General features: G+C 38.6%; 1 protein-coding gene across 3 annotated transcripts; it reads left to right on the top strand.

Annotated features, from left to right (window-relative positions):
• The first annotated feature begins 48024 nt into the window (after positions 1 to 48024).
• Positions 48025 to 109268, top strand: pax2a (paired box 2a). Of its 3 annotated transcripts, none has more exons than XM_088351234.1 (11): positions 48025 to 48515; positions 50905 to 51070; positions 52912 to 53109; positions 58640 to 58725; positions 60364 to 60483; positions 63566 to 63610; positions 80333 to 80508; positions 86458 to 86578; positions 99762 to 99863; positions 105366 to 105452; positions 105581 to 109268. In XM_088351234.1, exons 1-11 carry the CDS (start codon positions 48473 to 48475, stop codon positions 105700 to 105702), a joined length of 1266 nt encoding a protein of 421 aa, XP_088207360.1. In that variant the 5' UTR covers positions 48025 to 48472; the 3' UTR covers positions 105703 to 109268. The 3 variants fall into 3 exon arrangements, with proteins under 3 accessions (XP_088207360.1, XP_088207359.1, XP_088207358.1); XM_088351233.1 differs by having other exon boundaries at positions 105562 to 109268; XM_088351232.1 differs by having other exon boundaries at positions 60352 to 60483; positions 105562 to 109268.
• The last annotated feature ends 34911 nt before the right edge of the window (positions 109269 to 144179 follow it).

Genomic DNA, 144179 nt, shown 5'->3' with positions numbered 1-144179 from the left:
ATCGCGCACTGCCCGCACATTCTCAGGGCACAAGAAAATCTATCCAGCGCAATGTTCCCTCTAAGCTGCGTGTGTGCACAATTGCGCAGTACCCAGAGCTTTTCTGGCCAGCTCACAAAAATCAGGGCTAGAAATTGCTAATTAAGAAGCGAATTAAGTCAAAAGTTACAGTGCATGAAGGTAAAAATACACAGGTTCCCCTGACGCTGTGTTCCAAATGTGGTATTTTGAAGTCAAGGTCGAAGTAGAACAAAGTTGAGTAAAGTCAATAGAGTTTTTTGAGAACCGGCTTCTTCGGCTGTGCTCACTTAAAGGAACCGGCTCTTTCGGGTCCCAAACGGCTTTTCAGGTTGTTTTTGCTTCTTTAATCCCTACACGACCAAATATTATGTAAAATTGTGCACAAAATGACTTAAAGGAAGGCGGGAGAATAGAACAAAAAAGAAAAAATACCAAAATGAAAAAGTAGAGAAAAGCTGAGACAAAAAGAAACAAAGGAAAAAAGTAAATAGAGAACAAAAAGTAACAGCTAGGAAAAAATAAACACAATGAGATTTTTTTTAAAGAAATTAAAAAAAAATTGAAAAAAACAGGGAAAAAGAAGAAAAAGTTTGTGTTGCATTCAAATAATTTCCAATTATATCAAATCAATCTTGTTGTCAACATTGTACTTCCACTAAAAAATGTGAATAAATACAGTTGTGTATCGTGCAACCGACTAAATAAGCCCCCCAAAATGTTAGTATTATGCGACAAAAGATACCAGGAAAAGAAAGAAATGCAAATCTTGTGAAAGAATTGCTGTAAAAACAAATGACGTTTGTAGGCCGTACAACCTTTGCAATAATACATTAGTCAATTCATTTAAAAGTGAATTATTATTTTTTTTTGCATTGCCGGTAACTCAGCAAAATGTAACTTGATGTCAAGTTTTGGACATGTTTGATATTGACTTAGTTGCCACACTTGGGATTGCTGTTGCTCACAGTTGTTTCAAGCGTTGCTCACCGACTTTGTGTGAACGCTTAGACCCGTGGAAAATTAGAGGGAACATTGCTGGAATCAACCAAAGCAATCGTGCCAGCAGTAGTTAAACTTAAAGAGAAGAGCTGCACAGGAAAATACAGTATATTTTGCTGTTTTAAGTTGGGATCTAGTGTGCCTCTGTCCACCAGAGGGCGCGTAGTCGGTTTGTTTTGGGCACAGGTGTGTCCAATCACCCCACACCTGTCCCTAATTAGCTTCACCCTTCAAAATGACTTTTTTTTTTAATTAGCCACCTGTTTCTGTTAATACAGTCTTGTTTAACTTAGATTTCAAGACAAAAGACAGGTTTTGCGTTTCGCGTCTCCCGTGGCACAGGGACGTTCACCCAAGTGTAAAATCCACGTCCTGCCACTGGTGACAACGGAAGTGGAGCAAGAATACTCAACAATCACCAGGCACTTTGATTAATGATATGCATTTCTAAAGTGGCGGCATAATTTAGTAACGCGCCAACAAGTAACGATAATCGAGTTAAATAATGTTATTATTAACATGTTACGATACTCTTTATCGAGAAAAGTACCGTATTTTCCGCACTATAAGGCGCACCTAAAAGTCTTATTTTTTTTCAAAAGCTGACCATGCGCCTTATAACACAGTGCGCCTTATATATGGCTCAATATTAAATTCGCAAGGTCTCGCAACTACGAGAAACAGCCGCCGACTCCATTTTTCGCGCTGTGCATACTGGGAAATATTAAACGATTGGTAGTTGCCGGGGCTCGTGTTGTATTTGTTTACTAAGTGGCAAAATGGCTACCCCATTAAACTGCTTAATTCATATTCAACAAATACAGTATTTGTCTGAATCCAGGGTTATGACTGGTGAAGATGTAAAGCACAATTTACCTTAAACAAACGCAGAATTATTCAGAATGTCACGTTTGAGAGAGAGAGAGAGCGAGAGAGAGAGAGAGAGAGAGCGAGATTCTCTTTCATACGTGCATTTGTATAAGAAAATGGCTCCTGTTAAGAGACACGCGTACAACGCCGAGTTTAAACTCAAAGCGATCAGTCACGCAGCACAACACGGCAATAGAGCGGCAGCGAGAGAGTTAAACTTAAATGAATCGATGGTACGGAAGTGGAGAAAGGATGAAGATGAGCTCCGCCAAGTAAGGAAAACTCAACAAAGTTTCCGTGGCAATAAAGCAAGATGGCCAGAGTTAGAGGAGACACTTGAACAGTGGGTTGTTCAACAAAGAGCGGCAAGCAGAAGTGTCAGTACGATAACTATACGTATGAAGGCAACAGCGCTGGCACAAAAACACCGGACGTGTTGGATGGCCCATTCACTGAGATATGGTCAATTCGAACACAGCAGAAGAAGAATTCGAGGGATTCGTCGATGAGGAGCTTATAGAGTGATCTTTGTTTTTCTTTTGTGTGTTTACGTTTTACATTTTACAGTTATTATGTTATTGCTTTATTGTTATCGTTTTGCACTCGTTGTTTTTGCACATTACGAGTGTCACTTTATTGCGATTGCACTAACGTTTCATTTAAAATAACAGTATCAGACGTTTTTTTCTTTGCGTGTTGACTAAATGGACAAAAAATAAAATGTTATGTCGATGTTGTTCAAAGATGTTAAAGATGTGTCACGAAAATGCTTTACCTCAGAGAAAATAATAAAACGGCTGTTTATTTATTTTGGGAGTGAATGGAGTTGTGGAAAGCTTGTTTGTTAATAAAGTTTGACCTTTTTGAATGCTTTGTTGACATTCCCTTGAGCGTGGCAACATCTAGAGGTTGCATAAAGTAACTACATTCTCTACTGTAGTCAAGTCGTCACATTTATTTACCGTAAATAGCCCTTAATCCCAAAAATGTCTCGAAGGACTGCACAGGATTACAATTACAAAATTGCACAATTACCTGATCTTAAACCAGCATGCACTTACAGCGCCTTATAATGGGGTGCGTCTTATGTATGGCATAAGTTTTAAAATATATCATTCATTGAAGGTGCGCCTTATAACATGGTGCGCCATATAGTGCGGAAAATACGGTAATTGTATTTCTTGGTAAGGAGTTAATCTCAACACTTCTTACTACCACCTCTTCCCGCCTATATTTTGTTGTTGTTACTTTGCATAAGCGAGACGACAACAACCGTAGTAAACCGCCGTGATACGAGCCAGTCGCAAATATCATGTGACATTTACAGTGCGCTACGGTGCAGGGGGAGCTGGGACCTTGCCAGCACAGAGCAGTTTTATTCTTAATTTTCTCATTTGCGTTATACGGCACAATGAAACAGAGATCACAGCGTACAAATACCCTACGCCCTTGAAGGCGGTGTCATAAACGGCTCGGGACCGCCGCAGAGGGGAAATTTACGGCTGCCAGTGCCGGCGCCGCAAAGTACTCAGTAAAATTTCATTGTAACTTTCAGGGAAATAAATAAAAGGTGCCCCTTGACCTTGAAAAACTAAACCCCGCCTCCACCTGCCACTCCCACAGCGGAGACATTGCACCGCCTTTGCCTCCATCACTCCTTTTTCCATAAACATAGAGAGGAGGCTAAACATAGGTTTCCCACCTTGACTTGCACTTTGCCTGCCCGATATTAGATTTGCTTTGCTTTCTCTTCGTGTCTGCTAAGACTGCTGACAACACCTTGAGAGAAAAAGGTGGATAAGTGAAAATAAAAAGTGAGAGGGATGGATGTTTGCAAAATTAGACAAAGGGAATCGTTCTTTTTGTGTCTGACTGTTTACAACGCACAGTAATGTACGGTTGGGTTCATGAACGGATGAACCTAATGTACAATAAGGCTGGAATGATCCCAATATCGAAACTATCTATACCACGGGTCGGAATAACGTCCTGCCGGCCAAATGTGACCCCCCAGACGTTTTAATCAACTCTGGAATGAAGAAGTGATAAATAATATCAAAGGATTCCAAAACAAGAATGGAGAAATTGCCGTAAGAAATTTCAAAAATATCTGAGAGTGCGTGTGTGAAGAAGTGCGGAAAGAAACAACAGTAATCAAGAAACATTTGATGGATTTTAAAAACGTATGGAGAAAGCTTTCGGGTTAAATCAAAGAGTTGATAATCGCCAATCTACAGATTATCAAAGAAAACCAACAGCAATGCAAATAAATGGAACAAAATATTCCTAGAACATAAGGTAGATAATTTTGATCAATATGCTCATCTCAATGATTTAAACATTACAGGAGTTAAAAAAAATCTACTGCACACACATACACACAAACACACTCTCTCTCTCTCACACACACACACACACACACACACACACACACACACACACACACACACACACACACACACACACACACACACACACACACACACATACACGCACACACACACACACACAGAGGCATGTGGGCTGCGTTGCGTATAATATGAGCCCTATATTTCTAAACAAGAGCGCCAGGACAACTATACTGTGGAGAATAGTGCCAGATTGAAGCACAGACATGTATTTTTGTGTTGTTGTTTTTGACGCTCGAATGCACAAAATTCGCTTGTTGTCAATCTTTGACGATTGAAGGAACCTCGCATTGTCCTTTTCTGTTGTTCCAAAAAAAAGGCTACATTGTGCTGGGTTTCCCGTTTGCCTTTGTCATCTTTAGTTCATAATAATTGTGTGCATATAAAATTGGCCCCTATCCTCTGCCTGGCACGCATGATGCCGCAGCAGGCCAGACAGAGTGCAAAATATGTGCCTGTCAGTCTCGCAAACATGTATAAACTTAGAGAGTGGGCAAGGGTGCTGGGTGAGACAGGACTGTACTATCAATGTATAGAAGCGACGCTTTGAGAAAATTGGTGGAAGTATTAAGTATCAATCCCAGGATAATACTATTGTTCCAATCCAACTACCAATATTTATCAATATTTGTACAGATCCGTCCATCCCTAACATGAACTAATTCCTCTCGCAAAAAGTTTCCAGACGTCACTATAGTTTTTTTAATTTAGAGCACAAGCAATTTGGAAAAAAAGCAGCTTGCTGAATTCAAAGCAGTTGTGTTAAAAATATAGTGAAAACCTAGTGGGGTGTAGTTTGGAATTTACGGTACCATAACATTTACATTGATGGACAAAATCTAACAATCGCGTTGAATTTGAGCGTCCCGCCCTAGTACATGGCTGCACATTTCTACCCCTGCCATGGACTCTGAAGTCAAATTTACAGCATTCTAAGCCAAGACGCTCTAAAACATTTTAATAACTCTGCCGAGCGATGACTGCAATTAGCTTTTAGTAGTATTTCTTTTGACGAGCACCTTCATTGCCGCAGACGGAATTTAAAAAAAGATCATTTAACATCGTGCCGCCATTATTCCTTCAAATGAGAGCTTGGTTTTACCCGCCTCGATTAGCCATTAGCTCCCTAGGTTGATTTGCACGCTGTTAAATGACCATCTAGGAAAATAGCTGCCGTTTGATCGAGAGTGAAATCAGCGTTTGTCTTCTACATCTGCAATACCGTTCCTTTATCGACTATCCGTGGCTTGATTTTGCGATCGTAAGGCGTCTGTAAGGCAAAAGTGACGTGCGATTTGGCGCTCGAAAAGCGTTTTTGACGCCGCAAAAGCTATTAAACAAGTCATCCCCATTCCACTTTGTGGAGGGTGAGTGTGGGAGTGCAGCAGGGTGTAATGGCTTTAATCTGCCTGTTGTTTGTCTCATGGGCATTAAACACCATCCTGATATGAGTGAGATGACAGTGAACACAGTAGGGGGTCGTCGTAATATTTAATAGGTCATCAAAAGGAATGAGGGTTTTGCTGCTGACATCCGCAGGGAAAGCTAGTAGAAACGGCGGGAGTTGTCACATGAGTCATTAGCGGAACGCCGGAGACGTCGTTCCAAAGAGGTGGGGAAGTCATCATCGGGTAAATACGACAATTGGAAGGAGGCCCATTAGCTGGCGTAAGATTTGATTTGTGTTCCCACCCTGAAAATAGACTTCATAAAAGTCGATTAGCTCAATTGTGAATGGGGCGACGGTCGGATGGATAGAGACCGATCGAATTTGAGCAGTTCACACCGACCAAAGTCAAATTGTAGGAAACAAATATAATTGAGCTGGCACTAGTGAAACTGTGGAATTGGAAAAAAACACCATTTGAAGTGACGTAAATCAATTCATAAATAATATAAAATGTTTCATTGAAACAACCAAAATGTACTTCATAGTATGTATGTACTTGTATATGTTAATTGCAATCCGCTGAAGGCATTCAGTAGTTTATTTTTTGTTTTTCTTAGCTCCTTTCTAATATTAATCAGCCATTATATTTAATTTGAATAGAACTAGCCATCAATCTAACATTATTTTATACTAAAACAATAGTCATTTATCCATCATTTTGATTTTAATTGCACGTCCATCTTGTGAGTGTAAAATACACTGTTTCAGGACTGTCAGTAAATGTGTGTCCAAACCTTTGAAAATCAATGTAAAACACTGGTGAATATTCATTTTTCAAATAAACAAGCATATAAAATTGACATGATTGAAATGTATTGTCTTTTCTATTATTGAAAACACTGTCGTGAAAAATGTTTGCAACAAGATTAGACATAGCTCTCCATGATAAACACGTAATAAAGACCTATAAGAGAAAAATAAGATAAAAGAATGTTGGACTAAATACTAAAAATTAATTACAGGGTAGTGCTTGGAGGGTGTCATTTTGTAATAAGACTGTGACTATTGGAATAATAGAACAATTAAAAATAAGCCATGGTGAATGTAATTCAATATATGTATCGCAATAACATTTAGAAAGTAAAAGTACAAAAAATTGTCGGGAAGATACCTGTTTTTCGCAGTTTTACCTACTTGCTTAGGTAGTAATGGTTAGAAAGTGTCTCTGAGTCTGTTAGTCTTTGTTTTAAGCGCCAAACGTAATGCAACAGGTCAAAGAGGTGGTGGTGAGAATAGTTCTTGAAATTGTTGATGGCTCTGCTGCTGTATCGCAAGCAACAATGTTCTCCAAAATGGGCAGAGAGCAAGGAAGAAAACAAAACAATTCAGAAGAGAATTCAACAGTAAAGTGAGAATTCTCATACTATTTCAGTAACTTGCATGCCCCTCAAACATCAATTCCTCAATCCCCCTTCCAGTCCAATTTCTCATGTTTTAAGACTCCCCCTCTTCACTCCGACCTGCAGAGGCCGTCAAAGACGTTCATCCATCCGCCTCGTGTGACTTTGACGAATTTGGCCACCAAACGATCAATTTGTATCCCTTGCTGCTCTTTCTGTGTCTCCCGTCTCTTTGCTCTCACTTCATTCTCTTGCCTGTTTTCTTGATGCGCGCAATATGATGAAAAAGCGAAAGCGCAGATGCCGTTGACACCCAAACACTGCCAGAGTAACAATCGTATCAGGGTTTGACCTTGGACCGACATCTAATTCTTACAGCCATCTATCATGCCTGGAACTTTCCGCTTATCAAAGGCAGTTTCAGCATCTCATCTACAACTTTCATATTTAGCTTAACTTTGTCCATACTAAAGAAGAGTGCATCAGATGTACAGCAGCACTAAGTCGAGCATAGATATTTTCTCAGAAGGGTTATGCGGATTACTGAAAAAACAGTAATTCAGTTAGCCCTCAGATCACTGACACCAAAAAGTAATGCTTTATTTTAAAAGTAACTAGTTACAAATCATCGTATACACTCACATAAAAGCCAACCCCCTAAAACTGCTTTAAAATACACATAATAAAATAAATAGAAGAAAACGTGTACACCAACCCATGGATGCAGTGAATGGTTCATATTTATTGCTTTTTGCAATCATGAGATCTTGCGAACAACACTTAACCGGCATACTCCATATCCATTTTTTATCTGGGCTGCAAACCACTAGAAGAACTCCTTCACCAATTTGGTTATTTAGAATGTTTTATTTTATTTTTTCCTCAAGCCCATGGTGTGTTGCAAATAAAAAGACCTAAATCCAGCACACATTTACTGTAAATTCTGTGCTGACGATTTCCCTATTGATTTCCCGTTGGTTTGATTTTCCTGTGTAAGTTACGCCCCCCTCTTCCTCATGTGCTGCCTATCATTCGCTAGTAGTGACCAACAACCCAATAGGCACATATAACCTGACCAACCTGAATGATTTCAGTATGTCATTTTAAAGTATTTAATTCGGCTTGGATGTGAGTATATAAGGAAGGGAGAAAATCTCCATGAAGATAAATTCAGCATTCTACTCTGTGCTTGAAACAGCGCCGCCATTACTGTACTTAGTTGTGCTTTGCAGGTATATAGAATTCATTGAATGTTACTGGTGTATTAAGGGTTGTATATGGCAAAGTAAATGATACAGGAGTATTCAACTATTTGCATTTATAAAATAGCGGAACAACGCAGTAACACATCATGTAGTATTGACAGTATATTTACAAAATGTGTTGATAAAGCATTAAAGTACTAGTTACCAAAAAAGGTAATTATTTTGTAAAGAGTTAGTCCCGACAATAGTCCTCAATCAATAGTAGTTCTCAGTCTTTTAATGGAACACTTTTGTTTGGTTAACAATTGACAGGGAGAATAATGAGGGACTGATTTTTGTGTTTAATGGTAAACCCGTATGAAGACTGGAGCATTTTTGCCATAAGGTGTACTGCATAAATAACGCTGTAATAAGGTGTCACAGAAAAATGAAATGTGTTGTTGTGCTTGGAAAATAACGTTGGAGGAATGATAGCCTTGTTAGCAAATTAAAGTTGTTTTTTACTTTCTTAAAGTGATAATATGTGTCATTTAAACACTAGATGTGAAAAGAAACTAAAAAAGGTGCTTAAAAGCACAAGGAAGAATATAAACTACAGATACTCAAAGGGACAACTACTTGAAAATGAAACCGAATTTGGAACTTTTGTACTCACTGATGCCATCTTCTGGCCTGTGTCATCATTGCTACCTCTGTCAAGCTTCTTATATTGCATGTGTAATGTCGTGCATTTCTTGAAATGTTCCCCATCTTTTTGGGAGTTTGTGTTGGTGTTTGGACTGTACTTGAAACAGGCCTTTTCTTACTTTCACAATTGTAATGCTACACTAACAAAAAACGGCAGTGAGAGCATGAAGTGACTCTCCAACATCCCCACCTTTTCTCCTAGCTAATGTGCTCTGCAGCCCAAAGAGCTTCGCTAAAGGTAAGAAAAACAAACTAGATAGGCGCCGTGGACATAAAAAGGGCACTTAAACTCAGTTTGTAATTGTTAACAAATACTTAAGTTAAGAAAATATTCTACTTTCAACCTTTTAAGGGCACCTATAATGACCCTACCTTCAAAGGTACAGTAAATTATTTTCGTTGGTTTATTTTGATCTTTGTTACCTGTATATTAATCTTTATTATCTACACATTTAAATATTTATACTTGTTTAGGAATATGTTTCTTTAATATTTTTTGTTCATATTTTTTTAGTATGTGGCTATTTAAAAGCAGTTTTTTCAGTCAGCTTGAATATGATTTAGGCTTTATATGCGAGTAAAGACGGTATTCAAATTGAAGTAATGAAGGTTGATGACAAGTTTGATTCAATTTGAAAATAATGACTGATTGATATTGAAGGCGAGATGAAGAAAAACAAATCAGGAATGACTAAATGTTTTCAGCTTAATATATTAAGGAATCAACAAACAGAAGTACATGTACATAGTATCGATAGTATCAAACATTTGGATTGTGTTCCCACATTCAAGTGACGGATGACTAAAAATGTCAGCTATGTGCAAGCAGACCCCATTCAGGAGTGTGAGACGCTCATTCATTTATTAAGCCGTAATTGGACGTGATGTTCATCGCTGAATGCGAGGATTCCTTGGAGGTGTTGAGGAGAAATGCCGTTAATCTGTCCTGTAATTGCAGCAAGCAGACGGCAAAGCCTCGTCCACGAAAGACGTTTGTCACCAGACGGTAACAAAAGCCTGAGCATGTTGAAGCTAGCTATGGTTCGTGAAGTAACTAAATACATGTAACGACGTTACAAAATTGGTTCGTTGAATCCCTTAACCACTAGGGTCATAGAGGACCAATTTTATGTGGTTTATCTTGGGCAAGCACACCCTGGTAGCGCCCATCACTCTCCAGGCCAACATATCCCCCCCGGACTCAAACCAGGGACCTTTCGCTTGTCAGGCGAATGTGTGAACCTCTGCTCTACGTAAACATTAGGACACTACTGTAATGTAATTGTATTCCATTACAGTAACAAAAAAAAGCATAATCAAATTACTGGTACATTTAGTTAAGGATTAGGAATAAGGAATAAGGATTGCTTTGAAGGATTACAATTTTAGCTAAAACTAGAGTGACATATACATAATGTGTATCATCATATAATTATAGCATTGGGTTATTACTGTGCTCTTAAAGTGAACTAAAACAAAGCATATATTGTCCGCCATGTTAAAGAGAAAGTTTTACCTTTGCTTAATAAACTCTAAGGGAGACAGGGTACAGTCATAACACATTTTGCTCTCTCCCTACCCATTTTACAATATTTTGTGTCTTGGTTTTATGCATGGTACCTAAATTTGCCGAGAGATACAAAGTATTACAACCTTACACAGTGCCGATACAGTTGCAACACTGATTCATTATTAGAAATAAGGTTCCGAGAGACCAATATTTAAGGAATTCTTCATTTCGTAGAAATATATGACACAAAAACAATGGAATAGAACAAAGTGTGTTTGTGCCACATCTATCCTTTTGTATGGACAGCATTGCTAATCATAGTCTGATAAGGAGTGTTGTTAAACGTATAAGCCAGTGCCTGAGGTGCAGCCTTTGTGGGCAAATTAATAGCAATCAAAACACTGTACCGACTTTTCTTTATTTTCTCTTTCTTTCTTTTCTTTATAATCTGTCCATAAAAACTATACAAAAGTTATCATTTTGGATGTGTTACAACTGTCCCCATATCTAACAGCCATTATTAAGCTAACACTGTCTCCTTGTAGTTTTCAGCTAGCATGAAAAATAAACAACTACCATTTAAGCCAATTAACAAATGTGACATTATTTAGCATATTTAACATGAAACAACAAAGAGTGACAAATAATTTTTTTGAAATCTTATCTACAAATATGTTTTTTGACCATAAAATTGAGACAATGTCACTCAGAGTCTTCAAACCTCTTCAGAAAGGAAAGCAAATCAGTAAAACTCCAAATGGTCCTACTTTACCAGTTACAACGTTCCCCGTGTTACAACTGTACCTGGTCTCACCTACAACATGGTTAAAATGTAAGACTGCAAGCAACTACTGTACCTGACCCTGCTTTCATCCAATTATTTTTCAAGGTTACATAGTGTATTCATCTTGAACAAAGTCTTGTAATTTTATTTACGGTATATTATGTTTGTCTTGTCTTTTTTTGGTATTTGGTATTCAAATAATCAAAAGGTAAACGAAAGTAATCAAGTTACATTACTGCAATAGTAAAGTATTTGGATTATGTTAGTGATTACATTTTTCAAGTAACCTCACCAACCCTGACGCTAGCATACGCCCGACTCGACCTTCCCTTTCAGGCAATTTGTATGGCCTGCTGTTGCTTACGGACCGAAGAGCGACAAACAGCTGGGGGTTTCTCTGTGATTGATAAACTTTGTTTCCCCCCCACGGAAGACAAAAGTGCTGCAGCTCCGCCGGCAGACCTCAGACTTGCCCCTAGTCCTCAGCTGGGGGGGTCAAAATGCAAAAAGAGGTTAGGACCCCCGCTAATTACCATTTATGACAAAACACTTCTTTTGTGGTTGTTGTATAATTGATTTACCTTCACCGGAAGATCATTATGAAGTTTTTCTGGCGGGTTGGGACAGTTGAAGGGAGGGGGTCAAATAAGCACAGACGTCCAGCAGATACTACACACGCCAACGGATAAAGTACCGTGGCTCTTCTACATATGAGCAGTGTTGGGCTCGTTACTGAAAAAACGTAATCAGTTGCAGTTACTAATAACCTTATTTTAAGAGTAATTGTGTAACCCTCAAATTACTGACAACCAAAATAGCGGTTTACTCTAAAAGTAGCTAGTCACAAATTACCTTATATACTCATATTAAAGCTGACCCCTTAAAACTATTTTAAAATTGCCACATAATAATATAAATATAAGAAAAAATGAGCAGCAACCTGTGGAAGCTGTCATCTGTCATGTTTCTTTTCTGGTGGAATCAAATATGTCTTTCTCCTTTTTTTGTACCGTCCAAGACATTTTCTGCTGGCATGGTGTATTGCATAGATAATTGTATAATTAAAATGAACAAAACTCAGCCCAATTCTACCCCAAATTATGTATTGACCTTTGCTTCATGGATTTAATTGTTCCTGTATAAGCCAAGCCCCCTTGTCATGCGTAGCCTAACTTTTACTACTGATGAAAAACAACAAGAACTAAGAGTAGACCCAATCGCGTAACGTTCCTCACAGGTTTATTGAGATAGAGAGAGGAAGGGCAGCGCCCGCGATCTGGTGCTTGCTAGACGCGGGAAGCAAGTCGCTTGCGCAATCGGATCGTTATCAGAATACGAAAGTGGATCTTCCGTAGCGGGAGATGGCGGTGTCAGGGACGGAAAAAACAGGTCGATAGCCGGGACAGGAGAGCAAAAACGTGGTCGGGATCAAAAACGGGTTGTAAGCCGGGACGTGAGAGCAGACCTGGTTGGGATCAAAACAGGTCGTAGCCGGAGACAAACGGGGAGATCAGGAACGGGCGGGTGGAAAAACGGGTGCAAAAACGGGACAGGTGGAAGTCTGCATCAACAGAGGTTCGCAGACCGACTGACAACAGGAGAGTGACAGGACAGGGTTAAAATAGGGACAGGGAACCAATCAGATTGCCCCAAATGAACGAGCACAAAATATGTGCATATAAATAACCCCGTGAGACCAGTATTGTATCTTATAATTGTGAAAAATGGCTTAAACCAGAGTATTCACGGTAGGGAGAATACCAGAATATAGGTCAGGAGAAATTTAGCGTCCTCATACTTTGTGCCTGAGATGACACCACCGTTAATGTATTGAGTTGTACTTTGTAGGTAAACAAATCCACGCCAAACATAGTCAAGCATTGCTGGAAGATGGATGGTATGTTACATTGTGAGTGAAGGAGGAACAGGTAGCAATCAAAGGACGTGTAATTCATAATCTGCCTTTAATAAGAACGAGGTAGCGTACTTTGTCGTGACATCAGTTGAGTTACATAATGTCATTAATAATGCGTTACAGTACTCGTTACTGAAAAAAGTTTGTTCCAGGAATGTCTTAGTCCCAACTCTGCAAAAAAGTACTCCAGCTTTGTGAAATTCAAGATACGAGAAGGAATCTTGCCCACCATACAGGAGAAAATCCAGGTTATCCAAGAATTTCCAGACGCTACCTTTAGAGGGCCGAGCACTGCCAGCACCAGCGGGTCCCAATTAGTATGTGCGTTTTGTTAATATAGTCATAATTATATTAATTTTCCAGCTTTATCTGTTTGAATATTTAAAACATAATACTATTCATTTGGTTATAGTTATTACACTTAATGAATATCTATGTAAAGGGTAAAGAATTTTCTTCTAGTTTTTGTATTTAAGTGAAGCATTTACTTATGATTTGCATCTGGAACCATGCAAGAACATTCAGTAGCAATAGACAAATTCTGACGGCATACTAGTGTGCCCCGGCACACCATTGAAAAACACGGACTCATAGGACATGTTTTTTTCTTTTACTTAAAAACATAGTTTAAAATATAGCATAATAATAAAAATATTTATGATTTACCCTATCGAGCAGGCATTTGTGTGTCCAACACAGACAGGAAAGCCTCATCAAACAAACGTGATTAAATACACATTAAGATATCGTATTGACCCCTTACCGATCAACATCCGTCCTACTGCATGAGCGCCTTCTAACAGACATGTTGGCAAGCCTCATTGCCTCACCCTTGTAAACTTTTGCTTAGTTTGTGACCCATGCAGGAGCAGGTCAAAGAGTCAAATCACCAGCGGCTTTTTTACGGTCGCTGTGGCACGCCGAGGATTATTTTTTTTCTTGCCATTTGTACACCATAGATACTCTGAGTGTTAGTATTGTAGTCGATGAAGATACTTTCGTCAGCCCTATCTACATACTTGAGCTCAAAACAAACTTTTTCACTAATGACACAGGTGCGACAATGTTTTATATTTTGTTTGCACAGCACAGGATTTGGTCACACTCATTTTTGTTTCGGTACAGGAGAGTCAGCAACTTTCAAGTGCAGGGATCTGCGGAGAGGTACGTGTTTGCTGAGGCATAATCATGTTTCCAAATAAAACATTTTATTGTGTTACCTTAACTTATAAATGGAGTCTATGTGCTGCATAGGTAGGTAGGGAGGTACGTAGAAGGTGGGTGTGTAATGTGGGTGGGATGGTAGATAGGTCGGTGGGAAGGTAGGTAGGTGGGTAGTGTAAAAGATGGACGGAGTCCTCTTTAAACCCAACATGAACTTGTTTATTTACAGAACACGATCTAGCGTCTTTGCTAGTTTACAAACATGTCTCCAGATACCACGCGGTCTTCCTGTGTGTACCGTAATAACGCGTCTGCCGCGCAGGCACAATCAATTACCGTACATGACATCTCCCCCCCTTTTTTTTTCCTTTGAAAAAAAACAAATAGCAGCATCTAACAAGGCTGTCTAAAACAATAATCGGTAGATCTGACATTATCTTACCACAGGGGAAATTATTAACAATAAATCAAACAATCAACGGTCAATTGCACATTGCTAAATGAAATTGGCATTCAAGTCACTGTTTTGGATTCAAAGCAGTAATTGCAACTACAATCCAATGTGCAAACAATATGTCATTTCAATCATAACATTTGGTCACAACTCACATTTCAGGGACAATGTTTTCTTTTCTTTTTTTTTTTTTTTTTTCTTTTTTTTTTTTTTTTCACAGCATTATCATCCGAACAAGAACAATTAGTCCACTGTGTGTGTTGTCTCTTCCATTTCTTAACCCCTTTCCCCAAAGGCCATAATGAATTTTAACTCATTCACAGGTGTCTGTTAACAGGTTTACACACCCTTCCAGACCTTGTCACAATCTGTCTTGGTGGAGGTGTGTCGGATGGACATGTAGCCTGGATTGCAGGGACAGTCTCTTCTTGAATGGTAGACTGTAACTGCACTTCATCCCTTTCTGTAGACGATGCTTGAGTGTGGCATATAGCTGACGATGTCAGGAGATGACAACGATTCCGCCGTAGAACAGCACCGTCTTGGGTGGTGATATTGTAGGATCTACTTGTAGCAGCCTCTCCTGAGACCACAGCTGGTCTAGACCATGACTTTTCTTGATCCAGCCTGGTGTAGACCGTTGCTCCTGGTTGTAGAGCAGGTAGGAGTCTGGCTCCGTGACGGCGGTTGAAGTAATGAGCTTGCACTGCTTTCTGCTTGGCGTCGTTCACTTTTACCGTTTCCCTGCTGGGCCATCTGGGCCGGAGATTCTTCTCCAAGGTTGGAACTGTCGTCCTGATCCTCCTTCCCATTTCCAAACACACTTGGCATGACATCACTGTGTCCTTTAACTGCTTGGACAGCCCTGGCCACCACACTGATGTTTTGGCTCTCTCTCTACATTTGACCAGGCCTTGGTGCCCCTGGTGTAGCTTCTCCAGAATTTCGGCTCTCATAGAACGTGGCACGACAATCCTGCACCCTCTTAAGACTAGGCCGCCTTCAACGGAGAGCTCTGACTTCACTTTGGTAAACTCCCTCGCATCCAAAGGGACACTACTTATGTGTTCAGGCCACCCTGACCTGATAAGCTTACTGACAAGCTGTAACTCTGTGTCAGTTGCAGTGACGTTTCTAATGTTTTCAAGTCTCTTTGGTGAAGCTGGTATTCCCCCGACTACTGAGGCTACATAGCAGGCTACATCACTGTGTGTATCCACATCCCCTTCACCACATGTCAGTGGGCTGCGTGACAGTGTGTCTGCTACCACAAGAGTTTTACCTGGTGCATACTCAGCCACCGCACTGAATCTCATGAGCCTCATCAGTAGACGCTGACATCTGAGAGGAACATTTTCCAAGCTCTGATTGTTGATAAGGGGTACCAACGGCTTGTGATCTGTCACTAACCTGAAACGTCAAGGCCATTTAGGTATCTGTCAAACTTTTCACATGCCCACACACCTGCCAGACACTCCTTTTCTATCTGGGCATAACGTGTTTCTGCATCAGATAGTCGTCTGGAGCAGTATGCCACTGGTTTCCACTGTTCTCTATGAAGTTGTAACAGCACACCCCCCAGTCCAAAACTGCTAGCATCTGCTGACACTACCGTGGGTTTGGTGACATCATAGTAGGCCAGCACCGGTGCAGTAGTCAGTAATTCCTTTATGTTTTCGAAGGCTGTCTGTTGAGCATGTCCCCACAACCAGTTATTCTTGTCCTTCAGCAACTCATGGAGCGGCTGCCCCACAGTGGAGAGGTTGGGAATGTACCTGCCAAGGAAAGTCACCATTCCCAGGATTCGCTTTAGCTCAGTGACATTTACTGGAGGTGGCATTTTCCGAATTGCTGCAACCTTCTCAGGATCAGGTCGAATCCCTGACTTGTCGATGAGATGCCCCAGGAACTTTAGTTGGCTTTGCCTGATGGAGCACTTCTCCTTATTCAGTTTAAGTCCAGCTGACTGAATACGATGCATCACTTTGTTGAGACGTCTGTTGTGTTGCTCCATATTGCTCCCGTAGACCAAAATATCGTCCATGAAGACCTCTACACCTTCCAACCCTTGTAGAGTCTCCATCATCTTCCTCTGGAAGATTTCAGGTGCACTAGTAATTCCAAATGGCAAGCGTTTGAAGCTGTACCGACCAAATGGAGTTATAAAGGTTGTGAGCTTGATGCTGTCTGGATGCAGTGGAATTTGCCAAAACCCGCTGGCTGCATCGAGTGATGAAAAAACAGTTGCTCCACTTAGCTTGGCTGTTATCTCATCCACAGTAGGTAGGATGTATCGCTCCCTTTTGACAGATTCATTCAGTCTTTTGAGATCAACACATATGCGAGCTTTGTCTGTGTTCTTCTTTGAGACAGGGACCATAGGTGCACACCACTCAGTAGGTTGTGTCACGGGCTCAATGATGCCATTACTCTCCATTCTCTTTAGCTCTTCTTTTACCTTCTGGAGCATCGGGAGTGGTACCCGGCGTGCAGTATGTACAGCATACGGCTGGGCATTGTCTTTAAGCTGTATTCTCACTGGCTCTGTTTTCAATGTCCCATAGTCTGCGTGTTGCTGAATGTTCAAACTGATTTCGTCTATTCTCCTCACAAGATTCATTTTCACTGACATTGAGCGACTTAAGAGATTATTAGTGATCCCCTCTACTACATAAGCTGTTAGTGGGTATGATTTTCCTTTGTAGGTTACTGTGGCCTGGAACCTCCCTAGACAATTAAGCTCTCCACCTGGGCCGTCCAGTGGAATGTCTGGTGGCTCCAACACACTTTCTGGAGTGTATGTGTCGTACGTCGCCTCGCTGACTACATTCACATCTGCCCCTGTGTCGATTTTGAACATTATTGGCTTTTTATTTAGCCGGAGCTTAACTGACCACTGTTCTTTTACATTTTTCACATGTGATACAGCACCCAGGAAGTATGCTGACTGCTCGGGTTGTCCTGACTGTTCTGCCCGCTCACTAATCTCATTCACTTGCTTTTTATTCCTGCACACTCTAGCCCAGTGCCCGGCTTTGTGACAGATATGGCAGGTAGATTTCTTAGCAGGGCAGTTTTCATCTTTGTTATGCTGTGTTTTTCCACATTGAAGACATTTTCTCACATTTCCCCATTTTCTGTCTTTCTCCCCACCTTGTGGTTTAGACTTTGGGTATCTGTAGCTCTGCCTTGTAACTTCATGCACCGTCCCTACTGCTTTTCCTTGCATGTTGACGTGCGCAGTAATCTCTTCCGTCTGTCGAACTACTTGCACAGTCTGAGTCAATGTCATGCCTTCCATCAACTGAAGCTTACGCGACACTTCCTTGTCCAATATTCCAATAACTATCCGGTCTCGGATGTTTTCCTCACGGCTCGTGCCGAAATCACAATGTTCTGATAGTTCATATAAAGCCCTTATGAAGCTTTCTGCCCTCTCCCCAGGCTTCTGGAAACGCTGATGAAAACACGCGCGTTCGTGGATGATATTCCTCCGCGGAACGAAGTAATCATCAAACTTCTTCAGCACAACGTCATAATTATCCTCTTCACCGTCATTAGCAAAAACAAAAGACTTGAACACATTCTCCGCCTCGCTTCCCATTGCGTATATCAAGCAGCTTACTTGAACTTGTCCATCGTCTTTGTTTAGTTTCGTAGCGATTCTGTAGCGCTCGAAACGCTGCCTCCAGTCCGGCCATTCTGACGGTTTCTCGAAAGCAAAGTTCGATGGAGGATTAAACTTGGCCATTATGACTTGTCTCTTTATCTGGATCCTTTCAGACTTCTGACACCATGTAAAAGATGGACGGAGTCCTCTTTAAACCCAACATGAACTTGTTTATTTACAGAACACGATCTAGCGTCTTTGCTAGTTTACAAACATGTCTCCAGATACCACGCGGTCTTCCTGTGTGTACCGTAATAACGCGTCTGCCGCGCAGGCACAATCAATTACCGTACATGACAGGTAGGAAGGAAGGTAGGAAGGAAGGTAGGTACGTACGTAGGTAGGTAGGTAGGTAGGTAAGTAGGTAGGCAGGTAGGTAGGTAGGTAGGTAAGTGTGTAGATGGGTAGTAGGTAGGTAGGAATGTAGGGAGTTGAGTATGTTATGTTGCTGGGACGGCAGGTATGAGTGTATGTTATGTGGGTGGGAAGATATGTAGGTAGGTATGTAAGTGGGTAGATAGGAAGCAGGTGGGTAGGTAGATGGGGTGGTGGGTCGTTAGTAGGTAGGTAGGTAGGTTGATAATCACTCCTACATGGATCCATTATGAAAGAAAGTCATCTAAAAGAAAACAAAATTCTGGATGGCTTGGCTTGCTCTTAGCTTGCTAATACTATCACTAATTTTCTCGTTTGGGGCTAAAGTGTACACCCAATCAGAATTCTTGGTCTCACTATCGCCTTCTGCCAAGGCAAGAGGAATGCATTCCTCACACTGCATCTGCAGACTCTTTCAGCACGGTAATACGTTGCGGGTCCCCTGTTTGAGAGTGGAAACGTATGTTGGCCTGGAGAGTGACGGGCGAAACCAGGCTGCACTTGCCCAAAACATATCACAAGAAATGGTGTTCCAATAACCCTAGTAGTTAAGGGATCAAATCAACCAACCAACCAACCAACCAAACAATATGTTACATTCTAATTGTATTGATATTATAATCCTAATCCTAAATTTAGCAATGTTGAAAGAGAAAAATCAAAATTGTTAAATGAGAAGAACTTTAACGCTGAATGAACCATTTGATACATTTTCATTTTATATTTCAATAATAAAAGGTGAGGCACAGCTCCCCTGCTTGTTCGTCACTGTTCAAATACAGTGTTTTCAACACTACAGACATCATTTTTCTTTATTTTTTTCTCGAGGTTTTCAGTGTATATGATCCGATGTGAATTTGTGCTCTTCAGTATAAATCGTCAAAAAACTTAAGGCATACCTAAGACCTTTCGACTCCTAGGTGACTCAAGTAGTCAGGAAACCAGCAGAGGTGAATTTTTAGATTTTTTTTTTTTTTAGTATATTTTTTAGTGTTGATGTACTTTCCGTTCCAACAAGTAAAATATGTTTTCTTGTCTTTTACCAAAGAGGTGAAAAAGTGTGCAGGATACAAATTATAATTCCAGACTGAACACCAGACATCCTCCTTCATGTGACAAAGTGGATTAGAGGCTCATCCATCTTATGGTCCACATTTGATCTGCCATTGCAGACGATGAATGAGTGAATGCTGATAACCACAGAAAAAAAAGATACACTCATGCTGTGTGGTTGTGTATGTGGGTATGTGTGTTGTAGAGGTGGAAAAGAAGAGGCCCCTTCTGGTTCCCATGGGAGTCAGGGGCGGCCTTCTCCATATTCAGTCAAGTCCTCAAGGCGATATCAATCTCACTTTGAGACGACGAGACTTCATTTGTTTGTGTGTGTGGCAGACACTCAAGTGATACTGCCTATTCTTTAAATCCTGCTTACACTACAACCAAACAAACACACTGTGACTTAAATATAGTTTAAATTAGATTCTGATTGATTTTGTTTTATGTGTGAAATTTTGCAAGCACAGAAACTGGACTAGGAAAACTTGGTACACTTTAAATAATAAAAAGCATGCATTTACTCAGTGTTTTTCACCCAGTTTGAGAGCTTGTCTCACTTGCCGCAGGGAATTGCCCAATTTTAGCTCGACAAAAAAAGAATACCATTATCCATTTTTTGAGAGGGGCTGTTGGGGGGCGGGGTAAAATCCCTGAATTTTCAATTCACATTATGAGATTTTATACAAGTAGTGTGCTAAGTATTGTGGTGAGGTATTCAGGGGACAGGGGCACCCTGAACTGGGTGCCAGACCTACGACCAAAAATACATCAACTAACATATAAATGTGCATTTTCTAAAATACTACTTGTTCAAGATTTTAGATTTTTTTTACCTTAAATGAGCCTCACCTAAAGCAGTGCTTCTCAATTATTGTATGTCTTAGCCCCCCTTGGAAGAAGAAAACCCCTCGTGATTGGAGTGTCATGTCTTTAAGCGTAATACGTTTGCTTTAATGTTGTCCGCTGCCAACATTTTTATAAAGCAAGTACAAAAAAAGCCCACTGGTATTTCCTTTTCGAACACAGTGGCACATGGAATCTAAGCGCCACATGCACTTCCTTGTCCTAGCTTTCGGGAGATACCCGCTTTCCTCACCTCCAAGCGCACACTCTGCCAGAGAACAAGTTTGTAATGTCAAACGTGCCCTGTGTAAACTCGTGCGGTTTTGTCACTTTCAGTCTCCGTAGTTTGTATTCTCCCTTGTGCGTTTGTAGGGCTAGTTTTTAGTTGCACTACAACATACAGTGACACCTAGTGGTCAACTAATACACAATGCCTCTTAAAGGTATCTGTATTTTTCTCTATGTTGCCGTATTTGCACATGCTTACCCTCAACTGTGTGAGAAGTCTGCAGTCTGGCTTTGGTTTTGGCTTTAGAGAGCCAATGGAGCATGCAGGCCTATTTGTCCACCCCACAGCGGCGCATTTGCCCTTACATGTGTTTAGTTGGGCCTACTTTACCGACACTATTGATTGCAGGTGATGTTCTGTAGTGGGCCCAGCCGACCTTGAGGCGACGTCAAATGCATCATTGTCTGCACAGGGCAACCCACCCGAAACCGGCCAGCCTATTGCAGCTCTGCCAATGCTGACCTGCTTGCTCCATGTTGATGACATTAAATATATTGTTTAAATTGACCAAGAAACGGTTACAATATGACAAGAAATGACAAGAAACAAACAAAATGGTCCCAAAAAATGAACCAATAACAAACAAAATTTGACCGGTAAACAACCAAAATATGACAAGAAACGAGAAAAAGATATACAGAAACTGTCCAAAAAAATAGAAATAAAAAGAGGAAAAAATGAACAAAAATCCCCCCCCAAAAAAATCCAATTACGACAAGAAACGACCATAAAACTACCAAACAAACAACCCCTAAAAAATACAAAAAAATGGCCAAATAACGTGAAAAAAATGGCCAAAATATGACAAGAAACAAGCTAAAACAAAAAATTGTCACGGTCGCCATGACGACCAGTATGCCACGCCCCCGAACTCAAGCTGAAGCAGATCAGCTGATTGCTGTTCTGCAATTTAAGGCTGGATTTTGGGTTTGGCGGGTGCTGGTTCATTACTCATTATTCACAATCCCGGTCCGTTATGCCTTGTCCTGTTTTAGTCTGTTATGCCTTGTCATGTTTTAGTCTGTTATGCCATGTCCTGTTGAGTTCGTGCCGGAGGAACTCTGTATTGTTCTGTTTTGCCCCGGAGTATTGGGCGACTTTTATTTTATTAAATAAAACTTATGGATCGTCAACGCATTTGAGTTCTCCCTTCATGCCTCCTGCCTCCGTTCTGGTCCGGTCACCTTCCACGCCACCACGCCTCGTGACAGAATGAACCAGCCAACAAATAGAACTCAGCGAACGATCCCAGCGCGACTTGGGGAGAGCTGGAGAGCGCAGTTCGGCAGGCGCCTACTGAGTTGGCCTTCCCTGCCCGTTCGAACCACGGCCCCGCCCGTCGTGGCCCTTGCTGTGCCTCGAATGGGGTCCCGGGAAGAATTGACGCCTGCCTGTTCAACTCTCATGCCTGCCTGTCCGACTCCCGTGCCGATTGCCTGCTATTCCGTCTCCCCTGCGTGCCAGCCCGACTCCGACTCCGCTGCCCGTCGGGCCGACTCCGACTCCGCTGCCTGCCAGTCCGACTCCGCTCCTCCTGTTTTGTCTGTTCTGATTTTGACTCTCTCATGTCTTGTCTGTTCTGATTTTGACTCTCTCATGTCTTGTCTGTTTTGATTTTGACCCTCTCATGTCTTGCCTGTTCTGATTCCGCCTGTCCTGTCTGAATCGCCACTTCTGAACCTGAACCCCTGAGCCTGACTCTTCTGAATCTGACCCCCCTGAGTGCGACTCTTCTGAATCTGACCCCCCTGAGTGCGACTCTTCTGAATCTGACCCCCCTGAGTGCGACTCTTCTGAATCTGACCCCCCTGAGTGCGACTCTTCTGAATCTGACCCCCCTGAGTGCGACTCTTCTGAATCTGACCCCCCTGAGTGCGACTCTTCTGAATCTGACCCCCCTGAGTGCGACTCTTCTGAATCTGACCCCCCTGAGTGCGACTCTTCTGAATCTGACCCCCCTGAGTGCGACTCTTCTGAATCTGACCCCCCTGAGTGCGACTCTTCTGCATCTGACCCCCCTGAGTGCGACTCTTCTGCATCTGACCCCCCTGAGTGCGACTCTTCTGCATCTGACCCCCCTGAGTGCGACTCTTCTGCATCGGCCTGACCTGAGTGCGACTCTTCTGCATCGGCCTGACCTGAGTGCGACTCTTCTGCATCGGCCTGTCCTGAGTGCGACTCTTCTGCATCGGCCTGACCTGAGTGCGACTCTTCTGCATCGGCCTGTCCTGAGTGCGACTCTTCTGCATCGGCCTGTCCTGAGTGCGACTCTTCTGCATCGGCCTGACCTGAGTGCGACTCTTCTGCATCGGCCTGACCTGAGTGCGACTCTTCTGCATCGGCCTGACCTGAGTGCGACTCTTCTGCATCGGCCTGACCTGAGTGCGACTCTTCTGCATCGGCCTGACCTGAGTGCGACTCTTCTGCATCGGCCTGACCTGAGTGCGACTCTTCTGCATCGGCCTGACCTGAGTGCGACTCTTCTGCATCGGCCTGTCCTGAGTGCGACTCTTCTGCATCGGCCTGTCCTGAGTGCGACTCTTCTGCATCGGCCTGTCCTGAGTGCGACTCTTCTGCATCGGCCTGTCCTGTTTATCTGTCCTGTTTTTGCCTGTCCTGTTTATCTGTCCTGTTTTTGCCTGTCCTGTTTATCTGTCCTGTTTTTGCCTGTCCTGTTTATCTGTCCTGTTTTTGCCTGTCCTGTTTATCTGTCCTGTTCTCGTCGGTTCTGCCTGTCTGTCATCCCCTGTCCAGTTGGCCACCAGACCCCCCCTGCCGAGCGCCGATTCCGATCCGCCCGACGCAGATGGCGCCTGCCTCTCCCCGTTCCTGCGTGTTCGGAGGAGGGAGCAGGGTTGCCCCAATCGCGATCGTCAACATTCCGGGGCGCGAGGTAGTAATTTTTTCTTTTTTGGGACCTCGGGAGCTGTCCCTTAAGAGGGGGGCTCTGTCACGGTCGCCATGACGACCAGTATGCCACGCCCCCGAACTCAAGCTGAAGCAGATCAGCTGATTGCTGTTCTGCAATTTAAGGCTGGATTTTGGGTTTGGCGGGTGCTGGTTCATTACTCATTATTCACAATCCCGGTCCGTTATGCCTTGTCCTGTTTTAGTCTGTTATGCCTTGTCATGTTTTAGTCTGTTATGCCATGTCCTGTTGAGTTCGTGCCGGAGGAACTCTGTATTGTTCTGTTTTGCCCCGGAGTATTGAGCGACTTTTATTTTATTAAATAAAACTTATGGATCGTCAACGCATTTGAGTTCTCCCTTCATGCCTCCTGCCTCCGTTCTGGTCCGGTCACCTTCCACGCCACCACGCCTCGTGACAAAAATGACCAAAAAGGTTTTAAAAAAGAACAAAAAAGCAATCAAATATTGAACAAACATTGTAAGAGACAAGCAAAATATGATAAAAAAAGAATAACAAAAATGACAATAATGGAAGAAATCGACATGGAAATGACCAGATTATGTCAAGACAAAAATTTGTTTAATGAATAATGTTACATGAGTATTGGTGATATATGGATTCCAGCTTCAATTCTAGCTTTTTTTCCTTTTTCGAATTTATCTTTTTTCCTCTATCTTTTATATTTTTCTTCTTTTGTATCATTTTTTCTAGCTTTTTAAATATTTTGTCTTGCCTTTTTTCTTTTGTTTTCATTCTATTTGGAATCCTTTTCCTAAATTTCCTTCCTTTTTTTTGCTTTTTTTTCTGCCCTTCTTTATTTTTCTTCATTGATTTATTTCAGTCTTTTTTTCTTTATTTTTTATATTTGTGAGGTAAATCTGTGAATAGTGTCACATATTAATTCTTATCCTATGGATCAAAGCAGGAAAAAAACAATTCTGAAGAGCCAATTGGAAGCCGAAAGAGATGGTTCTTGGAAAAAGACCCGAATCCCCGTTTTTAGTCGAAGTATTGCACCTGTTCCTGCAAACCTTTTCTCCCAGCTGGTAATGAAAAATCTTAATATGCAATCATGTTAACATTGATTCTAATTTGCGTGTGTGGCGCATCTTTGTTTGCACGTGCACACATCTTGCAGCAATTGATGGATATCCAATGAGACGGCTCGTGGCTGCCAAAGGGAGTTAGCCGGTGCGGCATTTGACACGTCGTGGAAGCTGGCGGGAAGTAGGCCTTAAATTAATTAACAACGGACCTCTTGTAGCTGCTCACTTCTGTAAACAAACATTTTAATATGCGGTAATTAATTCAATCTGCCAAGCTCCTCTGCCCCCTCCCATAGATCTTCCTTCAATGTTACTTGGCCCATCTTGTTAAAGAGTTTATTGTGTGCAAAATCGGGATGAAGCGATGTCCCTTGGCTCCAAGGAACAGTTGTGCTCAAGCGAACAGAGTGAGATGATTCATTGACATTTATCCAGCAGAAAAAGTGTTTGCTTGGAAATTGAGAATCATTTTCTAAAGAAATGAGTGAGCTTGGAAAAATATTATGATGACAAAGCAAAATGTAGGCGTGAAAATTGCAAACTGTCTCGATCAGTTTTAGAAATAACAGCGTTATTCTTTCAGTAACCGAGTAATCTAAATCATATTTTTTTCTGCCATTACAACGCCGTTACCATTGCTGACGGTCCAAAGCGGTGTGGCGTTCCCTCGCAAACGTGAAGCCATTTTAAGCGGCGCAGTTGTCCGTTTTCCGAGTTGTTTACATCACTTTTTGGATCATGTCCCCGTTCAAAACAGGGACTACCATGTATTTATACAGTGTTTACTAATGTGCCAAAATAAAATGTAAATGAGGGCTGCGTCGTCCACAAATTGAGCCCGATATTTACAACAACAAAGGGGACCAAGCGACCCCGATCCCCACGAATCGACAGCTGGTTCCCTCCAGGACGCCTTGTTTCTCTTACAACTGGTCAATATGAATTTTGGGGAGGATTCTGTGTTGTTGACTTTAAATTTGTTGAGCATAAAAAGGATAAAATGGTTTTATATTTATTCTTTTTTGGGGGGTAGAACTATAAATATTTTTATCGTATTTCCTGTGCTTTTTAGTGTTTGTGTGTTTATATAAAAATGTGTATTTATTTTTTTAGCAAGTTTATACCTCCATATTTTCCCTTTTGTTATTGTATTTTTTTTCTTTGGTTTCATTGTTTTTAGTTTTTTTCAATTTCATTCATTAAACACTCTCTATATTGTCTACTGCGGATTGTTATTTATTATGTTTACTCTTTATCTTTGTTGCACTTCAAGTGTAAGATAGTTTGTTGCTGGCGAGGTGCAATAATTATTACATAATTTGATAACATAACTACCGGTCTGTTCTTTTATATTAAACTGACTCAAATACTGCTCAGAAAACGTCAAATGATATGACATATAACAACCTATTTTAATGTAACGGAAATAGTTTATTGATTTGGTAAGTACCGTTACAATTTCGACTATAAAGCACACCTGTTTATAAGCCACGACCAGTATATTTTCGAAGGAAAATACATTGTGTACATATATAAGCCACACCTGACTACAAGCATGGGATATTTACAAAGAAAGACGGTATGGTACCTTAACCCCTCGAGATTCCGACCGCGCGCTGGTGGGCCGCCTGACTTTTGATACAAAAATGTGTGTCTGTATGTCACCAGTCGCTGAAACATGTCATGTCACATATCATTGAAAAACTTAAATTCTTGGGATTCAAGATATGATGACCAATACAAAATACTCTGATCAAGATACCCGAAAACTATAAAGCCGAGGTAACTCACCAATCTGTCCATCTTCAACTTTTTTGAATGTCCGCAAAATTGGCTTTGTCACTGTACACCAAGGACAATCCATAAAATCCAATCGTATGTAATATTTATTCCGAAACACACTATATTGCCGACAGATAAACAGGAATCTGCCTTAAACACTCCTGCTTTTTGAATGTTGCTTCTTGTAATCCGTTTGTTTCACCACATTATTCCTGTTTACAAATAAACAGAAACGTGAAATTATTACCAACATGGTAGTTAGCGGTCCCCTCTTTATTGACACATTTTCCATGATAAGGGTCTGTTCATGCTCTTTTTATTCATGCACAATGCACAGAGTTACATTAAACTTGTGTCTTCCTCGACACATATATTCTGCGCATCTCACTCTTACCTTTACTGCTTGAACGCCCCTGGCGGCCGTTAGAATGAATGCATAAATTAGCCACATCATTGCACAATCCGCAGGGTTGAAAGCTTGGGAAGATAGTCACGGTTTATAGTCTGAAACTTACCGTAGTTACTTTTACGATAGATTAATTCAGGTACTAACTTGGTTACTTTTTGGAAGAAGTAGTGAAGTAGTGAATTACTGTAACTAAATAACGTGCCCTACACTGGTCCCGATATGGTAAATGCAGAAATGTTAAAGTCAAGGCCCATGTGGCAGCGTGCATAAAGGTTTTTCTATCGACCCTTAACTAGTCTTGATTCACTTTTATATCATATCGCAAGAATTTGTGTGTAATTTTGATAAGTTTAAAGTTTGATAAGCACTCTAAATAAGGAGAGAAGAAATTAATGGATTTTAATTTTGCAGAGGAACATGGGAACTTCAGATGAGAAATTCCGACCTGTTCAAAAAGCTCTTCCATGAGCTCACTTTTTATGTTAAATCTCCAAGGTTACAAAAAGCAGATCCACCCTCAAAGCTGTAAAAATTAAAGAGCAGCAACATGATTGGCGGATTGTGACAATGATAAAAAAAACTGTGCACTATAGTCAAAAGAACCTATAAAAGTGTGAAATAAAAGTAAAAAATACAAACAACGCGGTTATCCTGTGCAATCTCCTTTGCAGTGTGAAATGTTAAAAACAGTCTTGTGATTTATTTTTTTTATGTTTTTACTGTACTTTACTTCTCTAGAAGAATGTAGTTTTGGAGTTAATAGATTTTTACACGTTTTGTAAATTAATCCAATGTTTTTAAAATTGTTTTCAATATTACAATTGAGTGGATAATAAAAAATCATTATTATATGTTTTCTTGTTGAAATAAATTTTGCCCGCCTCTGCAAAAATAGAACCTAAAAGCCAGGGATGGTGCCTGAATCATACTGTCTTATTTCTTTTAATGTTCGTATCATAAGGGTTTTCATACAAAATGCATTTATCTTTTGTGCCTGTTCAAAATTATAAAAAGTCAAATTGTAATTAAAATATGGCGTTATCATCTGATCAAATTAGATGTAAATGCTTTACGGTAGGGTTAATAGAGTTTACTAGGCCATATGCATCATTTTAAAAAATGGCAACATTAAATCAGTTCGGCCCTCGGCTTGTAGCCATTTTTGGCCCTCTGTCTATTCGACTTTGACACCCCTGTTTAGCAGTCAGATGCAGAAACAAAGACTACGGCATTCATTCAGCGACAGCCTTTAAAGGCACTACACAGCACAACTGAAGTGAGTAAAATAATCATGCGCTAGATTAGATTAGTTCATACTTTATTTGAAAAAGCATTAAAATATTTTGAATTGAGAAAAGATATTTATTTTGCTACATGTTTTGATAATGATGTAATTCAGCACAAAATATTACGGTATAAACACACACGCTTAAACAGTATATTATATTAAAGGGACAGTGTGTATCATCTGACCACCTGATGTCGCTGTATTGCGTTATGCGACCAAAAATAAGTGCTAAAAAAGCACAAGGATGAATACAAACGACAAGGCGTCTGTGCAGAGCATCTGCAGGTGCACAGTAAGACACGCAATTCTTTTGCCTCATGAAAGAAGGCGATAGTGAGACCAAGGATTCTTCTTTGCATACCTTAGTCCCAAGCAATAAAATAAAGGACAGTATATGCTAGCCAACAGTAAGTCAGCCATTTGGGTTTTTTCACCATTGCATTTACTTTTTTTTCATAATGGAGAATTATCTAATTATTCATTATGTTATTATTGATTTATTTTCTTAGGAATATGCAAACACACTACTACTAATACAGATGTAAAATTGTATTCATGCTTACGCTTACTTTGCACAATGTTGCCTATTTGCACTACTGCATATTGCACTACTACGATCTCCTGTAAGTAAACACTCAATGTAAATATCTTCTGCTTTTACATGCCCACACTTTCTTGTGTAAATATTTTGTGCTCATATATATCTATTTTTTTTTTCCTTTTTTTCTTTTTTTTCTTTTATCTTCTCACAGTCTATATGTGTGACTGGAGTGTCATGTCCAATTTCGTTGTCACAATATGTTCAATTAATTTTGTGATTATGATAATAAAGGTATATTCTATTCTATTATATTCTATTCTTCTATATTATATTATTAAAAAGAATGGACTTAATGCTTCATTTATAAGGTAAGGTAAGAAAATAGTTTTAAGGGTTTTTTGGGTTGTTTTTTTTTTGCTTTCCTACCAATCAAATGATGAATAAGATGTAGATTAAATTATGTTTAAACCTGACTTTGCCTCACCAGACACGAACCTCAACACACTTCACTGGTACCAAAATAAAGACTACCAACATACTGTTCATGATATTAAATGTATAAAAAGGTATTGCACCCAAGAGTTAAACACAACTTGAATTTTATTTAAACATGGATCACGATTGACAGGAGTAGTAAGTACTTTTTTCTTAAAATGTTCCGACAGATCATCTGAGAAAGGGGATTTTCATAATTTGAGATAAACAATGGTAAAATAAATACTAGAGAACGCATTAGATTTAGTTTACTGTAAGTACAGAATCAGTTCGAGTAGATTAAGGAAAGCGAAGAAATCCCCAAACGCAAATGTTGGAAGAGAGGCGTTATAAAGTCCAATATGCAGACTGGGCCGCCTGAAACACTGGAAAATGGATTAAGATTTATTTGGCACAGATTTCATATTTGAGATAAATAAATCGCGGCACCCTGAATAAATCCCTCAAATTATCCACAGTGGGTAGTTTTGCATTTATCAGCGCAAAGGAAGGGGCGGACGCCAGAAAAAAAAAATGTTGTGTGGGTTTATGGAAATCCGCGTTAGCAAGGGAATAAACGCGGGGACTCAAGGGGCATCGCTGAACAGGTAAGCTGCTTTTGGAAGGGTTCATGTAAATCCTAAAAGTCCAAAAAGTCAATTACTGGGCCATCTCAAGCGTGCGTTACTTGAAAGACTCGGATGTTTTATTGAAGAGAGGCTTTAATTCATCGGCCTTCCCTTTCATACGGCCGGGAGAGGAAGAGAGGGTGGGCGGGCAAGCGGGGCGCCGCTTTCGGGTGCCTAGTATCGGATATAGTGCACACACACACATGCATAGGAAAAAAGAGGGAGAACACACACACTAATGCATAAAAACAACTCTCAGGTGGTCTGTTTCACCCCACTGGTCCCTCCTTGCGCACACTCCTAAATGTGGACCACACAGACAAAACAAGAAATTTGAGGACGGTTCCTTCCTCTATGCCAGTCTTTCTCAACTGGTTTTCAGTGGGTTGTGGGCCTTTGCCTTGGCAACATAATGCTAAGAAAGGAAAACAGCTACAACGGCTGTGCACCAATAGAGCATCACCGGCACCTTGAGGTTTTTACCTCTAGAGTGACTTAGCTGATTGCTTGTGTAAGATTGGTCAAAATTGTTCTGGTCTGGGGGAGTTGAATGTATTTCTGGGAAATCTGCTGAGTCTGCAAAACCAAAAGCACTAAGTATGCCCTTTTGGCACTTGCACGTCTTGGGTAACCTACCTGACTGTAAAAATGGTGTTGATATTCAATATTGTTCTGATCAGGGAGAGTGGAATATATTTTGGGAAAAAAAGCAGAGTCAACAAACCCTAAAGTGCTGAGTTTTTAAAGCATTTTTCACTTCTACTGTGACCTTCCTGACTGCCTGTAAAGGTTGTGATCATATTTAAACTCCACCCCCCTTTTCTTGGGTGGCAAACACAGGATAACAAACAGATAAAAATATATCTATTCATACTTGGATTAGTATTGTTTGCCTATATATATATATATATATATATATATATATATATATATATATATATATATATATATATATATATATATATATATATATATATATATATATATATATATATATATGCATATAAATAAACAAAATGTAAAAATATAAAACATACTCATTTTCCCTACCACCCAGGCAGCACAATGGCGGTGTACAAGAACATCCGAAAGGGAGCAACTAAAATGGATTGGCTTAAATGTCCACAAAGCTGTGTGTGCTGCCTGTAATGGAAGCTAAGCTCTTCCCTGAGCTGCATGTCAGTGCCCCCTCTCAACCCCCTATTTTTGAGTAACCCATTGACAACGGTAAAGGCAAGACGTGATTTTTGCTGGATCCAGGAATGTTTTTGGTGCTTTAGTCCATAAGAGTGCTTAAATGGCATCGAATCTGTTCAAGGCAAAAATCAGTCTATGTGTTTGTGTATGTATTTGACATGACCAGGAGGACAGAATTGTATTAACTAATATCTAAATGATCGCTTCTAGTCTCCTCTTACTTGCATGTATTCTCTCCTACTTCTCTATGGTTTGCCACTTGATTGTGGCTTGAACTTTAAATAAGTCCCCACTACAACCTCCCTACCCCCCTTTACTCAGAGACCATTGTGTGCACCAGCCTGTGCCCATCATCCATCACCATCACGGCAATGTGTTTTCGTCGTAATGTTCCGGGTGAACTTGATTTTCCCTATGGATTTTTAGACAAAGTTTGTTCGGGAGGTTTTCTCATCTTCGTGTTTGCTCTGCATAGGATAGCAGCACCTCTTGCACCTCAAATCGGAATATAGTCTCGATCAGCCAGCAAACGGATGGCCAATCACTGTTTGTACATCTATTTTGACAGAATGAAACATAAACAAATTACACAGCAACAAAGAAAACACATAAATGCACAAAACACTGGCAATTTAATGCTACACATAAAACCAACACTTGCTAAAGACGCTTTTGTTCTCAAATCTTGCTACGTAAAAGAGATGCAATTATTTATTTTAATATTTATTTATTATTATTATTATTATTATTTAATTATTATTATTTAATTATTTTAAATCAATTGTTGGGCAAGACACTGAATCCCTAATGCCCCCAATAAGCAGGTAGGCGCCTTGCATGGCTGACTCCCTATTGGTGTGTGAGTGTGTGTGAATGGGTAAGTGTGAAACACATTGTAAAGCGCTTTGGAGGTCTTGACTTGAAAAGCGCTATATAACTGCAGGCCATTTACCATTTACGATTTAGTAATCGGGTGGTTTTATATTGGAACATCTGTGGTCGCGTGTAAAGGGGCCGAGAGCAATTTTGAATGACTTTGTTTGATCATTTTTGCGTTTTTCAAACATCAGCGGAAAAGTCTATATTTTATCTTAAACAAAAAAAAAACTCGAGACTTTTTGGAAGAATGTTAACAATTAATCAACATCATCTCATCTCGCCAGCTTTCATATTTAAAGCCAGCATTTGTTTAATTAACAAATGATGGCAGTGTCATATGGTATTGCCTAACCCCCTCCTATCCACCACACTTTGACTTTTTTTTGCAGGATACCCTTTTTCCCTGATTGTAACCATCAGCGAGGACAGATCGTGACAAAATGTCGAGACTGCGAGTTGGAGGTGAATGCACAGTAAAACACCTGTAATTTGTAATTCCTACTTCCCCGAGGCTGCTCATGGCTTAAAGATTCACATCAATTGTCTTGATAGATGGGAATGAGAGACTGGGGAGGAAGGAAGGAAGGGGGGCTCGGGGGTTGATTTTTGACGCTCATGCATCTACATCCCATTACCATTTTTGGATAAATTAAAAAAATAATAAGATAAATTAAAAGAAGAAAGATTTTTGGTAAATGCTTTTATTTACCTCAAATTTCAGTTCGGTGGCTTTTGAGTTTTAACGTGAAAGAACAATACATATTTGGAAGAAAGTTTGTGCTCATAATAAAGATAATAAGAGAATTACAGGGGAGGATAATCATTTGATAACACATTTTGATGAGATATATCATAGTTCATTTTTATTTGGCATTCATGGAAAACTTTTTTTATAACTCCATAACCTAAAAAAAATATTTTGTTTAAAACACACCCGAAAAATTATGTTGCTTTCTAAAAATAACCCAAAAACAATCATGAACAAAACAAAATAACTGAAAATGTATTTTAGTGAGAACTAAAAAATGGTATCGCTTTATAAAAATAACACAAAAACAATCATAATCTCAAAACAAAACAATCAAGAAGACATTTTGTTTAAAACAAACTAAATAGAATGAGTGGCTTTATAAGAATACCTAACAATCACAAACTAAACTAAACCAAACTAAATTACTGAAAATATGTATTTTCATTGAAAAAGATATTGCTTAATGCTTTATAAGAATAACATAAACTCGCAAAAAAACTAAACTAAAGTAAACTCAACTAAACTAAACTGAACTGAACTGAACTATTGGAATGTGTACTTTGTTTGGAAAAAAAACAAACTATTGTGTATCTTTATAAGAATAACTTATTCTAACAACCAACCCAGACCAAAACTAAACTAAACTACACAAGAGAAGACAAAAACAAGATAATACGAGACAAGGCTAAACAAAAATACTGCAAGAATTTAACACATACTAGGGTCGTTTTGTTTTGAAGCCCAAAATATTGGATTGTTTAAAGTCTGACAATTGATTTAATAAGATTAAGTCAACCCAAAATCAATTCATTGTGCCTTAACCCAAATTATGTTGTTTCTTTATGACAACCCGTTATACTAATGAGACATATTTGTACAAAATGTTGTTGTGTTGTACAAAACAAGCCTCCTCCATAAAATGGTTTAATTTGGCTTGAAATTCAGCAGTTTTGTGCAAAAAGAGAAATCCCTGAATACTGGATCAAGTATAGTATAGTATAGTATAGTATAGTATAGTATAGTATAGTATAGTATAGTATAGTATAGTATAGTATAGTATAGTATAGTATAGTATAGTATAGTATAGTATAGTATAGTATAGTATAGGATAGGATAGTATATTCACATAAACAAAAAACAACAAAAACAGCAAAACCAAAACAAATTTAGGTAATTATATTCCTTTCAAAAGTACAGAGTATGTTATTTACAGACCCCAAGTGATAAAAAAAAATCATACATAAAAAAAAAAAAAGCAACATTGATCCAAAAAATAGCATAAACATATATAATCTATATAATTGTGCATTTTTGAAATACTTTTAGGTTGTGAAATTTGCATTTATTAGACATAGCATGCGCCTCACCATAATTGTCATACATCTTGCTCTTCTGGCTTTTTTACGAAGATAAGAAAATTATATAGAATTATAAACATTTTCTGTCATCTCTGACTACTATTCTAATTTGGGGGATTCATTTCTATTTTGTTTGAATAAATAAATACAAATATTGGAATTTAAGAGACAAAAATGTTTTTTTAAAATTTTCCCCTTGACAGATATTGTTATTTTTAGTAGTATTCTCCTGGTAAAATAAGATATATATATATATATATATATATATATATATATATATATATATATATATATATATATATATATATATATATATATATATATATATATATATATATACAGTATATATATACTGAGATAAAAGAATGGATGTCACTCCACTTCTTGCGTCTTAACTCTGAGAAGACCAAAATTATAGTTACTAGTCCACCTAAATGCTGTGACTTGTTCTCAAAAAATGCTCTGAACATTGACAAACATAATATCACCCAGACTGACTCAAAATGTAGGTGTCATGTTTGTCCCCAATCTGTTCTTTCAAACACACGTTAAGAATATTACTAGAAGAGCTTTTTTCCATCTTCGCATCGTTGCTATAATTCTCCCTATGCTGTCTCAGTCGGATGCGGAGATTATAATTCAAGCGTTTGTTACCTCCCATCTCGATTGCTGTAATGCACAATCTCCGGTCTCCCGAAGTCCAAAATCAAGAGCCTTCATATATTACAAAATGCTGCAGCGAGGCTTTTTAACTAAGACAAGAAAGTTTGATCACATTACCCCGATTTTAGCTAACCTGCATTGGCTCCCTGTTAGCTTAAGATGTGATTTTAAGGTTCTGTTGGTAGTGTACAAAATCATGCATGGACCTGCTCCCTCATATCTTTCAGATTTAAGTGTCCCCTTATGTTCCAGTCCTTAGCCTTCGCTCTGAAAATGCTGGTCTACTAGTGATCCCAAGATCCAGGAAGAGGGCCGCAGGTTCAAGAGCGTTCTCCATTCGGTCCCCCGTGCTGTGGAATGCTCTTCCCCCTGAGATTCGATCTGCAACCTCAGTGGAACTTTTTAAATCTCGGCTTAAAACACACTGCTATTTTATAGCATATGATTAACCTATATTTTATGTTGACAATAGCTGTGTATTGTTTGTTATTGCAGCATCCATTGCAGCCTAGTCATCCTGGAAGAGGGATTACCTCAAGGTTTCTTCATTTTGCTCATGTTGAGATTTTTTAGTTTTTCCTTGCCCTCATGTAGGTTTTAGATCAGGGGATAGTGTAATAATAGTCTGTGGTTTGCAATAATCTGTGGCCTGTACAGCCCTTTGAGACTCTTTGTGATCAATGGCTATACGAATAAACATGACTTGACTTGATCAGCAAAATATCCGTTCTTTTTTTCAGTAGACAATTTTGTCAACATGTTGGAAAAGTAAAATATGTTTTTTATGGGGTGGTGTATATATATTATTGTATATATATACACACTTACTCATACTTTCACACACACAGTTGGATACTATCGGAGTGGTCTCAACAAGCTTGTGGCTTTCGGTTTTCATGGGAAACAAAAAAAGAGGATACAATGATCCTCATTATTGTACACTTGCGTTTTTACTTCTTTCTGCCAGTTTTTCTGCACTGCAGACTAACATTGCCACCCCCCTTCCGAACCCCCAATCCCCGACCCACCCTGACCCCACAATAAGAAACATTCTCTGCCAAGGATTCACTTGAATTGGCCCAATGAATAATAATGTTCACGTGCCATAAAGATTTGATGTCGAGGAAAAAAAAGACCTAAAAAGTACTGCGCAATCGACTTTTTAAGCACAGTATAAGCAAGTGAGGGAATATTTCAGGTATAAAGTTTGCCAGCGTATCCGTTTGGAGTCCTTGGTCCAGTGGCCATCTTATATTGCCACCGCTGAACTTCAAGCGTTATAAAGAATCTTTTAACACAAAATGTTTGTTAAATAGCCGATAGAGAAGCTATCATCTTTTAATGTTGTATTATACGGCTTCCGCACGCTCCAGTGTTCTTGTGGACATTGTAATATTGCATTTTTACTGGTTACTCATCTGTTAATGTTCCAGTTACTGAGGTTTATCTTCTGCCTTGGAACTATTTGCTGCCCCGACCCAACCCCCTTTCACACTGTTAAACACACATACTTGCGCATAAAGTTTGGCCTCAGCATCTCAGAGGCACCTGACTGAAAAAAAAAACCACCTTTCTACGTTTATAGCTTTAACACACGCATTGTCTAAGAAATAAATGTTTGAGGTAATCTCATAAAGATCAATATTTACCGTGTAATTGTTAGTTTTATATCACACTTGCACACAACACAAAACATTCATATGGTGTTATGTGCTTTGTATTGTCTTGACCAGGGGTCTCCAATGCGGTGCCTGTGGGCACCAGTCTGCCTTCTTAGAGCAGCTGAGGTGCCCATTTTGAAAATAGCTCACCAGTGCCCGGTCATTGTGATTTTCTGGTAAAATGTTTTTTTTTACTGGTTAATTCTGTTTAACCCTACTTTCAATAATTAACCTGGTAATACCATAGTTACAACAATAAAATAACATGACAAGTTGTTATTACATAAATGGATATGAAAATGGGTGCCCTTTGCGTTAATAAGTACAAAAAAGTAGCTCTCAGCTTGAATAAGGTTGGAGATCCCTGGTCAGGACTGTAAGTTGACATACTATTCAAAAACAGTCTTCTGTGAAATATGTGTTCACATACAAGGACTGTAAGGTGCATTAAATTAAAACTGCCGTGATGCTATAGAAAACAACATGAGAATATAATGGAAAACAATTAAGCCTACATCGCATATAAGCGTGCCCTTAAACCTGCTTTAAAATAGCCACATACTAAAATAAATGTGTAACCAATGTACATAAGATTCTGTACCTGACTGCAATAATTACTTCATTGTGTAGATAATAGATATCAATTTACTGGTAAAAAAAAATAATATTGTTATATTGTTATACCATTTGTTTTTCCTTCAAGCGGTGCTTCAATGGCAGACACTCGTACACTATTTTCGTATTTCGCGATAATTTCATTCTTTGACTCAATCGTTATTGTCACTGTTTTAACCCTAACCCTAACCCTAACCCATTATTATGGGCAGAAAAGGGAAATAAAACAAACACAATCACATTAAAATGAGATGTGCTCCTAAATTAGGACTGCAAAATTAACTGAGCAGGATGAAGAGATTGAGAAGGGCATTATCGCTATCTACTGTGTAATTCCCCTAAGTTTTTTATCTCCTTCTCAGCATTATTTTGAAAGGGCAAAGGGCCCAGTGAAAACTTATCCGACTCACTGTTGTGTCCTGACCCACCAGATAAGAAACACTGTTATGAAACTATCATTATGAAATTATAATTGAAATGATTCATTTATAAATAGTTTCTAGATTAAGTAGCATTTTATTCTTTTTATGAATTTCCCATTTTAAAAGGCGCAGCAGATTATTAGGCGCACTTGCAAATTTTTGGCCATTTTTCGATATTTTGGTGCATCTTATAGTGTGAAAAATACGGTATATAAAAAGTATTTAAAGTTGCTGTATGTAATTTGGAACTTTTCTACTAGCTGACGCCATCTTCTACAAAGCCTGTACTATCTATACTAAGCTAGTACTCAGATTGATGCTATTGTCAGTTGGGATCTCTATTATGTTCATTACAACTGTCATCATTAAAATGTCAGCTGGTTACTATATTGCTCCGGTACTTTATAAATGCAGATTATTAATTGTAGTGTCCTCTGATTGTTGAGTTGTCTTGCTTCACTTAGGTTGCACATAAATCCCTCAATCTGGAAGAGTGTTTTTATAACGAGGTATCACATTTGAGACTACCGCCAAATACAAAAATATTAAATCATTTTTTTTTCCTGTGACACAAAAAGTTCACTGCCGCCTGCACTAGAAGCTCAACCTTATAACATTATTTTAAAAACGCAGTACATTTATTATAACTTTCAATTTTGATTCCATTGTGTTTACACTTTATTTGCACTACTGACTTTATTTTCACAATATTGTGCAATGGAGGGCATTATAGTTGCCTTGTCAACATTGTTATGCAGTATTCCAATCTTTGTTACATGCAGTACCTACTTTTTTGGTTTGACTCTTCTGACTTTTCTTCTAAAACAGTTGTTTTTGGTAAAAACTATTTAATTGTCCTACTTTGTCCAACTAGGGTTTTATATGCATTAATATTGTTTACATTATTTTCACATTTACTTGGTTTTCAAAATATTGTGCAATGGAAGGTATTATAATTGTCATGTTGACTTTTTTTTGTTACATTGCTACTTTTTTGGTTGGACTCTCTTGACTTTATTACAGATTTATATTTATTTTGTATACTGTTAAAGTAATTATAATCTCAAGCCAGGAGTGGTTCAATTACTCAAAGACCATGAGGTGTCCCATGAAAATTATTGGATCAGTATCGATTGAATCTACCCTGTATTGACTTCAAACGGATCAATACCAAAAATTCAAGTATCGCCCAAACATACTGTCAAACACCTTTTGTGGCATGTGCAAGTACGTGTTTCTTTTAGACGCACTACAATAAACTTGTTTTTTCATCTTTTTGGGGTACCATGGGCGTAACCAGCCCATTTTTGAGAGTGCTTAAGCACTCTCAAATTCAACCAAACACCCCTCAAAATTATAGCGTTTATCAACCTCTTTATATCTAAATAAAGGACAGAATAGGCCTAAATGTGATTTAAAAAATGCTGGATAAGCAATTTAAAAAGGGGGGAATGAAACAAAAATGTGAACAACGCAGCGTCGAAAATAATCCACTTCCTTGAAATGGTTCAGTCCATTTAAAAAATAAAATAACGAGCCGGAAAGTCTCGGTACCCAGCAACCCCAATGCTCTGAACCTGAAATCGCCGCTGTTCTTGAAACAGGCCTTCTCTTATCTCACCATTTTCATGCCACACTAACAAATGACTGCAGTGCCGAGCACACTGTACTCCAAACTTCATCATTGTCTTTTGCGATTTTTTTTCAACAACTCAAATCAATCGTTGTTGTTGTTGTATACCCTCTGTAGTGATTATTCATGCTTTTCTTTGACGATAACTCATCAAACCATCAAAAAGACGTAATTTTTTTAAAAATACCTCCACATTAACCACTTTTTTTCGTTTATTTTTTATTTTTGCCCAAACTTGAAAAAAAGAACATTTCTAGCCCAGCAGATGTTTTTCTATTTGTTGAGGTTGATCGCCCCCTACCAAAAAAAGGAAATTAATAAAAAAATAAAACGGCTCTGGACAACCGGGAGAAGCAGCTAGAAGACGCATGACGCCCAAGCCGGGGAGGGTTAGCGGGAGCCCGGCCAGACGTAGTGGGCTGGATCGGGGGAGACGCTCCATTAGATAAAGGAGAAGAGCGCCTCGCTGTGCCGCTCAGTCGGGTAGGAAACACCGCCTCGCCTCCTTGAATTGCATGCGTTTCATGGAAAAAAACATATTTATTTATGGCATTTAGCACATTTCTGATGCCTACCTTCTCCCTATAAAAAGCAACATGCACTAAAAATAATGTGTGTACATATGTACAGGGTGTCCCAAAAATCTATTCACAATTTAGCAGTTCATAACTGAAATGTGTATACTTTCTTGATAGATTAAAACGATCGCTGGCCGACAGACTTGATTTTTCAATTCGGTTGCAAAAATAAATACACAATTTGTAATTAATAATGAATAAATGGAAAGTGCAAAAAAAAGTGCAAACATCAATCAATATTCTAACTGACAGCAACCGCTCACGACAAATGAAATTGCGTAGTTGTTTTTGCTTCTTGTCAGAAAAAGCAAAAAGCACCGGCATATTAGATTTGAAAGAAAATCAAAACAAATTGAATTGTTATATTGAACTTTCCAGGCAATAAATTGCTATTCAAAATGCTGAATAATAACATTCAATGTACAATAACAAATGAACAATAAATTCCCCTCGTCATGTTAAAATATTTCAACTCTCACGTAAAAACAAAAAACCTTTACAAATTATTGATGTGTTGAAAAAAAATGGAATTTGTTGCTTTATTCATCCAATTTGGAAATTCAGTTTTGTTTTTGTATTATAAAATTATCCTTCATTGATTTAGTAAAGGTTTGTTTGAAGAAAAGCATAAATTATTTGAATTTGAATTTACATGTTTGGCCTGAGTTATTCTTTTTTGTGACGACTTGAGTGTACTGTCATATATATATATATATATATATATATATATATATATATATACAAAAACAAACACAAATTGAGCATACATTTGCATCCCGGATCACGGCTGTACGTTTTTTTTTCTTTATCCTATGCAAGGATGCAATAGCCTAATATTATACATCACAAACGTTTAATATGTGTAATACGTGTCATCTCTAAGCACGGCTGCTTTTTATCCTAATAGTCTTTTCTCTTTTTTCTCTTTAAAGTTTGTATTCCATGTTTACCCTGGAGAGCCATGTCTAATATCCTTGCATACAATGCTTCACAACGTTGATATCAATGGCAATTAAGCTAATTCAATTCAATCAATATACAAATCGATATGGAAAATATACTGCGTGGAATAGAGGTTGCTTTAAAAAAAAAAGAAAAAAAAAACCTTTCCATCCCTTTGCACATTTGGACCTTTTCAATTAGTTTTACTATAATGACAATAAAGGCCATTCAAACGTTCATTTATCATTAGTTAAAAATTGTATAGAGAACGAATAAAACTTGCTACTGATCGCATATTTATTTTGGGTGTGGTTAGTGGACAAATGGGTGGAGAAGTAGAAAAAGCGTGTGTGCGAATGATTTTGTGCGCGCGCGCACCCGTGAATGTGTACGTGCCCGTGCATGTGTTGTTGGGAAAGGGGGTGTTTGGGGGGGGGGAACAGCTTTAGGGCAAAAGTGCACTGACGTGTGAAATTACAGCCCATGGTGCTACATATTGTACCAGAAGCTCCTAACACCCACCAACACTACACCCCCTAACCCCAAAATAGAAGAAACAAAAAGATCCATTATCATTAGCCATTACTATTATCAATATTGCCTCGCATGTAAATCAAATCAAAGGCTATGAATTAGGAGCAAAATTAGAACAACTTAAAATTAATTATTCACATTAGTAGAAGCTTATTTCGTTTAATAATACCATATACTATTACAGTAATACTGTAAAAGAAAATATCAGTGATATATTGTTTTTATTTTAATCTTGAAGGCAAATAAAACATTACAGACATACTACAACAATGGTACTATAGTAATACTATCAAATAGAAATTCTCCTACAGAAATACTATAAAAACTCTACTATGGAAATACTATAAAAATGTATTTCAAAAATGCTTTAATATTGCTACCATGGTAATACTACAAAACTTGAAATCAGATTAAATGTTAAAAAGAGACCTAATACATTATTTTCTTTTATGCTGAAAAACAAAGACAATACTACAAAAAAACACACACACAAGAATACTACTTTAGTAATACTATAATACAGGAAAAAAAATACGACAGTAGTACATAATGTTTCAAAATCACAACTTCAGGGAAAATACAACAGAAATACAACAAATACCTCCCTATGGAAATACTACATACATCCTATTGGAGAAATACTACAAAAATCCTGCTACAGTAATACATCAAAAATACTAAAAAGATCAATTTTCATTAGCCATTACATCAAAATTTCCGTGCACCTAAATTAAATCAAAGACTAATAATTAAGAGCAAAGATAAACACTCAAAAAAGAATTGTTCACAATAATAAAAGGTTAAGTCATTTAATTATAACAATTACAGAGTAATTTTAGTAATTTAACAATATAAAAACCAACCGGTTTCATTTGAGCGATTGTAACAAAATAATGTGGTTCATTTGATTTGTTTGGTTTGTAATTAACAACAAAGTGTTAACTAAACTATTTTGTTTTGATGTACATATTTCGGCCAATAAAATTAGCAGTGTTAATTTAACACTCTTTAAATAAAACCATTTATTCACTGAGGTATGTTAAAACTATACAGTTAAAGTGTTCATTTAAAACTCTTTATTTTAAGGTACTCAGTAATAGTGTGCGTTTAACACTTAAAGTGTAAACTTTTAACACTACCTCAGTGACCAGGTGGAGTGTTACTTTAACACTGGTTATTCCACTGTGAAGCTTGGAAATATGTTTGCCTATTTATCCTAGAATTCCGTTTATCTCATTTTTCTCTTTGAAGTATTTATCACTTGCTGATCCTGGAGCGCCATGTCTAATCTCATTGTAAACAATGTTCAATAGGTTGTATTACATGTTGTTTGACATCAAAAAGCGTTTGCACATATTTACCCTGAAAACACAATCGTCTCCAGTATGTTACAAAGGCAAAACATGTTTTTGTTTCAACCCGGATCTCCAACCTTATTGTACCAAAATGTGAATCTAATGGAGTAGTCTTGCATAAAAGTAAAGCAGCCATAGACTAAAAACTATTCCCCAGTCGAAACACGTTTCTGTTGTTTAACCCTTAGATGCATGACACTCTTCCATAAAAAGAGGTCGAAAATTAGTGGCGGGAAGAATACTAATGCCATCATTTCATAAATACCTGGAATATGTGAAAATTACTACTTTTTTACTTTAAAAGATTTTAAAGAATAACCACTCCTGGAAATGTTATACGCTTCTTATAAAGGGTTACATTTGAAATTGTGGTAGAATCTTTAAAAAAAAAATCTAAAGGTGTTTTTAAGGGGAGAAAAGTGTCAGTCTAACGCAGAAAGCAGTATTGTTGGTGAGTATGCATTATTATCAATGACAATAAATTTGTTCCTACATCTAATTCTACTTCTAAATAATTTATTGGTAGCTATTTCAAATGTTACATTAGATTAGGCCTTCAATTGGTTGTAAGTCGTTTGGTACCGAGCCACACAGAAAGAAAGAAAAGTTGCCTTATGTTAGGAAAAAAAAGTGACATTGTTTTTTGCTTATACCCTATATCACATGCCTTTTTCTTTTTTTACCCACAATAGAACTCAAAGCTGTTGCGGGCGTTATACAGGAGGTTTAACAGTAGTATAATACTGTATTCGCACAACATTGGCTGCAACAGGAATCAAAGCTGGATCTCAGAGGTAAGAGAGCCACTAAGGATGTAGATGACATAGGAAAAGGCATTCAATTTAACCTCAACATCACACTCTGTACAGTACCACGTTGTTGAATACATTTGGCCATGATTATATTAACTGTATTTATTGAAGATGTAAACTATGAACACAATACCTGAATCCGATGAAAAATCAGACTTTGAAGGACATTGAATAAATACATTATACATTTGATATTGGTAAGAAGTAAATTATTCACATTACTACGAGCTTCGTTCATTTAATACTTACAATTACTACTACAATAATATTATAAAACTTAATATCAAATTAAGTGTTTAAAAAAGGCACCTAATATATTAGTTTTATTTCAATCTGCAAAGCAAAGAAAATATTACAGAAATACTACAACAATGGTGCTATAGTAATACTATTATACAGAAATACTTTTACAGGACGGCACGGCAGCGCAGTGGTTAGCGCATGTGCGGCACAGTTCATGTCTTGGGAACCTCCTGCGTGGGTTCAAATCCAGCTCCAGACTTCCTGTGCGGAGTTTGTATGTTCTCCCCGTGCTTGCGTGGGTTTCCTCCGGGCACTCCGGTTTCCTCCCACATTCCAAAAACATGCATTTCAGGTGAATTGACCGGTCCAAATTGTCCCTAGGTGTGAATGAGCGAGTAAGTTGTCTGTCCCCGTGTGCCCTGCGATTGGCTGGCAACCAGTTCAGGGTGTCCTCTGCCCACTGCCCGATGATTGCTGGGATGGGCTCCAGCACCCCCGCGACCCTACTGAGGATAAGCGGTGTAGAGATGAGATGAGATGAGATGAGACTTTTACAGGAATATTACTACAAACACACTACAAAAATGCAGCTACAGTGGTACTACAGAAATAGTACAAAATAGTAGGACGGAAATATTCTACTTTCAAAATACTACAAAAATGCTACTGTGGTAAAAGTAGAAAACTTAATATCAAATTAAATGTTTAAACACAGAGACCTAATCTATGATTTGTCTTTCATGCTGAAATGCAAAGAAAATACTACAGAAATACAATTAAAATCAACACGCAGTACAATATGATGAATAATGAGTTGAAATTATCACATCAACAAGTGTTGATAGGCTATTTCAATTATTATTGATCATATCTGAAATATTTTCTAATCCAGTATTTAAAAAAAAAAACTTTACGTGTATCTCTTATGAATCAAAAACGCGTAAAATATTACAGAGTATCACGAGCACAATTAGTTGACGCCTTCATTTGTTTAACTCTTTGTTTCCTGGCGGATTGAGTCCTAGCGGAAGAGATTAAGGATAAAGTGGGGAGGGGGCCATGGTGGTCTTGTTATTTTATTCCAGCTGCAGTAGGTTTCCTCGGCGAACTTTGACCCAGCAGACGTGCAAGTGAGTCGCTTGAATGGCTGCGTGCACGCAGCCGGAGCGGAAAACTGCTGTATGAGCGCCATCTACAGGCCAACTCCAGTACAGTTTGCTGCAGGATTGAGGGAACGATGATGAAGATCAGGGGGGGGCAAAGTTTTTGAGTCACGGTCCGCATTGGGTTCAAGAATTTGGCCATGGGGCTGGTCCTGGAGACGTATCACTTTTTTTCTCATTTATGACTAGATAGACACGCAGACATGTTATTTTGTTTTTTTCTCTTTTACTTTTTGGGGGTTTTTTTTTACAATTATGCCGCAAAATGAACAGATCACCTGAAAAGAAAAAGGGAATGGCAGGTCAACATCAAAGGTTTACAGGAGACCCCTCCCGAAAATAACTTTGGACACTTTATCAATCAATTATATAAACGAAGCATCAAACTGTTTTTTAAAATGTCACAATTATAGTAAAAATAATGTAATAGGACCACTTTTTAAGCACTAAATTTCAGATTGAGTTTTGTAGTATTGTTGTATTTGTATTTTTGTAGTATTTACATTGTAAAGTTTTTGTAGAATTACTATTTGTTTTTGTGGTCTTTCTGTTGTAGTATTTTTGTAGAATATTCGTAGTATTTATGTAGTTAATCTGTAATATTTTCGTAGCATTTTTGTTGTATATCAGTAGTATTTTGGAGTATTTCACTAGCATTACTTTTTGTTGAACTTTACTAGTAGTGTTTTTTGTAGTTTTACCATAATTAACTTTTTAGTATTTTTGAATCGTTACTGTAGTAGTATTTTTTAGTATCTCTGTTGTAGTTATTTTACTATGTACGTAATGCTTCTGTTGTAGTAATTTTCTTATGTATGTAGTATTTTTGTAGTATGTATGTCATATTTTTGTAGTATTTCACTCGGAGTATTTTTTCAGTTTTACCATAGTCGTGTATTTTTAGTTTTTCTATAGCATTATTTTTGTCATTTTACCGTAGTATATATAAATATATATATGTATATATATATATATATATATGTATATAAATATATATATATATATATATATATATATATATATATATATATATATATATATATATATATATATATATATATATATATATATATATATATATATATATATATATATATATATATATATAAATTTTATTTTGACCGTTATCCTTTGGTGGACCACATTAATAACCCTGCCAGGCCTTATGTGGCCCGCAGGCTTCAGTTTTCCCACACCTGATGAGGACGCTCATGTCGATGATAATCACAGCCTGACTCACTCACTCCAGCAAGCCAAGATTGGAACCTAGAGGCTTCTATTAAATGAATGTTCAGGATGAGTGTAACTAACATGGTTTAGTGGCTTCTGCATGCTGTCATATTGTTTATCACATACATCAACAAAAATATGAATCATAATAATAACAAAATATAGTAAAAACATTATAATACGACAATGCTGCTTTGAAGTCTCTCTGAGTTGCAAATTTCTCTATTTTTAAAAGAATAAGTTCTATTTTCACATTAATGACATAATTTCCATCAGCAACAAACCACTAAAGTATCTATTTTTATTTTCTATCGGTGACATTTCCTGTTTAAAAAAATCTTAAATTATATATATATACATATATATATATATATATATATATATATATATATATATATATATATATATATATATATATATATATATATATATATATATATATATATATATATATATACACACACATAATTTAGCCTTTTAATGCATGGGTTGTGGGAGAAGACTTTCAATTCACCTTTTTTCTATTAAATATACATTAATAACATCTCAGTTACCAGGTTGAAATTATTTTGTGGCCTGTATTTTCTGGGAGTCATAAACTTGCCACCAAAGTAACGTCATTGTTGAGAGCATGACACCTATCTTTTACTATGTTTAAGCTTTTTTTTGTTTTTGTTTTTTTGTTTTTTCACAACTACAATATCCCAGCTAACAAAGATTAGTATTCAACAAAATGTATGTTTAGGAAAGAATAAATAAATGTTCATGATTTTAATGTTTTTTTTCTCCCCCCATTGTTTATTTGCTGTTAATAGTGTCAATAAAATTGTTCAAACCCAAAAAAAAAACACCTATTTCTAAGTTAAGTCAAGTCAAATTAAATCAAAATATATTTGTACAACACTTTTCAGACACTGAAATGACGCTCACGTTAGATATACTATAAAAAAATCATCACTCCCCACCGAAATGGATTTTGAAGTTTTTGATAGCAGTGGAATGTTTTTATAATCGCTTTTTCCAACTCTTTATAAAGTCATGATTATTTGTATAGCCCTTAAACACAAAACTTCTCAGAGGACTGTGCAGCCCTTGATCTGAAACCTGCATGAGGGCTTACAATAATTTTGCCGGATTTTTTTAAAGAATGTCCAATTTAACACAGAAAAAAAGTGTGTTTGAAAAAATGAATACATTTTAGTGATTTTGACACGTATTTACATGGGTCATTTTTAAAACTGTTAAGAAAGCAGCACTGGAAACAACACAAATATCCTTAAAAATACATAATGAAATTTGTATAGCACTTAATCACAAAAAGTGTCAAAGGGCTGCACAGACCACCATTGCAACATCCCCTGATCTGAAACATATATGTGAGGACCTACAATGATTTGGGCTGATTTTCTAAAGAACATGGAGCATTTACTTTACAGGTGTTTGGGAGGAAACAATATATTTTTATGGTTTTACCACGTTTTGACACTTGAAACAAGACACAAACAGCCTTAAAATACGTAAATAAATGTCTAAAAGTCCAATCCCCATTCCGTCTCCTTCCCCTTCCATACTCGGATGCTATCGTTTGAGTTTCCTTCTTTTTAACCTTATTCTCTTTTTTGCGTGGGCGAAGCACAGAGTGTTGGAATCTATTGCCTTTGTCTGACAAGTCATCCATCTCTATGCGGTGGGGATCTGTGGGATGGAGTGATAGGGGGAAGGAGGAGAAGGAGGGGAAAGACTGGAGGAGGGAAGTGAGGTGGGGTGGAGGCGCGTGGGGGTGCAGTGTTTGTGGGACTTTTTGAAACAGACACACAAGCTTCATGAGGCTTCATTCCAAGCGCAAAGCTCAGGCAGGCAAGGCAAGGTCCATTCCGGAGGAGAGGGGGACCCGTTTCTTGTCATCTCCACCCACCCCCTCAGTCCCTCTAGTCTAAAACACCCTCCCCTTATATTTTTCTTCCTTGGATCCAACCACCGGGGGGAACCCAACATTACAGCTTCCACGCCGGTGTGCAAGGAATTTTTCGGCCGCTTCTTGGAAAATCCATTCTCTCCGATGCTGCAACCGCGCGCCTTGGTCATGCTTTTCACCTGACAGACCCCCTCCTCCCCTTTTCATCTCCCACACGCCCCCTTTTTTCCACGGACGATTTTCTTTCGAAGTTCTCCAAGGCAGCCCACGCGGACTTTACGCCGCACGGACTGTTTTCTCGGCGTATTGTTTTGTTTTTGTAATTTTTCTTCCTTTTGACGCTGCACCATCGAGGCGAGACGGCGACCTCAGTCGATTACCTTTCTTTGCTCTGCTATCCCATGGATATTCACTGCAAAGGAGATCCCTTCTCCGCCATGCACCGTGAGTTTTTTTTAAAGAAATATATTGCCGGGAAAAATGTCGGTAAATCTATGTATGTGTCCGCGGTTGTAACAGTGCAGCAGTGTCAGGAGGAACCGTTAAGAATAGAATGTAATTAATTGTGATTGGAACGAGAGAAATGCACAACAAAATTAAAAAAGTGCCACCCTGACGGCGAAACAACATTTAAAAAAATCCACAATTCAAGATGATTAAATAAGAGTAATGGTTAAAAACAATATAGAATTGAATCATTCCTCTATGATTGCACATTCTCGTCCTAGCGTTTTGCAGCATTGAGGGTGATTATTGCCATAAGGAGTAATGCAGTAATTTGGGACGCTTGTCTGAAAAGTATCACAATTCCTATTGTTAATAATAATACATTATCTGTAGTTCATAGTTTTCATTTTGCTTGTTTGTTTTTTTGTAAAAATGAGTCAAGATTAATATTGTCGTATCTTGATTTAACGAATAATTGACCTGTATTGACATCATACAAGTTTGACAAAGGGCTCCTGCTTTCCGTACAAGTGAAAAAAGGTAAAATCGTTAAAAACAAAATACAAATGATATTTAATAAATAAGTGCATATCCACAGTATCTTATACACCTTGTGAGATATTTTGTGAATTTTAGTGGTTCGTGAATAGGGTTTTGTGCTTTATCAGTTCTAGGAGAGTTTTTTTATGATATTGGATCTGTATAATGCTTATATATCCGGCTTGTCTGTAAATAAAAAGAAAAACTTGACGTTTAAAATTTTGCATGAAATCTATGGAATACGTTCCATATGTAAATGCATCTATCTGAAATCTGATTTGTTTATTACCTTACTTTATCCAGTTTTTCCGAAGAAAAAGATAAATCTTAAGTAAAATTTATTTGTTGGGAAACGTATGTTAAACAGCAATGGGACACAAATGTTTCACATGATTTTTTTTAATAAATAGAATACTGTAATAGTAATAAAAATAAAATAATTCATTATTTTCGTTTTATTTTTCAGAAATGATTGTTTAATTGTTGCTTTTGTATTAGTCCAAATCTTATTTATTCATTTTTGTTTGATTTTAATTCTGAAAAAAATAAAACAACACCATGCAATTTACATTTTTTACCACGGGGAACCAATGTATGAAATCCAATTTGATTTGTTTTTTAACGTTAATCTATGTGTTTATATACACTCGCCAAAATGCTCAATTTGCATACAAAGCTTTTATTACCCATGACAGTACATTATGGGTCACCTTGTGTGTAAATGATGACAAACATTTTCTCATTCCGGTGCAAAATAAAATGAATTAAAACAAATAATACAATGTAATTCCCTAAAAATAGCGGACATCCTGGCCTCTGCGTCAATAATTCATCCACGTTCGTAATATGAGTTATCAAAGGTCATTTTAATTATTTACACTCATCGTGCAGGGAAATTAAACAGGTTGTAACGTAATACACGTGACACGTGATAATATTAGAATGAAAAATACCGTCGGAAGGGACATTCTTTTGAGCTGGCATTTTTAAAAGAATTAATGAATTCATGCACTTTAATGTCATAAGATTTTCGAGAAGGGTTGTTCAAACCTCACATTGTGTTTGCTGTTAAACGTCATATTGAAATATAATATTGTGAATGTGCTTGATTGCTGTTGAGATTGTCAAGATTGTTTTCTGTTATTAGTGTCAATATATTTGTTCAAACCAAAAAATACAAAAGTACAATATTGACGGGCTTTTCCTTTCAGTGCAAACAAATGTAAAAGATTAAACATCTGCAAAATGGATAAAACCGTCCAAAAAACAATATAAGGCGTGTTTCGAAATAATAATATAATTTAAATATTATTATGAATAATATTAATTATATATACATTCTCTTTTACTAAGAAATTTTATATATAAAAAGAAAAAAGAATAATCTGCTGCTATTATATGTTTGAGCGTGTTGGTAAGAGCTGGATTTGCGACTTGACGTATGCCATGTCCCAGACTGCGTATTTTGAACATTTGTGAAATGGATCCACCTGCTTTTTTAATTTCTCATTCATATTTGGAGGAAAAAATCCTAGCATCTTCAACATTAATACATTTTAATTGCATTTACCCCAACTATGTACTTTCTGCGATATTTATGTGTCAAAGGATATCGCAATTCTTGAAACACCTTGTAATAATGAAATATAATAAAAATGTGCATGTTCACAGAGGCAGTTGTGCAGTGCACTGTGCTCATTCACAATGTAGATTGGAGTTTAGTGTAATAATCGCTCTTTTTTGATAATTAAAACATAAAAAGAGGACGCATGCATGCAGTGGACTCATCTCCAGGTATGTAATGTTATGCCCCCCCCCCTCGGTGTTGTTGTTGTATCCCACGCAGGGCACGGCGGTGTGAACCAGCTCGGTGGGGTTTTTGTCAACGGAAGACCCCTTCCTGATGTGGTTCGGCAAAGGATCGTAGAACTGGCTCACCAAGGGGTCCGGCCATGTGATATATCCAGGCAACTACGGGTCAGTCACGGCTGCGTCAGCAAAATCCTCGGCAGGTAAAAAATAAAATAAATAAAAAAAGGGGGGGTCTGCATGCACGACTTGTCCAAACATCAATCTTGTTGCTCCATCCCAACCTCAGCCATTGAGCGCAGTTTTATTATTATTTCTGCTTGCACACTGTTTTTATTTCACGTGCAAAGCTTTTTTTTTTCTTCAAAATGAGAACATGACGACAGAAAGGATTTTTTTACTATTCTGAAGGAGGGGATGTAAATGCCTGCAAATGAGCACGTGAGGTAATATTTTGATTTTTTTCCAAGCTATCAGAAGGCATTTCAGAGGTATTACAATGCACACACACTGAATGTTTGTCAGAAACATTGATTGGTTGATTGACATTTTTATTTTTCTCCACTGTTCATCAAATACAAGGTTAGAAATGAATTCAAAATAAACAACTGAAATGATGATAAACAAACAGACTGAGGGACAGCTTTTCCCCCAGAACTGTCAAGTCCATCATATCTGCATTGCAATAACTTATAGGCTGTTAGCCACAGTACAATACACTTTTCACACTCAGCCAAACCTTGACGTATATATATATATATATATATATATATATATTGTTTATAGTATCATTTTTTAAAATCTATTTAAGAAACATTGTACACCGGCGTCGCAAAGAAAACTATAGTAGCAGTTTACTTTAACGACAATAAAGACAATATTGATGTTTAAAACAATTGAGATAACAAAAGGAAAAAGGGACTGACGGGAAAAAGCCGAAGTTTATTTTGGTCCGATCCCCTTGACAGTCCAAACACTTTCACCTTAATCAAATCATGTAACCATGTTGGCTTGGAGAGGGATGGGCGCCACCAGGCTGTACCTGCCCAAGACAAACCACCGGAAACGGTGGACCTACGACCCTAGTGGTTATGGGAACCAACCAACTAACCAACCAACCAACCAACCAACCAACTAACCAACCAACCAACCAACCAACTAACTAACTAACCAACTAACCAACTAACCAACCAACCAATCAACCAATCAACCAACCAACCAACCAACCAACCAACCATTATATGTAATAGGGATCACGTTTCATCATCACTCAAGAGAAAAAGAAATAATCATGAATGCCTTTCTGTTTGTCTGTTTGATTGTTTGTTTTATTGCAGGCAAAGCACAAAAACAACATCAATCATCAATTAATTAAAGGAAACAATAAACCATTTGCACAGAAAATATGTACTACACAATCAAACAATACATAAACGTGTGCCTAAAGAGAGTAGGCTTTTAAGTGCCTACCCCTATTCCATTTTTTTCCTTGCAGGGAAGACATATTCACAATCAAAAAAGGGAAACATGCAGAACCACAAAGGAATACTGCATTGGAAAACAAAAAAATATTCCATTATAAACTCATCATATCACATCATATCATATCACTAGTGACTGGATATGAAATCAAATAATAAATGTTGAATTTTATTTTTTCATCACGCCATTTGATTTAACATAATTGCATACAAAATGGGATAAAAAAAATTAAATGAATGTATACATGTTTTTCAATTTATTATTATTATCATTATAATAATAATAATAATTATTATTATAATTATTATTATTATTATAATAATAATAATAATAATAATAATAATTATTATTATTATTATTATTATTATTATTCACTCTTTCTCTTACCTTGACTTGCTACTTCATCCTGTCTTGATTTGGTCCCCTATTAATGCGTTTTTTTGTGGAACTGTCATGCGCCATATCTATTTTTTCCACGCATTTGCTGCAAAATAAATTGATACATAAATACTGTACAGCCTATGTGATCTGGTTGACAATATTAAACGCGCATTGTGTGCAGGTATTACGAGACGGGCAGTATCAAGCCGGGCGTGATCGGGGGGTCCAAACCGAAAGTGGCGACCCCAAAAGTGGTGGATAAAATTGCGGAATACAAGCGACAGAACCCGACCATGTTCGCTTGGGAGATCCGGGACCGGTTACTTGCTGAGGGGGTTTGCGACAACGACACTGTGCCCAGCGTTTCCTCTATCAACAGGTAGGAAGGCGACTATAACTTTAAACACATTATATTCAGGAGTTTTTTTACTCACATAATATTCAATAAATGGGAAAAAGTGTATGTGCATTTTCCTTGTATACAAAATGAAGCAGGTGCGATCCTGCACGCCGCTATGCCTGCAGTATGTTGGGCATCGTGCATGCACAGAGTAGAGGGAAAAAGGAAAACAAATTGCATATGTCTCGATTGCAAGAAATCGATAACCTGTAAGCAGTTTTGCAGCGGTGGAAAATGACCCCATTTGGCCCCACCTCACCCACACACAAAAAAAACGCTGGAAAAGGCAGAGCACACCGGGACACGTGACACGTCTGCTTCTATTGGGCTGCAGCCTGTCATTATAAATCGTATGTTTGTTAGGAATACAGTTCGTCGGATAAGTTGTGAAACCAATGGAGTGATTTTTTGTGTGCTGTAAAGTATATTTTATTGTATGAAGTATCCAATGTTTTAGACTGGAGGTGACACACTTATTTTCAAGGAGGACTACATTAACTAGACGGCAGCCCCCAAAAGGGCCTGACGTGAATTATACATATATTGTATGTTATTGAATGGTGTGTAAAAAACAAAAAATAGTATTTTGTGTAGAATACATACCTGTACATTTATGACATATTTAAATCACAAACATTAAGGTTGCATTGAAAAGATAAAGTAAAAAAAAAAACGTTAAAAAAATTGCACATTGAGAAACATAACAAAAAGGTAGAATATAGAACATTTGAGAAATGCAAATTGAATTATTAAATAAATAATAAGGTGATAAACCCTTTTAAAACATATATTTAAAAAAATATATATATACACTGAAAATACAAAAATACTGAAAAAATAAATAAAATAAAATAAAATAAGTCAATAGAAACTACAGAAAATTCTATTGAAAATAAGAAATATTTTACATAAAAAATACCATGATTAATTGATTATTTAAAATGAGCAAATTGGGCTAAAGTACTGTTTTGCAACAAGGCTTCTCTATTATGATGAAAAATGAGACAACTGTTATTAATGAGACATTTCTGTCTTGAAATTTAGATTATTCCCTATATTGCTGCTTAGTAAAACAAATGCAATAGGCTTTATTTTCTGATATTGAGCTTTTGCTTCATTGCATCTTTATTAAAATTTTTTGTTTTCTTTAAAAATTGCTGGCCACTTTCAGTTCCACTAATTTTATGAAAATTATATTTCATAATGTAGAAAATAGTTTTCTAAAACAAACAATAGTATATTGTAACCAAAAGTGTTTTTTTATTCCTATACCATGAGCATGTCCTTATTTAGAATTTTTACCCAGGTTTGAAAGAGTGACATATGCAAAAGTACATCAGGATTTTGCAAAATGTATTCGACCGAGCTTAAAATAGTTTTCCATTCCTACCTTAAATGGGCCAAAGTGTCTTTGGTGTGACGCTGGTGGCTGTGAAAAAAAATGGTGGGGGAGGTGGATTTGCCCTTGGAGGAGTGTTGAACTTTGGTTAGGAGCCACTGTTCCAGAGAGCTGGTCATTGGCATTACATTTTAATGAGCTGAGGAGAGTCTCACAACATAGCCAACTTAAGGTAGAAGAAGCTAGGCATGCAGGCAAAAATTCACACACACACACACACACACACACACACTATATGTATATATATATATATATATACATATATATATATATATATATATATATATATATATATATATATATATATATATATATATATATATATATATATATATATATATATATATATATATATATATATATATATATATATATATATATATATATATATATATATATATATATATATATATATATATATATATATATATATATATATATATATATATATATATATATATATTAATTTTGACTCGAGACTTGTATAATAATATGCGTATGCTTTATCTGGACGAGATACTAAGTATTTGTGCTTGAATAAATTGCTCCAACGAACGCACTAGATTTACGTTTTGGTGAAATATTCCCACTTCCGGTTTGAAACAAGCGCATGTTTTTTTAAATTTTATTTATTCTAATATTCTGGAGACCGATTGTGTTTCGCACGTAAAAATAAAGTGCGCAATAACGTCGTATCGTTTTTATAATGGGTAAAGGTTGGCATGTACTGTATGCTTTGTGTTTTTGCAATTTGCCGCAGTTGCTCATGATAGCGTTTGTTTGTATTAAAATAAACTTTCCAAGCATGCACCTGTGAGATTTTTGATCAGCGAGCATGTTAAAAAGGCAGTAGGGAGTCGGCGGTCTTTGCGGTTGAAGTGGATTGACCTCTGTCAACTTTTAACACATTTTCCCGCAATAAATTATTAAAGATGACAACAGCTTTTTCTGTTCCCCCAGTCCTCAAAAAAAGCCATTTTCAACCCTATCGATTCCTGTTTTAATTTTTCTTGTGGGGATTTTTCCCCCTTTTTTTCTGCACCAGCTCTGACCCCAAAGTCGTTAATTCGGCCTCTCCAAAATTGCTTATTCAATAGCGACAACGTGGATCAGGAAACAAAAGTCCTTGAATTTACGAGTCTCTCCCGAGCCGTGCGGTCGGATAACAGTCGTGTTGCCATGTTAGAAATTCAAATAAAATATTGATGTGTGTTTTCTGGAGGAGGCCTATTGTGCAGGACGGGGGACACATGAGACACATGAAAAGACTGCAATTTGTCCCCCTGAGGACGTGAACTCCTCATTGGTGGAACACACACACAAGGATAGACACACGTACCTCGCCTCATCTTCACCTTGTAATTCTGTTTTGTCACACCTGTCGGGATCCCCAATGCCGACTGTTATTCAATGATCTTGTGCGCGTGTGTCAATCAAAAGATTATGGCGGTCACAGTGCGGTGTAATGCGATCGGAGTTGACAAAAGAGCTTGTGTAAATCCCCCCCGTAAATATGCGTTCGCCCAAAAGAACTACAGCAATCCTTGATTTGAGTTTGTACGGAAAGCCGGGAGGACTATTGGCCTGGACTTGAACATTCAGTAAAAACGAAAAAAAGGAAAAACACTGAGAGAGCTATGATATCCACATACATGTACCGTACTTTCCGCACTATAGGGCGCACCGGGTTATAGGGGGCACCCCCAAAAAATTGTTTTTGGTCCTATATCTTCCATACATAAGGCGCACCGGATTATAAGGCGCTACAATGGGAACCTCGACAAAACAGTCAGATGATTCAGTCAAACTGATTACCCCCTTAACATTCCCAAAGCTTGCAAAGAAGCAAATACGTGTCGTAGACACGTGCAGATGCGGTGTCCGTACGATGTCACTTAAATGCATCAATTCATCATTCGGAAGGTTAAAGTCTTGGGATTCAAGAAATGCCAACCTTTCCTTAGTTTCTATTTTCTTTTTCGCTCGCAACTTTACTGTGCATATGACAATAAACACTTGGAATTGAGTTTAATTTACTCAACTCATCACAGCAACATCAAGATCGTTCTAAAACAAGATACCGGGAAAATATAAAGCCACATAGCTCACCTAAGTTCTCACGTTCAATAATGATACGCAATCATGGTCTTCTTACAACTGTGAGTGAAGTAAATCCAGGAGAGTAAAATGTTTACAAATACAGACTAATGAAACATGTTTCTTGATGGCGTAGTTTTGCAAGCTTGCTATTCAGGGTTTGTTTTGGCCCTCTAGCCTATCCGAGGCTCCGAATAACTTCAGCCAATAGCGATCGATTTAACGGATGATTGACACATCTTTTTCGGCCAATTGCAGGGTTTGTTTTGGCCCTCTAGCCAATCCGAGGCTCCGAATAACTTCAGCCAATAGCGATCGATTTGACTGATGATTGACACATCTTTTTCGGCCAATTGCAGGGTTTGTTTCGGCCCTCTAGCCTATACGAGACTCTGAATAACTTTAGCCAATAGCGATCGATTCAAATGATGATTGACACATTGGTTAGCCAATGAAACGCCGGTATATAAATCCCAGCATACACCGCGGAATACTCCACGTTCGGGGGAAAATCGAGTCAGCGGCTGTTGCGTAAGTTGCGAGACCTTGCGATTTAATATTGAGCCATATATTAGGCGCACTGTATTATAAGGCGCATGGTCAGCTTTTGAAAAAAATTAAGACTTTTAGGTGCGCCTTATAGTGCGGAAAATACGGTAAATCTTTTAACATTAAAGGTGCTGTCCAGATTTTGGAATATGTTCTACTCGCTGATGCCAACTTCTGGTTTAAGTCGTCAATGTAGCCTCTGTCAAGCTACTTTTGTGGCACATGCAAAATCGTGAATTTTTAGACATGCTCAAATATATTATTCTTTTTCATTTTGGGGGGGAATTCAGTTGGCGTTTGCACTGTATTTGAATCAAGTCTTACTTTCTTAGTCACCATTTTCATTATCAAACAATAACACGGTGATTTATGGTAGTCTTATCAATATATTTTGTTAACACTTATGAATAAAAGATAAGATCAGGGATGTCAAACTCTGAGAAGGACTAGATTAGTAAAAGAATGTCAACTCCAAATGTTTAGATTATTCATAGTTATTATGCTTTATCATTTAGCCTACGTTAGTAACCTACTCTACATATTATAATCAGGGATGACGAAGGATCTCTTCTAAACACAACATATTTATTCAAAGACAATGAGGAGAAAAAAAAGTAATTTCATGCTAGGCATTGAATATGTTCACTGTTTTATTATAACAGTTGATTGAATGCACCTTTACACCTAAACCGACTCACCAAGCTATACAAGCTCGCATGTAGAAGCCAGAGAAGGCATTTGGTCTGCACTTGTTTAAACAAATCATAACCTTTGATAGTAATGAACTAGAGACTCTTCTTTTTTTACATACTCAAAAATGTATGGCGGGCCTAATTAAATAATCTATTTGACAAGCCTAGATTAGGGCCTTGTTTCTTTAGATAGCAGTCAGGCGGATGCAGTTATGTCCTCAGCTGCAGGCTGGACACCCGTGGCCTTTCGAGTAGATATGACAAAAAAAGACTTCGGTAGGAGAAAAAAAACAAGCGGCAGAGAGGAGAGATTGTTAGACTTGTCCAGGTAGAGTCAGTCAAGCCGATCATTGAGGTGAATTGATGTGATTTCATGCTTTGTTTGCAAGATCATTTAGACCAAAGTGCAATAAAGACTTTCCCGCTATATCACTTCATACAGGGGGCTACGTGTTTGCATGCAGGGACAAACCCGATTGTATTTTGGCCCGGCCTCTCTGCTAATGTTTTAACTCAATGAGGCCCGTGAGTAGGAAAGTTTGCCCACTCCTGGTCTAGATAGAACGGGGGAAAGCCTCATTTCAGCTTTGAGCACGAGATTGGCCTAAAACTGCCCTCGGACTACCGCACGCTTTCACATGCACGTAGCCAAAGTGGACATGATGAGCTGTGTTTAAAGCGTCCCGGGGTGGCCTGGCCTGCTGTGAAATCTCCATGCTTGAGAGCTGCCATTGATTGATCTTGTGTGTGTGTTTTCTTTTCACTTTCTCAGGATTATCCGCACCAAAGTACAGCAGCAATTCCACCCGTCTCCTGACGGATCTGTCACGCCGCTCTCAACCCCGGGACATACCATAGGTAAGACTTGTTTGGACTTTTTGGGATGATGTTGACACTGTATTGATAATCTTACTCTCGTTCCTGATATGCTCCAAGGCAGGGGTCTCCAACCTTTTTAAGGCTGAGAGTTATGTTTTGTTTCTAACGAGCGCAAATGGATTGATATGCAATTCTAAAATAACAATTGATCATTGTATTACTCTGTATTACTCCCCAACTATCTTATTACCCGGTTAATTATTGCAAGTGGGGTTAAATAGACTCAGTCAACAACTAAAAAAATAGTTTTCCAAGAAAATCAAAATATCCCAAGTTCCAACACTGATCTGCGGTCACAGGGGTCCAAGTTGGAGACCCCTGCTCTGGGGCGTTTTTGTTGTTGTTGTTAAGAAAAATATTGTGGGTTTTTTTTTTGCCAGGGGGAAAACAGAAAAATTACTTTAAAAAAACTCATTATTTTGGTGGTATTATTTAAAAGACATTTTTGATCGATTTAAACAAAAGACACAATTTAGCAAAATGTTGTGGTGTTCTGGGGACTAGAAATAAATACTATAAGTACCTTGGCATTCCATTATATAAAAATCGAGCGTTAATACTGACTTAAAATATATACAGTAGATTGTGATGGAATATAATCAAATTTTGCGTTGTATTATCGTGCCTTATGGCCCAAGCACTGTACTGTGAATTTCTACTAGTTGTAATGCATAGAAAGAAAACCAAGACAAAAAAACGCAATATAAAGTATAATTTAGGACAACTATAATTGCATCTTTTTTTTTTTTCAAATGATAACTTTTATTCAGAATTGACCTTTTTTTTTTACAGTTACAGTATTGCACAATTAGATACTCTATTATACACTGAAACCAAATAACGAACCCTTTTTACAGGTTCAAGCAATCTTTTAAGAAATACAAGTAGTGTGTACGCACATGGTTTCAGTAAATGCTACATTTGTTTACAAATAATTGGCGTATATTTATGTATGTATATATATATATATATATATATATATATATATATATATATATATATATATATATATATATATATATATATATATATACAATGATTTACAATGATCTCTTTTGTCATAGATGACAAAATAGTTTACAAGACCCCGGATAAACACCTAATACAGACTTAAGGGGACAGTGTGTATTGACAGCTGTAACTGTATTATGTAGCGCAAGTGAAAACAATTACTAAAAATCACAAGGAGGAATATAAATTAAAGAAACTCAAAGTGATCAAAACGGACCACATTAGTTTTGTTTTCTGCCCAGCATTTTTGACGTTTTTCGGTACCCATAGCAGCAAGACGACAAACACTTTTGTCACGTAAAATCATTGTGCATTTTCAAACTAAAAGTCTATGTATCTTTGCTTGGTGTCTACATCAGTATTGTTTTTTTTTTTTTTTGATTGACGGTTTTTTTGTAACCATTTGGAGGCGCTAAATAATACACAGCGTCCTTTTAAAAGACGAAAAAGGTAGTTAAGAGAGCAGTTAAATTAATCATTGAAATGAAACACACGAATAAAAAATTATGTCTTTGATTGGAGGATTAAAATAGCATGCAGTCAAGGCATTATCCAGGTAAACATAGATTGAATCCTAAAATCTCCTTATTGAAGTTTTCCCATCAGTACCCAGTACAGCATCTCCACCTGTGACCAGCGCCTCCAATGACCCCGTGGGCTCCTATTCCATCAATGGCATTCTGGGAATTCCCCGTTCCAACGGCGAAAAAAGGAAACGAGACGAAGGTGAGCAAAAGTGGATCCGAGTCCTCCTACAAGTAGAATTGGGGCCAGACTAGTAAATTATTGGCATAAAAAGTCTGCCTTTTTGGTGGCTCACGATTAAGGGATTCAGGGATTTTAGATTGGATTATTAAATGATTATTGTGTGTTTGTTTTTTTTCCTCAATATTTTTTCATTAAGATTGGATTTTTTTGTAGCGTTTATCAACTGGGAATTTTGAAAAAAAGAAAAATCAAGAAACATTTATTTCCACTGCAGTTTATTTATTGCAGACTGAAAAGTGACAACATTAGCATACAAACACAAATATAAACGGCAGATTTAATGATTTGAAGGTCTGTTGCATTGTTTGAGGCGTCCTTAAAAGTTGAAAACATTTCCTAAATTAAGTATCTGTTCGGGAGCCTTTATAACGTTTTCCTTCTGTGCCTATCTGTTTTTATCTTTGCAACCTTTTTTGGGACGTGCAAAACATTTGGAAGCAGGAATGGGGAGATGATGGGAATGACTGCTGAGGAGAGGTTTCATGCTCGTCCCCATTTTATTGTTAGTGTAGCATAAAAATAGTGAAAGTAAGAAAGGCCTTTTTTAAATACAGTCTAAATGTCAAATCTCCAAATTCCAGACCGCACCTTCAATTCATTTATACATTTAGTTATTTTAATATTAATGCAAATTATTAATTAATATTAATAATATATTTACCGGAGTATGGAAACCTTCCTTATACATTCCAAATCTATTATAAACATGAGCAGAACTTTCTTTAAACGTATGCAAAGATGCCAGGTGCTATTTTTTGTGAGTGTGTGTGTTGCCTTAAACAGCAGTTTTATTTGATGTAAAACAACATCAGGATGGGTTTCCACAATGACCTGTGGTAGTCAGCGAATACAGCTACAGTGGGTGCTTTGCAAGTGGCGCCTGGTTTTGGCAGCATCCGGTGCACATATTTAAAACTGCTGGTTATTTTTTGCTCAATTTTCTTTTGTGCTTCTCTTGACAATCTCTCACTGATCACAAACCTGTGGGCCATGAGTTAGACACGTGTCTTTTTTCGTAACTTGCTTTTTATTGCGCTTTTTCCTTTTCGAAACATACAACAAACAAAAGACAACATATGTAAAACAGGCATAGCAGTATTGGGGTATATCTATCTTGAACTAGTCATTTTCAAAGTACAGTATTCCTGTTTTAAAAGTGGTGTCCCTATGGTGCCTCCATTTTCCCATTTGTCCTTGAATTGGGTCTCCTGTATTTGTCTTCTCCATTCCAAATAATTCCTCCACAGTGCACACCAATGCACTGCTCCACGGTGGGGAGCTCTTGTTTATACCATAGTCTTCTTATTGTTTTTTTTTTTTTTTTGACCGGGGATTATTTCTATAGTTCTAGACACATGCGCCTTCCCCAACCGTCCGTCTGTCCATAGTTTTTGTGGAAAACAGAGTTTATGACAGCCGGCGAGGCCGATTTTGTTTCCAAGGGCCGTCTCCAGTGACTTGTTACGCTACATATCAGTCAGGGCCTTGCGATTCAATCAAGCATTTTTTTTAGATGCCCCATGCGTCTCTATTTTAGACCACATTCAGCTGTCAAACATCGGCAATTAATCAAATTGTTTTTAGACTGTGGCACATGCAAATTTTTAGGAAAAGGACTACCGTATTTTCCGCACTACAAGGTGCACCCCCAAAAATAGCCTTGTTGAGATAGTTTTTATATACAAGCCACATGTAATTAAAACTGTAAGAGCTATCGTTGCATAAAAAAAGAATAACTTATTTGAATTCAAATGTATTTATTTTATAGAACATAAATTAACATTAAAACAGTGGCATGCCATGTACTTTACGCCAAGGACTTTAGCACCCTCAGTCTGAATTAGTGATGTGGTGTTAACGAACAAAGCGGCTCTATGAGCCATCTCTGGAAGAGAAATATACCATTTATTTGTGAGGACTCGGGTGTAGGAGAGTTGAGTTGGACAGACCCCGGCCTTTTGGGTGCCAACAACACGAACTAGGCAAAAAGAGGAAGGGGGGGCTCAAAGGGTCCTACGCCTTTTAAAGACTTTCTCTTGTAATCAAATCTAGTAATGCAGTTAAACAAGACTGTATAAACAGAGACAAAGGAGAACAAGAACGGGTGGATAAATTAAAAAAAGTCAGCAAGAGAGAAGCTCGGGGTGACCCAAATGTAATGATTGACATTTTAGGCCTGACCCAGCCCGAAATTGCTATAGAATCGACACAACAATACAGTTCCTTGAGCAGTCCAAATTTCTTTAAGTTTTACATTTGCTGGCGCGATAGCTTTGGTAGATTACACCCCTCAAGCTAATCCTAGTTTGTGAAACTGAGGATGTTACCCAACACCCGCGACCAGGCGTTCAGATACTATCTCAGTATCATATTGGCCAGACCAACAGCTTTCTCAAATACTGTACACGGCCTTCAAGATATTTTGTGAAGGCCTCTGGGGAGATTTCTGACCCTAGGAACAACTAATGGATGAAATGTGATTGGTTGGATGCTTAAATATGCAAGCATAACTCTGGGGGCAGCGCTACCAGAGAGAACAGATGAAAAGAAGCCGACAGTCAAATTTGAATTCATAAATAGGAATTGATAGACAAATTCTAATCAAATTCAGTAATTTTTTTAGGCCCTGACAGCCTACCACTGTCAAATAGCAAGGGGGCACTACTTTACAATAAATATGCAAAAAAAGGCTAACATTTTAATTTTAGTTTTGTTTGAGTTCTTTTAAAAGAACCGAAAGTCCCATGACTAGACTATTTGCTGTTTTGGCCAAGAAATATGAGCTGTTACGATCAAAAATTAAGTGGAAAGAAGCCAGTCCAAGCCAGATTTTACTATTGTGGACACACATTGCCTGAGGGCTAGTAGAGTATTGGACGTGCAAACAATTGCCATTTTAATGCCTGTGAATTAACATGTATAAGTGGAGATCCAAGCAGGTGTTGCAACACAGCGGCATATTTTGCATGTGTCTACATTTTCTGACGAGCGTTTTAACCCCCCAAAAATGTCTAATTTTTTGTTGTTTCTGTCCCCTTAGTTCTCTGGACTGGGAACCACATGGACGGGAGGAAAATAGGACATTGTAAGTTTAATTTACCTTTTTTTGGGGGGCGGGGGATAGGGGTTCAAGTAAATCACCGTTTGTTGTGTTTTCCTTTCAAGGGATAAATCAAGTAAAATGAGTTGACATCCGCCATTTTACAATAGGAAAAAGACCGGCAAAGTTTGTTTACACATGTTGAGCATGGCTAAACGCGGTTAGAGCAGATAATATATAAGATATGGATTTTATTGTATCCAAATATCGAAGACAAAGCTACTGAAATGAAGTGTTCTGGACTTCATCAAACATGCGGATAATTGATTAATATAGGGACAGTGTGTATTGTTTGACCACTAAATATTGCTGTATTGTGTAGTGCAACCGAAAACTAGTGCTGAAAAGCACAGGGAATAATAGAAACTACGGAGACTCAGAGTGACCAAACCGCACCATTTTTCTTCAATTTGTTTGCCAAGCCCTTTGTGACCTTTTTGTGTTTTTTGGGTAACCGTGACAACAAAATGGCCGACTATTATTTTAAGGCTTACATTCTGTCTGATTAATGCAAAAATTGTACGTTTATTTATATTATATGTATTTTTGCTTATTGATTACATCTTTTTTTTTAAATATATAATGAGTTATTTTGTTTTTTTATCACTAGGAATTGCTAAATACATACTGTCCCTTTAAAGGAAATATGATTACTTGTAATAGTTTTGGTTTTGAACGCCATTATGTTTTTTAAGGAGACATTGTGTATTATGTTGATCCCCATCGTGGTCGAATAACGTCATTCATTAAAAAGCAATACTGATTTGTGTACAAAGGAAAACTACATAAACAATCATATAAATGAGCAGTGTTTTGAATACGGGCAGCATGGCGGCGCAGTGGTTAGCGCATGTGCGGCACAGTTCTGAGATCATGAGATCGAACCTCCTGTGTGGAGTTTGCATGTTATCCCCGTGCTTGCATGGGTTTCCTCCGGGCACTCCGGTTTCCTCCCACATTCCAAAATCATGCACATCAGGTTAATTGGCTGGTCCAAATTGTGCCTAGGTGTGAATGAGCGAGCGTAATGTCTGTCCCTCTGTGTCCTGCGACTGGCTGGCAACCAGATCAGGGTCCGCCCTGCCCGCTGCCTAAAGATAGCTGGGATGGGCTCCAGCACCCCTGCGACCCTACTGAGGATAAGCGGTGCAGCTAATGGATGGATGGATGGATGTTTTGAATACTCGTAAGTCATGAAATTTGTATTTACAAAACATGAGGCTCATCTATGATAATTTTGATGCGAAGGGTACGTGCTGTACTTTGTGTTCTTCCTTGTCCTCTCTAGCACTCGTCTTCGGTTGCACTATACAAAACAGCGACATTTAATGGCCAAATATTACACATTGACCCTTTAAATGAGAAAGATAATCACCATGTGCACAAATGATTGACTCTAGTAGCATGTTTTGAGGAAGAAAGGTCTAAGACTGAAGTATTTTGTGGATTTGAGCTAGTTTATATAGGTTTGAAATGGGGGCTCTCATTTTCGCAAGGCCCCTGAATCGCTCTTCACCCACCGAACATGCTGACATTTAAAGGAATTTGCAATTCTGCAAAGGGGAAGCTATTAATTCACAAATTAACACCCGCACCCCACACCCTCATTCCCTCGCTCCACCGTGGATGTGCAAGCTCTCAAAAAGACAAAAGAAATAGCCTTAAGGGGATGAGGTAAAAAAAAATGGAGTCGCAACCCTATCTGCGGAGAGATTGGTTTGCATGTCTGCAAGCAGCGATAGCAATTACGCCGATGTTGGAAGAAGGTGTCCTTTAGCCCTCGCCACCAGCGTCGCTCCACTCCAAATCTATCCAAAGCGAGATTTATTTGTGTATCTCATTACAGGAAATGGAATGTTGCTCCTTGCCAAATGCATTAAAAGCAAAGTAGTGTGCTGGCGTGCGCTCTCAGTCATTCAAACCTGCTTTGGGAGTGGATGCCAAGAGGATTAGGTGACAACTGCTGTGATATTGTCACACGTGTCCTTTAGGGGTGCTCTTCCAGGTGCTAATTTTATGGGATATATACTATATGAGGATTTTTAAATAGCGAGCAATATACAGTAAAATAGAAGCCCCGTGACCCAAGTGAGGATAAGCTTGTCTGATAATGGATGGATGGATAAAATAAAGTAATTCTAAAATTATCTATTGCCAATAGTGGTAGATGGACTTTCTTGGCTGGTTCCTAAAGAATTAGTGCAAACGTAATATTTAATTGGATTCATCATTTGTATTAACATTCTTAAAACCGGGTTACTCTGCAACAATTAAGTGCAATTGCAACTCCACTAGATTAGGGAGCAGCAGCACTCCCATTGGTGGTAAAGCGTCCGCGTTTTGCAGATACATAGCTGAGAGAATGAGTATGAAGTGTAGACATAGAGTGTTGAAAACCCTCCACTGACCCCATAAAAATATTCAACGAGCACAAAAAGGCAAGCGAAAAAATACGGAGATATAGAAGTCTCTCAAAAGCTTATACAAGTAAGTTTAAAGAAACATATCTATCAATCACCTTCACTGCGATCACTGTGTTAGACGAGAACATACCGGTGCTGTGTTTAAAAATGTCGGGAGCAGACAGCATGAAGCCAAATAAATTAAGCTAAGAATTTACAACACAAAACCAAAATCGTGCTGATAAGACTCTTGGATTTTTTGGGGGTGGGCACGAGAGGTTTTCTTGTTCCAAGGAGGGGAGTGACATAAGATGATTAAAAAGCACTGCTTCAAACGGCCAATGTGTATTTTGTAGTGCCTCCCAGTGGTAAAAAGAAAATGTATTCATCAAAAAAAAACAATATTGATTTAAAAAAAAAAAAAGAAATTTTGAATTATGAGACAAACATGCGTGTTTTTTTTTTTCAAAATACTCATAGTTTGAGAAACATCCATTATCTGCACTGCTTATCCACATTAGGGTCACAGGGATGCTGGAGCCCATCCCAGCTGCCTTCGGGCAGTGGGCAGGGGACACCCTGAACTGGTTACCAGCTAGTCGCAGGGTATACAGAGACAGACACTCCGTCATTCACACCTAGGGACAATTTGTACCGGCCAATCAACCTGACATGCACGTTTTTGGAATGCGGGAAGAAACCGGAGTGCCCGGAGGAAACCCACGCAGGCACAGGGAGAACATGTAAACTCCACACAGGAGGTTCGATCTCATGACCTCAGAACTGTGCCGCGCACGCGCTAACCACTGGGTCACCGTGCTGCCCGGAACAATGTGAATGCAAATATGTCCGGTACCGAGGAAACCACCAAAGATGATTTCCACATCTATGTTGCAATCTTGCACTATTCTCCACCATATGGTTGCCCTGGTGCTGCCGTCTAGAAATATAGGGCTCACATTTTACATAACACAGCCCTCAATTGCCTTTTATATTAGCGTGGTAATAAATATGTGTTTGTATAGTGTTTGTAGTTGCTCCAGTAGTCTCCGTCTTGAACGGTCACATGATCTGAAAACATGTGACGTAAACAACTCGCAGGATAGTTGAAAATGGCTTCAGGTGTGCAGAGGCACTGTACCATTGGCATTTGGGTCAAAGCCAAATTCCGGTTATGGTCCAGTGTGCGTTGAGCTTAAGCTTAAAATCTGGGGAATTTTGTCCATAAATTTGAGCATTAATGAGGTGAACTGTTGTTTGGAATCTACAGTAACAAATCCAAACATGCTGAGATTTCAGTTCACCATTGCTTTTGAATTAGGCATATTCAATAGTAACTATTAATTAAAAATACATAATAAATAATAACAACAAATTATTTTGTTTGACAACTGAATACTGCCCCAAAACAACCCCACTTGCTACTTAAACTTCGCAGTTTTACCAATCTATGACCACAGAAAGTGCCAAATATCCTATTGTTATCTCAGACTTCTAACTGCTCACAAAAAGAAAGTTGGGAGCTAATTAAAATGTGAGACAACTCCATGTAGATTTACCTTCTCCTCCGGTACCGGGGCGGGTTGATTTGACCTCGGGTTTGGCTCGGCACATCCCCCGAACAGAGTCCGCTAGGGGAGGACAGCCCAGTCGGGAGCTACGGCCATAAATCACAAACACAACAAAGGTCATAACTTGCCGATCGTAGCACGGGTGCACAGGAAGCTGATGAGAAAATGAAAATACAGCCTGGCGGGGGTTGTTAAGCCCTGACATAAAAGAAGGAGAGCCGGACCGACTGATTACGTCCGTGTTTTGATTTGTTCGCATGCGATATTGGGTTGTGTCTGATGATTGTACAGCGTGTGTAGCTTTTAACACAAGCGACCCTCCAGCCGAGTTTAAATCAGTTAGCGTCTGGCTTTTAACCTGAGCCTCCGCTGGTTGGCTAGCCAAGCCAGTCCGTGACAATGAGTCAATAGCGCAGCGCTTTGGAAAATAAATGCACCCACGGCGAAAGAGAGATAAATAGCATAGCGAGCGTCATGATGGGAGGTCGGGTTGGGGGGAAGGAAGAGAAGAAAAGCGGGCAGGTATGAGAGGGTCCACAGAGCGGAACATGAAGACAAGAAGCAAAAGGACATAAAAGCCCCCTCCAGCTCTTTCTTATCCTCATTTGCAGGTCTTGCCCACGTTGAAAGGACAGTGTGTATTATTTGACCCCAAGATGTTGCTGTTTCGTTTTACCGTAAGAGAGTGCTATGGAACACAAATAAGAATGAAAACTAGGGAGACCAAACAGCAACGTTTATCATGAAACACAATTTTCAAAAGGTTTTTGGTTTTAGGATACCTGTAGAAGCAAGATGTCAGATAACTATGTCAGCTACTATTAGGCAGTGGCGGGTTGAGCATTTTACACCCAGGCATTCAGCTTGTGTCTTAATCAGTGATATAAGCTGGCTCTCGGAAGTGGAAATTCCCATTTTATTTACCAGGACTTGGGTGGAGTAGAGGCAATTTGGGATAACCCCGGACATCGTCACCATAAGCTGTCTACTCGGGGGGCCAGCAACGCAAAGAGCGGGAGAGGGACATGCAAGCCTTCCTGCGTCCACGGACGTGCTACATGTAAAGCCTGTCTTTTGTAGTGAAATCTAAGTTCAAAAAGACTGTAAACAGAGACAAATAACAACGACCACAGGCTCAAGCTTGGCACATAATCTCTGTCAAATGCTTAGGGAATTTGGAGTCTACGTCTTTGGCTACAGACTACCAATAGCGATATGCCCCCAGCACTATGCCCCCAGCACACTTTAAACAGTTTTCAGCTCTATTGCAAGTCGGTAACCTTATGCATTTTCCAACCATGTGACTATTTAAGATGCAAACTACCAGAGCGATTACGAAAACTAGCACATTACTTACTACTGCATTAGAGAAAATGTGAAAGATGTCTTCGTTTTGTAAAACTTGAGCCCTATTTTTCGAGACGACAGCACCAGGGCAAATATTACGTGGTGAATATTGCCAGAATATAACTCGGGCATGTTTTCATTGGTGGTTGCCACAGGGAGGGACTTAATTGCATTCACGTGTCATCGTTCTTTGAAGCTTGACGGAAACTCCAGCGACCTGCAAATTACTCTGATGATAAGGGAAGAGAAGAAAATTGTTTTTTATGGATAAATTCCACTTCTCCTCGATTCACATGAATGAATTGAGGAATTTATTTGTGGGACAAAAAGTTGAAACATCATGAGTCTGTAGTCAGTATTGGATAAATGGTCCTGTTATGTATTATATGAATAATATTTTCAAAACCATCAACTAATTTCACCTCTAGCGGGGCGTCATAAATGTTTTCAAAAGTACCAGTAATGTTTTGTGTTCAATGCGCATGTATCATGGAAAAGGGCAGCTCGTCGTTTTCCACTATGCCCTGTACATTTGAGGAATTTGAGGAACATGTTTGATTCACTGTGCCATTGGTGCTGCCCCATTTTCCCCAAAAAGTGACTGATTTACAATAATAGAAGTTATGATTGATTATAGAATTTAGTTGGACTTCTCTGAGCTACCCATTTATTTTACTTTTTCATTCTATTATTGCTGTGCAAAAAAATTTTCTCGAAACAAAAAATAAATAAATAAACAGCACAGTAGGTAAAGCTGCATTGTTTAAAATGTAGCACAATTGTAGCGGTTTGTAGTCTTGAATTGACAGTAAAAATGTCTCAACTTACGATTATTTAAAAAAAATGCACGCTTTTGTAATAGTGTATGTGTTTTTTTAATGATTTTTTTTTTTTAAGGGGTGCTAAATGATACACACTGTCCATTTAACTGCTTGGATTTGGTGACGCAGGTTGTGACCATAGTTGTAAACAATAGCCACCTTTATGGTGCAAAACATAAATATTTTCATCAGCATATGTGAAGAGGACATTCACCGGATAGAAAAGGATCATGTCAAAGAAATGTCAATTATGGGCAGCGGCGCTGTGGATTAATGAAGCAATGCATTACTCAGCTTCAGGACGGAGAAAAAAGGCGAGGGGATTAATTATATCTCCCAAACACCCCCCGAAAAACTCTAAAATACTAAATGGCAGGTTGGTTTGGGAGAGAGGAGTGAATAGGAAATCGCTTAAAACCATGGGTGGACTATTGAAGTGTTCAACTGGAATATTGCCAGCCTACATACATGGAAATGGAGATTAGAAGTATGTAGCCATAAAATCACAGAATACAAATATATTTTAGGACCTAAAATATATATATATATATATATATATATATATATATATATATATATATATATATATATATATATATATATATATATATATATATATATATATATATATATACATATACTTTTTGTTTGTTTTATTTTTAAAACACTGTTGCAAAGTCTTTAGTACTGGTGATCACTGAGTATCAAGCCTCTGGGATTGATTTTGTATGATAAATTACCGCTAGATGGCGTTGATCAGATCTTTGTCCACACATCGAGGAGCCCCCACTTATTTGTGTTGCTTTGCTTCCTCTATCCAGCAATTAAGAGTGTGTGTGTGGCAGGGGGCCCGTGTGACCAAAATCGTATGAATCATAATGTTACCAGAAACATCCGGTGCTGAAAAAGTCTTGCAAAGTTCATAAATCATTTAGAGTTTCTAATGAAATATAAGGTTTCAAGCTTTGTTTTGATATGTCCTATGCCCGTATAGCTACAGAACTAAATTTTATCTAGGCTTTCAAAAATGAATCAAAACTGCTGCCAGACGCACTAGAGAGAATTGCCTGCCTTTGAGTTTCAAGTTAAAAGAGCAATTTGTGCAAGTGTACAAATGACAGCTGGGCATCGTGTATTGAAAAAATGTGTCTCAAAAATTTCAACTCAACATACAAATCTTCTCTCGCTTCATTCAAACTCGTACTGCTACTTCTGCTGTTTCCGGTGAACAATACGCGTGCGTCCTGGTGATGATGTAGGCTGGAAAGGGGGGTATTAGTGAATGTTTGTAAAATTCAGTTTGTCTTTTTAATCAATTACTCAAGCAAAGTATTTGCAAATTTTTAGTGTGACAAAAATGACAGCCTCGGCCTTTCAGCGGAATTAATAGTAAATCATGCATTCTCAGAATTTCCCATTAGGGGCTGATGTTTGACATACATCAAAGGCGATGGCTGCAATAAATCAGATTCATCCTTTTGACAGTCAGCGTGTCAAGTGGAGTGTGAAGCCCAACCGTCTGCAAATGTGTGTGCATGAGCATGTTTAGTGTGTCTCATTGACTGGTCTGTTTCATTTTCCCCTGTGGTTTTTGCAACCCCTATGAGCGCCTCAGCAGGTAAACCCCCCTCCACCAGCACTCCCACTAGCACCGATTGACCGCGTTGCTCAGTTCTAACACCGGCGTGCCAACAGATAAGCTCAGATCAAAACAAGTCACGTCGATGTCCTTCTTTCATCTCCGCGTTTCTGCGATAAGATAAGGGAGGGTGGATCTTGTTTGAAAGGCAAATGAATCCCGACGCTGTAAAAACAGGGTGGGCAAACTTTTTTAGTCCCTGGCCATGTTGGGTTAAATATTTTTGGCAAGGGGGCCGGTCCTGTAGACATATCCAGTTGTTCTCATTCCTAATATATATACTCTTTTTTTATCTGTTTAAATAAGATTATTTTCATCAAATTGGTTTTGACCGGCTCATAATTAAAGTGTAATAATGTATTAGGTCCCTGTTGAAGGACTTTATTTCATTTCAATTTTGTTGTACTACTGAAGTATCATTTGAGTATTTCTGTAGTAGTATTTTTGTAGTATCGTTTTTTTTATTTATTTTTATATTATTGTAGATGTATTTTTGTAGTATTTATTTAGCAGTATTTTTGCAGTCGTATTTCTTTAGTATTTATTTTTTTCCAGATAAAATCAACATAATTTATTAAGTGCCCGTTTTTATCACTAAATTTTATATTTAGTTTTTTAATATTACTGTAGTTGCATCTTTGTAGTGTTTTTGTAGTATTATTTTTGTAATATTTCTATTATAGTATTTTTGTTGTATTTTAGTTGTAGTAATTGTGTAGTATTTCTGTAGTAACATTTTTGTACTCTTTCTGTTATAGTATTTTTGTAGTTTTTCTGTAGTATCGTCTTTCTATACAAGTATTTTTATTTATTTATTTCTATTTTTTTATCGTCAGAATGAATGCAAAATAATAAATTTGGTCCTTTTTTTAAGCACTGATTTTGATTTTTAATTTTGTGCGATTACTGTAGTTAAAATTTTGTATTATTTTTGGTAGTATTTCTCCAGTAGTATTTTTTTAGTATTTCTGTGTTTTTTTACGTTTCAGATTGAAAGCAAGATAAAATGTTAGGTCCCTGTTTTCAAGCAATACATTTGATATTTAGTTACTTGTTAATTTTATAGTATTTTTGTAGTAATTTTGTAGTAGCATATTAAAGTAAACGCACAAAGAGACAATGGGGACAAAGCTAGAACCCTCTAAAAAAACATTTTTATTGGTGGCACATTTTTCACCATTATATGTATTGTCATGGGCAGCACGGCAGCGCAGTGGATGGCGCGTGTGCGGCACTGTTCTGAGGTCATAAGATCAAACCTTCCTGTGTGGAGTTTCCATGTTCTCCCCGTGCTTGTGTGGGTTTCCTCCGGTCACTCTGGTTCCCTCCCACATTCAAAAAACATGTATGTCAGGTAAATTGGCCGGTCCAAACTGTCCCTAGATGTAAATGAGCGAGTGAGTTGTTTGTCTCTGTGCCCTGCGACTGGCCGGCAACCCACTGCCCAAAGATAGCTGGGATGGGCTTCCGCACCCCAGCGACCCTACTGAGGATAAGCAGTGCAGATAATGGATGGATGGATGTATTGTCATTGCACTTTGCCAATTTGTATCGGCAGGCTGCATTTAAAAGCCAGCAGGAGCGCATGTGGCTAGTAGGCCATAAGTTGCCCAACCCAGCTATGAATGGTTGGCCATCCTGCGCCAATATTTGCACAAATTATGGATCATTAGTTGATTTTTCCTTCTTTTTTTCTTGAATGCATTAGGAGAAGAAATAGAGGGGAGCACAAACAAAGTGGAATACCCATAGGGTGAACACTGCTTCCCTGTAAACTCGCTTATTTATGAAACCTCTGATGCGGAAATGAGAGCAACGTGGGGAGGGTGAGGAGGCACAAGAAGAAAAAGAGAGAAAAAACGAGAGAGAGAGGCAATATTGCCCGAGTGGTTAAGCACCTGTTATGGTACATCATGTTTGAGAGTTTTATTAATTTGATTTAGCACCATCAGCCAGTTTACAGACTGTCAGCGGTGTCAAGATGCTGCTTGATGCTTATACTCACATCCCCGGTTTTACCTCTCCCAACTCGTTTTTAATTTAAATTCAACTGTTGATGCTAACAAAAACAGAAAAAGTCTAAAAAAGTGGTTCTTGGCCGTGGGTCATTTGATACAGGGCCACAATTGACCAAGTGTCATACAGGCCGCTTGTGATTTTTTTGGGGGCTATTTTGGCCAGGAAAGAGTCAAAAATAATGTTATGTGTGATTACTTGGCATGGCACTTTTTCCAGAACAACAGAAACTTTCTGTATCTCGTCATATTTACCATGTACATGTGTTAAGACAATGTAATTTAAGAAAAAAATGAACTTGGATTTTTAAGGATTATAATGAAGTATAGACTCGAACTGAAAATGAACACATTGTTAGACAACATGAACTGGAAATATGAACTGTTATAAATATATGCAAAAACGTTTTGGAGTCCTGCTCTCTCAGTTGTTCATATATTGTCAATGATTTTTCTCCACGAGCAGGCAATGTATGGTCCTGTCTGGTACATGGTGAAGCAATTCCTGGAGAACTACATCATACATGAACCATCAGTACCCCAATTCATAGCCCCTTTGACAATCAAATTTAGTAAAGTAATGCTAATAGGATTCAAAAGTTATTTTTTATTGGTTACAGATAACATTTTTTTTACAAAATGCATGACTTATTATGCCCAATCTGCATCATTTCTTGATTAGTCTTTTATCACGCGTGGATTCCTGTGAGACAATTGTGGGAAGTTGCTGTCACCTTTTGGGAGTTTTTGGAGAACTACACTGATTCATTTTTTTGTATCGATAAATAGCGCTTGTAAAAAAAAAGGGTGCACCGGCGCCCCCATGGTAATAAGTGGATTAAGAAAAAAATGGCTTTAATTTGTGCGAATATTTATTTACTCATATATACACACATTTTCTTTCATGCCAAAAAACAAAGTTTGGTGGCACATTAGACCAAGGTTTTATGGTGGTATATTACTGTGTTTGAACGATGATTGAACAGTCGTCATATGTCACTGACCGCATTTGCTCAGTTTTTGATGCAACGATAATTGAACCTGGATCGCAGCAGTGAGGGCGCCAAATCCTAACCACTATTCCACTAGGATTGTAAATTGTAAGGCCTATCTGCGTCAACCCATTTGATCAACCCAGATCAGCCATTTTTTAGGTCCTCTGCCCACTTGACTTTGTTACCAATGATAGGGTTAGTATTTTGTTACATAGTTAATGTAGAGTTCCACGTCTAATATTGTTGTGAATAATGTACACTACAATGCAATCAATGAAAATAAAATTATGTTCAACACAAATTTACCAAATCAATTTAATTTCGCTTCACAAATATTGACTTTATTCTTTCTTTTTTAATAAAATCACTAGTCCAAAGTTTATATTAAATACTCATATCTATTCTTTTTCATATCAAGAACATGACTAAAACTAAATAAATTCTGTTTTTAAGGGACGGTGTGTATTATTTAGAGCCTCGTTAAAGGAAAACCTTAATTCACAAAAAAATATTGATTTAAATAAAAATAAAAATGCAGGGGGTGAATGAATTGCAATATCTGCTGAATCTGCTGAATTTCACAAACACATCTTGAATATTAAAACAGAGTGGGACAATGATTGATAGTGCGTGGTCAATATTCATAGACAAGATGGGATTTATTGTTGTGACAATGCAGTCTATGACTCAACGCGAGCCGCAAACAACTAGCTATCTCACAAGCTACCAAATGGGCACAAAGTTACTCGATACCTTTCTTGATAGTGAGACGTTCAATACGCTGGACATACAGTGTAATGCATTTGAGCGTTGTCATTGCTATCTAGACTTACTAATGAACCCATTCATAAAAAATTGTGGCGTGGCAGGGCAGAATAAAATTAAATGAATTTAGATGAAAGCGTTAATCAATATCAAAGGGACAGTGTGTATTTTCTAGTGGGGAAACTATGTAATTCATTAGTGAAAAACCTTTATTGATTTGAATAATAACCAAAAATACACAAACTATTGTAAAAACGTGCATTATTTTCAAATACCTCTAGGTTGAGAAATTTGCATTTATTTTAAACAACATGAGCCTCACCTAGCTGGTACCCGAAAACAAAAACAACCTTTTTAGAGGCTGGGCAAAAAATGCAAAGAAAAAGGATGCCGTTTGACTCTACAAACCGGTAGTTTGTATTCTTCCTTCAGCTCTTAGCTTCCGGTTTTCACACCGTACAGCGACATTTTGTGGTCAAATAACACACATCGTCCCTTTAATATAGTCCAACGTAGGTAGTGTAAATATGTCCATTTTTATTTGATATCGGAAAAAGTCATAAAATTCAATTCGAAAGAATTTTGTTATAACATCACAGATAAAGACAACTGTTATGAGTAAAAACTACAGCAAAAGCAGATCTCCCGAGTGTAGCACAAAACAGATCTCAATACAGTGTCTTTTCCCCCCAGAACACAGCCATCACACCCCCAATTCCGTCGACACGTTTGCACCCACCCACACTCAATTTCCATCCTCGATTCCATTCCCACTGTGGATCTATTTCTCGTCGCTAGCCAGGTTCATCCCCTGGCTCCAGCCATTGAAAAAAGGTCAAGCAGCCGAGCAGAATGGCAATAACGCCCCTGAAATGGTACCATCAGTGGAACATGATTGATCAATTGAATTCCATAGCGCAGAAAAATGTGGGATTAAGTAGAGTATTATACGCACAATGAGTTGAGGTGCGGTGTTCATTCCAAGTTCATTCCGCCTCTCCCCCTTGCCGGCAGATCAGGCAATCAATAGTGGACTTGCATATCATATATCACTGCCGGCTCGCCCGGGAGAGAACATAATCTGCTGCAAATTTAGAATGACAGATTTGTACGGGAGCTAAGCCCTCATCCGCTGTTAGCGAAGGGTGGGGGGAGAAAAGGTCCCTGGAATGCCGGCTGGACCTACCTGGCAAACAGTGATGGGAATTCAGGCTCTTTTTAAAAAAATTGGCTCTCTCTCACGATCATTGTTTTCTATATTTTTGTTTTTAATGATATGTTACCAATGATAATGAAACATTCTGCAGCAAATTAATTCATTTTGAATACTGTATGTACTATGCAGCTATATTATAAAAGCCTTGATTGTTTCAACATAAGGTCAACCTTTACCTAATTGAAACTATCAAATTGTTTATATTAAGCAAACAAATGCAGAGATGATGCCACCATTATTGACCAGTCATGAGGGCCTTCAAGAGCAAGCAAGAGAGAGACAGAGAGAGAGAGACACACACACACAGAGAGAGAGAGAGAGAGAGAGAGAGAGAGAGAGAGAGAGAAAGAGAGAAATAGAGAGGGAGAGAGAGAATGGGGGAAGGAGAAAGAAAGAAACAGAGAAAGAGAGCAAAATGAAAGAGAAAAAAGAGGGAAAGAGACAAAGCAAGAGAGAGAGGAAGAGACAGAGAGAGAGAGAGAGAGAGAGACAGAGAGAGACAGAGAGAGAGAGAGAGAGAGGGATGGAGAATGATAAAGACCGAAAACATCAAGCTATATTCTTTTTTTCAGATTCCGTCACGATAAGTATCCAGATGTAGCGTACAGAGCTCACAGATCAAAAAAGAGCGGACTCATGTGTTTATATCGAGTGCAAGCATGTGAAAGAACACATACGCCTGCCCTCGGCACCCTCGGCTGCTTTCGGACCTCGCTCCGTTCTCCTTTCGCAACGACAGGCAATAAGCAATGGCGGCCTCTCGGAAATGAGAAAGGAAGGGAGACGTGTTCAGGAGGAAATGGTTTTGTTAAATAATAGCTCTACATTTCATGCTGCATTCGCCAGGCACATCGCATCCTTCAGGGCTAGCCCTCATACACACCTTGGAGATGTTCTCACACTAGGGGTTAACGATACTGGAATTTCAGTAAAGATCCAAGTAAATACAGGGTAGTATTGATTGATAATGTCGTGGTCATGGATTAAGTGACTCCCTATGCATTAGTCTATAATTGTGACGAAAACATCACAAAGATTTTAGGCATCCAAATATTGCTGCATCGTTTGAGGTCTCCTTAAAAAGTTAAAGTATAATATTGTCTCTATTGTGTACTGTATTTGTTAACAATGCCCAACTGAGTTCAAAGAACATGTACGTATTTTTTTTATCCACTGCTCCTCGCGGGGCGATAGTTATATGCTCGTCATTAAGGTTTTCTGTTAGTGTAGCATTCAAATCGTGAAAATAAGAAAATTCCATAGCCTGTTTCAAGTGTAGTCATACAGCAAAACCAAACCCCCAAAACGTGTCTAAAAAATCCACATACTTGCACGCACCGCAAAAAAAGCTTGACAGGGGCTGCAATGATGACTCAAGCCAGAATATGGCAGCACCTTTAAATAACTAGAAATAAAACTTTAGCAGTACGAAAAAATATATGTAAACATATCTTTTTGCATTAGACGTAATTGCCTGCAATCTTGCTCCCACAGTTACCACCCCAAAACCAAAAACTTTAAAAAAAGGCTGGACCAAAAATTAAAATAAAATGGTGCGGGTTGTTTTAGTGGTTGACTGTGCTTATTTTACCCCTACTTCTAAAAATTCTAATAGCTCCCCTTTAGTATACATTTGCACTGAAGGTAATCCATCAATTAATATTGACCAGCTAATAGTGGCTGCTAAGAGGGTGTGAAATAATGGTTGGCGGATCAATCTAGTATACCTATATTATTACTCTTAAATGTATTACTGGGCGGCAGTAGCTCAGGAGGTAGAGCGATCGTTTTAGGATTAAGGGATCCCAGTTCGAATCCCGGCTTGTCCGTGTTACATGCCGAAGTGTCCTTGGGTAAGACACTGAACCCCCAATACCCCCAATAAGCAGGTTAGCGCCTTACAAGGCTGCACAGATCACGGCCGCTATTGGGAAATGTGAAGCTCAATGTAAAGCGCTTTGGGAAGTCATTGACTTGAAAGCGCTATATAAATGCAGATCATTTCATTTCATTTCATTTCATTTCATTAAACAAGTACTTTGAGGGGATTGATAGTTTTGTCTGGGGATTGATACTTCTCCACAAATGTCCTCAAAGCGCTTGTAGTCAGCGTAGCCCTTTTCTCTCTCTCACCCAGCACCCTCAGCCATTTTTTTTAGTTTATGCCTGAGTCTGATACAGAAAGGCACACATTGAGCACCTTCCCACTTGGCATGCTGCTGCTTTATCCTGCCTGCTAGCAGAAGAGTGGGACAAATCTATCAGACGCTAAAAATGTCAGACGCAAACAACCGCAACGTGGTGTGGACTTTTAATATAAGTACTGGAAATGACCTTGCCTGGTGTAATTTGTGTGGCAACACCACAAATGTACATAAATTCATGGGGGTGGTCTGAGCTCTTCCTACAGAGAGCAACAATCTGCAACCAAAAATTAAAACATGTACCTGTTCCTGAACATAAACCCACCACTGTTAAATAAATGTACCAGGGGTGGGCACTTAAAACTCTTAGCTTCAGCCTACATCCTTTGGGCACATGTTTAGGTATATTATTGTTTTGTTCAGCTGTTTATTTTGGTTTTTTTGGGGACAAAAACTGTGTTGTTCCTTTTTTATTTTGGTGCTCTTCCCAAATAAGCCTCATTCATTTAAATAATGTAATCATTCAAATCTGTGAATCCGCTGGCACTATGGCAGCAGAACCAATTAACGACAATTGACACTTCATTTTTACTACTGACTTTATGTTCATAATAGTGTGCGATTGAAGGTATTTTAGTTCTCTAGATAACATTTCAATACTGCACAGTATTTGTTTATTTTGTTTCATTGCTGCTTTTTTGGTTTGACTCTCTCGGCTTTTCTCCTGAAAGAGTAGACTATTTCAGTGTATTTTCTTGTACTGTTATACTATTTTTTATACTTTTGTAGATGTATTCATGACATTTACAAGCAAAAAGTATCGTATTGGATCGGTATCGATCAATACTACCATGTATTTTTTGGGGATTGGATTGATACCAACATTTCCAGTATTGCCCACCCTGAGCGTGAAAGCTGCCCAAGATTTCTAGGCACAATCAGGCTGGATTAAAAATAAAAAATAAAAAAGTGGGCAGCTTTTTCTTCATTGCTTCTCCACTAGCCATTACTCTCTATCCGGTTTTGCTCAAAAATGTGTTTGGTGGGTCTTATCTCACAAAGCTTCCTGGGACACAGATGGGTGTGAAAAAAACTATCCTCGTGGCTCTAGGGTTCAGTAACTTGTCAGGTGGAGGTGGTCTATAAAGCTCAACTTTTGTACTTTCGCCTCTTGGGAACATTCGATTTAGAGGCAAAAGTATCAGTAAAGCATGTTTTGGGCCGGAGAGTAATGCTCAAGAGTCACTTTTTAAATAGACCGGGAGTCAGCCATAGCAAAATGTCCGTATTTCGCTTTCTACCGTTTATTCTTCAATACAGTGTGTTTTATGGTTTATTGATGGAGCGCAAGGCAGGTAAAACAGATTAAGACTAATGAAAGGCAACAAGGGTGAAAATGATGCACAGAAAAGGGGACATAATGAAAGTGGGATATATATGTATGTGTATATATATATATATATATATATATATATATATATATATATATATATATATATATATATATATATATATATATATATATATATATATATATATATATATATATATATATATATATATATATATATATACGAAGCTGGGCTCAATATAATCATAGATTTACCTTTTCAAAACCAAATTAGCACTGTCTTGCGTTATTCAAAGCTTAATTGTCTTTTACCGCTCAGGTCCATAGCGAAGGGAAGAACTAGAAAGGCGAAATAAACATAAGCTCTGTGTGGCGCAGCACTGTAGTACAGACGGTTACATTGTTCGTATATGAAACTTCATCCTTTGTTTTTTTATTCAGGTGGTTCTGATGGTTCGGGACCTGGCAGCGATTCTCAGGGCAGTGTGGAGAGTTTAAGGAAGCACCTGCGAGCAGACGCATTCACCCAGCAGCAGTTGGAGGCCCTGGATCGCGTGTTCGAACGACCCTCCTACCCGGACGTCTTCCCCACTTCCGAACACATTAAACCTGAGCAGGTGAGCCGCTTTCATATTTTTAGCTTCTGTTAAAGGAATTAAACGGAATTTGGAACTTTTGTACTCGTGGCCTCCACCTCGGGCTTGTGTCATCCTGGCAACATCTGTAAAGCGTGCTAAACTGGACACAATCACCAATGTTACCTTGTCCGGTAATAGCTTGGTGTTGTATTTTTGGTTATTTTCTAGTGCATAGTGTTTCAAAATCTTAGCTTTCAAGCAAATGGAAGACAAATGATGAATCATCTGTTGTACACTAGCAAACAGAAACAAAACATAAAAAAACTACATCTAGGTGACGAGCATGACGTCAGTCTACACCATTCACCTCATTCCTCCTACCTAATGTGTTCCGTCCCAAACTGCTTCGCTAAAAGTAAGATGAAAGGAGATAGGCGCGGTTCGTTCGCAAAATAAAACCAACTCTATAAGCTCTTGGAAGTTAAATTTCTTATTTTACCACTTGTATGTAGAGGTGTAGAGGTGATAAGGGCCACCACCAAACGCACTCTGCATAGCTGGCTCCCTGAGAACAGCGGGGGATGCAAACGGCCCAACATATTTTGTAATGAAAACTCTATAAGCATAAACAAAAAGGAACGATTACAGATGGATAATTTTTACAAAAGGCAGCGGAAGAGAAGCTCGACCAAACTAAAACATAATGATTGACATTTTAGCTTGAAACTCGAAATTCGGATAGGGTTGTGTTAGGCTTTGGCTCGGACTATGATCTAACATCAGGCTGAAAGTGGCAGGACAAAACCTTTTCCCTCTAGCAAAAGGCTTGCTTGCTTGTCCCATCTTTCCCTATTAAATTAACACAACAATATGATTTAATTGTGTAGCCTGGTCTCTTCAAGTTTTACGGATGTTTACGCATGTGTTTTGGTGAATTACCGCATCCTGACCAATCATAGTTTGTGAAACCTGTGACGATTCCTAAATGCCCTCCGGCAGACGTTCAGAGGCCAATGTCTTACTGGCCCCCACTCCTTAATAGAGAACATTTTTAAATGTCAACTGTTTTAAGGACATCTCAAACGGTGCACCTCACTTTAAGCTGCGCCGAAAACCTACAGCATGTTATAGTGGCTAACCTTTATTTACATGAAACCCAGAGTTAAACAACAAGAGACTATTAATTTTGCAGCGCCAACTCTACATGGGTGCCCAGGCAGGCTGAGCGCTGTCCTAATTGAGTTCATTTTCATCTCTGCGCGATCGCTGGGAATTACAGCGGCTATAAATCAGGGGGACAGCACCGCGGTCCGCTATACAGTCCCTAATGCAGCTAATTACCAAAGTGATTTCTACGGCAAGATCAATACCAAAACGAATTGGAAATGACTTGCAATCACAAAGAGGACAGGAGAAGGTATTAAAAAGGCAGGCGGGAGGGAAAGGGTGGGCTAAAAATTGCATCAGAAATGGGTCTAGAAAAATCAGTTTTAATTTAAAGCAATATTAATCAGCTTGCTTTGCACTCTTTATGTGTGCCTCATCTGTTCGAGACACCCTGTTCTTTTTTCAAACTGCTGAAAAGGTGGGCTACACTTGCCATTAAAGGGGCTTGTCTGCTGTCTGCCTCAGAGCATTAAAAAGCCATTTTCTAGAGGCCAGGCTCAATAGGCCTCATCCCTCCCACACTTCTGGCAGCCATGTGGCCGGTTCATTCGGGCCCTGCTGCGCTTGTCCCTTGCATCCACCACCAATCGGACCAGGCTCCGGGCCACGCCCCGCCGCTCATCTGCATGACAAAATAGCCCTTGTGCCGTCGGGCCCGGCAGAACAGAGAGGAACATCCAGCCTAGTGCCAGGGAACAGTTGTAGGCAGACAATTAGAGTTTATCTGGGATAGAGGCGGACAAGGCCCGGGGTCAGCGGCTCGGCCCTGTGGGACCCCGGCCCATTGAGACAAACAGATGCCCTCTGATATGAATGCCGTGCACACACACTTATCCCCTTAAAGAAGAGGAAGTGTCATCGCAACAACTCAAAGGAGATCAATGCAATTCTTTTTGAGGCGAGGAGCACGCAACAGCTTCTATAACGTGAAGATTTAAACTGATTTTCAATCAACTTGAAAGTTAACGTCTTCTTTGAATTATAGCAAATACACACTCCAGTTTAAAAGTTTAAGGGTGCACAGAAATGTCCTTAACATTGAAGAATACGCACAATGAAAAAACATAAAAGTTATCAAAAATACACCCCATACATCGCAATGTCTGATTTTTAATGCAATATCTACATAGTTGTATAGAGGCCCATACACAGAAACCAGAAGTTCAGTGTACTAAAAGTGGTGGGCCGTACATTTTACATCTAGGCCTTCAGTAGAGTCCAAATCAATTCATCCCTCAATACCTATGGCTATAAAACATTTACTGCAGCTGCATCAGCCACACATATAAAAATGCATCAATCTAAAGCTATCCTCATAAAATTACATTATTATTTATGGAAGTAGCCACATTTTATTCACCAAAGTTCATTTATATTTGTGCACAAAATCCATCCTTCTTTCTTTCCTCAAGAAGGATTATTCTGTCAAACAAATTTTATCCATGCATTTAAGTTCCATCAAAAACTTATTTTCTATCGTCATTTAAGCCAATGCTGAAATTCGAGCCTGTCCTATCATGTTTTTGGCATACAAAACTTCTGTTACCGCCCCCTAGCAAATCATAGTTTCAATCAAACCAGTTTCCCGAGGTCTGCTAACAAGCGCTCAAACGACAACTCAGAATCTTTTCGGCTAAACAAACTGCTTAATCGAACGATAATGTTATGTCGTCTCGGAGCTTTCATACGTTTTTTTTAAGAAGATTACTCATCCTGGCAATAAGTAATGGCTGAAATGCGATCGGTTAAATGCTTTAATCTGAAGGCAATACAACCAGAGGGACAGTAGTGAAAGGAAGCTGACAGACAATTTGGAAGTACAAAATATAATAACATCACGTGATTCAGATATTCTTTAGGCCAGAAGTGAAGGCCTTGCTGGCACTCGACCTGCGCTCCTGTGTTCTGATAATACATTGTCTTAGCTAATAGTGTTAGAAGGCTGATGGATGATTGAAAAACCCTTGTGCAATTATGCTAGCTCAGTTTAGCTGGCTAGAAAAAAATTAATGAAACTGAACTTCTTTTAAACTAGTCGAGTATTCTACAATTCACATTTGTGGTTGTGATTCAACTTTCAGAATGGCCATAAAAAAATAATTTTCAGATGAAACTCAACAGTCTTGTGTTTTCTAAGACATGAAGGCTATTCCATGTGAGAAATGGCTAAGACACTGAAGATCTCCTACAAAGGTTCTCACTTCTCCCTTCAGAGAACAGCAAAAAAAGTAGAGCAGACACAGAAGTGGCAAGATGACAAAAATATTAAGAGTCTCTGGTTTGAGAAATAGACACCTTTACGGGTCCTCAACCAGCTGCTTTGTTAAATAGTACCCGCAAAACACCGGTCTCATCATTTCCAGTGAAGAGGCAACTCTGAGGTTATGGCCTTCAAGGAAAAATGGCAAAGAAAAAGTCATAACTGAGACTGGCCAATAAAAGGACAATATCAATATAGGCAAACAAGACATTAAATAAGACATTAGACAACTCATTTGATAAATAAAAGTGTGACTTTTTCTTGGAAATCACAAAGTTGGGTATGTTTACGTATTATTTGTTCTACTCTCTTTCAAAAACCACAACCACATGTGTCTCCTGTAACAAAGGCCTGAATGTCTCCTCCCTTGACTGGTCACAGGGATGACTGCAGTGGAGCACAAAGGACCAGCTGACACCCCGTCCTTACCCTCTCCCAATCCTTCTCTTATCCCATACCGTCCTTCCCCTTTAGAGAAGGCCTAGTGCATGCATACATCATAGTCTCAATACAAAACACGGCCGGCGCAGGCAGGAGTGTTTTCACAGGAAGCATCCGGAAGGAATCCCAATGAGACATCCGAAGATGCAGCGTTCCATAAGGGCTCTATGAAATAAGCTTTGTATCTTTGTATGATCAATCTCTTCCTGTTGCAAATTACAAGCTCAACCAATCCATGTTTCTAAATAACTGGTTCTCTTGCCATAGTGACATTGAATTAACATTTTTCGTTGCAGCGTTATGCTCTTTGCAGGAGGAGCATTTGTTTTAATGTGTTCATGTAAATTTGTGGTGTTGCCACAGTAGCAGACCACTTTACCACACAAATGCGCTATCTATGCAGAGAAGCAGCCGTTGAGAAAAATTGATGAGAGAGCGATACCAGGAAATCAATATTGAACAAGTCTAAATACTATCAATATTTGGATCGATCCGCCCACTTTACAATAATCTGAATTTGATTTTATTCGAAATACGTTTTGGAGAAAGCATACAATTATTTTAATTTAGGTAGTCCTTTGGCCTGGTATGTGTTAAAATGTAACAACTGGAAACCAAATTAAAGGAAATTCCTGGTGCCGACCCAAAACCTTGTAAATAATTTGGAAGAAAAAAAAACACACATACACGAGCTGCTCCTTCAGAAAATAAAAAACGTTCTTCTTAGTTGTGAATTTTAGGTTTAATACCAAGAACAGCAACATGTTTAATTTTCAAACCTGTGATAATTGCTCTCTTATGTATAGGCCAACAAAATCAGCAAATAATCACTGATAAAAAAAAAAGATAGGGGGAGACATAAGGACCATTTCAAATCAAGTTTTTTTTAATGATAAAATTAGTAAACCGTTTTAAATCGTGTTCATTTTTTATTATTTAGCGCCTCCAGATTGGTCAGACAGCTGCAGAGCCCACCTAGGACTCTGTCCCTAACCACCATCAACACAAAGAGCATTAACATTAGCATGCTCTTTAGCTTACGCTTCCTCAATAACAGACCCAACTCTACTCAGCCCACCTAGTTCAAATGAAAGCGATGTCAGATTTGCCTAAGCAAAAAGGACAGAAAGACTAACATATTGTGCTTCAGCTGCAAGACATATCTCAGGAAAGAACACACTCAAGTGTCAATATTGGTCGACATGCATCCAAACATATTTGAATTCACTTGCACGGATACTTTTAGTCTGATTTGGTTTTAATATATTTTAGAACAAGTAGATGAGCTTTATTCTTTTTGGTTGTTGTTTGTTTGGCTTTGCAAATGTATATTTTGTGTTTTGACTTGATCGTCGTAGCCTTGTTTAAAGTAAATATGTATCGGTGGACCCCAACACCATTGAAGTTGTTGTTGTTGTTGTCATTTATTCTGAGTATTTATCTGCTGCAAGGCTTCCTGATTATTGTCAAGGCTTCCTGATTATTGTCAAAAAAATTCTCAAAACAAAAACGTAAAATAGAAGAAACAAACGAGAAAGCTACATAAACAGGAAAATAATTGAAGAGAAAACAAGTCATGTTTTTGGATCCCTTAACCACTAGGGTAGTAGAGGCACCATTTTCTGTGGTGTGTCTTGGGCAAGTACATCCTGGTGGTACCCAACCCTCTCAAGCCAACATAGGTTTCCACCGGGTTTCGAATGGAAACACATTGATGTCAATACAATTATTTGCTGTTATTTATAGAAAAAAAAAAAAATCTGATTTTGATTGTCTTCCTAATATGTTTTGTAGAAACATACAATCATCCTAGTTTAGGTATTCATTTTGGCCTGGTATGTGTTAAAATGTCAAAACACTATTTTCATGTATCTTATTTGCTCAAGGTTCTTTTTACTATTCGAAAAAAAAATGAAATCGAAGGGTATAACTGTGGAAAAAGGGCACGGAGACCCACACCAAAAAAAGAAAAACCTAAGATTTTCTTCGCTATGGAAGCCTAACATGTGAACAAATATATGAGAAAAAAAGGATGGATGATGTACTATTGTTTTAGAGTATTTTACAACTGATTTAAGAAACATGAAATGATCCATATTGTTGTTTGGGCGTCCCCACAGGCGAACGAGTACTCCCTCCCGTCCCTGAATCCCGGCCTAGAGGACGTAAAACCGAGTCTATCAAGCAGCGGCAGCTCCGACTTGGCCTCCAGTGTCTCCCAGAGCTACTCGGTTGTGACAGGTACAGTCCAACCGCCTGCACAGTAAACCAACAACATTAAGCTGATCCATCCGTTTATAGCACCCACACCCGCCCTTCTTCAATCCCGCTTTGATCGTCAAGCCATACAATTTTCCGAAACCGCTTTTTGTTGTTTTCCCGCCGACGTTCCAACTCATTCCATTTTCCATTAAAGGGGCCTTTAGTGCGCACCATCAAGGTAGTAACAACTGATGACTAAAAATAGTGTTTATGGCTTCCAATAACACAGCATGATAACAGCGATAATTAGCCATATTCTTGCACGTTAGAGATTAAAGTTTAAAGCTTAGGAGATAAATTCAACTCTTCCCACAATTGACGATTCCCAACCCTTCACTCCTACGTGCACTTACCTCCCTACTGAATACCTCTTGCTTATGCCATAAACAGTTTCCGGGGACACAACATTTTTACAACCTGATGTGAGTTTTTTAATCTATTTTTTCCTGAATCAACATCCGTACATTCTGAATTGTTAATCGTCTATGTCCATGGAAAGGACTATCTTTGAGGGGCCAATACTTTTGCAAGGCACTGTATTTTCAGTCCTTTAACATACTGCCAGTGTTGGAACTGGATCGGTCGGCCAACAGAATGAAGGAGTGTACTTCACATGAGAGACAGCTGCTGTTCTCACTGTGACACCTTCTTGTCATCAAAGGCTATGATGGCCTGCTGATTGACAGCGGCTGCACTATAACACAGGCTGACTGCCTGCTCTCATTGTCAGGAGAAGAGAGGAAAACCCTAATAAAGATTAAGCGTGAGGAAAGAAAGGCAAAGAAAGATGAATTGCTTTTCTGCAGCAGGGTGCTTAACTTAAGAGTGAAAATGAGTTTTAAAGCGCTGATTCAAAGTTAAGGCTTTAAAACGATGTAGTAGTGATGTTATATATGTAGGAGTAGTATTTATAATTTATTTATATACCTTCATATTCATTCTAATATAGTACTGGAAGCAGTTCCGAGTAAATGACAGTAAATTGAATTGGATTGTATTTCTTTTCATTGATAACAGCGTAGTGAACATTGTTTTCAACAAGATAAGACACGGCACTCCAGGATAAACACATAACTGAGACTAAAAGAGAAAAATAAAAAACCGCAATGTCAGTATATTCGAAAATATTTACAAGCTAGTGCTTGGAAACTGCCTTATCTTGTAATAGTTGTGCAAAAAAACCATAATGCATTGAGACAATAGTGCAATGAAAAGCAGTGCAAAAAACATTTAGCAGCAAAAAACAAATAAAATCAAATAATTTGCAAGATATATATTTTTCACAGTCTTGTGCACTTGCTTTGGGTAGTGATGGCCCTAAGAATTAAACTCTTTGCACCTATCAATAGCCAAAAGTCCGCATTAAGCTATCAAACACAGAGGCAAATCGTAAATAATTGAGGGCAGCATTTAGTACGACTGCATATGTCACATATTGATCAAAAAGGTTTTGGGACATTTTTGCCTTTATATTGGTCTTTTGACTATCTTCTTGGGAGATGTACTTCGGCAGTGTCCTTTTTCCTTATATAATCTAATAAACAAACCATTTTAATATGCATACATCTGTGACATCAGGGCTGTGCATCACCTGTCAACATGGAAATCTTGCTTTTGACAATGACAGTAACTACTCTGAATCTGAATTAAAAATGTATGAAATGTTTGCATTTATGTAGTGTTAGTTCTTTCTTATTTAACTCAATTTCTGGATTTTCTTTTTCGAAAGTAGCGTAATTTCTACATTGTATGACTAATAGGATTGTTACAAAAATTACGTAACATATTAATATGCTGAGCGTCTGCAGATGCTGAGTGATGCACACAATTCTCTTGCCTCATGACAAAGGGCATGAGACCAAGGATTCTGATTTGGTTCATATCGTAGTAACTAGCTAACAGCAAGTCAAGCCATCTAGTATTTTTATTCTCATTGCATGGACTTTTTTTTTCTTATTGGAGGATTGTCTTATGAATGATGCTTTTGTTCAAAAGAAGCAGCACATAGACTTAATTTAAAAGTTAAGGTAAGACGATAAAATGTTTTTCTATGCTACAGTTTATATATTGTTTTCTTACTCTGCCAATTGAATAATGAATGAGATGTAGGTTCATTGACAGTAATTGTGGTGATGCGCAGCGGTGATCAGAGAGCGCTCTCAGTGGCCTGCCAGTTTTAAATTCTGACTGTGCCTCTCCAAACAAAAACCTCACTGCAGTTTGAATGACATTTGATTTTTTTTTCTAAGATTGCATGAAACAATGTTCCTACTTTTTACACACCAAGTTTACAGAATTATAAATTTCACTGGGAGTCTATGATCCAGATATGTTAGATTTGGATATGTTGGATCAGTAACAAACTCACATTTTCCCCAGATATCCTGTAAAGGGTTAATAAAATAACATTTGTAAATTACTCTTTTTTGCCTGACTGACGCATGGATTCCCCATGTGTTAGCATGAAGTTAGCAAACTTAAAGGCAAAGTTGGTTGACTATTTTAAATGCTATTGTTTTCAATACAATCCTATTTTTTCTCCTGTCAACTTTAATTATGGGTTTCATTAAAGGCTGCTTTAAAAAGGCAATATACGTTGATTTTTTTTGGACAAATGTAGGTAGCAGCAATTCAGCAGGTAATAGTAGCACAATAAATAGGTTCTTGTCGCCATATCACATCACCGCCGTCTAGATTGCTTTGTGGCTTCTTGGAGGTTTTAATGGCCCCTGGTTGATTGAGATATTGTTCCTTCGTAGCAGTTGAGACTTCTTCCCACGAGAGCTTCTGCTTTCTAGGAATAATATGCTTGCCCTCTTTCTTATTAAAAGTCTCATAATTGTGTGTCTGACCTGTGTGCATGTGAGAGAAGTTAAGACGTGGACGGCGTGATTGAAAACTGCTTTGGCCCTTCTCAAATGATCCCGTCAGAGCCTACTCCAGGAAAGAAAGGCCTCCTTTTTCCTCCTGAGTATGTGGGAGGTGGATTTACGGAAAAAAGTTGGGCCCCAGGAGAAGAAAGGTGTGCCCCCCACCCCCAAAAAAATACCCACTTCTTTTTCTTCCGGACCTTTCCTATGAAAGCGGTCTCGCTCTGGGGAGCACAGGCATAGCAGGTGGCCTCAGAGACACCTGGGGGGCCCAGGGGCCACCGATTGTAAAAGCTTGATGACAAAATTCCGTTTTCAAGTTCTCAAATCAACAAACATTGATGCAGTCTTTTTAAACAATAGACAACAGATATTCCTTCCAATAGGTTCTATGAACGCATTTGAAATTCAGAGATTGATTGGTTGTGCATAGTTAACGCATGATATCAACAAATAAGAATATAAGCCAGCCGAAGCTGGAGGGGACAAAAAAATGCTAAATTACTTTGCTCACTTAGGCTGCCATCCAATTATCAATAAATTATTCTCCCGTGGTGGAGCAGCAGCGATGATATTATATTCATTCTTGAAATGTTTTCTGCTCCTAATTAAAATCTGCACTGTTATTGATCTTGTCTATCTTTATGTCCTGGAATTTGCATAATCTATTAAAGACGAATGATTTATGAACGGCTCAGATTTGTCTTTCAAGGTTGCATTAGCAATAGTGTCCTCAACCTACCTGTATACCCGAAGTCGCTCTGGGATTAGACATATTTTCTTGCATATATTTACAGCTATTCTGAATGATTTGCATTGCATTCATTTGGCGGTATAGATTATATATGGAGGCAGTTTAAGCCTGTGGCGTCAAAACAAAGTCCTAGGGGGCATTTGTAGCTTTTTGTGGTATGTATGAAGGGTGCAGAAACAGATAATTTTCACTTCAAAAAATTAATAGTAATAATCATTACCCCATTTGCGGAATCTTATAACATAATAAAAAGTATATTTAAAATAATGTCGGTCTTACTTTTTGGGAGTCACATAATATATTATTTTCCACACACTATGACTGCTAGCAATCAGCCAACTCCTGTTTAAAAGGTTAACCTTGGAAATGAAGTTTTTAGTTATGCACTATAACTATGAATATGTCCACTAATGAGAAAGTGCTTTGTTCTGTAAAGTTCCTTTGAGTGTTTGAGTAGACGACAGCATCGTTGTGTGTGAGCATGTCAATCAAATGGTTTGCTGCAGTTTCTTAACAGTCCATTTCTATGGTTGATAAGGTCCGCGGATGCAGCTTGGGCTGCGTAGTCCAGACAGATGTGAGAAAACTCTATAGTATCCCTGATCTCTCAGCGATTCGTTTCTTGGATAGCACGGTCCCAAAGGATCCCTGAGTTTATCCTCCGTCTCCATCATCAGGGCGCGTGATTTGACAGGTTCCCTATACTCTGGGTTCAACCTCGTCTACAGGACAATAAGCAACGGCGTGTCTTATTAGTTTCAGAGTTCACTGATCTCGAACGAAGCAACGGTATGGGTAAGTTTTTGACAACACTTGCCTGGGTGTTGAGAAAACTAAAACCTTGTGATTGAGCATTTGGATGTATGATAGAAGATAACCCAAGACTAGCAATGTTTGTCAAAGTTTGAATTCAGATAGATGTCATCTGTGTAATAAACCAGAACTTGACATTTTCAGTGATGCTGTGATGGTGATGATGAAGATCAAGGTGAATGTTGGGGCAGCATTTATTTATTTCTATTTTTCTGCAATAGTATTGTACAGCAATCTCTCGTTTTTCATGGAGGTTGCGTTGCGAAAAGGTCCCGTGATATTCAAAGCAAGTGAAAAAACCCTTGCATTTATTTATTACATTCTCTTTTATACATAGTAACCAAAAAATAACCCAACATTTTGTGAAACAAATAAAAGTACTGTAATTGAAAAAGTATTTATATTAAAAATAATTTTGTCAACTGTTAATCTGTCAAATTACAAATGTAAACCTAATCTTGCTACATGCATTGCACTAGGGGGCGGATATGATTCCAGGAAACTGTTTTTACTAGAGATGATATTTTATCACCATTATGTTATGATAAACTGCTTTTACCTTGCAGCATGTGTCTCAAGAGCAAGTTTAGCGGGTAAATGAGTCCAAATTTGTTGGCAATAGAAAACAATTTTTCCCTGTCTTTTGAACCCGGTTGACGGTGTTTTTCTTATTCCCTGGCGGTTTTTTAACGTGATGGATTTTAGAGAAACTTGAATTTGAAAGACATTTATGCGTGCATAATCTAGGTTGGTCAAGCTGTTTTACATATGTGTACTACGCAGACCACAACATCATTGATGCACATGCAAAAACAGTAAGAAAAGGGGTGGTGCAACTGTTAGGCCAATCAGAATACAGAGCACTATGGACATGAAAATCCGCAAACCTCGATAAGTAAACCGCAATACAACAAGGGATTACTGTACACTAAAGTAGTTGTTAGTTGCTATGAGTGAAACTATTTTGGTAAATTTTGAAAAATTATTATAAGTGACTTTGTTTCCTTTGGTTCAAAAAGTAGCACACATAAATGAATGTATATGTCTCTGTTCCATTAAAAATAACCTGTGTATGATCCACAACCCACGGACAACTAATTATTCACGGTTTTTTTCTTCCTTTTTCTGTATTGAGAGAGGAACACACAACCTATGACGACGTCTCATTCAACAGAACCGAGGCTAATGTTGTTATTCTTAATCATGACATTATTGATTACCAATTCCATTTTGGACTACACAGTGCCTTGAATTCTGCAGATGCTCCCTTTTTACCTGAACAAAGGAAACTGGTAAACAAAAGAGATTGAGCAAATTCCAATGTGGGCTTCTATGGGAAAGCAGTCGTTTACTTGGCCCAATTCGCTGGCATCAGCTTGATAGTGCTGACCAAGTGGGATCCGCCTCCACAGAGCAGCCCTTATCTTAATGAGGAATTGCTACACACAGTCTTGTTGTAAAACAACAATGATGCGGGGAAGCAGCTAATGAGCCTATCATGGTGTCGGGAAAGAGCTGTCCCTCTCTGCAGGCCCCAGCCAACAGTGGAATCTCTGCAGCAGACGCGGCAAGAGTCGACACAGAGCGTACATTGATTGCATAGGTCGCAGAGGCAAAGTCGGTGCAAATGAAAGACGCAGAGGCTCATCAGCCAAACCAGATCAAAGCCAAAGCGCTGTGTTCCGAGTTGCCTGCGAGCCAATGCCTGCATTGCTTGTTGGGATAAAGCGGCCGCGTGATGATCATGTTTGCACCCCATGCCCCCATTTCGAAATACTTTGTAAAAAGCTTTATGTCATATAGTTTTTGATACGTTTATTTTTTAGTAGACACTCAAAATGAAAACGGGAAAACAATGCAAGAAGAGCAAGCCCAAAAAGGCAATAAGAAATTCCAACCTGTTCTAAAGGCCCTTTCCTGAGTCATTTATTTCTATTAAATCTCCTAGGTTACAAAAGCAGATTCACTCGAAAAGGTGTGGTTATCAAAAAACAGCAACATTATTGGCCAATAGTGACAATGGTGTAAAAGCCTCACAATAGTCAAAATGCATAACAGTATGCAATAATAGTCAAAATAACAAACAGCTTTTCTATGCAATCTCATTTGCAGGTGTCCAATATACATATATACAATCAGTTTGAAACATCAGACATATTTTTTTATGGCAACATTTATGTTTAAGCCAGTGATATACAGTGTGTTTCATGTCTGGTGAGGTACAGTGAGATTAACAAATAAAATTGTATCATATTCATCTTTCAATTGGCAGATTAAAAAGGCATTATTTAAACTGTAGTTTGGAAAAAACATGTTTTATTGTCCTAATTTAACTTATAAACAAAGTCTATGTGTTGCTTCTTTTGAATAATAGCACCAAAAAGTCCATGCAACAAGAAAAGCATTACAGGATGGCTTGACTTGCTTTTAGCTTGCTTATACTATCACTAGTTGCATTGTTTGGGGCTGACTTGTCCCCGAATCAGAACCCTTGGTGTCACTACTGCGCTCTTCCATGAGGCAAGAGAATTGCGTGCCTCATTCTGCATCGGCTATGTGAGAGAAGTTAAGACGTGGACGGCGTGATTGAATACTGAATATTTCATTTGGCTAGTAATTGTATTCTGATTTTGGTGTTAGTGTAACTTTTTCATGAAGCACGGCGGCACATTGGTTAGCGCATGAGCGGCAGAGTTCTGAGGTTATCAGATCAAACCTTCCTGTGTGGAGTTTGCATGTTCTCTCTTTGCCTGGATGGGTTTCCTCTGGGCACTCCGGTTTCCTCCCGCATGTCAGGTTATTTGGCCGGTCCAAATTGTCCCTAGGTGTGAATGAGCGAGTGAGTTGTCTGTCTCTGTGTGCCCTGCAACTGGCTGGCAACCAGTTCAGGGTGTCCCCTGCCCACTGCCCGAGGATAGCTGGGACGGGCTCCAGCACCCCCGTGACCCTACTGAGGATAAGCGGTGCAGATAATGAATGGATGGATGTACCTTTTTCAACCTGTTTTTCAAGTTATATTCTGTTTTTTAAAATGAGCAACAATATCCTTTGAGTAAAACATAATCGTTTTGTACTGCATTGTTATTTTGTTTATTTTTAATGGAATAATAATACAAATTAGAAGTTTGTGCAAGAGGTTTTAATATAGGTTATTATTTTTGCAGTGCAGTCTTAAAAGGCTTTATGAAAGAAAATTATGTATCATATTTCCCTGTTTTTCCTCATAGGCAGATAGTGTATTATAAAAGAGACAACAAAATAATGCTGCCTACTCATATGGATAAATGTTAAAATTACTCAGCTCATCACTGATAGAAAGTAAACGTAGAGAACAATGCAATGCTTTTCTTGAAAAAAAAAGGGACAATTTAGTGCGGCAATTGAAACAAAGTATCATGGCAAAACACTGCTTTAAAGCACCTTTGGGTAAAGTGAAAGATAGAAAGGAATCAGGATGCTAAGTATAGGCATGATTAACATCATCCACACTAGTAATTATCAATTTGTGGTGGTTGTTGGATTAAGCCTCTCAAATATTAGACTCAAGCTGTTCCAGTGGGTGTCTGTGACTTTCCTTACTTGGTGTATTCCTATCTGTCCACGGCCATACCAACCTGGGAAAGCCCAATCTCAAAAAGATAGGCAGGGTCAGGCTTGGTGAGACAGCTGCTGTAAATGGTCTGCTGCGACAGCACTGACTGTAACCTCACATGTTATTGCTACTCTTAGTTGTATATTTTTGTTGAATGCACCTGTCCCTAAGTAACTGTCCCGCTTGTTTACAGGTCCCACAGCGCCTCCAACTTGCAGTCATTCCCTCTGGATAAGTGTCATCCCTAACTGACATTTTGTTCAGCCCAGGGGTGGCAAACTCAAATTCACAGTGGGCCAAATTAAGCCGAGAAGTAAAGTCACAGGCCAAAGTCCCTATTTATTGAAAAATTGACTGCAACTGATATGTAACGTTTAAACTTTTCATATGGAAACAAAGTTTAGTTTTTCTTAAACACAGAATTGAAACAACCAAAGCTTGATATGACAAAAACATTCTAAATTACATTGGAAATAAAATACACAATGGTATTTATTTCTTATTAAAATAGATGAAGTAGTATGTCTCTCCCCTTCTCCTTTCAAGTTCCTTTTTCATGTAAATCTTTTTCAAAGCCAACAACAACAGAACCAGAAATAATAATGCAATTCGATAAAAATCCAACATTTCAACTATTGACAGACCATGCCTTTCAGGAAAAAAAGTGCATAAATATATTCAAGCTCAGTTTGCTATGCTCTGATTTACCCTGCACAGTAGTCTAAGCCAGATATCAGGCATCCTTTCTTAAATGCAAGTTCGTCAAAGTCTGATTTTGCGATCTCTGCTGCTTTTCATCTCTTCCACCTTTTGCAGCTTCTTGCTTTAGGTCCAGGTCCTTGTACTTTTCTTAATATTTTGTTTTATAGTGTCTTCTTATGTTATACTCTATGATTACAGCCATGCCAGCCTCGCACACAAGACAAACAGTTTTGTCCTTTATTGTCCGGAACAAATAATTTGCCTCCCACCTGTCTTGGAGGGTCCTGTTGTCTATCTTTCGTTTGGCCATTTTTGTGGTGGGGGAAGTTATTAATTTTTCTATGTGACCGGGGCATGGATGAATGACTGTGAACGGAAATAAGGGGTGCTTTCCAGGTTTTACTGCACGGCAAAATATTAGCAAAGCATGGTGAGATTTGTAGTATTAGCTGCACAGTATATACCGCTCTAATGCACATTTGATATGATCTCGCAGGCCAATTATAATCACACTGCGGGCCAAATTTGGACCGCGGGCCTGAGTCTGATACATATGATCCAGCCAGTCGAGCCTCCGCTTAATTTCCTCTAGCTTCACGTTTGCCCTTGCTGAATCCACTCTGCCGGCCTGCAATTTATTGCAGGTGCAGCTTTAAGACCCCATATAACCCAATCCAATTTGCATTCAATTATAATAACAAACCCATTTATTGGGATTTATCTGTATCTGCAAAGGAGGAGCATGCAAAATAAATAAACAAATGCATACATACACATATAAATAAACAAATAATGTCCCTCCTCTTTCATTTATGTTTATGCTGCAGCAATAGTGCTTCCTGCTCATTAACACTAACTACTGTCTCTCCCTGTTTCACCCAGCTTTTCTCCTTTTATGACCTCTTGCTTGTCTCTGGGCTCAACAATGGGCCTCTCGAACCTTCTTGCCTCGTGACAGGCCCAATGTCTGAGAGGGTGACAGGAGGCCAAATTGGGGAGAACTATAGCAGGGGGACAGGGGGCCCACTCAGATGCATAGGGCCTATGCTAGGCCCTGTTTTGGACCTGTGGCTCCGTGTCCTGTGTGCCCCCTTCATCGAGCCAGACCCAATGCTGTCACATTTAATTAGTGGGTTGAATGCAGAGGGGAGATCAGAGAGCGCTCTCAGTGGCCTGCTGTCAGTTTTAAAGCCGCTTACAACGTTGGCTTATTAACGTCCTTGATGAGAAAACGTCATCATTTTACACACTTGCTCACTGAAGTCATGTGCCCGATTGCCCTGGGGTACACCGTGTGGATCTTGTCCAATGCGTGGTCTCAGTATACGATGAGTCACGGAGCAACGGGTTCAAACCAAACTAACACAACCGCGATACGTGTAGATCTGAGTTGTCATAAAGTTTTACAAAATAACATTTTATTCTTTAGATTTGAATTGTTGTAAAAAATGTGTTAAATACCCCTTTATAATTATAACAGCACACTTAAACAGAAAATTGGGTAAATCAGTTTTATTCTTTCTAATGAGACATTTTAGGACTTATTTTGAAGCAAATAACCCATTTTTTGCAGTTGTTAATGCAAAGAGCTCTTACTAGGCAATTACTTAGTTTTACAAAATACCATTTTATTTTTTATATTCTAATTGTTGTAAAAATGTGTTAATTACCCCTTTATAATTATAACAGCACACTTAAACAGAAAATTTGGTAAATCCGTTTTAATGAGACATTTTAGGACTTATTTTGAAGCAAATAACCAATTTTTTGCAGTTGTTAATGCAAAGTGTTCTTACTAGGTAATTACTTATTTATTTGTGGCTTTTTATTTAGTTACATCACAAAAAAACAACAACATCGACCTTTAAGTAACTAAAGAAACCAAGAAAATATTTGCACAAAAAACAGCTGTACAATACATCGATATAATACATAAACTTGTGCCCAAAGGCTGAAGTAGGTCCTGTTTGACTGCCTAACCCTATACAGTTTTTTTTTCTTTCAGGAAAAACATTTAAAATCAAAACAAAAAAAACAGAACAATGTTACCCAAAATTTGAAAAAAAAAAATTACATTTCAGACATGCAATCATTCACATGCTCACAACTCATACAACATAAAATGCCCAAAGTAACTTTTGATATATTAATTCTCTTTAGTATAATTTTCTAAAGTACGTATGGTATAGGGCAGCACGGCGGCGCAGTGGTTAGCGCGTGTGCGGCACAGTTCTAAGGTCTTGGGAACCTCCTGTGTGGGTTCAAATCCAGCTACCGGACTTGCTGTTCGGAGTTTGTATGTTCTCCCCGTGCTTGCGTGGGTTTCCTCCAGGAGGTCCAGTTTCCTCCCACATTCCAAAGATATGTATTCCAGGTGGATTGGCCGGTCCAAATTGTCCCTAGGTGTGAATGAGTGAGCGAGTGGTCTGTCCCTGTGTTCCCTGTGATTGGCTGGCAACCAGTTCAGGGTGTTCCCTGCCCACTGCCCGATGATTGCTGGGATGGGCTCCAGCACCCCCGTGACCCTACTGAGGATAAGCGGTACAGCTAATGAGATGAGATGAGACGTATGGTGTACATATTTTTTCTGATTGATTGACTGTTGAATATATGTTTCCAGTTGACGATTACTTGCTTATTATACTAATAACAGAGATTTAAGTTCAACCATATCTTCATGTTTTATATTAAAAACAATTTTCTTTGCATGTTCCTTATACCAAGCATCAATGCCCAATCCTAAAAGGTTTTTTCTGTAGTGGAATAAGCATGTCTACATTGCTCTTATATGTAATTTCCTTAATCTCTATACAATAACTTAAATCAGGCAAAATTTAATGAGGTGTACATTGTTTGAAGCGCTTTTATATGCCTGTATTTACTTATCATTGCAAGGTTTTTTGCTCATTTGGACACTAGATTAAGAGGAAGCTCAAGCCCCTCTTTTTAATATGGCTTTCAATTGATCCTATTGATCTTTTTATTCAGTTTTGATCTGTTTCACGTTTAATGATTTAATTTAACACATTCCTTTTTACTGTACGTTTTTATGTTTTGTACAGCAGTTGTTTTATTCATATTTTTATATTTTAACATTTTAGTGCTTTTATACAAGTATTATCATCCACCAACAAGAGCCTGAGCCTGTACCCATATTTAAAAATCTAAGAGTGGTAGTATCAGAAGAGGTGTCAGCAACAGAAATCCTTATGATGATAGCTCAAGCCACAGCCATACTTGCCAAATGTATACCAATCTAGAGATACCATAACATAACATTAAGGTCTGGTTACGTCCATCTTCCTCTACGCTTGCGAGACATGTATAAAGCAAAGCTGGAAAAGAAAATCCTGGCCATAAGACGTGATGCTAGAGGAAACTTCTAGGCATCTGCTACATAGCCCATGTGACAAACCAAACGGTACGGTCAGAGGGCACACTGGACCCTATGAAGAACTGTTGTCAAGTGTAAAGACTAAAACTGCAGTAGTAGTGTCACATCACCACATCATCAGGACTGGCCAAGATCATTTTCCTGGGCACAGTCCAAGGGGGCAGAGGGGGAGATAGACAGAACAAGAAACTGGGCCAAGAACATTAAGGAATAGACTGTTGTCAACTTTATCACGACCAAAACACAGGCCAGGACCGTCAGCAGTGGAGAAACCTGTCCATGGTTGAGATCACAGTGGAGCCAAGACAACCCAGGCAGCCGAGGGATCCGCGAACTGATTCACCTAATATCATGGCTAAGAATCTCTTCGAGAAACGTATAAAGAACACCATTTTTCCCGTTTTGCAAATGTACCCTTGATTTGACGTGAGTCCCTTCCAGTCTTGTACAAAATTTGCGGTGTACAATTGACCTCGGCCTGAACTCCTGTGTCAGTTTAGCCAGATGCAGAAACAAAAGCCAATCACATCTTTAAACTCACTCAAAACTTTCCTTTTTTTTAGGTTCTCATATGAGTGTTTTTTTACTTTTCGCGCTCCTATTTTCAATGCTCTCCTAAAACGCATCCAAACAACTGGGCGTATTGATAATTGGTTACTTAAACAAGAGTTAAGCACCTGATTTAATTATTTATTTATTCTGGGAGGGTATTCATAAAACTTCGTCAAAATAGAATTACACTGTACTGAATGTCAACCAGTTCAGGGTGTCCCCTGCCCACTGCCCAAAGATAGCTGGGATAGGCTCCAGCACCCCCGCGACCCTACTGAGGACAAGCGGTGCAGATAAGGGATGTACTGTATGTTTCCAGAGTGATTTTCATACTCATCTGTAAAAGCCATGTGCAATCTTACAGATATCTCCAAAAGATGAACTACATTATGACCAAACACCAACCAAAATTGCACCATAACCCTCACCAAATCAGCATAGGTGATGAAATGTTAAGTTTTTCTTGTCTTTGCATGTTCTTACAGGTCGGGAGATGGCAAGCACCACATTACCAGGCTACCCGCCCCATGTGCCCCCGACGGGACAAGGCAGCTACCCCACTTCCACGCTCACGGGAATGGTTCCAGGTAAGCGACACATTCAAACTTGAGCTGTATATTTTGTGATTTATTTTTTAAGCCATTTAGGACATAAGTACATTTGCACCGTGGTGCTTTTCCACCATTAAGGACGATAACAATTTTCCAAATTCCAATATTTTTCCTCGTAGGTTGCAACTCAAATTCTTCATAATAAACACATGAGGGGTGTCATAATCCTCCTGTAATTTCTTTTCATTTTATTTATTTTTATTTTTGTCCAAATTTTTGAGACAACAAAAACATTGACAAGTTTCAAACAGCCCTCAGGACAGATAGTTACCATTCAGTTGTTTGTGGCACAACCAACCGCTCCACAAAGCTGAAGCTAAATACACCTCCGAGTAGTATTCAGTCATTTTTTTGCTAAATAACTCTTAGTTTTAAACTATTATTTACTATTGACACTCTATTGTCAGAATTTAACCACCAAGATCTTAACCTGCTCAAGGGAAGCAAACTCTATCTGGGCATTATTTTCGTATTTATTCTATATATTCTGTTCAACCAGGGATGTCAAACTCAATTGCACAAGGGGCCAAAATTCAAAACACACTTAAGGTCGTGGGCCAACCAGGATAAACATGTATTGAACACACTTAAACTGAATGTTTTTGAAACATAAATATGAATAAAAACAGACAATAATATTAAATTTAAACCTTAAATTACTTATACAGTATTTATTATTTTGCTGTAAATAAAAATATCTTGTTAAATTATACAACTTAGAACTTAACTTAAACAACTTAACATTAAAATAACATTCAAATTCCTTTGCTCCTATGTCAATGTATATATTAAAAAAACTTAAATATCCCAAAAGATTTTACTCTCCTTAATATATCTCCTGTCAAAAGTAGAAATATGAAAATTCTACACAAATTATTTTGTAAAAACGTCACAACATTCTGAGAACAGGGAGCCTGATGTGCTTACCTTTGGCGCAGACGGAGAAGGGCGAGAGATGGGAGGGAGTGCTTGCACTTTTTGCATAGCTCCACCCATCCCTCCGACTCACCCAATCAAATAACTTTAAGTTCTCTTCCGGTGTTTTGGCGTATTTACAATTTGTTCTGTGGATTCATCAAAAAGTATCTGAACACTGAACACAGATTATAAAGTGAGCTTTTATTTAAATGATTCTTTAGCGTTGTACAGCCAAAGCAAGTTGTTTTTGTTTGACACCTTGACTGTAAATTGTAGTGAAAATGTGCCCTATATATTCTGAAAAGTATTGCATTCTAGTTTAGTTTGGCTTTACGTGTATCTGAGCAGGATCAATGGCTCAAGTTTTGAACGAGATGGAGAAAATTTGCACGCAATTAAATCTGTCTCTGAGTCATAGGTACACATAGTAAGAGCCATATCTGACCCCTGGTATATAGTATGCGCCCCGGCCGAGTCATTCCTAAGACTTAAAAAGTGGTCGGCGGCGCCCTCTGTTGGCTGCGGCTGCATCGGCTCGCTACAACGGGTCAGGTGCAATCGACATTTCGTTCTGTGTACATTGTTACACAGAATGACAATACAAGGAAATTATTATTATTATTATTATTATTATTATTAGTATACGTCATATATGAAGGAATAGTTACAGTGACTAAAACGTCAGAATCTATGTCCAGGAATGGACGATGTTGTTTCATATTGACGGGCCATTAATAACAATAATGTAAAATGGTCTTGCGGCCCGGATATGATTACACGGTGGGCCAGACGTAGCCCGCGGGCCGGGAGTTTGACACGTGTGTGTTAAACCATTAAATGTTACGCAAGGAAACATGCTAAACTATAAACCACACATGTCAAAGTAATGGTCTGCAGACAACATTTGGCCCCAGAGAAGGTTTTCTTTGGCCCCTGAGATAATCTTGATTTATTATTGTATCATACACGAGGAATCTTTGTTTATTTTTTAAGTGTACATTACTTTTCTGAACTTTATTTTATTGAAGTTTTGTGAATAATATAAGCATGCCTTTTTTATTGGGAGTTATTTTAGCCCACTATTACTTAAATACATACAAAAAAAATAGGTTATGATATTGCCTGTCCAAAATTAAAGATTAGTGGTGGCACGACGGCTGAGTGGTTAGCGCGTCTGCGGCACAGTTCTAAGGTCATGGGATCAAATCCAGCTACCAGCCTTCCTGTGCGGAGTTTGCATGTTCTCCCCGTGCTTGTGTGTGTTTCCTTTCGGGCACTCTTGTTTCCTCCCACATTCTGAAAACATGCATCTCAGGTTGATTGGCCACTGAAAATCTTCGCTCATTCCCTGTGTGTGAATGAGCGAGTGCGTTGTCTGTCTTTGTGTGCCCTGCAACTGACTGGCAACCAGTTCATCGTGTCCCCTGCCCACTGCCTGTCGACGGCTGGTATGGACTCCAGGTCATATGTTTCATTAGCAATGGATCTGGCATTGGCGACTAGCCACGTTCGGCAGTGGTGGCTTAAGAGTTGTTAGCGTAACTGTCAGCTTTCCCTTCCGACGCCACATCAGTTGATTCTGGACGTGATAAAAATCTAAGAAGCACCTGCTGGTGATCATTAATTCTTTGCACTCTTCTGACTTTTCCTCAGTATTCAAATTTAAAGAAGATTTACTTTTCAATGTAACGAAGCGCTTAAGCTCCGAGCTGTCGCGCTTGTTTTGGTCTTGATTATGGCAGTGTGACTGACTGACAGCTTACACCAGCCTATACAGTCACGCACACGTCTTGCAAATTTTGCCTCACCTTTATTGGCCAGTGCCATAAAACCTGCTTCTGATTGGCGGGTGCTGTTAAAACCTGAAATGTGACAATTATTGTTGGCCAAACACTCAATCACTCAATTAACATACTGGAACACTCGGATCCTTTGAAAAAAACGCAGTGTTTTGCGATTACACTATCGCACTACGTCACATGGCGGTATTGATTAGATTTCAGTTAACTGTGCAGCCCTAGCCTGAGTCCTTTTATTTCTATCAAAGTCCTAGATTACAAAAAGCAGATCCGCCCTAGAGGGTGTGGAATCAAAGAGCAGCAACAAGATCGGCTGATTGTGACAATAAAGTAAACAATGCGTAATGGTCAACAGAATAAATAACAGTGAGGTATAACAGTAAAGATAACGAACTGGCATCCTAAGCCACCCTCTTTGAAGGTGTCTGATATTAAAAACAGACTAAACATACTAGTTACTTAAAGAAGAACATCCCAAATAATATAAAACCAGAGCCAGGATAAAGGCACGCTTGTTATAGCCGTGTTAGATTGCGGTTTGCGTTTGCGGACTAGGACATTAGATGAACTCAATAGGCGATCACCACAATCAGTGGCCATGAGATAGGACAGTTCCTCTCAGTTACACTCCAGCTCCCAGCGCTCATTATCCTCGCCGTGTCCACACAGCGCACTCTCACCAGCCCTGTCGATAAACAGCGCGTTTCGTTCCTCTTTTAGCCTCCCCGGACACCAGAGGCTGCCGAGCGTATCTCTTTCCCCTCTACTTAACCTGCAGTTCAGGTTCACAGCAAACAGTTAAGGGTCAAAACACAGAAGCGTGGAGGGCCTGTAAATATTTAAATCACTATCTCTCTCAGGGATGAGCTCTGGTTACACGACAAAGAGAAGCAGATGTGCAGAGTGACGTAGCAAGTAGATGCCACCTTCCAACGAGCTGGAATGTGGCTACCTTGATTGGTTATGAGCCTTTCACTTCATCAAACTGAGTATGTTTCCAATCAGCAATACAGTTCAATTTTTGTAAAAATTCAACTGGAAAAGATAATAAAGCCATTGCGGACATTGACACTGAGGTTTTTCCTAGCCCTCATGCAGGTTTCAGATCAGGGGATGTTGTAATGGTGGTCTGTGCAGGCCTTTGAGACTTTTTCTGATTAAGGCCTATGCAAATAAACATGACTTGACTTGAAATATCGGATACACTTGCCAATTATATTAGCAGATTGTCATTGAAATCTTCGACACATATTCATTTATTGTCATAAGCTAAAGAGTTTTATGAATTATATAGAGGTGCAGAACATGTTTTAACCCTCAACATGATTGGTTACTTTATGAAGGACGTTTACCTTTATTTTCATTTCTTTTACACCTGTAGACATCTGCATGTTTATTTGTCGGTGCTATTCTGAAAAGACGTATCTTCATTTATTGCCATTTTTCATTATTTTTCATTAATTGAATTTTTACCAAAAAAGCCATAAATAGCAGCCACCATGAGAGAAGAATTGGAAAAGTCTGAATTACCTTATTTTCATGTTTCGCAGAGGTATCGTATCGCAGACCGGATTTGTAGAGACAAAAAATAAATCAAATAATTTCTTTTAATTTCCCCCCTGAGCCTTCTGCCATTTTTTACCCCAATCCAGCTTGCAAATATAAAGATTGTACACCTGATTTAAAAGAATGTTGTCAAATCTCAGATGTGGTCTATACTTTAACACATGACATTGACCTAGGTGAAGATTTGGACTTTCTAATCTGATAAACACAACAGAAATAAGCCAGAAAGGCTTTTAAGATGAGTTCCTGAGTGCTGATCTATAAAAATGTAGAATTTTACCCCACCAATTGGAAAAATCGATTCTTACCTGAGACTATATTTCTATTTTCACCTTCATTTGCCAAGGCCAAGTGCAAAAAATACAAAATGAACACACATTTAAGCCCACTTTTCTACCGGCGCCAACTTCGTTGGATATTTTGTGGTCCTGCCCTTGGCTACAGAAAGCTAACAGCACTGTGTCCCTACATACCTGAAGCCATTTTTAGCTGTGCATTTTACTTCAAAATATTTACGTCACATTTTAAAATCACGTTACCATTCAAAACACTGACTACCACTGAGTCAAATGGCGTTTATGAGGACGACCACATATTTACTACTGCGCCAAAAGAAAGCGCAAATTTGTGTTGTAAAATATGAGCCCTATATATCTAGACGACAGTGGACTGTGGAAGATAGTGAAAAGTTGTCTTTTTGTGTTGTCATTGGTGGTTGCCATTTGTTTGTCATTGTTCTTTGAGGATTAAAGGAAACTCAAATAATGTCTCAGATGTTACTCGAATAATGTCTCGGATGATACAAGAAGAGAACTGTAGCATTTTTAAAAGAATACTTCTACTTGTGTTCCATTCTAAATGGAGGGCATGATTTAAGGGTGAAAAGTGGAAATATTGTGAGTATGTGGTAGATATTGACTAGAGTATTCTTAAACCTATTTTACTTCTGTTATGTATTTCATGAATAATGTTGGTGAAAACATTGACATTTTTTCTTCTTTGAGAAGGGTATCTTAAATATATTCATAGGTGATATTTATTTATGGTACCCCACCAACTAGAGATATTCGGCGACAGAGAGCCAAAATTATCAAACATGTTTGATACTCAACGCCATCAGAGAGGATAATGAAGTAAATGCTTGTAATCTAGTTATGGTCAAATTTTTTCACTCTGCTACCGTGTTGTTTCACAGGAGGCGACTTCTCCGGCAATCCTTATTCTCATCCCCAGTACACCTCTTATAACGAAGCGTGGAGGTTCAGCAATCCGGGGTTACTAAGTAAGTGAATCTAGCAATTGTTGGATGTGCAGCACCCACCCTGCGCACAGATATAGTCTGGATACAATCATGTTTTTTTCCAACGGCTCGTTCTTCTGTTAACTTTCAGGTTCCCCTTATTATTATAGTGCCGCATCCCGTGGCTCCGCACCTCCCACTGCTGCCGCTGCCTACGACCGCCACTAGTTATCACGGAGAGCAACTCAAACTGCAGGCCTACAGCTCAGGCCTCCATATTGTCCCCGTCTGAGAAAAAACTAAGAACGAAGGGAATTGCAAGAAGGGGATCCCAAGGAAAAGACCGAGGGTCATGCAGACTAGAAGAAGGATCGGTGAAAGCGATCCCGAAGTCGGCGTTCTGAGCTCCGGGCCATAAGAGTCTACGCAACCGTCCCGCCCTGTATTTTTTTCTTTTAAATATTATGTTTTGTTGTTTTTTTGGCTTGTTGCTGTTGTTCATATTCTCATTCTTCCTCATCATCCTTTTACAATCCAAACTGCAGTTCTTGTCTGCTCTTAAAGACCATGCAAAGTGAATCCGAGGTAAGATCGGGCCTAAAAAAAAAAAGCTTGACTGAACCAAGGTATTAAAGCCTGACCCAGCCTGAGCCCAACCAATTTACTTGACTTGCAGAGCCATACCCGAAATCAATATTTGCGTTTGTGAGGTCTCAAGAGGAGGAGGTATGGATTATGATAACTAAATAATACCTATCTAACCAAATTTAAGTTAAAAAAAGACTGTAAAAACATTTACATATATTATATATCTGTGTCTGCAAAGGTAACATGAACTGACAATTTTCCATCGTTGACAAATTTATTTGAGTTGACAGGAAAATGTTTTGGCCATTCGTCATTTCGAGGGGTTGGAAATTGGGCCATAAACCACAGCAGTAACATGTCTTTAAGAGTCTAGCGTTGCTAGATTAGGAGAGTGAGAGAGGCAGAAAGGAGAACTATGATAATATGGATAACGTGGATAATAAAACCCGACGTGGCCCAAAATTCTGGTCGTGCTCAGGCTTGAGTTTAAGATTATAATTCTGAAGTTAATTCCAACAATTTTCTCTTGTGATGTTTGAATATAAAAACTAAAATAGTACAAATACTGAGAAATGCATTCATTTTCTTTTTATTCAAGATTTTCTTTACCCAGGATACTCTTGGCACGAGTCCACACCTTTCAGTTCCGTGCATGCCATTTACTTACCATCCATCAATTATCTGCACCGCTTATCTTCAGTAGGGTCATGGGGGTGCTGGAGCTCATCCCAGCTATCATTGGGCAGTGGGCAGGGGGCACCCTGAACTGGTTGCCAGCCATTGGCAGGGCACCATTGACTTAAATTATTCATTATTACAAATTAGCTCGATCGCTATTAAATCCTAAACCACAATGTATCAGCTGTCCAAATGTCACAATGCACCAAAAGGCTCATTAGCATTATTTATATTTCCAAATGAAAAAGTTTTACAATGTTGAGCTCACAGTCTTAAACTCAATTTAGGATGTGAGCAAGCTAGTTAATAATAAATTAATGGTGAGAAATATTTGATTAAGCCTGTTTTTTGTCTTATTGATTGCCATTGATCGCTAAAGATGTCAGATAGCTTTTTTGGTATTGATGGTGAACGATGTCAGGTATCCTACACTAAATAATTTAATAGTTTTGTAGACATTAAAAAAGACAACAATGGATTATCACATGCAAAGAGATCAGAGGAGGACAGTACAAAAATCCCAGAATAAAAACATTTTAGGCTGTCCTCCCCGAGCATTTCATTTTATTAAATCTACTGGGTTACAAAAAGCAGATGAGTGTGGCTATAAAAAGAACAGCAACGTTGTCGGCCAAAAAACGACAATGATGTAAACAGTGCATAACAGTTAAAACAACAAGAGGAATGATAGTCAAAAATAACGAACAACTCTGGCATCCTATTAATATCATTGCAGGTGTCCAATAATAAGACATAAAGAAGCTGAAAAGATTCTAATTATCAATTTCTAAGTTTTGATTTTACTTCAGCCAATATTAAAATAGTGTCTCTTAAACGTACAGCAACGTTCTTTCACTTGTGAAGTTTGGCAGGTTGACATTTCTTTGCAGTGTGGCTATGTTGAAGACAGGTGTTTTCACTTTGCAAGGACTTTAACGGAAAATAAACAAGAACAAATGTTTCATAGCTTGTTGGTAAAAATAATTCCAAAACTATCCTAAGTGCGGGAGAATTACCCCACCTCAGTTTTGTAAAAATTCTGTGACTTGGGTGCTTCTCCTTTCAGACATTAAAACCATTTCAGATTTCCTGGCCTCACAATGAAATGGAAACTCCATCCGCAGATGTGGCAAATAATCGAATGTATGTCATTTTCAAAGTAAACATGTGAATGTTAACTTATTTTTTTGTCACAAATTGTATTGTATAAAAAGAAGCAAACAATTTTGAGTGTAGTCGTCACACTTTGCTAATATTCCTTTTATGTCCATGGACATTTTTGGCTCCTTTTTTGCACTATTACCAGATTGGCTTACTTTCCAAATTATCTGACTTTCATTTTTAAGATGACCTGATTTGTGTAGATATCAGAATATGTGAGTGAACTGTGTCAGATCCGTTGCTACACTACATGCTAATACCACAAAAAATGTATTCAGCTACTTTGTCATAGTACTAAATGCCTACAGTTGTGAATAGCAACTGTAAATTTATTTCAATGTATGCCTTATGAATTGATCTGTTCAACGCAATGCCCCCTCCATAATGTCCTTAACAGTCCTTTGCCTCATGTTTAACTCTTGCTGTGGACCTTTTTTAGCCTATTTTGTGAATGTACACCTACATTTGCCAAAGACTTGGTTTGATATTTAATATTTTATTTACAGTGTGCATATGCATAAATAAAGCAGTATTATTTCTGAATACGTAACGTTGCTAACAACGTGGCGCGTGCGACGGGGCGTGGCGAAACCCTGCGACTCTTGCGTCCCGCTGCTTCGTAGAATGATTTGTAAATATTGTGAAGACAATTCCTTTTTGTAAATACTGTCACGCGTCACAAGATTGCGCAAGACGCAAACCGGCTCCCTTTGTAGATAAACAAAATGATGCATTTACATGTGTGTCCTAATTGTCACGTTGTGCTGTAGTGGAAGGCGCAACCGATGTGTAAAACCCCAGGCTAAATGCCATTCGTAGCGAGCTCACATCGTACTTTCCCATTTCCAATTCCATTATAATGCCATGACGATGTTTTATGTCACTATGCAACAAGTTAAATGGCTTTCTATATCACCTTTTGTTGTTGGGCCTCGGACTTCACATGTCCTAGTGGGGAATTGTGAGGGTGTTCCTTCTAGCAAGGGTTAGTCCACGGTGAAAGGGAAAAAAAATGACACATCCGGTGTCCTGTCGGCCATTTATAGATGTTGTGATCATTGGTTTCATCCAATTTATGGTCAGCTCTCAATGTATAGATGCGTTCATCTCATATCAACCTCCTAGTTAAACCCATCTACTGTACATCCTCTGGTATCAGGAAGATGTCAGACAAATGTACTGCTTTTTTTCAGTCTACATGCAGTTGGACATGTCTGAAAGAAGTGAGGGAAGAGTATATGCCACCATCTTCTGTGCTCAGCGGAAAACCGCTCTGTTGTAAGATGATACAGGACATTGAAAAAAATAGAATTAAAAAACAGATTTCTGAGGAGAAAATCTATACGGAAAGCCCTGTGGCCTCAATCATGGCTCTGTTTCACTTCTGTTCCAATTCCTTTTGTGCACATAAGAAATAAATTCTTTTATATGTCACTGACTCTGTCGTCTCCTTGCGGTTAATTTAGGAAGACCCGAGATTCAGATTTTAAGGATGCTGTAGTCGCTACTGCTGTAGGCCTACTCAGTTTATCTACCAGAAGCAGTTTTCAAGTAGAGAACATTGACTTCAATTGAACTGTCATTTTTGTCAACGTTGTTAAACACTGTATGCAACAACAAAGATTGGGCTCGGCACTCCAGGATAAACATAGATGAGCAAACATAAAAATGATCAGGATAATAGTCAGAAAAAATATATTTGTCACGCAGTGCTTAGGAACTGGCCTAAGTTATAATCGTAGTGCAATATTCCTAAATGAAAAAGAATAGTGCATTGTATCAATATTGCAATGAAAGAAGTGCAAAACATTAACAAAATCCCCGGAACGTGTCACAAGGTATATCTTTTCACAGTTTTGTGCAATGATATTAAAGAGAACAACAAAGAACAAAAAAAGAAAATCACAAAACAAGTTGCAAGATGTGATTTAACAATTTTGTGCACTTCTTTATGGTTGTGATGGCCCTGAAAAAGAAGCTGTCTCTAAGCCTGTTTTTCCTTGTTTTGTGAGAACTGTTGCATCTATCAGAGGGCAATAGGCCAAAGAGGTGGTGGCCGGGGTGGGAAGTGTCTTTTTTAATGTTGATAGCTCTGCAGCCACTGTTAAAATGTTTTGACTTATTTTGCAATTAATTATTTTCTTTTGACCAGTTGATAATCCATAAAATGTTACCATAAACTAGTGTTATCAGCAAAGGGAGAAAAAATGGATATCTTTTTGAAAAATAAAAATGATTTAGTTTAATATGTATGTATATATCTTTTATTATTATATTTTTTTATGTATATCAATTGGCCTTATCCTTAAGATGTACAAATGAAAGTGGAATAAAAACCAATGAAAATCAATTGGAGAATTATACAATTAATTTTGATATCAATTGATCAGACGATATATCTAGCTTGAATTTGAATTTGCTCTTTCGAGTTTCTTTACAGCACATGTTCTCCGAATTCTTGACAAATTTACACATTTTCACGACTTAATATAAAATATACTTTAGCCTTTAGAATACAATTATTGAAAGAATTGTTTAATTTCCCATTTCTAATGAGCAACAGGATTATAAATTATTTGTGAATTTTGCTATCTAAATTTGAAGACGGATCCCTTGTTAAATCCACCCAAATTTGAAATAATACACAGAATAAAAATCTTTATCAATATCGCTATTTTATTTAAACATTATTTGATGAAGGCAAAGATAGGAAACTTAATTCATGATGTGAAAGTTATCCAAAAATCATAAACAAGCACTGAAGCGCGTTGATGTGTGCCAGGTTTGGGAAGCTTTAAGTCCGTCCCAGAATTGTTATATTAATAGTGAAATTGTAACAACTTTTCCTTGCTCCTTGCAATACTTTTAAATACGTTTATTTATATATTGTTGTTTCGGATAAGTAGGAATCACTGATGTGCGGTGGGGAATGTGTTTGGTAAGCCAGGCAATGTCCGCTTTACAAATAAATGAACCTATGTCTTATTCTTTATTTGATTGGCAGAGCAATGAAATAATGTATAAATTGTAGCATTGTAGCATTGTTCGATTGTCTTGACTTGTATGTTAAGTCTAGTCTCTGATCCTTTTAAATAAAAGTCCCAATTGATAGTATGTCCTCCTTTATGAAAAAAAGTTCATGCAATGAGAAAAAAAATATTTGCTGTTAGCCTGCTAACACTATCACGATTTCTATTGTTTCGGCTGAGGTGTCCAGCAAATCAGAATCCTTGGCCTCAAAATCGCCCTCTGTCATGAAGCAAGAAAATTGCATGCCTCACTCTGCATCTGCAGAATCTCAGCACAATAATATGTTGCATACTGATTGGAGTAATCGTATTTGCAGTATAATGTAAAAATTTCAAGATTGTAAAAAAAAAAAAACCCAAAGTCAAACGATAAACTTTACACTAATTAAATAAAACCATCAGTGCTGTGTCGTCAAAGTGACTCATTTACCTTAATCTTATAATTCCATGATGACAGGTGAGGCACAGCATCATCCGTCTCCCCTGACTGCATATCACTGCTTAAGAGAAAATGCTCATATTTACCCTTTTTAAATGGTTCTAAAAACAAATAACTCAAAAAGTCACATCTTGAGTACACTGCAAAAATAAGTTCTTAAAAAACAGACAGAAAACCTTTTTAATTATAATCATTCTTAGTTTGAGATATTTAGTCAAAGTCCTCTTTGAATTAAGCAAACATTTATCAGATGGTAGAAAATGTTGCTCATTTTTAAAAGTGTTTCCTTTCAAATATGTCTCATCTCATTAGCTGCATCGCTTATCCTCAGTAGGGTCGCAGGGGTGCTGGAGCCCATCCCAGCAATCATCGGGCAGCTGGCAGGGGACTCCCTGAACTGGTTGCCAGCCAATCGCAGGGCACACGGAGTCAGACAACTCACACCTAGGGACAATTTGGACCGGCCAATTCACCTGAAATGCATGTCTGTGGAATGTGGGAGGAAACCGGGGTGCCCGGAGTAAACCCACGCAAGCACGGGGAGAACATACAAACTCCGCACAGTAAGGCCGGAGCTGGATTTGAACCCACGCAGGAGGTTCCCACGACCTCAGAACTGTGCCGCACACACGCTAACCACTGCGCCGCCGTGCTGCCCTCTTTCAAATATGTTTAATGGAGAAAGCGATCTACTATCTGCTCGATAAGTCACTTTCATATTATGCGCGGAAATACTCTTATCTAGGAGATGGTAGTAGACAGTTCTCATTTTAAGAAATATGTATTTCAAAGGCACAGTGTGTAAAATTTAGCCTTTCCAAGTGGTAAATGCGCGCCAAATCCGAACCCTTGTTCTAAGTATCGTCCTCTTCCGTGAGGCAAGAGAATTGCTTGCCTCACTGCATCTGTAGATGCAAACATTTAGCCATTTTGAAAAAGAATATCCCAAAATTGTAAAGATAAATGAGGTGCAACGTTAAAACTGAACAAATATGACCTTTTAAAATATGTTTAATTGTATGCTTCCATGCAGCTTCAGTAGCCTAACTGAGTGCACGTCACTGGTAAAAATCTATCCAAAAGTAAACTCCATTTTAAGTTTTTGTGCATCAAAGTCCAGCTAAAAGTCATTGCAAAGAACAGATACAATTCACATCTATGCATCAGCTCCATTGTGTTGAACACCACACACCCAATCCATTTTTATTCCACTTTGCTCTGCCTATTGTTTATTTCATGGATCCCCGTGAAGCATCAAAAGCCGGCATTTCCGTCAGCCCCGAACCGTCAGACGTGTTTGTCATTCAGGCCTTGTTAAAAGAAAAGCTACAGGGAAACGCACACCAACACTCCCCTCTACTCCCAGCTGAGAATTCCCAGTGGTAGAATTATGCCATTTAGACGGGAACTTTTTGTCACTAGCCTGTCTAAATTGGCATATCTGACTCACTGGTAGGAAGCAATAAACTGTGAACCCCGAATGCATCTGTCAGTCAAGCTCATCTTTACTTTGGCGGGCCAGATGACAACAGCAGCACAGCCGGCAGAATCGAGGCGAGTTGATTGGCTCTCATCAGTTAGGCATTACGAAAAGCACCTGTCATCCTTGGGGCTTCTCAAAACCCAAGCGCGGGGGAGTGGGCTTGCACAAGATTTATGGAGACGCTTTTCTCCTCCTTGCTCCCTTGTTCACCGGGACCCTGATGTGAGACCTCTTGTGATGTCTATATATATATATATATATACATATATATATATATATATATATATATATATATATATATATATATATATATATATATATATATATATATATATATTTTATTTTTATTTTTTTAAATAATGTATTGTTTTATTATTTTATTATTCGGGGTAATGCAGTCCAACAAGTCATAATGATTTAAAAAAAACAGTTCACTAATCTTAGTTTTTTTTGACTGTTCGATTGTTGTATGTTGTTTTGACTATTATATTACACTGTTATTTGGGATTTTGACTATTATGAGCTGTTTACATCATAGTTATTTGTCAATCATGTTGCTGTTCTTTGAATTCAATAACCCTTTAGAGCTGATCCGTTCTTTCAAATTTATGAATTAATAATAATGCCAGAGCCACATATATAGCACTTTAATTTTCGTCTCCCTCCCGCAGCTTGTTTAGGCTCATTTTGATTGTCATTTTCACTGACATAATAGTTTCAAAACAGGGCTTAGTTATTTTGTAAACATTTTACTAAATACTGTAAACAATAAGTATACAAATGCATATACCTTCAGCGAAAAGGACTCCGAGCAAGAGAGAGAAGGGGGTGTGCTAGAGTGCACAGATCCGCCCACCCTTAACGCTCACCCATTTATTTTGCTCCGGATGCTTGTCTGGCTCTTTTGTGTGTTTACATTTTGTTTTTTAGGTTTTCATTTTGTTCTGTGGGTTTTAATCCTAAAGTATCCCAACAGTGAAAAAAAACTATTTTCCGAACACAGTGTGGTGTCGTGTAATACACTCCCCTTCCTGCGGTGTCGCTGTATACTAATGTGCAGCCTTGTACTTGTGCTTGAGAACTACCGAGGAAGAAGTTAAGTAAACACTCTATGAATGTACCGTCCGTGCCTGTCTTGAATCTACTAGAACCCTTCTACAATCCTACTACATACACAACATATTGGCGACGAGGATGACTTGTATCGGAATCTCACAACCCCCTGCTTTGCTTGAAACCCCGGGTGAGCCTACGATGTTGTACACCACGTGGATTCAGATGTTAGCATTGACTGCAAACGACATGCCGGACAAACGAAAACGCGCACTACTGCTGCACTGTTTAGGCACAGAAGGGCAGAGAATTTTTCTTTCCCTTCCCGACACTGGCACTACTTACAAATCCGCCTGTGATGCGCTAAAAACTTTCTTTGTACCGAAGATGAATGTCGTGGCTGAGCGTAGCAAGTTCCGTCAGCGTGCTCAGAGACCGGGCGAGACCACTGCTCAGTTCATTGCCGCATTGAGGGAATTAATTACTAACTGTGACTTTGGCACGTTTGCTGATCATATGATTAGGGATCAATTCATTGAGAAGATGTCCTCTTCGAGGATCAGAGAATGCTTGCTGTTGGAAACGGACTTAAAACTTGACAAAGCGATCGCTATTGCTACACAAATCGAATCCGCTATGACAGAAGCTAAGGCTATTGCTCCTGTGCACGTGCCCGAAGCTCCTGTGAAGTTCGTGCAACAAAGAGATAAAAGGAATCGGAGCAGCACACATACACAGCGCTCTTCTCAACACAAAACCTGCTACCGTTGTAGCTCCAACTCTCATCTAGCAAATGACCCCAAATGCCCTGCTAAAAATGCAAAAGGCAACCAATGTGAAAAAAGTGGACATTTTGGTAAAGTGTGCCGCAGCGCAATTCCTACTCGATCAGTGAGAGAAGTTACTGTCCCAGACCTTACTGTGTGTCATGTAGCCCCTACAGCTGCAGTCCCAAAGCGCCTTACGTGTACAGTTGCTCTCCATGCGAATGATGAACAGTCAATTACTACTGACCTGCTTGTGGACACGGGTACAGCAGTCTCAATTCTGCCAGAGAGAATTTACAGACATTCATTCATGCACGTGCCTCTCTCGAAGCCTACTGTACGTCTGGTGACCTACATGAAGAAGCCAATTCCAGTGTTGGGCTGTCTTCAACTTACTGCTACATACTGCAACCAGAGTGCACATACTGATTTCTACATAGTTCCTGACGGTACTCCACTACTGGGAATGGACCTGTTCACTGCACTTCGCCTTCACATACAAGATGGGCAGATTGCAACACCTGCCGCATCGGATATGAGTCACACTGTCAACACTACAAATGCTTTAGGCGTTGCTACAGGTTTTATACACAAAGTTAAAGTGCGTGCTGACATGCCTCCAGTCCAGCAAAGGATACACAGACTCCCATATGCCGTGCGTGACAAGGTGTCTGAGGAGCTGACGAAACTGGAAACGAATACAAAAGCAGATTGCTTGTCACGTTTGCCTCTCCCCATCACAGACGACCACGAGGAGATGGAGTTGGAGATGGTGGCTGCTGTGTCTCCTGATTTTGCTGCAGTCACTGCTGATGAGCTCTCCAGTGCGTGTGAGGAATGTCTGGTGCTACAGAAGGTGCGACACTACATGCAGAAGGGATGGCCTCGTACTGCAAAAGGCCTTGACCCCCTCATCGTGCAATACTTCCGTGTGCAAAATGAGCTTGCCGTGCAGAACAGTGTCATTGTGCGTGGCACTCATCGTGTTGTGATACCACAACGGCTACAGGAAAAAATGATCCTACTTGCTCATGCTACACACCAAGGGATCGTCCGCACAAAACAAAGACTGAGAGACTTGTACTGGTGGCCTGGAATGGATTCTCACGTTGAGCTCGCCATCAAATCATGCACCACCTGCTTGCAGCATGACAAAACCGCAACCACACCTACTGCCCCATTACAGCCTGTGCCTACCCCAACTGCTGCCTGGGAAAAGGTTGCTGTAGACATTGTTGGTCCTATTCACTCTGCGCCTGCTGATTGCCGCTTCGCCATCACCCTCATTGACTATTACAGCTGATGGCCTGAGATTGCCTTCTGCTCAAATGTTACTTCTGCCTCTGTTATGACTTTTCTTTCCATTGTGTTTAGCAGAGAAGGTAATCCACAGGAAATTGTTACTGACAATGCCCCTCAGTTCGTGTCGACCGAGTTTGAAGCATTCCTTAGTGACAGGAACATAACACACCGTCGCAGCTCTGTGTACGACCCACAGGCCAACGGTGAAATTGAGCGTTTCAACAGAGTCTTCAAAGACTGTCTACAAACAGCCAACATCGAAGGTAAACCACTGAAAGCCTTCTTCACTGAGTTTTTACACACTTACAGAGCCACACCACATGCCGTGACTTCAGTGTCCCCCGCTGAACTGTTGCATGGTAGACCACTGAATACAAAGCTTCACATCACAGGTCTTCACTCCATGCACCCCACTGCTGACAAAGGCAACATGCTACAAAACATACAAAACAAACAACGGAAGTCAAAACAATACACCGACAAACGTCGCGGTGCAAAATCACCCAGCTTCCAGATTGGCTCTGCGGTTCGCATCCGCAAACCTGGAATCATTCACCAAGCCACTGACAGTGGTAGCCCAAAAGGGTCCAGCCACTTATCTGCTGTTTGATGGAAAGGTGTGGAATGCTTTCCACCTTGCCCATTCTTCCACCTGTGCTGCTGCTTCAGCGCCACAGCCTGCTGATGCTGATGCTTGTCTCCTGTCAAGCAACCAAGGTGCTGAGCCACCTGAACCTGAACCTGAAACTGTGCCCTCACCACATCCCTATCCGAGTGCACCGAGAATACGACATGCTCCTGCATGGCTTCAAGATTACGTGACTTAAAAAAAAAAAGATACAGAAAAGATGTGGTGATGTTCAAAAAAAAAAAAGACACGATGAATGTTCATTGTTTAAAAATTGTCATGTTTGTTTATGATATGATCCTCATACAGTCTGCTTACGTTTACAAGGTTTACACACTTTTGCTTACCGATATTGACAGTATAGTTCCTTACAATATTGCTTACCTTTGATAAATATTTACCTCTAATCTGATAATGAATATTGAAATGTATGTTTTCTATAAGCTCATACTTACCGAAGAGTTATTGCGTATTTCAGATTAATGCTACTGTTTGTGTCCTATTCTAACAAAAAGGGAATATGTGGTGTCGTGTAATACACTCCCCTTCCTGCGGTGTCGCTGTATACTAATGTGCAGCCTTGTACTTGTGCTTGAGAACCACCGAGGAAGAAGTTAAGTAAACACTCTATGAATGTACCGTCCGTGCCTGTCTTAAATCTACTACAACCCTTCTACAATTCTACTGCATACACAACACACAGGATTACAAAAAGACATACAGCCAAAGCGGGGTCTGTTCGTTTGACACTGTGACTGTAAACGAAAGGACTCTATATTCACTGGACCGAACCAAGGATTTTGTGATATTTCAACTCAGTGTATATTCCAATCGGAACATGATAGAATATATGAGCTTGGCCTTTTTTAAATCCCAGAGCCAGATATACTCATAAAAAGAGCCATATCTAATTTGTAAGCCATGCGTTCCGGACCCCAGCTGTATTGTAATAGAAATACAAGTTGAAAGTATATAATAACAACACCTAAAGTAAGAAAAGCTTTTTAATGCATGGGACTCCTTTTTTTACTTTGCTAATTAGAAGTGAAATTCCTCATAGTCTTCCATATATGTTTGTATTAAACTGCTTACGGCACTAGTGTTAGTTTTCGGGCATTGTATTTGAATTATTGACAATTTTATTGAGTTTTTAGTGTTTTTCAAGTCAAGGCAATGCTGCAATTTTGCTTCCTATTTCTTACCAGTAACCAAGTCTAAAACCCAAGACTGCCATAGGGAATATAGTGTAAGAATGGAGTGCAAGCAGCAAGCAGTACATTGCACGTAAACGTCTATAGAAAGGATAGGAGGTGCGTTGCGTTTGGGGACTAATGTTGGCGGAGGCGTAGTGACGTCCTGTCATCTTTCTGCATGGGGGCCCGTCGTGGGCCCCAACATGTGGCTGTCATAGTTGACACCGGCGAGGGGAGAGGCTAACTCTACTGTGTCAATCAATGAGCCCTCATTAGAAGCGCCTTTAATTAGTGAAGGCGCTATTGTTGCAAAAGATGCCTTCGTTAGTTCCATTATTCCCCTAACAGATTGGTCAGGGTAGAGGCAACAGAGGAGTTCAACAATGTTACTCTGTGTGAGTTGCAGCTAATATTGAAAATGTTTTTAGATTTTTTTTAACAGTGAAAAACGGTGGTTGCCAAAACAGATCTAAATATTGGTCTCTATGTTGGAAAAATGTAGCAAAGTAACCAAATCTTCTTTCAAGGTAAAATGAAAAAAAAAGGATTTATATTTTAGCCCTTGTGTTTTTTTGTTTGTTTTATTTTTTGATTAATCCAAACATCTTAAATATTGTAATAAAAATCTATCAAAATATAACTTAAATAATTTTCTACAATAGACTTCAGGAAAAAAATTTGTTTAATCCTAAACAATCAAAATGACACTTAAAATAAGCAGAATATACGTGGGGAATATATTGAATGCATGTTTCAAGAGTTATATTTATTATTTAATTTAAATATTTTTAAATACATTTTGAAATAAGAAAAAAATAAGCTACATTTGACTGCAACAGATTTTATGTATTATTCTTGTTATTTTACTGTTGATACTTTTATTCTGTTTTTGATATTGGACACAAGCAAATGAGATTGCATAATTGCCAGTTCTTTTTTTTTACAGTTATCACTAATTGTTGTTTGTTATTTTGACTATTGTACACTTAATATTGTCACCGTCGGCCAACAATTATGCTTTTCTTTGATCCCACACCCTTTCGGGCAGAGCTGCTTTTTATCTGCTTTTTGTATATGTTTTAGAACAAGTTGGAATTTCTTATCGGATGTTTGGGTCGTCTCATATTCTCCTCGCAGGTTCAAAATGTATTTCTGTCTTCTTTCCTTAATTGAGTGTTTCCAAAATTGTAAGATTATAAACTGGAAAAGAAAGTTGAGAAATACCAAAATAGGAAAAAAGAAATCTACAAAAAAATCTAGAGAACCTTATTTTACATTTCACAATATCTTAAGTTTTCCAACAAGATGAAAGTAATAATGATTAAAATATGTACAATTATTTGTACCAGTGTAGTATTGTTCCCTTAAAACAAGGACGATGGGACAGTATCTTTATCATTTCTTGAATTTTTGCTCCTAAATATTACCGTACAACTTTTAATTGCACTATTGTTCAGATGCATTTGCAACTTAGGCCACTTTTCAAGAACTACCTTGGAAATAGTTGTTTGCCTATTCATCCTAACATTCGTTTGTATCTTATACGTGTCTTTTAAAGGGACAGTGTTTATTATTAGGTGGCTCTTAGTGTTTTAAAAAAATGTCATTCATAAAAAAACAATATTGATATAAATCATAAGCACAAATAGATCATATAAACGTGCATTTTTAGGTCAAAAAGGTTGCATTTATTTTACAGTAAAATGAGCTCCACCTAAATGGGGCTGAAATGATTGTCTACCATGTTGCCGTACGGCTAGCCAAAAACCTCAAAATGGTTAGGCAAAAAAAAGATAAGTAAAATGGTGCATTTTGATCACTTTAAGTCTCTGTAATTTGTATTATTTCTGGTCCTATTTAGAACTTCACACAATACATCTCTGGTCAAATAATTCACACTTTTACTTCAAGTCTTTATTGCATGTTTGTCTTTGAGTGTTAAGCCCAATCACATTGTAAACGACATTCATAATCTTTTTTTCCAGTGTTCCATCTTTGCAAAGATACAAATTGGATACGTTTTTTGAAGAAGATATGTGAACAATGTGTTGAGCTGGTCTTCATTCACTGATTGTAAAGTAGTCTTGAGATGTTTAAAAATTCCATTGCTTGTATTGAAGTCCCAACCACAGATTTGAGCTGACATATAGATAAATCCACAGCGCAAAACATTACCATTTCCACGTGGTAGAGCTACGAAGCCCTAGTCCATGCTGATGATCCTGATCCTGACAGGATGATGATTATAGGGTTATTTTCACTGTCGGCGCGCAAGACTATCCAGGCGACAAGTACATGACTTTGTGATGTTTGTAATGAGTGAGCATTGATTGATTCAACACAGCCTGAAGATATTTTTTTTCTGCCATGTCCAAGCTCTGACGTTAGTTGCGCTGTGTGCATTCCCCCCTTCTCTGTACTGCAGTACCGATCGCAATTAGAATAATGAGCAGTCGGAGGGGCCGCACAGTGCAGGCATGCAGTTGTTTCCCGAGTACCCCCTCGTCAGCCAACGTGCTATTATAACAACTCCCCTCCTTTTTCGATCAGTCAGCGGCCTGCCGCACTCTCCTTTTAGAAGCTGAATTATCTTTTTGAATGGCCTTTGTGCAACACACTCTGTAATTAATTCCTAAACAATGCTACCTGATTATAGCAGAATACAAAACGGCTGACGAGCCGGAATAGGTTTTGATGTATAATGAACTACAATGAGGGATTTGAATTTATCGTTTGTTTGTTTTGTTTTACAAATACAATATAATACCAAAATTACAGGTGCACTGCTCAATTGGACTTTAGCAGCGAGCGTGATAAGGCACGGTAGTACGTTTTCAGTGCAAGGGTGGGCATCTAATTATCTCATCAAACTAATTCTGCTCGGTGCTTGAATGGAGTAGACAGGAAGTCCTCCTGGAAGATATGAATAAACAGAAAGTCAGATTCAATGAGAATCCCTCATTGTGCTTTTCTCAATTTAGGTCTATCTTTTAGGACAATTTTCTGTTTTCTCAATTCTCTGACATGTGTTCCTGGCACTGTCAATAAAGCGTGATAATGAGATGAAATCAAATCGTTTCATATGTTACCTGTACCATTGGTGGCCTAGTGTTTAGGTTTTAGCGCTGTCCCTGCTGTAACTTGTTGCATAGAATGTTTTGCGATTTAGGTCAGCATCATTTTTTTACCGATCAATCGCTGCAGCAAATCCCGTAAGTTTAAAAAAAGTTGCAACGCAGTTATTCTCAAATGCGTTAGCCCTTCCTCTAGGTTTTATTCAGTGTGCCATATAGTTTAATGTACCGTATGTATAAATGGTCTACAACCTTTTCTGTACCACAGACCAGGCGACCAATAAAGTTAGTTAGAATAACAATGGTAACAATAATCATAATAATCCAACAAGATAATTAGAGATCTATTTGACATCAAATTGTATCGCCTCATCACATTATTTCTACCCAACATACTACATTGCCTTGATGTTTTTATCTCGAAGGTGCCTGTGATTTGGAATCAAGCCGGGATTGCGGCAACAAGAGCAACAACATTCATGACATAGGAAAAGGCATTATATTTTATCTCATCATCATACTTTTTACTCAATGTACCACATTGTATCGCCTTTTTTTTTCATCTTGAAGACATTCTTTTGCCTGAACTCAGTCCCGTAATGCTCTATTCAGGTGCCATTCGTCTATGTATTGTAAATTCTGGTCTAGCCACAGTAGAAAACCACATTCTCCTTTTCTGTAGTTGCTGCTATTCCTGTTTTCCTCTTTCATCTTTTGCTTCTGGTAGGGTTGAGCAAAAAGATTTGACCCACTCTTCTGCCTGGCAGGCAGGATGAAGCAGCAGGCCAGGTAGGGAAGGGTGCCAAAAGTGTGCCTGTTACTCAGACATAAACTGAGAGTGGTCTGGGACGCTGAGTGAGAGAGAGAAGGGTCCAATATCTACACAGAGAAGCGATGGTTTGATAAAATTGGTGGAGGAACGAAATATCAATCCCAGGACATTAGTATTGATCCAATCCAAGTACTTGCTTCATATCGATAATGTATATATTTGGATTGATCTGTCCACCCCAATGTAGGCAACAGTCTTATCGTTGCCCCGTAACGGGTTTGATTCCTGTCGCATCCAATGTCGAGCAAATTTGATTGGCGTATGTGCAGACTGACTCACCGTTTCCCAAATACTGTAATCCACCCTAATGAAAACCCTCAAATGTTGAGGTTATTATCGGTGAAATAGCAATTTCATATATACACAAATAGAATAACTTTTGTATCTTTATCTGCGGCCAGGTACCAAACAACCTACGGGTCGGACTGATCTTTCGTTGCAATAATACATATGGTGAATGTATAAAAAGAGCACTGCGGTTATTCTTCAATTTGGTTGCTCAAACTCTCTCTTGATTCAATGCGCCTTGTACTCCTGTGCGCCTTGTATATGAAGAAAATATGACAAAAGGTTACTTTTTGGGGGTGCGCCTTTTATTTTGGTGTGCCTTATAGAACAGAAAATAAGGTAATTAAAAAATCCGGGGGTGTGGTGTCAGAGGGAGAAAGAGTGTGTGGTCTGTTATGTTTTGGGTAAAACTGCAACAAGAGCATCCAGGCTTGCAGCAGTCTGAAGAAACAGGGAGTCAAAAGAGACCAGTACCAGAAACCCCCACCACCTCTGACTATCTCCCTAAAAGCCCCCTTTTCCACACAACACACCCACAATCTCTTGCACTTTTCCCAAACCTTCGAAATACCCCCGCCCCCCAGCCACCCCCCCACCCCCCCCGCCAATCCCTACCCAACACCCAGTCACTGTCAGGCCAAACACATGATGAATTGCCCTGTCAACAGAATTCATTCAGGGACCAATTAATTCAGCAGAAATGAACTAGAGCCATCAGTCGCCGAAAAACTCGGTGCAAAGAGAGCAAAGTAGCCCTACTTCACAAAACGAGGGAGCAAGGGAAAAAGGAGGCGGAGGAAAAGAAAAAAAATCATGGGGTGAGAGGCTGGAGAACGAGAGGGCAGAGTAGAGAGAGAAAGCAAGAGAGGGAGACGGCGATCAAGAGCGTGCTGGAAGTTAGTCTGACAGAAATTGGTCATTTAATGCTTTAGCGCACTGGAGACAGCCCCTGTCATAGACGAAAGCATGGCAGGGCCTCCCCTGGTATTTTATTTATTAATTATCTTATGCAGCGAGGGGCTTTAACTGTCTCGGTCCGGCGCTGTCAGCCCAACTCGCTTTCATTTTCTCTCCGCAAACAGATCCTTTAACACCATGCTCTAGGTTAATGGAGACAAAAGCTCTATCCAACCGAGCCTTCCTCGCGATGCAAATATGGCGTTTATGCGCGCCTCATCCAGGTAATTATTTCCTGAATATGTCATTGGGATGCTAATAAAGCGCTATAGACGAGGCGGGCACAACACGTCTGACTTCTTCAAATCTCCACTTGACGGAAAGTGAACTATTCTGTGTGGGGTGGCAATATTTACTCCATACCGGAAATCAGGCAGTAGGGTGAATATACAGTCACAAACCAGTCGGACAGACGTTCTCCGGAGCTGGATAGTCACCGGAGCGGAATGATACCCATCGTACTAATTTTAATATGCTTCTTTTAACAAGCCATGCAGCTTCTATAGCTGTAGCAAGCAATTGAAATACTGTTTTTAATGGAACATTGTGTATTATGTGTCAAACTCACGGCCCACGAGCCAAGTCATTTTATGGGAGCACCTACAGCTTAAAATGTCTGAGTATCTGAAAATAAACCAAAAACTTTCCCCAATGCCTGTCAACTACAATGTCTGCAAAGGGAGGCCTCTGCGATTCGATCTGCAACCTCAGTGGAACTGTTTGAATCTAGGCTTAAAACACACTTCTATTCTATAGCTTATGAATGACCTATATTTCACGTTGACAATATCTGTGTATCATTTGTTATTGCAACATTCGTCGCAACCTGGTCTTCCAGGAAGGGGGACTACCTCAAGTGCGGCCTCTTCTCAAGGTTTCTTCATTTAGTTTTTCCTTGCCCTCATGTAGGTTTTAGATCAGGGGATGATGTAATAATAGTCTGTAGTTTGCAATAACCTGTGGTCTGTGCAGCTCTTTGAGACACCTTGTGATAAAGAGCTATACATAAAACATGACTTGACCTGACTTGCGCCACTCATTATGCTGCACATGAGTGGAATTAAGAAATAAATAATCCAAAACATATCCAAGAAGATTTTGGTGTTTTGTTAGACAGTGATTCCTCTACATGCGAGATACATTGGTTCCCGGACCCTGCTTGTATATCTTAATTGCTTGTATCTGGTGCAAATGTTCCTGACAAGATGTCTGAAAACCAATTAATTTGTTCTTGGGCTCCCAAAATGATTCAAGTTAACCATAAATAAATACAAAACAAAACTTCCTGATAATTAAAAAAAAAACATTCCAATAGGAATTGAACATAAAAATACAGTAATAAGAGAAACATGAAGACAACAAAATGACTTTAAAGCCCTGATCTCTTGTGGTAATGTCTGGAAAGTCTCGTAACTTGGATTGTCTCAAGTATTTCGGGTCTCATCTATGCCCGAAGAACATTGCATCTCCAATTTTTTTGTAGCTCGAGTAGCTCGTATGTAAAGGTATCATTGTATTTAATTTTTAATATACTGTGACCCCTCGCTACTTCGTGCTTCGGTTATCGCTGGCTGAATGCTTTGCAGATTCTGAATTGAATTGTCTTTATTGTCATTTATATCAACGTATTGTGCACTGTGTCTGGGCCACAGCAAATGCTATCATGGGGGAAGGTTAGGGAGGGCTTTGTGTTTTGGGTGAGTGTGACTGTCTATGTACGCAACTGTGACAGGCTAGTGTATGCTGTCAGTCAAACAGCTGGTTTCACAAGTCAATGTGTTCGTCCAAAACAAACTGGGCATGTCAACCGCTAGGAGCTTAAGCAGCTCTATACATTGAGAAGCATGTCATCAATTAAATCGGACTCTGAGGAAAGTTAGAGGGACGCAAAGAAAAGGTGATCACTTGCGAGTGCTCCATGGATTGCTATCACATCCGGGAAGCTACTGAGGCTGCATCGAGAAGGGGCTGCAGGTCTGGGCCATCTACTATCCCTAGGCTAACAACTCTCTTAAGCCACCCCTGCCAAATGCATTACCCATGAATCGGATAACTTGGAGCAACAACTCGTTAGAAACTGCGGGTCAGTTGTACTTTAATCATCACGGAGACCTGGCTCATTTCTAATATACCCGACGTTAGCATGCAGCTAGCCAGCTGCATTCTACATTGCTTTTTTACTCTGAAAGGAGAAGCTTTCCAATTATGTTGCACTATTGTCAGGGTTGGGTAGGGTTACTTTAACTGGATTACTTACAATTACTTTTGGATTACTCCAATACCAAATATGCTAATAAAAGACAAAGGAAACTAAATATGAATAAAATTACAAAATATTGTGCAGCCTTGGGGAGTAACGGAATACATGGAACGGCAAAAATGATGTTGGCAAGAGGTTTAGATTTATTTTCATTTTGTTTCTGTCACTTTTTTTTTTATGTTGCTGGAGATCACAGAGATCAAAGCCAGGAGAGAAAGCTTACTACGTGTTGGGAGTCATAATTTTATTCATATTTAGTTTCTTTTGTCTTTTATTAGCATATTTGGTATTGGAGTAATTCAAAAGTAATTGAAAGTAATCCAGTTAAAGTAACCCTACCCAACCCTGTGTATAATGATAATAAAGAACATTCATTCAACTGCAAATTTGTGTTCTGTTTTTAGCTGTTGATCTATACTTGTTATTTTGTTACAATCGTATACTTTCAGTAGGTAATGACGTCTTCGCGAGGTAAGTTTGACCTATGGGGGCCTTTATAAAGGAGCAACACTACTTCGCAAATCTTCACTTTTCATGGGGGTTTTGGTCCCCATAAACCGCGATAACCATGGGATTACTGTATATGTAAAGTGTAACTATAATTTTTGTGAGTTGAATAATTAAGGAATTCAGAGTTACTTTATATGAAGGAAGAGTGAAATTTATTTTGCATTCCAATTATATTTAGTCGCATTCCTAAGTTACATCCAGCCCTTTGAGGACAGCCATTAAGCTGAAGAGGCCCTCGGTAAAAATGAGTTTGACAACCCTGCCCTAAAACATTACTTTGGTTTGGTTGATTTATTTTATGAAAACAAACTACCTGAAGATCCACACTTCAAACTGTCTAGGGTGGATGTAAAACTATGACTGTGGTTGCAGGAATTGCACAAATAGCCACAAGATAATTATACTCTTTCCTCAGGATCTCAAGTGAAATTGTTTCATAAAGCCGGGACCAAATTCAACAGTTAAACTGCTGACCCCGGGCTGTTGTCCTGATGGCAACAAATTGGCGGCGTGAAGGACGATATCAAGAGCGGCTAATTAAGGTGTCGTGTGATGTTGGGCTCCGGATCAAGAATCTGCTAGATCATCCCGCGGGTGATTATCAAGTCCATATGGTCAACGTAGAGAGCGCTACACAGGGGAAACACTATCATCTCTCTGCGTCGCTGCCTTTGCCAAAAGTTCCGAGCTCGTCTTTTGTCCCGCCTTCGGGCGCTGTTCATCAAGGCGTGTGAATTATTTACTCCATCTTTTCTTTTCCGGTGGAAAACACAGGATGGCAAGCAGCTGCGTGGTTGCCCTCGCCTCTGACATCAGGAAGTGAAATTCAAAGCTCTTTCCACTGACCTTCATTAATAGGCTTTTGTACCTCAGATGCACCTTTCTTAATGTCACCTGCACTCATACCACGTAAGACAAACTGGGTATTAGGGTATGCTTATGTTCCAGTGGCTTAACCCATAGGTTAACAAACCCTAGTGGTGTGTAAAATGAGCATAAATTGTGGTATGTAAACATATGAATTTATATGGTGAGTAATAGTCAGTGGAAAAATACGGCAGAAATTCAATTTTTTGTTTTTTTTCTTAGCAATTCTTGTGTCATTAGCATACATGCCATTCTTTTTACATTAAGGAGCTGTAAATATTATCGCACACAACGTTTTTATGCCTGAAACACACTGCATCTCCACACATGTTTTGCAATACATTTCATTGATATGTTGGGTATGTAATTATTTCAGTGTGTGGCTATTTTAAAGCAGTTTAAGTGGGTCAGCTTATATGCGATGTAGGCTTATATGCAATTAAATATGTTAACTTAAATGTGCCTTTCCCCTTAGGATCCTGTATATTCAATAAAAGAATTTAATTCATATCTCAACGTACCTCAAAGTGTCAAGACTAGTTCATTCTGAAAAAATATTATTTTTACCACTCCAATTAAACGTTCAATACTACTATTAACATCTTTGTAATGGTGTTCTTGTGTCAAAACTGTAGTGTACTTAAATTCAAGGTAATCCTGCTGTTTATATTTTATACTTAAAATTTGGCAAGGAGAAATTGCCTGTAATTTCATTTCGGCAATAAAGCCAATTATTTTCCCCTCATTTCTCTCCATTTACCGGAGGGATAAGCTCGGGCACAATGGAAGCAAATAGACAACAGCGGCAGAGCGGCCAAGTGAACTTGACAATTGGAATACAAAAGCTAACAGAGAAGAAAGAGGTGCTTAGGTTGGCTGTCACAGGTAAACTGCTCCCCTGATTTCTGTTTACTCACCACGCTGCAACCTCCACTTGTCTTTCCTGCAGCCACTGAAGTGAGGCTGTCTACAAATCACCCAGTCACCCTTTAGCAACACGCCATTGTTACCTCAGAGATTCACCTACTTAAAGCTTGTGTAATGCAAAAGTTGCAGGTAAAATATGCATCAACTCATTAATATTCCAAGATGCCTGATAATAAAACTGGAAAACAGATTTTTTTTGTATGTCCCAATTTGTTTTCGGCATCTTACGTTTTCTGAAATGTATTTAAAAATAGGCTGTCTTAAACCCAAGTGTTGGCTTTGTTATTCTGGTAAATTCTGTGTCACTTTAGTTTTTAAAGAGAAAGTATGTGTGTTGTTTAGGGTCTCCTAGTGGTAAAAAAATGTATTCTTGGAAAAAAACATTATTGATTTTAAAAATAGGCTAAAGTGAATTAACTTTATCATCATTGGGTGTTGACGTTTTTTTGAAATACTTGTATTTCAAGATATTTGCATTCATTTAACATAACATCACTATCACCCAAAAGGAGCTGACATACTTGTCCGCAGTCTTACTAATATGGGTACCCCAAAAAACTGGTGAAAGGCATGACAAAAAATTATCCCCAAAAAAATGTTTGGTCACTTTGAGTCTAGGCAGTTTGCATTCTTCTTTGTGCTTTTTAACACTCATTTTCGGTTGCACTGCACAATACAATAATATAATAATATACTTGGTACCTAAAAACCATACAGAGAGTCATCAATACAACCCAGAAAATTATTGGCTGTTCCATGCCCAGTCTGGAGGACATTGGCGGCGTGTGATACCGCAGCAGAGCCAAGAACATTGTAAAAGACTCTTTACCCCTAGGCCCCCACAGACAGATATAAAAGGCTCATAGACAGTTACTTCCCGTGGGCCATCACCACCCTAAACAAGCGTGCAAGGCTGTGAAAAATGTATATCTTTCCTGTGTATAGAAAAATGGGTGTTCGTGTACTGTATCTTATTATCTATTATTATTTTTGTTGCACTCTTGTTACGATGCACTATTTTTCATTGCACTATTATTGAAATGCACTTACAACTTGTAAATATGCTTGCCTATTTATCCTGAAATAATTTTAATCTTATTTTCTCTTTTAAGTCTTTACTACGTGTTTATTCTAGAGTGCCATGTCTACTGTCGTCAAAAGCATTATTGACTATGTTGTTATCAATATCAATAAAGACACTTATAGTTTTAGTTGTTATACATATATATATATATATATATATATATATATATATATATATATATAGCAGACCAGACTTAAAAGATGTGGATTCAACGTACAGAAACACGGTTGGTGATGTCAACAGTTCATAATACTCAGAACAATGAACACCAGTGCACAATAATGGTCAAAATAACAAATTGACACCATATACAATCTCCTTTGCAGGAGTCCAAAATTAAAAACAGACTATTAAGTATGTACAATCAGACACAACCGTACACAGTCTAAACAAAACCGAATTAAAGCTTGTGGAAAACTTTGATGTAAAACGTATGGAATTCTAAAAATTGGTAAGAACCATGACGAATCCTGCTGAGGAAGCGAGTTGCAAGGAGATGCACTGTAGAATATATTTAATTAAATGAGGCTAATTAGAAACATGAGAGCAGGTGCCATGCTACGAGCTGACAGAGACGACAGCAAGACAACATGGCGCAGCAAAAACACACACCAAAACGCGCACAAATGCACACGTGCGTGAGTACAAATACACAGCTGCAGTTATGAGGGTGTATCGTGACAGGCACAGGGACTAAAGAACTTTCTGTGTTTTGTCATATGAAAGCCCACAGGAATACTCGTGACAGGAAGCAGAGACCCAGGCACCGCGGGGGTCTCTTTCCTTTGTCTTGCACATTCCCTTTATTATTTTTTTCTGAGCTGTGGTGTAAGGAAGTTCAAATATATATTTTTTTCACTCTCCCCTAATTATTTCAGCACTTGCTTGAGACTGCGGGCGGTGGATATTCACAAAAACTCTTTACCGACTGGAGAGTTAAAAGTGCGCCGTGTATAGAGTTGTTAGGCGGGGGGTATTTCAAGTACAACATTCTTAATTTGACCGCATAGATTGGCTTGCGCGTGTTACAATTATAAAGAAAATCAACAATTATTAATTAGTACGAGAAATGTTTGACATGTTTTATTGCTGCATTATGTACTGGGTAATTTAAAAACAACACTACTGTATTTTCCAGACCATAAGGCCGCCTAAAAACCCCAAATTTGCCAGAAATTCGAAGGTGTGCTTATAATCATGCATGCCTTATAAACCAGAAACAGGGTAAATAAACTCAAGAATGAAAAATTATAACTAAATTAAACAGTTATATATGAATCAATTCAATTTAATAATATTCATGTTAATTTTCGTGAAAATAAACAATTTTTAATTCATACCCTGTTCTTAACATAGTTTTAATTTTAAGTCCCTTTTAGTCCGATGCGCCTTATACGCTGGGATTGCACTCTAAAAACGTCCCCTGAAGTAGAAACCTTTATTTATTTATCTATCACTCAAGAACAAACACAATTTAAAGGCCCAAGTATTTATGAAAGTGCTGAACCTTATTAACATTTTTTTGTTTTGGTTTGTTTTTCTACAAATAACTTATGTACAGTGGGCAAAGCAGAGTTTAAGCTGTTATGCTACACGCAAATGGAATAAGCTACCACAAGTTTACCCTTATTATAAATGTTTTTGAAGAGACAGTGTGTATTATTTGACCACTAAATGTTGCTGTGAAATGCAGTGCAACCAAAATCAAGTTTTAAAAAGCACAAGGAAGAATAAAAACTACGGAGACTATAAGTGACCAAAAAGCTCGACTTTTCTTTTGTTTTTTTGCCTAACCTTAGCTAGTAACAAGATGGCGGACAATTATGTAAGCTCCCTTTAGGTGAGGCTCATATTATATAAAATAAATGCTAATTCTCGACTGATGTGTATTTTTTTAAAGCAAGTTTATATCGTATGATAGTTCTTGTATTTTTGTTTATTTTTTAAATCCATATTTAGTGAGGAATCAGGCTTTGTTTTAGAAGGCGCTGAATACTATACACTTTAATTCTGGGTTAGCCAGCAGCCTTTTCCAATACCTATGATCAAATTCGTTTCTCTCTAAATCATGTTTCCCAAAATCATACAATATTGTTTTAGTCATGATAGTGTTTCAGGTTTATTTGACCCCAAAAATAAATGTAAATACATTTTTGCAATTGTTTTTTTTCTCCCCAGAAATTACATGCAAAAACATTTTTGCATACTTTAAAAATCCAAAAATCAAATACCGTTCCAAAGCCATATCCAAACACCTTTTTTATTGATTCAGATTTTAAATTTTGAAACTGTTTGCAAATGTATTTAAAGCCATTTTCTCCACCACCTATCCTCATTAGGATCTCAGGGGTGCTGGAGCCAATGCTAGTCATCTTCGGGCAGTGAACTAGCTAGACCCTGAACTGGTTGCCAGCCAGACGCAGGGCACACAAACGGACAGACGGACAATTTACCTTTACCTAGAGACAATTTGGAACTGCCAATCAACCTTCTCTTTGAAACGTGGAAGGAACCCGCAGTACCCGGACGAAACCAATGCAAGCAAAGTGAGTACATGCAAACTCTGCGCAGGGAGGTGGGTAGTCTGATTTGAACCTGGGACACTTACCACTCAGCCCCCATGCTGCCTGGCTTATTATTTTAAATAATGTTATTTTACATAACATTGCATTCTGCTGGTCACTAAACTTGGAACTTACAGGTATATGTCACTATGAGGTTTAAAGGTCTTTCTGAAATAAGAATGATTTATTACTCTTAGATAAGATCTATATGTCCACTGAGGTAGTGTTAAAAGTTTACTCTTTGTGTGTTTGAATAATAATATTACTGAGTAGACTTAGGCAATAGGCAGTGTTAAATTAAAGGCTCACTTTTCATCACTACCTCAGTGAACATATGTACTGATAAATTACTACTGGTAATTTTACTGTGTTGTGTTCAGAAGTTAAAATAATAATAATAATAATAATAATATGTGAAATGAAAAATCTGTCCTTTGGCATCAGTTATCCCACACATGTCAGTGTAATTCTGCACCAAGGATTCCTGCTATTCCTGGTGAATGGAGAACCTTGATGAAGTGTCAATCAGGGCTAACTGCCAAAAATCTATCTATCCATCTAGCCTAGTGGGGTTCGTATACAACTTTAATGGCCAATTTCAAGCAAATTTTAAAGACTTTCAACGCCAATTTTTCAATTTCTTCAGTACCATTAAAAGGAGTAATCTCGTGTGAAACACGTAATTTGCAGATCCACAAAAACATCTGTGATTTATATATGCGTTTTACTCTTCCTCTCTCCCTTTTACTCTTATTTTTAAATACATTTCACCAAGACATATAGTTTATAGATCTTAGGTAAATCATGAATATATTTGTGGATCTGAAAAATACGGGTGTGAATATTTTAAAACCAATCTCTTACCAATTAAGAGTTGGAAAGAATTACGTCAATATTTAGCTTGCATTTTTAATTGCTGGTGTCACGGTTTCCATAGCGCCCAATTGGCCCCTTCCGTTTGGCGCCAGCTGCGGCTCGTTGACATATTGGCTTTACATCTATTTAAGGTCAGTGCTCTCACTCTTCCTTGGTCAGTCCGTCAACGAACCTCTGCCCCGCAAGACGTGGGATTTGACTCGGTCCTGTTTCCTGTTGGTATTTCCTGTCCGGTATTGTTCCCGTTTATTTTGTCCTGTTTAATATCGGTTTCAAATTTTGTTCCTGTTTATTTTTGTCCTGTTTATTATTCTCTCCAGTTTTCGTTCCCGTCTAGTTTGTCCTGTTTAATTTCAATATCCTGTTTCAATATCAATCCTGTCTGTCCTGTCCTGTCCGGTATCGACCCCATCTGTCCGATATCTGCTCGTGCAATTGGTGTCGATCTCGTCGGTCTCTGCCTTCCTGTCTTTCCACGCCAGACCGGCTGCCTAACGTGCATGACTCCCCATTTCCCGTAAAAAAAAAGCTTTAGTGAGAAATGTCACGCATTTGGGTCCTGATCCTGTTCCGGTTCATGACAGCTGGACGTTCTTCCCATTACAATTTACCACTGGGAAATGCTACCTTCATTTTTTGTATGGCGAAAATGTCAATAATTGATACATAATCCTTGCACTAACACACATACCGTATCAGTGAATTGAAAGGTCCTAAATGTCATTGATATCAATGTTGTGTAACATTGTATGCATTGAAATGGGACATGGCACTCCAGGGTAAACATGTGATAAAGACTTTAAAGAGGAAAACAAGATGAAAGACTATCAGGATAACAGGCAGAAATTTTACGACGTAGTGCGTAGAGACTGGGATAAGTTACAATAATAGTGCAGTGTTTGTTAATGAAAAAGAACAGTGCAGCTTAACAATAGTCCAAATAAAAGAAGTGCAATAACATTTAGCAGCAACAAGAAACTATAATCGGTAATAATATTAATATTTACTGATATAGTACTGCCCTGATTAGGGGTAGCATGCACATATCTTCATGGGTGCAACCTGAAAGAGGGTGATAACGCTTCATAGGACAATGCAAAACAAATCAATGGCAGCTGCTGTAAAAGGCAATGGAAAACCGGAGCCAATAGAGAGCAGTCTCTGCGTCATTTTTAAGCAGATTTGTCCTGAATCATGGCAACAATTTCAATCATTTACACACACTGAACCCAAAATTCAAGCGTTTTTCATTCCTTGAAAACACAAGATTGAAATTTAAGAATTTTCAAGGATTTTAAGCACCCGTACAAACCCCGCTTCCATTGCAACAATCAGAATGTCTGCGGAGTGTCCTAACTGATGTCCGCATAGCAGACAGCTCAATAGCTCACCTCCGTGTGGCTTGTCAATGAAGCGCTGAAGGCAAGACGGGAGGAGAGATGGTAGGTGGATGCGAGGAAAAGGCTTTTTTAATTAGCTGTGGTTGGATCGGACTGTGCATCATCATTAGAGAAACTAAATAGCAGTGGTCACTGACTCAGGTAGTGGTAAACGGCACAATTAACAGGCTGAAGAGGGAGAACTGTATTCAATTTGAAAGCCTTCTCTCCTAATCCATCTCCAGTGATCAGCGCTGCTGCTGAGCTACGCCCTTTTACATTCAATTACATTAATCAGGTTATTACCTTGCAAAAAGTCAACGTTTTAATCAAGAACTGGCAAAGTAGGGCAGCATGTACAAAGGCAGATGTGGCAAGTGATGACACACTAAAAAAGTAAAGCTTGAACTGAATAAGGGACTGGATATTAGATTAGGATCGTACACTAAGATAAAAAGAAAATGGCAAGAACTTAGTTGTACCTCACAATTTATTGAGGAAACAGGAACAAAATTCCTCTCTAGTAAGAAAAAATGAAAGAGCCATGAGCATTTCTGCTGGTAGACTTTAGTAATTTTTACTAATCTGTGTCCAAAGACTTATGTTTTTATTCTATTAGGCTGTACATTATTATGCGTGTGTACTATATTTTCCCACACAGGGATAGTGTGTACGGACGCTTCCGTACTTACAAACATTCTAGTAACGAAAAACGGTAGATACGAAAAAATTTTGGGGGATGTCGAAAAATATCCGGACATTGCTGTAAATTAGATTTTGCATTGTGTCCACCTTTTTCGGTCAGGCTATCAGGGACACTCTGGGCTTTCTTTGGAGCTTATTTTGGTGCAATATTTTTGCCAAGGGTTTATGGCACATGTCCATTATTACCCAAGGGTACAATGCAAGTGAGTTTCTCGCTCTGGCACATCCCGGGGAAAATTTGAGCCCCCAAGTGTTTAGTTTTCAATGCTCTCTCTTTGATTGAAAATACAAAAACATGCGCATGCACGCAATATGTTCATGCATGTCACAAGGGTTAAAAGGACAAAATCCGGCCCATAACTTTATAATCATATTTTATAATTCCTAAACAACTGCAAATTATCTCATGCCATACAGCAGGCAGGTAAGTATAAAGAGAGAAAATGGGGTTGCGAATCGAGGGTCAATTTCAATAACTATCATACTTTCAATAAGTATGTAGTGATATTGTTTACTGCAAGAGCTTCCCTATCATGGGCTGTTATTTAAACAACACCAGAAACAAGTTGTCCCATTGTGTGAAGTGCTTTCCGTTAGATTGGTGATTATTTTATTCACTGGAAGAAAAGTCAATCATATAAATATGTGCTTACATAGCCCCCAGTTCAAATTGCTGACTGATTGCTGACTGCACACACAAAGTGAATGCAATTTAGTAGAACCTCTGGCTAAGCAGCAGTTTCTGAGACCTGCTCTTTCTCTAATGGGGAGGAAATCAATTCTGTCTTTGACGGTCAAGAGATGCATACGGTTATATTGCCTTCATTTATCTACCCATTTTTTTAAAAACTATTCTATTTGTGTTCCCCCATTTTGTCATTTTTTGCAATGCTCCTCATTAAGAGTTGACCCAAGCTTTGGGTTTTGAATGATGGAGGAAAAATTCCAGTTGTCTGTCCCCTAATGAGAAAAGACAAGGGGTGAGAACAGCTCAATAGGTGGGATAACCACTCTTTGATCCAAACACTCATGCAGAACCTGGACTCACTGCTTGTCAGAAAACGCACTCTCTTAAACCTTTCCGAAGCAACTTTTAATGGCAGGGAAAATGTTTGCTACCATAATAGAACACAGGGATGCATTGACGTGAAATAATTTTTACATTGAAATAATTGAGTTGTTATAAATCTGTTTGCACAAAAACGTGATGATTTTGTTATTAGATCCTATTACATTGGCCTCTCTACAAGTAAGATGACATTTACCCTGGATTACGTTTTTATATAGAATATCTCGAAGGGATTTTCCCCCTAAAAATAACTAAAAATCAGTTAATCCATTCCCACACTTTCAAAAGCATCCAAGTTAATCTTCCTGTTCACGAAAACACATTCATACAGTAATTGAACATAAAAATATAGTAATATAGAAGATATTTCCAAAACAAGTTTATTATGAGCACTCACCCTGGAGAAAGTCGGTGTAACGGAGGTCCATGTGTGGTGCGTTAAGGAGAATGAAAAACTGTTCATGATGCTTATGCACATACTGTACACTTAAAATTAAAGTTACTGCAACTCTAAATAAACAGCACAATTACAGCACATGTTTTTCTTTTTTTGTTTATTTTGCCCTTTTACTGTTTAGGTTTTTACTTTTCTTCACTTTCTACGCCTTTTGCAACTTGTTCACTTTCTAAAGGTTTTTTAAGGAAAATCTATCCAATGAGATTTGTTTCTGCCTCCCCATTTAAATTTTACGGAAATGTGTAAGGGTAGGGTCAGCAAAATGAGCTGTCGCACGACCAGTTGCCTCTCTCTTCACTGTCTTGAGCGGTATCCAGTGGTAGCGTCTGGAAATTCTCGTAACTTGGATTTTCTTATGTTGGGCAAGATTTTCGCTCGAAAGACATCTCTTATCCCAACTTTCTCGTATCTTTAGTAGCTCGTATGTAATGGGGCCACTGTATTTAGATATTTTACTATGTAAAAATAATGGTGATTAGATAAATAGAATCAGAAACTTTATGCGCAAAATATGTAGGGGTTGGAGAGTGCTTTCATACTTGTGCTTGCGGTGTTCAAATAATGTAGAATGAAAATGGCAAAAATAAGAAATGGCAACAGACAATGAAAAAAAGAATTTATACAAGCGCAACTAAGAAACGCACATACTTGTACACGCCAACATTTTCAAATTCAGGACAGACCCTTTAACTTAAAAAATATTGTGAAAGTATACTATACTATATATCCTAGTTTCCTTCATCTCTTCCGGTTCCGCGATCTTGTTGTAAACATTAAACTCAGCTATGGCTGGATATGACTGTTGCACATCCAATCCATCTCCGACCATTGAAGGACTAACAAGGCAATCCCGTGAATTTATAATAGGTTTAATGAGGTATAGAACAACAATATTTTGTAATAGTTCGGACTGATGTGAAGTTTATGCACTTTATTTTCGAGAACTCATTGGCAAATGAACTCAATGAACTGTAGTATTGATGCAGTTTTCACCATCCGGAGAAGGAATTCAAGTTTTAATAACACGCCCAATGCAGTCACAGTCCCTCTCGGGTGGCTTAGCACGGTTTCATGTTGATGACACTAGAGAAAAACTGCTCTTTTATTTTAGTTGAAATTTCTGTTACTTGGAACATGGTTACACCAACACAAAGATGCTATTCACTGGCCTGCCTTCAGTGTTCTGCTATCTGTTAGGGTAGGTGGATCAATCCAGATATTGATATTATTGATACGCAACAAGTACTTGGATCGGATCAATAGTATAGCTCTGGGATTGATACTTTGAATTTCTCTCAAAGTGCCACTTCTCACCATTCTCACCCTCTCCTCTTCTTTAAGTTTATGGCTAAGTGTGTGACCGACAGACAAAGTTTTGCACCTCTCCCTACCTGGCCTGCTGCTGCATTCTGCCTCCCAGGCAGAAGAGAAGGCCTTCCTTACTAGAAGATAAAAATGATATGAGGCAAAAAGGAAGCGCAGTGCAGTTTTTCTCAACTACAGAAAAAGACAATGCCAGGTGCCATTTGTGTTGTTAAGGGGTATGCTATTGTGGCAACACCACCAAAATACATAAAAACGTGGAAAAAAAGCTTACCCAACAGCGAGCAACAATTGCAAATGTAAATGTAAACATGTTGCTGTTTCTGAACAAAAAGCTGTTGTCACTATGCCAACAGAGAAAATGATTGACTATTGATACTTTATTTGCATTACTGACTTTATTTTCCAAATATTTTGCAACAAAAAGTATAGTAGTTCTTTAGTTGAATTTTTTATAAAGAATTTATATTTTCGTTATGATTGTTTTGGAACAGTTAAATAAAAATATTCCTGTTTATGTTTTTTGTATTGTTAAAGTTTGCAATATACTCTTAATGAAAAGTGAAACATTTTTAAGTCTGTGTGCCTTGTTTAGTGTAATAATAAATTAACTCAAGGAAGAAAGGGCTCAATGTTTTCAAGATCATGACAATTCCAAGCAAAAAGGTAGCGGGATTGGATCAGTATTGATTAATACTACCATGTATTTACTTTAAACAGATATGTCGTATAATGGTATATAATGTATATATTATATGTATTGTTTATATATAGGATTGAATTAAGCATGGTGTAAATGTACCTCAGAGGCAACCATAGCTCTTCATGAGGTGCCTTAATGCCGTATGACACAAAAATTTTCTGTTGGAATACTGTACTGCCGGAAGGAATAAATCCTTACACTACAAAGTCGTTGTACGCCTCATCAATATATTACATGGTGCAGTGTTCTCGTTTGCCCGCGTCCCTGCGTCCTAGACGCATAATTTTTGCTGGGGACGCATTGTGTCAAATCAACGTGCGTCCCCGGGACAGAACTTTTTTGACACCAAATTGTCATTATTACCCAATTACTTTTTTTTTTAACAAAGATTTACTGCACTCCAAACTTTTCGTCAGGCACATCCACCATTGTTGTTTTGGTCTTGCGCCGATCTCGGCAAACAAGATCTCGTTGCTTCGAGATTACGTCATTCTTTTGGTGGTTGTGGAGTGAAAGAAAAGTATGCCTCCGTGAAAACAGTTGGTATTAGGTGCAAATCAACAAAAAATTGGTAATTTCTTCAGTGTCAGTAATAAGTCGAAACATAATACAGAAAGTGGTGACGACGGCAATATTTCCGGCACGAAAAAATGGCGGAAAAATTCTTTAGAAGACCACGAAGGCAAGGAAAACACGTGTTTTGAAGCGAACGATTCGAGGAAAGATAGACAAAAGAATACTCCTAGCAAGAAAAGGAAATTTCTGCCAAAATGGACTCAATTATATTCCTGGTTACGCTATGAGGAGGATGATAATGGAGGCTACATGTTCTGTGATGAGTGCACCCAGCGTGACAAAAAAAATGGATTGCATAAATCATTTCGCAATACGAACTTTCAGAAAAGCACATTGAATCGGCACAACGACAATGAAAACCACAAATTAGCTATGGAAATTCCGTTGCTGCAATTGGACCTTGAGAAGGCATTACAATGGTGGCGGGACAGCAAACCACGAGGGATATATGAACTGAAAAATCTGAAGTGACTAAAACTGCATGAATATATAGACTAATATTTCAGCAATATTATTTTGTATAATGTACAATATTTTTGTGAACTGAAAAATCTGAAGTGATAACTGCTTTGTATTACCAATTAAGTGTGACGATTAAAACTGAATAAATCTATAGATTTATATATTTATTTATATATTTGTCACCGATTTACAATTTCAACCTCGTTAACACTAAATTTTGGGGACCCATAGATCTCTGTTGGGACCCATAGATTTTTGAGCATCCAAGTCCCTGGGACCCATCACCCTCATAGGTAAAATGAACACTAATGGTGTCCAAAATTTCCAGGATTACCCACTTCAACTGTTTGTAAAATGAATTACCATTAAAATATTTTGGGAAATAGAAGGATGTTTTAAATGTAAAATTTGTATTCTTCCCTCCTAGTCAGTGACAGTTCATCGCAACTATACAGCACTTGTGAATGGCTTATTCTTGAGCTTCAAATTAAAAGCAAAGTGTTCTTTTTGTGGCATTTTACTTATAACAGCTTCTTAAAATAACCAAATATGTGCTAACAAGATCTTACGATTTTAACTTAAGATGTCTTGTTAAAGTGAGACCCTGTTCCCCAGCGGATAGAAATGTTAAACATATCTCCACCCATGACAAGCAATGTTAATCCATTTGGTGTAACGAACTAGCATGTGTCTAATTAAAATATGCCTTTTAATGATACGCCGTGACGTCGCGCAAAACACTGTCACGCATTCTCTTGTAATGCGGGAATATGCTGATTGCTTCAGTAACACTGCAGGGTTGAGGTCCCAAGGCTGCCATTGCCTCCTCTGGGACTTGCAAGCCCTCTTTAACAGCTGCTTCCTGTTGGTGGCCACCAAAAAGCTGAGGAAAAAATCTCACACAGAGGTTTAGGGGCTGACGCTGTATTTTATCAACCGCTAGCAAGGCAAGGGTGGTGATAATGTTTCTGTTTGGGTTCTAAGTATATAAATCTGTTTGTTCGTTTGTCCATCCACCCAAGACAAGGAGGAAGGAGTTTAGATATGACCACCATATTTCACAGGCAGTCAGGTAGGTTAACCTAGATGTGAAAAGTGCCAAAAAAGCTGACTCAGCATTTTTCCCACAAAACACATTCCACTCTTCCAGGCCAGAACGACAATGAATACCTACACCTTCTATTGCAGGTTGTCAGGTAGGTTGCGTCAGATGTGAAAACTGACAAAAAAGATGCCTTAGCGTTTTTAGTTTTGCTGACTCAGTAGCTTTTCGGGAAAGACATTCTCTCAAACCAGAACTGGTTTGGCCAGGATCACAGTCTTTCACAAGCAATCCGTTGGTTCTAGAGGTGAAAAGAGGAACTGATTCAGCACATTCAGTTTTGCTGCCTCAGCAGTTTTTTTCTAGAAAAACATTCCCATCTTCCAGAACATTCTTTTTCAACACCATGTCTTAGAGACAGTCACAGACAACACCATCTTGTACAAGCAGTCAGGTAAGACCCCACATGTGAAAACTGCCAATAAGGAAGCTGACTCAGCATTTTTAATTTTGTTGACTCAGCAGCTCTCCCAGAGAGTCATTCTACCCTTTCAGGCCAGAACAAGTTTGGCCAGTATCAAAATGTTTTAAAAGCAATCAGTGAATATGACAGAAAGAAAAAGAACAGCCGAATTCGCCTCAGCACTTTTGGATTTGCTGACTCAGAATCGTTTTAAAGAAAGACACTTAACTCCCCCAAACCAGAAGAACATTGAATATGATCACCATCTTTAACAGGCCATCGGGTAGGTTAGCAAAGGAAAACTGCCCCAAAAAAAACATTTTTTTTTGCTGACTCAGCATCTATCCTAGAAAGACATTCTACACAGGCCAGAAAAAGTTCAATAGATAGTGTTTTAACGTTACATCTACTGAACACACTATGAAAACGGTTAAAAAAACAACCAAAGAAGAAGGATTTACGTCTCAATGCCGAAGATGCTCTCATGGTGCACAGCCATTCTAGTTTGAGTTGCAGATGGTTTAATCCAGCCTGTGTGAAAGGTCCTTCGGGTGAAGAGAATATGACCCGAACCGGTGGCAGCTCATTTAAAAGGAATCATGGCCCGATTGCTCTGCTCACAAAGCCCAAGTGATAAAGCAATTAAAGGCCACTCATTTTGCTAATCGGAAAGGGCCAGTCAGTAATCACGATACGTAATGAAATCACTGTGTCCCCCTGTGCAATTTTTGCACGTTTGAGTTTTGTCGTTTCAGGGCAATTTCGTTTGACGGCCGGGGAACTGCCGGGTCCAACTGTGGGTGGGGTTTGTGGCCCTCCGTGCTTTTGGTTAATGGGCTCTCTCTGGACAGATGAGGTCCATTAGGAGGTTAATTCAAATACTGAATGGGGGGGACATTGAGGGAAAGGTGATGGAGGAAGAACACGATTGCACCAGTTCAAGGAGAGAACGAAAAGATGTGTTCAAATCAACCGGCCGAGCTTGCCAAATGGGCGAGGAAAGAAGCTACATCAAACTAAATGTTCAGACAACGAAGAAAATGTGACTACAGCTACAGCCTTTCACTCCCAATTTCCATTTCCCCCACGCCCACCCCCACTTCAAGAAAGGCCGAATCGGATCTGGACCCATTGGTGTGTGAATAATGAAGGGGTTACCAGGAGCTGGGAAAGACCCAGTAATTCCCCCTTAGTGGGGGTGGGGGGCATCAGGTTTTTGGGTGGGTTTCAGATGAGTAGCCCTGCTCTGTGATGCATGCACTCATGTGAGCTTGTGACACCCGCACAAATCCGAGGCCTGACGAACACGGCGCATGCATTAGCCAGATGCAGTAGCAGCTTGCTTCTGATGATGCAAGGCTGATGAAACTCTTTCAAAAAAAACAAATTTATAAACAGCATATACTAGAATAGAATAAAATTGTCTTAATTTTCATTTATTTCAACACGCTGTAGATTGTTTACAAGAAGATTAGACTTGGCACTCTAGCATAAGGATGTGAAAAGACAAAGACTTAAAAGATAGAAATAAGATAACATATAAATATTGTAGTTAATAAATGTAGTGCTTATTGACTGGCCTAAACTGCATGTAGATCAGAAAATATGATAAGGTGTACTCGTAGCAGCAAAATGGTGTACGGTCTAAGTGCACAGTTTGTACACCTTTTTCGTGGCCAAATTCAAGTTAAGGTCTTTCGAAGCCAATTTTCCAATTCCTCCAGTAGCATTAAAAATATGTACCAGTGTAAATACAGTATTTTGCAGAGCCACCAATATCTATGGAATTTACATAAATGCTTTTTAATCTTGCTTGTGCATTAATCAAGAAATATGATTTCTACATCTTTAATAAATCGTGACTATTTTTGCGTGAGAATGACATACCTTACATTTTCAGTTGCAGGAAGTTCTTCCCATTGCAATTTACCACTGAAAAATGTGACCTTAATATTTTGGGTTGCCCATTATAGATGTCCATTATTGATACTTAACCCTTGCACTTATACACAGTTCATAGTCCTCTGTTTAGATGTAGTATACACCTGTCCTTCTGTGTGTGACCCGTAAGGGGCGATGATGCTTCATAGGACAATGCCGTAATGACTTATAGATAGATAGATAGATAGATAGATAGATACTTTGTTCATCCCCGAAGGGAAATTCACATTTCCAGCAGCATCCCTGAGCTGAGAACAAACAATCGAGAACAATCGAAAATAACACGGGAGCTGCTGGAGTGGCTGCCATTCGTGACGGCGCCGGAAGAAACGATTCAATTTGAATCATGTACAAACAAACAAACAAAATATTTATGCCACCTGCTGTAATCAAGAGGGAAGAACAAATGCAATGGCAAACCGAAGCCACCAGAGAACAGTGTCGGCGTCATTTTTTACCAGACTTGTTGAAAGAAATGGCAACAATTTAAAGCATTTACAAGCACTTTACCTACAAATAACACTTTTCATCACAACATTAAGATTAAAGGATTTTCAATTTAAGCACCCATAAGAACTCTGTAAGTGACCTTACCACACATTTTTTCGTTTTTGCCAAGTGTTGACAAGGTTTTTGTTTATTTTGCGGGGGTGGGGTTACTGTAGCAGCAAGACTGAGGACAATCATGTCAGTTTAATTTAAGTGAGCCTCATCTTACAAATTTCTCACCCAACGAGTATAAAAACAACCACTAGGAGGTGCCAAATAAAACACATGCCCTTTATATTTAAGGGGATGTAAAATTGTAAAATTTTAAATAGGACATCGGACTTTAAGTACAACTCTGAGTCCTGCCATGTGCAAAAGTTTGCCGACGACACTGCGATCGTGGGATGTATCAGAAATGGGCAGGAGGAGGAGTACAGGAAATTGATTCAGGACTTTGTCCGATGGAGCGACGCAAACCACCTGCACCTGAACACCACCAAGACCAGGGAGATGCTGGTGGACTTCAGGAGAACCAGAACTCACCCGGTTCCTGTAACCATCAAAGGAGAATGTGTAGAATTTTGTCCAGACCTACAACAAGTACCTGGGTGTGCAGCTGGACAACAAACTGGACTGGACTGCCAACACAGAAGTTCTATGTAGGAAAGGGCAAAGCCCACTTTACTTCCTCAGAAGGCTGGCCTCCTTCAAAATCTGCAAAAAGCTCCTGAAAATATTCTATGAGACAGTTGTGGCAAGCGCCCTCTTCTATGCGACAGCGTGTTGGGGAGGCAGCGTCAAGAAGAAGGATGCCTCTCGTCTCAATAAACTGGCTAGGAAAGCGAGCTCTGTTGTGGGCAAAGAGCTGGACAGCCTAACAACAGTAGCTGAGAGACGGGCACTGAAAAAGCTGTGGTCAATCATGGACAATCCATCGCATCCACTACACAGCATTATCTCCAGACAGAAGAGCAGTTTCAGCGACAGACAGCTGTCACTGTCTTGTACTACAGACAGACTGAAGAGATCTTCTCTTCCTCATGCCATGAGGCTCTTCAACTCTACCCGGCAGAGTAAAAGCCCACATTAAACCACACCACCTACATTGCATATTACCGAATTTTATTGCAATATGTATTCTGTGTAGCACTATTTAGATATTCTATATAACACGCTACAGTGGGCATTTGCACGTCACACTGGGTATTTGTATATTGTATTCTTTTTGCTTTATTATTGTATTGTTCTCAGCTCAGGGATGCTGCTGGAAATGTGAATTTCCCTTCGGGGATGAATAAAGTATCTATCTATCTATCTATCTATCTATCTATCTATCTATCTATCTATCTATCTATCTATCTATCTATCTATCTATCTATCTATCTATCTATCTATCTATCTATCTATCTATCTATCTATCTATCTATCTATCTATCTATCTTCGTTTGGTCTTGGCATTATTGTGGACATAACACATATTCTTGAGTGATCATATACTTTGTTGGGGACAAACAACGATTGCTCGATATTGGTGGGGACATGTCCCCTCAGTCCAGGCCAAAACTACATCCTTGATCTAGCTAGTTGATTATCTTTTCCA

This window comes from Urocampus carinirostris, chromosome 13 (genome assembly GCF_059441175.1).
Source record: "Urocampus carinirostris isolate Australia breed hairy pipefish chromosome 13, RoL_Ucar_1.0, whole genome shotgun sequence".
In the NCBI taxonomy this organism is placed as follows: domain Eukaryota; kingdom Metazoa; phylum Chordata; class Actinopteri; order Syngnathiformes; family Syngnathidae; genus Urocampus; species Urocampus carinirostris.
The sequence above is the reverse complement of the archived record's forward strand: the minus strand, read 5'-3'. Positions and strand labels throughout refer to the sequence as shown.

Excerpts from the sequence above, each read along its gene's own strand:
- pax2a (XM_088351234.1), top strand. The coding sequence starts at position 48,473 with ATGGATATTCACTGCAAAGGAGATCCCTTCTCCGCCATGCACC. Across the intron at positions 60,484-63,565 it reads AAAAAGGAAACGAGACGAAG|TTCTCTGGACTGGGAACCAC; the intron begins GTGAGCAAAAGT and ends CTGTCCCCTTAG. Across the intron at positions 80,509-86,457 it reads AACACATTAAACCTGAGCAG|GCGAACGAGTACTCCCTCCC; the intron begins GTGAGCCGCTTT and ends GCGTCCCCACAG.